This window comes from Sorghum bicolor, chromosome 4, assembly GCF_000003195.3.
Source record: "Sorghum bicolor cultivar BTx623 chromosome 4, Sorghum_bicolor_NCBIv3, whole genome shotgun sequence".
Lineage (NCBI taxonomy): Eukaryota > Viridiplantae > Streptophyta > Magnoliopsida > Poales > Poaceae > Sorghum > Sorghum bicolor.
The window spans coordinates 60,424,062-60,541,858 of NC_012873.2; the positions used below are offsets into that span (position 1 = coordinate 60,424,062).

At 43.1% G+C, this 117,797-nt stretch overlaps 14 protein-coding genes and 1 pseudogene across 15 annotated transcripts; 7 read left to right on the top strand and 8 right to left on the bottom strand.

Moving 5' to 3' along the window:
- Positions 2,310-3,507, bottom strand: LOC8071773 (BAG family molecular chaperone regulator 5, mitochondrial). Its single transcript, XM_002454335.2, has one exon. It carries the CDS (start codon positions 3,098-3,100, stop codon positions 2,471-2,473), a length of 630 nt encoding a protein of 209 aa, XP_002454380.1. The 5' UTR covers positions 3,101-3,507; the 3' UTR covers positions 2,310-2,470.
- On the top strand, positions 3,938-5,281 carry LOC110434842 (annotated as a pseudogene).
- On the bottom strand, positions 6,846-11,896 carry LOC8071774 (fimbrin-4). Its single transcript, XM_002454336.2, has 15 exons — positions 11,725-11,896; positions 11,468-11,595; positions 11,169-11,339; positions 10,804-11,054; positions 10,510-10,681; positions 10,117-10,155; positions 9,963-10,031; positions 9,741-9,857; positions 8,995-9,206; positions 8,661-8,819; positions 8,385-8,584; positions 8,114-8,280; positions 7,935-8,031; positions 7,714-7,805; positions 6,846-7,532 (listed from the first exon to the last, which is right to left on the bottom strand). Exons 2-15 carry the CDS (start codon positions 11,552-11,554, stop codon positions 7,251-7,253), a joined length of 2,115 nt encoding a protein of 704 aa, XP_002454381.1. The 5' UTR covers positions 11,555-11,595; positions 11,725-11,896; the 3' UTR covers positions 6,846-7,250.
- LOC8071775 (rho GDP-dissociation inhibitor 1) lies at positions 15,344-32,597 on the bottom strand. The gene is made up of 5 exons (XM_002454337.2): positions 31,807-32,597; positions 31,549-31,615; positions 16,147-16,365; positions 15,868-15,992; positions 15,344-15,768 (listed from the first exon to the last, which is right to left on the bottom strand). Exons 1-5 carry the CDS (start codon positions 32,056-32,058, stop codon positions 15,688-15,690), a joined length of 744 nt encoding a protein of 247 aa, XP_002454382.1. The 5' UTR covers positions 32,059-32,597; the 3' UTR covers positions 15,344-15,687.
- Positions 36,566-39,910, bottom strand: LOC110434362 (ADP,ATP carrier protein 2, mitochondrial). The gene is made up of 4 exons (XM_021458243.1): positions 39,779-39,910; positions 37,911-38,425; positions 37,359-37,730; positions 36,566-37,240 (listed from the first exon to the last, which is right to left on the bottom strand). The coding sequence occupies exons 2-4, from the start codon at positions 38,403-38,405 to the stop codon at positions 36,944-36,946; spliced, it is 1,164 nt and encodes a 387-aa protein (XP_021313918.1). The 5' UTR covers positions 38,406-38,425; positions 39,779-39,910; the 3' UTR covers positions 36,566-36,943.
- LOC8071776 (E3 ubiquitin-protein ligase makorin) lies at positions 45,770-49,588 on the top strand. The gene is made up of 6 exons (XM_002452597.2): positions 45,770-45,964; positions 46,995-47,082; positions 47,195-48,000; positions 48,190-48,259; positions 48,885-48,973; positions 49,063-49,588. Exons 1-6 carry the CDS (start codon positions 45,954-45,956, stop codon positions 49,094-49,096), a joined length of 1,098 nt encoding a protein of 365 aa, XP_002452642.1. The 5' UTR covers positions 45,770-45,953; the 3' UTR covers positions 49,097-49,588.
- On the top strand, positions 57,684-58,308 carry LOC8071777 (arabinogalactan peptide 23). The gene has a single exon (XM_002452598.2). It carries the CDS (start codon positions 57,837-57,839, stop codon positions 58,008-58,010), a length of 174 nt encoding a protein of 57 aa, XP_002452643.1. The 5' UTR covers positions 57,684-57,836; the 3' UTR covers positions 58,011-58,308.
- On the bottom strand, positions 61,672-62,780 carry LOC8077728. The gene has a single exon (XM_002454339.2). The coding sequence runs from the start codon at positions 62,644-62,646 to the stop codon at positions 61,981-61,983; it is 666 nt and encodes a 221-aa protein (XP_002454384.1). The 5' UTR covers positions 62,647-62,780; the 3' UTR covers positions 61,672-61,980.
- LOC8077729 (PRELI domain containing protein 3A) lies at positions 62,923-68,893 on the top strand. Its single transcript, XM_002452600.2, has 2 exons — positions 62,923-67,288; positions 68,397-68,893. Exon 1 carries the CDS (start codon positions 63,108-63,110, stop codon positions 63,696-63,698), a length of 591 nt encoding a protein of 196 aa, XP_002452645.2. The 5' UTR covers positions 62,923-63,107; the 3' UTR covers positions 63,699-67,288; positions 68,397-68,893.
- On the top strand, positions 67,197-68,676 carry LOC110429509 (60S ribosomal protein L31). The gene is made up of 2 exons (XM_021459592.1): positions 67,197-67,288; positions 68,397-68,676. Exons 1-2 carry the CDS (start codon positions 67,197-67,199, stop codon positions 68,674-68,676), a joined length of 372 nt encoding a protein of 123 aa, XP_021315267.1.
- Positions 69,277-71,177, bottom strand: LOC8077730 (probable glucosamine 6-phosphate N-acetyltransferase 2). Its single transcript, XM_002454340.2, has 2 exons — positions 70,501-71,177; positions 69,277-69,464 (listed from the first exon to the last, which is right to left on the bottom strand). The coding sequence occupies exon 1, from the start codon at positions 71,012-71,014 to the stop codon at positions 70,523-70,525; it is 492 nt and encodes a 163-aa protein (XP_002454385.1). The 5' UTR covers positions 71,015-71,177; the 3' UTR covers positions 69,277-69,464; positions 70,501-70,522.
- LOC8071779 lies at positions 78,605-82,445 on the top strand. Its single transcript, XM_002452601.2, has 4 exons — positions 78,605-79,450; positions 81,094-81,377; positions 81,471-81,698; positions 81,788-82,445. The coding sequence occupies exons 1-4, from the start codon at positions 78,946-78,948 to the stop codon at positions 82,277-82,279; spliced, it is 1,509 nt and encodes a 502-aa protein (XP_002452646.2). The 5' UTR covers positions 78,605-78,945; the 3' UTR covers positions 82,280-82,445.
- On the bottom strand, positions 82,406-85,861 carry LOC110434691. Of its 2 annotated transcripts, XM_021459334.1 has the most exons (8): positions 85,705-85,861; positions 84,989-85,260; positions 84,530-84,703; positions 84,314-84,406; positions 84,140-84,208; positions 83,678-83,884; positions 83,008-83,133; positions 82,406-82,885 (listed from the first exon to the last, which is right to left on the bottom strand). In XM_021459334.1, exons 2-8 carry the CDS (start codon positions 85,241-85,243, stop codon positions 82,733-82,735), a joined length of 1,077 nt encoding a protein of 358 aa, XP_021315009.1. In that variant the 5' UTR covers positions 85,244-85,260; positions 85,705-85,861; the 3' UTR covers positions 82,406-82,732. The 2 variants fall into 2 exon arrangements, with proteins under 2 accessions (XP_021315009.1, XP_021315008.1); XM_021459333.1 differs by lacking the exon at positions 85,705-85,861 and having other exon boundaries at positions 84,989-85,623.
- LOC8077731 (clustered mitochondria protein) lies at positions 93,797-108,601 on the top strand. Its single transcript, XM_002452602.2, has 29 exons — positions 93,797-94,001; positions 94,298-94,527; positions 94,968-95,029; positions 95,109-95,298; positions 95,378-95,509; positions 95,671-95,827; positions 96,710-96,903; positions 96,989-97,090; positions 97,591-97,726; positions 97,801-97,929; positions 99,978-100,317; positions 100,566-100,670; positions 101,385-101,503; positions 101,846-101,954; positions 102,061-102,132; positions 102,844-102,978; positions 103,056-103,226; positions 103,309-103,395; positions 104,433-104,564; positions 104,670-104,819; positions 104,897-104,965; positions 105,197-105,355; positions 105,507-105,563; positions 105,638-105,678; positions 106,087-106,206; positions 106,508-106,817; positions 106,893-107,000; positions 107,323-107,388; positions 107,640-108,601. Exons 2-29 carry the CDS (start codon positions 94,302-94,304, stop codon positions 108,111-108,113), a joined length of 4,152 nt encoding a protein of 1,383 aa, XP_002452647.1. The 5' UTR covers positions 93,797-94,001; positions 94,298-94,301; the 3' UTR covers positions 108,114-108,601.
- On the bottom strand, positions 111,366-114,451 carry LOC8079387 (outer envelope pore protein 16-3, chloroplastic/mitochondrial). Its single transcript, XM_002454341.2, has 3 exons — positions 114,277-114,451; positions 113,777-114,099; positions 111,366-111,824 (listed from the first exon to the last, which is right to left on the bottom strand). Exons 2-3 carry the CDS (start codon positions 114,078-114,080, stop codon positions 111,682-111,684), a joined length of 447 nt encoding a protein of 148 aa, XP_002454386.1. The 5' UTR covers positions 114,081-114,099; positions 114,277-114,451; the 3' UTR covers positions 111,366-111,681.

The following is a 117,797-nucleotide window of genomic DNA, read 5'->3' on the forward strand; positions in this document are numbered from 1 at the left end:
TTTGAAAGACAGGAGGCAACTCTTGGGTGGAGCTACAGACCATGCCAAATGCTCGACGAAAATGGCGCGAGTAGGGCGAGAGAAAGATTGGGGGCGCATCTTTCCTTTGTGGATATGCGGGGCGCTGGCTCATTTTTTTAGGCAACTAAATTTGGACAGAGGCTTCGGGGGCTGTTGGACATATTTTTCACCGATGACCACGCAAATATCAGTTTTGGGGGTCTTTATTAGTCTTCTCTTGAAGATGCTCCAAGTTTTATTCTCTATATTTCATTGACTTATATTTTCCTTGCAAAAGAGTTTACGGGAGAACTAAGACATATTGACATTTGGAGAACGATGTAGCCTCTCAATTAGTAGAGAAAGCAAGAAGGGGGCTTCGGAGAGTGAAGAACTTCAATAATGGTTTAGAGTGTATTATATTGAAAACCGTTTTCTATTTTGTTGAAGAGTGGTATAGAGAGTGTTTTGGAAATGCTCGTAGGCTAGACTTTCAAAGAAACTTTGAGCATCACTTTTGGACCATTATCGCCATTCAATCATTGATATGGGCATTCTTATTGTGATGAAATCTAGTAATTCATAGTTTCCACCGCTGAAATCAATATCTTCCATGTCATTCTCATTAACATTAAAAGTGGTTGAAAATTGGATCAATGACATCTAAGAGGTATCAATAGAACTCAAAGTTAGAGTTCCAATAGTGCAAGAAACTTATGCATCTCTCTCCTCATTACATATGATCTTTTTTCTCTATGATATACTCATCTCTGGGCCACAAAACATATAAGGTGTGTTTGCTTCATATTCTTTTGACTACTATTGCTACAGATGTGGCGTCAACTCTAAAATTCCCTTCTATCGTACCTAAAAGTTTGTGCAGTTGCAACCAAGGACCAATGGAAGCGAACAGATTGAAGTGAACAGATTGTGGCCGTGTAGGTGAACAGATCAATGTCCTCTTATGAACAAAATTCCCTCCATTAACAAAAACCCTAATCCTAAGGCGAGACCAATTTAATGAGATAGTGATGTACTAAGACGTCTAGTGCTCCTTGCTAATATTCAAGTAAAATAAAGGTGAGTTATATTCCTTCTCCAGTCAAAGTTTTTTTCATCAAATTAGAGTTTCTTCTTACTGTTCATAAGTCATCTTCAATCTCAATTATTTCTCTCACTGAATATAAATAAATGTGCATGCTCTCCATACCTTCACGACTTGCTTCCTTATTCTACCATCTAATATGGTCTCCAATGGCACTGGATCTATGCTCTTGATCTTGTAGCACTAACTGTTAGGGCAAATCAAGCTCCTCTGCTCTTAGGTGGCATGACATTCGTCCTCCACCCACTCAATCTTAATGATGCCATTGCCACCACACTGTTTCGCCCTATCATCTGCCTCCAACAACCTCTTCGAAATCCAAAAGCCAAGGAAAGTCCATCGAATACGCAGAAACCCTGACACTCAAGAAACTTCTAATGAAGCAAAACATCTCATGATATCTCACAGAGATTCAAGCACCACCTATTTTAGGAGGTGTGAAAAAAGTTAGAAGTAGACATACTCCCTTCGTATGGAAATAGGAGTCGTTCTAGCGCAGAATACGTTTGCAGCAAAAGAAGTCGTTTATGCATGCAGAGTATTGGATGTCGTTGCCCCTGTGCATGCGTACGCTTGGGCTCCCGTGGCAAGTTAATACGCGACGTTAATATCGCCGTGCATGCAGGCCACCGCCATTCTACGCGTGTGCCTATGCACCTCTCCCATCCGCGCTATGACTACAAGCCAACACGCACTCCACGCTCCAACCAAACAATACCATACAAAAAAATTCATGCAAAAAGAAGCCACGGCAAAAAAAAGTTGCGTCCACTGAGTTTCAACCTCGGCATCCAAGTCAAACACCACCGCACTAACTAGACGAGCATCCGCTTGTTCGCTTGAGCTTATCTGCCAAATGTCACTCATTCAATAGTGTTTTTCTCTCACAATAAATCAACAAACAGTATTTTCAGCCATAACTCTGCAGACAAGCAAACAGACTCAAGGATAAACAATACCTTAATTAATAGTTCCTTAGTAATCACAATTATGTCCTAAACAACTTCTATTTCCATATGGAGAGAGTTTATAAACAGATTTTTCACTTGTTTCTCTAATAAGAGAGCACACACATAAAACCATTCACATAGCTCAAAACCATTTTTAACGTAACTAAACAACATTGCACTTAACCACGAGCAAAAAAAAAAAAAAAAAAAAGAGTAGCAAAGTACCGTGTAATATACTTACGCTACTGCACCACTCACTGAAAAATGTTTACAGTTTTATGTATTCCTTTCACGTTCAGAGACGAGAGATCACTGCTTACTGCAACATGCGTATACAACACATCCACAAAATACATGTACACATGAGTACGGCACCGTACTAGACTGTAGCCACCCTATGACCCTACACTGTTCGCTACACTCCACCAAAAAACCTTCCCCAGCATGACCCGGCCCTCCTCACTTCCTCCTCCACCGCCGTTGCCGCCGGCGGCGGCACCGGAACAGGCGCCTCTCCGACTCCCCAGATCCCTTCCAGAACCTGCTCCAGGCTCGCCGGTACCCCGCACGTCTGCGCGTCGGGTGCCGCGACAACAGCGTCGAACACCTCCTGCAGGCCGACCACGCGGCGGCTGACGGCGCGACGCGCGTCCCGCACGGCGGGGTAGTGCCCCGGCACGGCATCTAGGCGGAGCAGCACGGCCATCAGCGCCTCCGAGAACCGGGCCCGCTCGCGCTCGTCGCGGCGGACGGCGTCCACGGTCTCCTGCCGCCGGAGCAGCCGCTCGAGCCTCGTCGCCTCGGCGTCGGCCGCGCGCACGGCCGTGACGTGCCGCCTGACCAGGTACCCACGCAAGGCCGCCTGGATCTTGGCGGCCGCCACCGCGTCGGGCGATCGCTCCCGAGCCCCCTCCGGAGGCGGAGGGGATGTGATGGGGATTTGGACGGTGGTCCTGGGTTTGTGGCTGGGCTCGGGGTTGGGGTTGGAATCGACGGCGGCGAAGACGAATTGCGAGGTGGAGGTGTAGTGGTGGTAGGATCCCATGGGGACCTTGGAGCGAGCGCCTAGCGCAGCTTTGGATCAGTGGAGCGAGGAGGGCGTGCAGTTCAGCAGCTGTGTTTGCCGTGGCATCTGGAATCGTCGAGCGCACAGCGTTGTGCGAAGCGAACTCGTGGTCACGGCGCCGCGGCTGTTCCTTTGCTTGAGTTCAGGTCTGGATGTGCTTTCTGCGCTTGTTTTTTTTTTCTTTCTTTCGGTGGCTGTAACGTTCGTCATTGCTCTGCGTACACCACTGCCGGCTACAGGGCATGTTTTTCAATGGTGCAACCCTGCGACGTGTATAGCTGAAACAGAGTTTGCCGAACAACATGGCGTCGCGATCCTTTTTGCTTGCAGCATTGTTCGCTAATTTATTGTGAAAAAAAATACTTTTGAATAATAGATAAGCTCGAGGTAACAGGTAAGTTGTAGCAGATGAAAACGAAGCTTCAGAGACAATTGACATTTTCAGCAACAGATATACTTCTACCGATCACTTAAAGATGAGGATGTTCAGTACAATTTGAGACTTGCCTTCGTCTTCCCCTAAGAACGTACTCGAAGCACTGAGTAGGCAGTGGCAACAAGCGAGTGTACATAGCAATAGCAAAGCTATGGGCAGTGCTGCCGACACAATCAACAGCTGAGCCCACCAAAGGGCTCTCCGGAGTCCAGAGACCGGAACTATCCGGCAACGTGATCAAAAGCGCACACCACACCACACCGCCCCCGCAGCCGAATCACCCGCGCACCCGGCCGTCCGGCCCCCGCGCCCCGTCCCGACCCGACCCGGCCCGGCCCGAGCCATGTGCGCCGAGCCGTCGGCCATGGTCAAATCATCAAATGGCATCCTTGCCGAGCGGGCTCGCGCGCCTCCGTGGCCTCGCCATCGCCACCCGCCCTACCGGCGCCGCGGAAGCAGTAGCATGGCTACATCCACATGGCTTCGCGGCATCCTCCAGGTCCCGGCGCACGCCATGGACTTCTGCTTCTGCTCGCCCGTTGGCCGGTTCGCGGGACGCGCCATTAAAATCTGGGTATACGCTAGTCATCCGTTTTAAACATTTCTCCCTTCACTAAATCCTGTCATGTGGCGTAGCAAATTAACATTTGTCGTTCAAGTTTGTGGTCAAACACAAGGTCAACCTGCACTTGCCGGTCACCGCCAAATTCCAATCCCTAGGGCGCGATGCAAGCCGCGTTATGTTGGGGCTTGTAGGCGAGATCCTGAACAGGGGACGCACGGCACACTCCACCAAGCCACAAAAAAACAGGCACCCACGCACGCGCGAATGCGATCGCATTGCGCAGCCAGCGACAACTCCATGAAACGGCCAAGCGCCGATCACCAGAGCCATTGGATACCACCCCTCGAGGCGTCTCATCGAGCACTCGTTACTATATTTGTTAAACCCGTACGTCGATCGAGCGTTGGCATCTAGCGGCGAGCCTTCAGCATGCGACACACGAGACGGAACTTGCCAAATGCTACCAGCACCACGCCCGAAAACCAGGTGTGCTAGGACGCGACGCGACGCGGGGGGACCGGCCGGCCCACGCGTCAGCCGAGGCCTTGTTTAGTTCCGAAAAGTGAAAAGATTTCGGTACTGTAGCACTTTCGTTTGTTTGTGACAAATATTATCCAATCATGGACTAACTAGGATCAAAAGATTCGTCTCGTGATTTCCAGCTAAACTGTATAATTAGTTTTTGTTTTCGTCTATATTTAATGTTTCATGTATGTGCCACAAGATTCGATGTGACGGGGAATCTTGAAAACTTTTTGGTTTTCAGAGTGAACTAAACAATGCCCGAGGCTCGGCAGTCGGCAGAACTGCACGCTCCCAGCGGCCAGCGCAGCCGCAAGCGGCTACCGCCGCTCGTCGGCGCAGCGCAGCTCCGTGTCCTGGCCGCGCGCGCGCGCGCGCGGAGAGGGCACAGTGGAGCAGCGGGGATTCGCAGCGGGCAGGCACCGCACCGGTCCTGCGGTGTCTGCGCGAGCGGCGCCAGCGGGCCGACCACGATTTATGGGAGAATTCAGACAGCGACGACTACATGTGCGGGTCGTGCGCGAGGGGTTTTTTCGGTGGGATGCGGCCGGATCGCGAGTAAAACAAGCGAGCAAGTGCTGTCCCCTCCCCGTGCCCCGGGCCGTCGTCGTCTCAGTGCTCCGCAGGCGTGCAGTGACCAGTGAGCCAGCAAGTGAGACAGTGACCATGAGAGCGGTGCTAGCTCGTGCAACAACAAGTGCACTGTGCTCGGCGTTGACGTTTCGGGGCTGGGCATTCTCAGGCTCGCCGTTCACGGAGGGCATAGGTCACTCATACGGCCGTAGGCTTACAGAAGAACAGGGCAAAAGGCGAGAGGATGACGCTACCTCTTCTTCTTGTAGAAAGAATAGGCAATAGGAGTGATGGAAGAACGTCACAACAGTGCCAATGTACTAGCTAGCAGCTTGCCAAGATAAAATTCGAAAGTAAACGAAACGATATCGATTTGATATGTTACTGATACATGCATTTCTGCAGATTTAGCTTTAGTGCTGAGGTAAAACCATAATTCCTTATTCCTTAGGAGATACAAAATCTAAAATTTATCCCAGCCACCAAGATCCAAGAAATGAGCTGTTTTGCGTCTTCATAGGCGCAAGCACAGTGATGAACACAAGTTATTATGCGTCATACCAAGCATGCAAATACAAAGGTACAGGAGTTAAGTGAGGTACTATATGTACACCATCGTGGTTTCGACGTGAAATCGCAGGAAGGAAAGAGAACTTAAACACATCGAGAAAAATCGTCACAGCTCACAGGGATACTCTCATTCTGATTCAGAGTGAATGTTTTTACCCAGGGAAACACACACAGATCAACCCATCCACCCAGGCAAAAATAGCCGTACACACCATCATCTGAAAACTGCGAGATTATCCACAGCCCTCTGCAGCTGGGAGTAATGTAAGTACGAAGGAAATGATTGCAGGCGAGGGAGCAAAAACTAAGCAAGAGCAAGAAAACGATTGCTTGCTGCAACTGTGAGTAAGTAATGTGCTAACGAAATCGAATGCCTGGCCTGTCCTTGTATGCCGCGACGACGCCGATACGTGTAGGCCGGTTACCGCCGCAGCATTGCGACGCCGCTGTTCGCCTCCTCCATTCTTCGTCGATGGAAGGATGGAGCTGGCAGCAATGGCGGAGATGGCGAAGGAACCGTAGCTTCCGGCTTGGCTTGCATCCTGCCTCGGTGCCGACTGCCGAGGCCTTGCGACGAGGGTCGAGGGAAAGGTGCAGTGGATAAAGGAGTCGGGGAAAAGGGACTACATGATACAGCTTAGTAGCAGTAGAGGAGCAGCAAGCTATGTACTGAGTAATGGCAGGGAACTACCTCTTTAAGAGCCTGCCTCTTAGGGGCTTAGCCCTGTAAAGTATTTATGCATTCGATGCTAAACAACTTAAGTCATCTTGTCATCGTGTTTCCCCTGCATATATATAAAAATAAAAACTGACATAATGACGCATGGAAATGGTGAGTGTACAGTGCTTCTCACATGAGGGCACGAGGCAACTGCGGTCACCCCATGCGAAAGAAGCATGAACGATGCAGAGTAGCAGTTTGCTCATTTTGGCTTCTGAAATGATTTATTAAAACGGGGATTGGATGCGATTTGAAATGCCGTCAGTCAAATCAAATCGAAACCTCATGACAATAAATCCCATGCAAACAACGAAAATAAAAGCAGTATAAACAGAAATTTCGGGAAAGGCAAAACCTTTTTTTAAAGTATATGTTATGTACAGGCACGGTTCAGAGCAGCAACAGCATTACAAGCGATGACTAGTCCAATAAACATATGAACGAATTGATCGACAAGGTACAGAAGAAGTAAAATTTGCATGGGTCTGCCAGCAATACAGAAAATACCCAGCCGGCGACATTACTATTATCTTTTTTCCCCTATAGTATAAGCGGATGAACAAACGGCATCTATATCTATCTGCAATTGTTGTATCTATCAAGCTACCATACTCAGGAAGCAGAAGTATTAAAAAACCACTTCTGGTAGCGACGACTTTGGGCACCATGAAAGCACTATTTCCTGTATATAAAAAACAGCACTGTGTAGCAAAAAAGAACCGGGTCTGCATAATTATAACCATCAGGACCCTTCCACACCATTTCCGTTTTCAGCAGGTGGGGCGTTTGAAGTAGCATCATCCATTGTCAAATTCGATATGCTATCAGACAGCGAGTTCACCTCTTCCGACTCAGATGGTGCTGTCGTTGAAGCACCATCCTCAGAGGCAATGTCAGAGGCTGCATCTGAAGTCATGCTAGATGGTTCTGATTGTTCTGGCATTTCAGATTGTGATTGAGGCTGTCTCTGTAGGCTCCAATACATAATGCTAGCAGTAAGTGTTAGGATCATCTTCTGATTCACCTGTTGAACCAATAAGAACGTAAGAATTCGAAGCCATAACGTAATGGCATGGCTAAGTAACGATTCACAAGTAAGAACCAGAATCATTGTTTACTAAGTAATGCTACATATTGGGAATTTAATTCATGTTTGATGGCAGCACTACAAGGAATTTGATATATACTAGCGATAGCTATTTTACCTCGACGATGTCCTCTGGCAACAGAAACACAGAGCATCCAATCTTCCTTGCAATACTAATGATGTAGGTAGCATTCAGCTTCTTGTCCTCATCTGACATTCAAAAACAAATTGTAGATTAGTTATGATACAGTTTTGAGTCAATTAGTGAAGATGACAAAATGATTAGTCGGAATGAGGTTATCAGGTAGTGAACTGAATGTATATGGGTTGAGAACAGACCAGCTTCCCCTTTAGTAACAACTTTCCAGTTCACAACCCGTGGCTGTACTGTGCTTAGAAGCTCAAGGAAGAATAATCCATTTGATAAGCTCTTGTCCTGAAGGGGAAAAACATGAAACTAAGCAACTGGAGCTTTCTGACAAAAAAATAGGGTTTAAAGCTTATGTTCATTTGGGCACCTTGAAACTTTCCATTCGAGATGTTCTACCGGACGCTTTCACTTTGCTGTTGGCCCAGTCTAGAATATCGGCATCAGAAATTTCTTTTCCTTGGGCCCCTTGGGAGTGGAATCTCAGTTTGTTTAACAGCTGGAGTATATTGAATCTCATCAATTGCCACAGAAGTGCTGAAAAAACACCAGAAAACTTGAGTTATATGATGCTACAAACAAGATATTAAGAGGATGATCCATTAGTGCCACTAGAAAAAAAATGATGCAGACAGACTCACCAACAATCAATTTCTTGTTTCCCTGAACAATATCATTCCCAGCTAGATTTACTAAAGAAAACTTTAATTGCTTCCCAATTTTTACAACTTGATTGCAATTCTCCAGTTTTCTAAATGGCAATTTAATTGGAGGTTTTGTTGCCAGCTTCCAATTGACAGATCCAGGAGACACCTTGTCAAGTACTTCAAGAAGTACCCATCTGCATCAAAGTGGACATTAATAACCAAATCATTTAAGAGAGAGAAAAAGACAGAATCTATCACATGTCTTATTACCCGTTGCGAACATCTTCAAACACATTGTTCACATATGATTCAACCCCAAGGCTGTTGATCCACATCCGAAAGGCTCTTTCTTCTCTAGATAATAGAACATCATCACGTGTTGCTGTCTGTGAGAGAGTAACTTGTTTGGTGTCACTGGTTAGACCATTCCTGAACAGAAAAGGACAATAGCATCCAAGGATCAGATGACTGGTTATCTGTTAAACTTTAAGTGTAAATGTGGCGGAACATGGGAAAAATGACCACATGAGTTGGCGAGATAAGTCACATATTAGATGTTTTAGGTTTTTGGTGGCATTATGGAAAGAAAGGAAGCCATGTTTACCTATGCTGGAATATTTGTGCAACAAATGCAAGATTTAAATTGGCAGATCCCTCAGTAATATCCTTTGGGGTCAAGTATCTCTTACAGTCCAACTTCTCCGCTTGTTCAAGTACCAGTTTTGCCCTCTCATTCGGATCTTTGATGTCCAATGTAGTTTCAGGGGAATGCTCTGGAGCAAGAGCTTTCAGAAGGTAAGCATAGGCTTCACCATCCTGTACAGAACTAACCGGTGTGACCATGGTTGTTGAACGGATTAAGCACAGAATGAAAAATTGAACCAATTTTAATGGACCGAGTCCAGTCTGACACACTTTTACATGGCCTTGTTTAGTTCCCAAAATATTTTGCAAAAATTTTCACATTCCCCGTCACATCAAATCTTGTGGCACATGCATGGAGCACTAAATATAGATAAAAGAAATAACTAATTACACAGTTTACTTGTAATTTGCGAGACAAATGTTTTAAGCCTAGTTAGTCTATGATTGGACAATATTTGTCAAATACAAAGGAAAGTGGTACTATTCCTATTTTGCAAAATCTTTTGGAAGTAAACAAGGTTGCCTTTGCCTAAGATGATAATAGCATCCAGCTGAGGGATATGGTAGAATAAAGTAGTCTTTAGCAAATGTCTTGAAAACCAGCTTTAGTTTGTCAATATAATGCAGCAACAAGATAGATCAAGTAGAACTATTAGCAAACAAGTAACTGGTAAATTCAGTAGCATTTTTGTTTGTCATATGCACCTTCACATCTGAAGAGAAATTGTTAACAGTTTTCTTGTAGCCAGCTTTTTTCAGATGATGGTTCATCCACCGAAGTAGCATCTTTTCTGGTGACAAGCTCAAAACCTCGTCTATATCCTGCAAAATAAGCAATAAAATGAATTTTGTTTTAAGAAACACAAATATATGAAATAAAAAAACAAAACTACCAGGAGAAAACAATGACAAAATGCTTTTGTTTACCTTGCTGTCATCAAATAGCTCCACCAGCTGCGGTGTCTTCTTGAGGTTCAGATCAGCCAAAAGTTGAATCTGATAAAGCAACGAATATTTATCCGATGAAGCAATAGTCTAAAAGCTGAACCACACCTGAATATAAGCTCAGTTCAATGCTTACCTTTATGATTTGTGATATCAATCCAAGAATTAAATGAGGCTGCATGCAAAACAATATAAGTTTGTTTAAGTCATCAGGTTCTTCAATGAATTGCTTGAATAAAAACTGAGAAATGAGTGTGACAGAGTCCATGCAAGATGAGAACAAGGAGCAAACGGTCAAAGAGCAACAAAAATACGGGGCATGTACCAATAGGTGTCAAGAATAGAGAGATAGGTACAAAGTAGTAACCATAGCTAGTCTGGTGCCCAAGTTAAACAAGCATTGTACAATACAATGAAGCATCGTAGGGCAGTTTGATGAACATCATCACTTAACATTCCCAGATAAATTAAACTGCAGCGTATGAGTAAGTTAGAAGTAAGGCTTCAAGGGCAGGCACACATATCATACCCTTCCCTCCACCAAATCCTGAGTGCCAATGTTGACAACAGTGCATCCAATGGCCTTGGCAGAATTGAGGCAGAGTGTGTGATTTTCATTTCTCTCCCACGGGTTAAGAACTCTTTTCTTATTTATTGCTCTCTCATCAATGGTCCCAGGTACAGCTACATTGATCAATTTGCTGAGAAAATAAACCATAAATGAACAACCATCAGCAATGTCTAGTCTCAGATAACTTTTTTGTTTAACGAGAATAGGGAATGCACTCTGCTACTAATGACTAGAACAAGAGAGGCATCTAACCAGAGCAGAACACCATCCCGGATGAGATCGAACAGCTGGTTTCCAGACGGGTCGATGGGCAAGTACTTCTTCAGGAATGGGTCTTCACGGAGGTAAGTGTTGATGTGCGCCACATAAGACGATTTCTCTGCCTGATTGAGGTTGTGCAGCAGCGTAGTGATGGTGGACTTGAGGAACGACGACTTGCCACCCCCGCCACCGCCGGCACCACCTTGCTTGGCACTCACCCGAGCCTGCAGATTCAGATACGCCTGCAACAACACCGCACCAGATTCCCTAGTCCCATCAGAAAAATTGAGAATAGTAATCCATTCCTGTCGACATTATAATTGAAATATCTCAGAGAAACGCCGAGATGTATGTACCCGGAGGAAGGACTCGAATTCAATCTCCTGATCGCTGTCGGGGTACGACTCCGACAGGAAGGCCGCGATCTCCTCCTCAGAGACCACCTCATTGAGCCCCCTCAGCTTCTTCATCAGCCCCGGCAGATTCTTAGTGGTGACATGGCCGGAATCTCTCTTCAGAGACACGAACTGCAACACCCGCAAAACAAAATTACCCAAGTGAACAAAACCGGCGAACCAAACGCAAAACAAACTGCTGTTTCAGGTGCAGAGGAGGAGGGGGGAACGAAGAAGCAGCCCGCGGATTCGGACGTCACCTTGGCCTTGAGCGATCGGAGCTCGACCTGCGTGAACTGCCCCTGCAGCGAGGGGTCGGACACGACGACCCCGACGAATCCGGACATCTCCGCCGGCCACGGGCCGATTCCACCCGCGCCCGAAGCGGCTGCAAGAGCGAATCCAGATCAGAGTGGTCGCGCGGCCTGGATGTAATGGAACCCCCTGAAAAGGGGTGAGGAGGAGGATGGCGCGTCCCGCCGAAGGGACGGTGCGGCGCGGCGTGGCGAGGAGATACCTTTCGAATTGGTCACGGCAATCCCTCACCCTCTCCCCCTGGCGTGCGGTTTCCTTGCGCTCGACGGAAAATGTGAGCAATGGCGTCCAGGTCTCCAGATTTCGTGGGGGCCGGGGCGCAGACGGAAAGTGGTGGAGACGAGGAGAGGAGGTAAGGGCAAGGGGTGGGGCCGGTTTCTCGTGTTTGTTTATTCAGTTTCCTGTCGTCTTCCCGATGCTAGAGCAACTCCAAACATTATGCAAATGGACTTGGCATTTATCAAAATGCATAAAACTCCAAAAAAATCTCTCCAATCGTTATGCATTTGGACTTTGCATTTTACATAGCTATGCATTTAGAGGGGGAAACTTGGCATATATGCCAAAGGAGTACGGCTATGCAAATAGAGATCACGGGATTCTCGGTTCCACCTCGCGGGCTTTTTTCTTCCCTTCGCGCGGTTTCCCTTCGCGCCGCCACCACTTCGCGCGATAGGAGAAGCATCGCGCGTCCTCCTTCGCCAGCTTTGCGCGCGCGTTTGGACGAAGCAGCGCACAATAGGACGACGCAGCGCGCGATAGGACGAATCTACGACGCCTTCCTCATCAACGCCGGCGACCGGAAACTGATGGGGAACAGGACCTGATGGAGATCGGTACTGGAGCCAAGGGACGAACCTGTACGACGACGAACTGATGGCCAACGGGAATTGGTGAACGGGAGACGACGGCGGGCTGTTTGGCGCGGGATCGATTGGCCGCGCGGAAAGGAGTGCCGCGAAACAAAATTTCCGAGAAAAAAAAGATGATAGACTTGGCATTTTGCATAACGGTTGGAGATCACCCGATTTTAGCCTTACCATTTTCATTTGGGGTTTGCAATTTGCCTAAAATGCATAACTTCAAATGCATAATGGTTGGAGATGCTTAGGACTGAATTGATAGACCTTTTATGCATGGTAGATAGATCGCTGGCGTAGGAGAAATGATTTTTTACTACTATTTTGTTTTGTTGAAAAGTCATGACTGTGTTTATTAATATTGTGAGAGAAAATACTATTAGATAAAGAGAAAAAAATTATTGAAAACATAAACATCAAATCAATTCATTACAAACTCAGGGGTTGATTCATGCACAAACGGGCAGTGCGAACCCGAGGTAATTGTTACAAGACTGCGTATAGAAAACAGTTCAGAGTTAATGTTGATACACGGTTAGCGGTGACCCACGAGTTAAACAGGTATTCAGAAGCCACAGAGTGCCGTCCACGGCTTCAAATTTTTTTATAAAATAAATAGTGTAGCACTTTTAATTACATACTAACTAAGTTTAAAATTTTATTTTATAAATTACAGGTTAATTAGTTATTATTTTTTTTATCTATATTTAATGTTTTATGGTGTCGTAAAATTCGATATAAGTAGAAATCTAAATTTTTTTTAAGGGTCCAGCTCGTATACCAGATCAGAGTATCAGACCGACAATTCGGCGCGGCCCACCGCCTGACAGCGCGTCCTTGTCCCCTGCGATTTGTGTTGCCGAAAGCGTCACCGGCCTTGGCTTGGCGGGTTCCGACGCGATACTCTACCTGGCGTCAGAACAAACCAGTCCCGCCGCCCGCGTACATGTACCACTCCACATGGCTGCCTGCATGCCCGCACCCCCGCCGCCCCTAGCCCCGTCAGGCCCCATCACAGCGACCGCGTGGCTCGTCCGGAGACACACACGTACTACTGTACAGCTCGTTTATCTGCAGCAAAAATGGAGATGCACAAATATTCAGACTTGCAAAAGGAAAACCTTGTGACGGACGCTGAACGACATTTTCGGCTCTATCTATCAACTATTCCAGTTCCACCTATGATCGCAAGAATGTTCTGTGCTTGTGGTTGCACGCGGTACGAGCTGCATGGGCGATCGAACAATTCAGCGACTCCCGTGACGCATCAGACATGAAAGGGAAACACGGAAACACCTTGGGGAGATCATCACCGTAAAGTAGACGGCAAACAAAGCAGGTACCATCGCATGACCCTGGGGCCTGGGCGCCCGGGCGTAAACGCAGCGGCCTAGTATAGTACTAGCTGACAATTGCGCTCCTGCTGTCAAAATTGTCTCGCACGGTCGTTCCAATGCCCTCCACGAAAATTTCCAGATCGCCAGGCTTGCAGCCCGCACGGCTGTGTTTGTGCCGAGCGGCACGGCTGCGTCGGTCGCCAGCAGTACATTACTTGCTTACTATATTCGGCGCCGATCTCGGGCGCCTGCCGATCGTCACCGCGTGCGAGTTGTGACCCGGCGGCAACACAACAGTAGTCGAGAGAGAAAAAGGCAGCAGCGGTGGGGTCTGACGCGGCCAAATGCCAAGTTCGGAGGAACAGGAGCGGGAATTCTCTAAATAAAAGTAGCATCTCGCGATGGGTTTGAGTTTGATGATCCGCCTCCGCCTGGTCACATGGCACATGCGTCCGACCGACGAGGTGGGGAGGGCCGCGGCGTGAACGTGCTCACACGTCTTTTGTAGCGTGACGATTTTACTCCGCTCACGTGAAGCGGCGTTGCATAATATTAGCTCCCCCCCTGTGTGGCTATGTGTCGTGTGTGGCTGAAAACTGAAAAGGGTCAGCACAATCATAGTGAAATAACGTCTGTCCCTCCCTACCAATGGACCTTTTTCCGGTGCACAGTGCCAGTGTTGGGCCAAACTACACCGGTTTGGTCGACCTGGCCCATATTCGGGTCTCTCGGCACTGTTCATTGGTCCGATTTGCCTCTGGTATTTCCCACCAACTCACCGAACTCTACGCCGGGGCGGCCCGGGCCTAGGAGAAGCGCAAAGCCAACCTGCTACGATAGTCCACTGCACACATTTTACAGGAAACAAAGTCGTGTGCAGGCCGGCCTTGTTCTTGTTCCCCAGGGCCTCTGCGTCCTCTGGCTTGGTCTCTTCTTCTACCATCATAAACTGACGGGTTCTTCAAACTTTTCCAGATTAGTAGGTTCTTATTAGAGAAGTCTATGTAGTTAGGCCCTGTTTAGTTCCCCACCTAAAATTTTTTCATCCATCCCATCGAATCTTTGGACACATGTATGAAACATTAATTAAATATAGATAAAAAAATAAACTAATTACACAGTTTAGTTAAGAATCGCGAGACGAATCTTTTAAGCCTAGTTACTCCATGATTAGCCTTAAGTGCTATAGTAACCCACATATGCTAATGACAGATTAATTATGCTTAATAAATTTGTCTTGCAGTTTCCTGACGAGCTATGTAATTTGTTTTTTTATTAGTTTCTAAAACCCCTCCCGACATCCTTCCGACACATCCGATGTGACACCCCAAAAATTTTCGTTCCCAATCTAAACAGGCCCTTAGTATGTGCAAAGATCTGATGCCTCGTCATGGTGCGGAGATGACACTGAGATTTTATGGTATGATATGTTGAAAGCAAATACTACAATATGACTGGAAGTACTGCAGGCGTTCAACTGCTGAATTTTACCGACCTAGCTCATTCATGATCTCAGATGTCATGTTGCCAGGGATTTCAGACGTTATCAAGTTGCTCAGTCTCCGGTATGTAACGGTGCCGAAAGGGTAAAATCGACGAGTTACACAGAACAGAACACGTCAGGTCACGACTGCATTACGCAAAAGGCAGCTTCATTGCTCTGAACTCAACAGGGAACAGGCAGTTCGAAAAACAAGAACCTGACAAAAGTTCAACACGCCCACGCACGCACAGAGCGGTAGACCGACCTGACATGCACTGTCTACGAACGGTGTCGAGAAGCCATTCAACTCCAGGGATATTCACACACACACACACGGACACACGAACACACATCGACGCACGCAGCAACATGGTGAACGAAACCTACGGACAGGACAGGACGAGCCAACACAGAAAAGCAAAAGCACAGAAGAAACGAAACGGTTGATCTGCTCAGGGCCCCCGGCCCGGAGCAAAGGCCGATCATCAGCTCGTCGACGGCCACTCCCGGCGGATGTCGAAGGTGTAGTTGATCTCCAGGTAGCACTTCCGGTCGTCGTCGAGGAACTGTCAAAACCCCAGACGCCAAACCCTTGTGAACTCTCAAGTCTGAAGTTACTGTACACCCCTGAACTGAAAAAGGACTCGTGCTGCATCCACACGTACCTTGGTCCTGGCAGAGTAGGACCCCCGGGCAAACATTCCTGACGGGGTGGTGTCCTCTGGCGTCACGTACGTGTAGGGCTCCAGCTGGGGGCTGAACGTGCCCAGCATCTCCTTGGCTCTGTCAACTGCGTGACAACCAAACCAGCAGACCGTGAGCTGTGACCAAACTGATGATTGGCACACTAGGGGACGTGGTCGTGCGTCGTGCGCACAAATGGTGTGTTCCACCAGCAGATCCTGGCGGTTGTTGGGTTTCAGCGTTTCAGTGTCGTTTCTCACCTTTGATGCCGGTCTTCCAGACGGTGTTGGTGTAGCGGAGGCCGGAGACGATGTTGTTGCTGACGGAGAAGGTGAACTTGAGCCGGTACGGGGAGCCTTCCTTGAGGGTGAACCACACGCCCTTGGCCTTGGGCTCCACCGGCAGCGGCAGGAAGATGTCGGGCCGCCCCGGCGACAGGATCGACAGGCTCATTATCTTCACGTCCGGCTCCAGCGTCTCTGCGAACATTTGCAGGATGTTCAAAATTCAGATCTGCTTCGAGCCCAACTCCCCTTCATTCAAACGGCTGAGAAGGTTTTAATGTACTACAGTACTTTAATTTCAAACAAGAAACGTTCAGAAAACTATCTGTGCTCTATTGGAGCGTTGGAGGGCAGGCTGATTCTGAGCATGAACGCACGAAAATGTGTCTACTGTTCCTAATAAAAAACCAGAAACGTGCTTAACATACAACGAAAAATTCGTGATGCATGAAAATGTGTACTAACATTAGTCTAAAAAGTCTAAACCAAAGGCAATGCTCCACGAACAAATGCCTGCATCCTGCAAGATGTGCTGATCTTAAAAGCAGCAAAAGCAACAGATAAACTACCATCACAAGTTCAGAACAACGAGTCAACGACGACAACCAGTATGCCACTTTTCAGGATTGGAAGGTGCTGACATTAGGCCTTGTTTAGTTTGGCAAAAATTTTGGATTTTGGGGACTATAGCACTTTTGTTTGTTTGTGTCAAATATTGTCCAATCATAGACTAATTAGGGTCAAAAGATTGATCTCGCGATTTACTGTGTAATTAGTTTTTATTTTCGTCTTGTAACACTCTCGTGTTAAGCGAACTAAAAACGAAACATGTCATCATGAGCATTGCATAGTTTAATTGTTAAGTAAACCCTGATGCATTAACTTAAAATAAGTTTAAATTGGATGAATGTGTTTAGGAATTAAAGTGTGTTTATTTTATGTATGGATGCTTGTTTTGGAGTTTAAAACCTTGGGTGAAAGTTTTCCGAGAAGCTTAAGGGGGGAAACCCTAATTTCAAAACCCTAGATTTGCCCCTTTTTGTGCAATTCAAAAACAAAGCAAAATTTGAAGTTGAGTTCAAAAGCAAAGTTGTAGATATTGTCAAGATGTACAACTTTGGTGTTTTGAGTTTTTGGAGTTTCCATACAAAATTCAAAGTAATTTTGAAAATACAGATTTCCAGAAAGTGTCCCCTTTTCAAACTTAAATCCCCAATTCAAAATCTGTTTGGAATTTTGAAAACTGGTCAACATGAAAGTTGTAGGGCTTGAAAAGTTGAACAACTTTCATGTTGGGAGTTTTTCAAGTTGTTATGCAAAATCAAAAGTAATTTTTGAAATTCTGTTTTGCCCCAATTCAAAAATTTGGAATTGAGCTTGAATTTCAAACTGTTTGGCCAATCTAGCTATTTTCCACTCAGAATTAGCTCTGGCCACCAAAAGATGTTTTGTAGCTTACAAAATTTTGCACAAGTTTCTTTTTGGTGAAAATTTGACTTCAGTTCAATTTTTGGTCGATTTTTGCAAAAGGACAGAAAGGGGTAAATGGGGATAAGTTCTAGCCCTGTTCATGGCGGTGGACAACCGAGCGTTGATCGGCGTTTGCCAGCGCGTGAACCACCGTTTCATCTCGTCCAAGCACGTGCTCGCGTCCGTGGCAAGGTGAAGCAGCTGCTGGCGAAGTGGAGCGCGACGTGCCTTTCTATCTTGCGCTCACCGACGTCGTTTTGCCACGGAGCACCGACGGGCAGCATGTCACTCCAATCCAAAATTCACCGCCACGGTTGATCCATATCCAAATTCACCGTGGGCATATCTTCGTTACTTCCTTGCGCATCTCCAGAACCCACCCTTCTTTCCTCATTCGCACCAGAGCACCGGAATTTACTATTCTCCTTCCCGTCGGCGACAGAGCGCCACCGTGGTCAAGCTCATCGTGGTCAGCCCATCCGGGCAACCTTCTGCTCTCTTTTCCTCTCGTCTTTGCTTCGTCATGACCTTGTGATGCTCATCGACTCGTTCTTTTCTCCGTTGCTTCACAGCTGTCACCGGAACGTCGGCTTCTTCGTCGGAGCTCGCCGCCGGAATCACTGGTCGCGTGGACGAGCAACACCCGACTGTTCTCCGCTCCTTCTCTCTGCGTCAGCACACCCAGGGTGAGACACCGATGCTTCCTGACCTCTCCATTCTTTCTCTACCAGCCTAGAGCCACCGGCGTAAGCACCGCCGCGGCCATGTCCGCCGCCGCTCGTGGCCAGAGTTCGTTAGAGCAGTAGAGTGCGGGTTTGCTAGCTTATTTGGTTGCGGGTTGCTTGCTGGTGCTCGTGCTCGTCTCAGTTTGGCTCGGGGTGACCGGAGTTGGCCGGCGTAACCCACGCCACCGTGTTCTGCCGCGCTCTGGACGGCCGGAGCGTCGGGGACCTCGCAGTTGTAAAGATGAGAAAGGGGAGGGGTTTGTTTGCAAAGCCGTAGACTCATGTGAACAGTAGCCTGGTCTGCGGGTTGGTTTCTAGGGAAGTCGAGGGTTTTTCTGCAAAACTGCCAGCGCGCGCGGGGGAAGGCCGGCTGGGCCAAGTTCACGCGGGCTTGGGCCGAGCTCCTGGGCCGCAGAGGCACAGTTTTGTTTTTCTTTTTCCTTTTTGTTTAAAAATGGTTGATGTTTGAATTTCTGTCATAAATTGTTTGGTGATCCAAAAATGATGAAAATTTTTGTATCTGCTCCCTGAAATGTTTAGAACCCAATAAAAATATTAGATTCCATTTTCTGGTAGTTTGCATGTATATGAAAATTGCCCCTGTTTATTAATGAATAAACCTTCCATGAATTTTAACAATTTATAGATATATCCAAAAATTATGAAATTTAATATGTGAACTTGTGTTAATATTATCTAGCTTCAGAAATTATTTCAGTTATTTTTGATTAAGTATGCTCTGTTTATTAATAAAGCTATTTAAATGCTTATAAAAGAAATAGAAATAATTATTCCTTTAGGCTTTGGGGTGATATTTTGGATTGTTTGACAACCATGGTTACTTGGCATGATATGCTCCCTGGTTATGGTTTATTTCATATAAATGATCTTTGTTGTATGATAGCTTCACAATCTTGTTTAATAAAGATGATAAAATTGGTTTAGTAATACTCTATGCTTTGATAGCTAGATTAATTTATTTCTTTACCATGAAGGTAAATTGTACTCGAGATAATCATAGTTTGTTGTTATCATCCAAGAACATGTAACCTATCTTTATCATGCCTTAAGTATATCATGATCATGCATATGCACTTTTACGTATAGAATACGCTCCGGAAGAAGCTGATCCCCAGTGGGTTTCTTCCGAGTTTGTGGATCCTTCGGGTATTGTTGAGTTGCCGAACGTCCCCTCCGACCAAGGCAAGCCCCGGACATTAAACCCTATCCTTGTATTTTCATAAAGTTATTTATATCATTTGAGTTAATATGATGCATTAGGTGAATAGGAGTTGAGTGAATCCTATTTGCTGCATTATCTACCTTGATGATTTCAATATTAACCTTGATACCTGCTTTATGAAAATGCTTAGTATGCTTAGCCCTGCTTATTAGATAAGTTTTCAAATGAGAACGTTTGAAGGGTAGTGGAATACTGTTATGGTTAATAATATTTAAACTTGAGACCGGTCGGTGGACTTGCTTTAAGAATGGAGTCTTAAAGTAGTGTCTCCAACTGAGTCGATTAAGGACCGTACCGTTGATTGGCCTGTTGTGATTGAGAACTTTGAGTACAGCCCACATGCGCTGGTAAGCCTTACCTATAGCTATTCCGATACTTGAGAACGGCTAACCGCGTACTGGGAGTGGAGAGATGGCGAGAGTAGCGTGTACCCACCTTACGGATCTGAGATGACCGGGAAACATCTAGATTGGCTGTAGGATGGTGGTGTACTGTACTCTCGGGTGACGCTGGACCCGTTCTTGTATGGGAGGATCTATAGAAAAGGTTGATATATGCAAGATTAAGTTCTACATATGTCGTGTGGTACTGAATCCCCAGCTGGGTTTAATCGATTCGAATCGCCGTGTTTCCTCGGATATGGGGCCTCAATCCTCGTACCATCATCGTAGTAATAAGTGAATCTTTGGTGTAAGAAAGAGATGATTTGCTTATGAAAGTTTGACAATGATAGTGGCTAGTTATAAGTGATAATCTTGAGTTAAAACTTGAAAGTAGGCTTTACTCTTAGTAAGCTTTTATGCAAAAGAAATACTTGATCTTGTTAAAGCTTTACCTTGAATCCCCATAGCCTGCATACCTGAGTCTTCACCTCTTTTATAGTCGGTTAAGTCTTGTTGAGTACTTTTGTACTCAGGGTTTTATTAACCCATGTTGCAGGTGAACCTCTTGATTATCCTTTTGATGGTCATGGTTATTTTACTCTTGTGGAGGAGAGTGATGATGATGAACCTGATGTGTGACCTTGGGCAAGTAAAAACTTATTGTGTGATCTATGGTTTATGTAATATAAAGTTCCGAAGCTTTTATGTATCAAATACTTATGGTTTGTAAACTATGAACTTAAGTTTCAATCTATGTTATGTAACCTTTCCGCTTTTACTCTGATTTCTCTTATCTATGAAATGTTGTAATACTGTGATGCTTGATGAGGGAATTCCTGAAAAGAAGGTTACGTGGATGATTCGGGTTTCCCGAGGACACCCGACAGACTTCTTGAGTCATTTGGAACTCGTGCACTTCGATCAGAAGTCTTTGGGACAATGATGTGTGCATGTGGGCCAATTAATTCAGGAGGTTCTGCCACAGCTGGTATCGGAGCCAGGTTTCCCTTAGAAAGTATAGCAGTATTCGATTTTGAAAACTTCAAAAGCTTTTGAGTCAAACTAAATTTCAAATTAGTTTGGGTCCAAATTGCTTTTAAGCTTGTCTTATGCTTCTAACTTGTCTCAATTCATTCTGTAGACTTATCCTTCTATTCAAATGGATATGTTCTTAGTATAATTATGGTGATATTTATATACAAGGAACGATGCTTATAATATTATAATATTGCCCTAATTATGAAAAGAAAGTTTATGCACTTTTATATCAAGTGACTAATTTAAAGTTAATTACTTGTTTGATGTATGCCTTGTTCGTAAGTACGTTTCATGCATCATTATTGATAACATGTAATTAACCTTCCTCCTTAAAGTTGTTATAATTAGAGGTAATATGTCCATCTAATTGTAAAACTCTATCCTTTAACCTTGGAACATATATAGTTCTAATATTCAAAATAAAAATATTTTGGCAGATGGCTCGTACCCGCCTAACCGCTCGCAAGTCCACCGGAGGTCGTGTCCCCAGGCACCAGTTGGCATCAAGGGATCCGCCACCCTCCGATAGCAGTGACAGCAGCACTGACAACTCCAGCGACGGAAACGGGAGTGACACCAGCGGAGGTCCTCCTTCGCCAAGGACCTACAGGCTTATGAAGAATGATCTGCGCCTGATGCTCACTGACAACATCAATATGGAAGTTCAGCTGTACCATATGGCAGGGTATGTGGTCAACCTTGAGGCCTATACCAACATCCTCCATGAGGAAGTGCACCAGCTGCAGGATGCCCTCAATCCACCCGAGGCTCCTGAAGCAGCAGAGGAAGGACCAGTTGTCATCCAAGTGGATAGTGATACTTCTGAGGATGAAGCAGAAGAACCAGGAACCCCCACTCCAGATGAGGGTGTTACCACCAGTGAGTCGGATATGGATGACGACTAGGTGTTGAGTAGGCACGAAGTATGACCTAGTGTGCTCTTCTGACTTTGTAACTTAGTTAGTCAGAAAACCTCTAGTATGGAAAGTTGTGTAAGATAGTGGTTTCAAGTAGTCTTGCTCGGGAGCGGACTTGTATGATAAATAAGATGAACGTGTTTGTGCTATGTAAGTCATGATGTTTAAGTAAGTATGTTAATCGAAGTGTGATGTGTTTATAAAACAGATGTCTGCTAACAACCATGGAGCTAGTTCGTCCCAGGGTGGGGATGATTTTCCTAATGCACCACCAGTTCCACCATCTTTGGCTGATGCAATTGCAGCATTAGTCAATGCAACAACTCTGTTGGCACAGAATCAGAATGTTGGTCAGCGTGGCCGTGGTCGCCATAACCGAGAGGAAACCACATATGTTGACTTCACAGATACTCGTCCCCCAGTTTTCACAAAAGCTGATGAACCTCTTGAAGCTGAGGATTGGCTTCGCACTATGGAGCAAAAGTTCAGTCTCATCAACTGTACTGAAACCCAGAAGCCAGTTTTCGCCGCTCAGCAGCTGAGAGGAGCAGCAGGAGTTTGGTGGGAAAACTTACTGGCTGTTCAACCAGCCCGCCACCGAATCACTTGGGGAGAATTCAAGAAAGCCTTCAGGGCTCATTACATTCCCAAAGGAGTTATGAAAATGAAGCTCGAAGAGTTCTTAGCTCTCCGTCAGGGGGATGACTCAGTCATACAGTATATTGGAAAGTTTAATCATCTGTCCCAATATGCAATTGATCAAGTCAACACTGATGAAAAGAAGAAGGATTGTTTCATGAGAGGCTTGAATACAAAGCTTCAACTAATGATGGCATCGTGTGGCAATATATCTTATCATGAGGCAGTGAACATCGCCATCTCCAGTGAAGAAAAGAACCGCAAACATAAGGAGGCTAAGAAGAAGAAGGGGTTTGTCTCAGGGTCTGGATCATCTGGCGGCAACAAGAAGCGTCAAAGGCTTGTATATCATCCAGCTCAGCAGTTCCGCCCATCTTATCGCCCTCCTTATCAGCCACCTCAGCAGCAGAATATGCAGAAGAGTTTTGCAAGGCCTGCAATGCCGTTCAATGTTCAACGTCAGCCGAATGCTCCTGCCATTCGTCCGCCAGTACCACAAGCTGCCAGTAACCCTTGCTACAATTGTGGGAAGAGTGGACATTTTTCTCGTGAATGACCATATCCAAGGCAAAATGTTCCAAATGTCAATGCACCAAGACCAGTTGGAAATCAGCAAGCAAATCAGAACAAAGGTCATGCCCAGAATCAGCAGAAGGGTAAGGGTACTCAGAAAACAGGAAGGGTTTTCCATACTCAAGTTGAAGCTATACCTGAGGGAGAACCAGTGATGCTTGGTATGTTCCCTGTTGCCCAACACTCAGCGCTTACACTTTTTGATTCTGGTGCATCACATACTTTTATGAATAGAACATTTGCGGAAAAGCATAATATACCCATTGGTGCAACCAAAGATGAGTTCTTTATACAGTCACCTGGGGGTCGACTATGCACTAAGGAAATGGTACATCAGGTACCAATAGACTTGGGTGGATATATATTTCCAACATCCATGATAGTGTTAAAAGATCCGAGTATAGATGTGATCTTGGGTATGAACTGGATGAGCCAGAGAGGTGCAGTTATAGACACCTTAAATAGAACCATCAAGGTCAACTTACCTGATAGCAAGTCTCAACTTCTTATCCATCTTCCTACCCTTAAGAGAGCAGTTGAACAAGTGTGTGCTATCTCTGTTAAGGAAATCAAGGATATTCCAGTGGTCTGTGAGTTTCCTGATGTGTTTCCAGAAGATTTACCTGGTCTGCCACCTGATCGTGATGTGGAGTTTGAAATAGAGCTCAAGCCAGGGACAGCACCAATATCCAGAAGAGCCTATAGAATGCCACCAAAAGAATTAGCAGAACTAAAAACTCAGTTGCAAGAATTGATGGATAAAGGTTTCATTCGACCTAGTTCATCACCATGGGGTTGTCCGGCCATCTTTGTGAAGAAAAAGGATAATACCTTGAGGTTATGTGTGGACTATCGTCCTTTGAATGAGGTAACAATCAAGAATAAGTATCCTTTGCCCCGTATTGATCTTCTCTTTGATCAACTAACTGGTGCTAAGGTATTTTCAAAAATAGACTTGAGATCGGGGTATCATCAAATTAAGATCAAGCCAAAAGATGTTCCGAAAACAGCATTCACTACCAGATATGGTTTGTATGAATATCTGGTCATGTCTTTTGGTCTGACAAATGCCCCAACACATTTTATGTATTTGATGAATTCAGTGTTCATGCCAGAATTAGATAAGTTCGTGGTGGTATTCATTGATGACATTCTCATCTATTCCAAAACTAAAGAAGAGCATGAAGAGCATCTCAGGATAGTGTTGACTCGCCTGAGAGAACATCAGTTATATGCTAAGTTTAGCAAGTGTGAATTTTGGATAGATGAAGTTCAATTTTTGGGCCATGTCCTGTCAGCTGAAGGTGTTGCAGTAGATCCAAGCAAAGTTCAAGAAGTTCTTGACTGGAAATCACCAACTTCAGTACATCAAGTTCGGAGTTTCTTAGGATTAGCAGGGTATTATCGCAGGTTTATCCCTGACTTCTCCAAGATCTCTAAGCCAATGACAACACTGCTAAAGAATGATACCAAGTTTGTGTGGTCATCCGAGTGTGAAGAAGCTTTTCGGACTTTGAAGAAGTTGTTGACCACTGCACCAGTGCTAGCTCAACCTGATATTGAAAAATCTTTTGATGTGTATTGTGATGCTTCAGGCAAAGGCATTGGGTGTGTACTAATGCAAGAAGGCAGAGTTATTGCATATGCTTCACGACAACTTAAGCGTCACGAAGAGCATTATCCAACCCATGATCTAGAGTTGGCAGCTGTAGTCCATGCTCTGAAGATCTGGCGACATTATCTATTGGGCAATACTTGTCACATATATACTGATCATAAGAGTTTGAAATACATCTTTACTCAGTCAGAATTGAATATGCGCCAGAGAAGATGGTTAGAACTGATAAAAGATTATGATATTGAGGTACACTATCACCCAGGCAAAGCCAATGTGGTGGCAGATGCACTCAGTCGAAAGAGTCATTGCAATTGTCTGGAAATTAAGCCTATAGACCTTACCTTGTGCTATGAATTTGAAAAGTTAGGTCTTGAGATGATTCCACAAGGGAGTTTGACAAATATGACAGTTCAGTCATCTATCAAAGATCAGATTATTACAGCCCAGCAAGAAAATAAGGGTATAATCTTTTTGAAAAGAAAGGTTCAGTCTGAACCAAATTCCAAGTTCAGAATAGATGAAGCTGGAGTGATTTGGTTCAAGGATCGTTTAGTAGTTCCAAAAGTCCCTGAACTCAGAAAACAAATTCTTGATGAAGCTCATGCAACAAGACTTTCAATCCATCCAGGCAGTAATAAGATGTATCATGATTTAAAACAAAGATTCTGGTGGACTAAGATGAAGCTTGAAATTGCTAGTTATGTGGCTAGATGTGATACTTGTCAAAAGGTGAAAGCAGTTCATCTTAGATCTGCTGGAGAATTGCAACCGTTGCCAATTCCATCTTGGAAATGGGATGACATTAGTATGGACTTCATAGTGGGTTTACCCAGAACCTCGAGAGGGTTTGATTCCATATGGGTCATTGTTGATCGCCTAACCAAATCGGCCCATTTCATTCCAGTAAGAAAGGATTATCGAGCTTCTGACTATGCTAAGATATACTTTAACAGAATTGTGAGTCTACATGGTGTTCCAAAGACTATTGTATCTGATAGAGGGACACAATTTGTGAATGCTTTCTGGAAGCATTTGCATAAGTCCTTAGGTACTAAACTTCTGCATAGTACAGCTTATCATCCACAGACTGGAGGTCAGACTGAAAGAGTCAATCAGATCTTAGAAGATATGTTAAGATCTTGTGTGCTCAGTTATTCAGAGAAGTGGCACGAATGTTTGCCTTTAGCAGAATTCTCTTATAATAATAGTTATCAAGAGAGCATTAAGATGGCACCATTCGAAGCTCTGTATGGCAGAAGGTGCAGGACACCTTTGAATTGGTCAGAACCTGGAGAACATAGTCTCTTTGGGGTTGACTTAGTCAAAGAAACCGAAGAAAAAGTCAGGCTCATTCGAGAGAACATGAAGATAGCACAGTCCAGGCAAAAGAGTTATGCTGATAAGAGACGCCGATCTCTTAGCTTTGAGATTGGTGATTATGTATATCTCAAAGTGTCACCTATGAAAGGAGTCACTCGATTTGGAGTAAAAGGAAAGTTGGCACCTCGGTATATAGGTCCATATCAAATCCTTGAAAGGTGTGGAAAAGTGGCATATCGTCTCGATTTACCACCACAGTTGTTATCAGTTCACAATGTATTCCATGTCTCTCAATTAAAGAAATGCCTTCAAGTGCCTGATCATATCATTCATGTTGAAGACATTGAGTTAAAGCCTGATCTGACATATTCAGAGTATCCTATCAAGATTCTGGATCAAAAAGATCGAGTTACTCGTAGAAGAACTATCAAATACTACAAGGTGCAATGGAATCAACATACCGAAGATGAAGCCACGTGGGAGTCCGAAGAGTTTCTCTTAGAAAGTTTTCCTGAGTTCTTTTCTTCTGTCTTATCCTTGTAATCTATAGTATAATGAACTACCCCTGTTTTTGTAAAGGTTGGGAATGGAAGTGCTTGACAAATTTCCTTTTCCAGTAGTTAGCCTTTAAGGTAAATCTCGGGACGAGATTTCTTTAAGGGGGAAAGAGCTGTAACACTCTCGTGTTAAGCGAACTAAAAACGAAACATGTCATCATGAGCATTGCATAGTTTAATTGTTAAGTAAACCCTGATGCATTAACTTAAAATAAGTTTAAATTGGATGAATGTGTTTAGGAATTAAAGTGTGTTTATTTTATGTATGGATGCTTGTTTTGGAGTTTAAAACCTTGGGTGAAAGTTTTCCGAGAAGCTTAAGGGGGGAAACCCTAATTTCAAAACCCTAGATTTGCCCCTTTTTGTGCAATTCAAAAACAAAGCAAAATTTGAAGTTGAGTTCAAAAGCAAAGTTGTAGATATTGTCAAGATGTACAACTTTGGTGTTTTGAGTTTTTGGAGTTTCCATACAAAATTCAAAGTAATTTTGAAAATACAGATTTCCGGAAAGTGTCCCCTTTTCAAACTTAAATCCCCAATTCAAAATCTGTTTGGAATTTTGAAAACTGGTCAACATGAAAGTTGTAGGGCTTGAAAAGTTGAACAACTTTCATGTTGGGAGTTTTTCAAGTTGTTATGCAAAATCAAAAGTAATTTTTGAAATTCTGTTTTGCCCCAATTCAAAAATTTGGAATTGAGCTTGAATTTCAAACTGTTTGGCCAATCTAGCTATTTTCCACTCAGAATTAGCTCTGGCCACCAAAAGATGTTTTGTAGCTTACAAAATTTTGCACAAGTTTCTTTTTGGTGAAAATTTGACTTCAGTTCAATTTTTGGTCGATTTTTGCAAAAGGACAGAAAGGGGTAAATGGGGATAAGTTCTAGCCCTGTTCATGGCGGTGGACAACCGAGCGTTGATCGGCGTTTGCCAGCGCGTGAACCACCGTTTCATCTCGTCCAAGCACGTGCTCGCGTCCGTGGCAAGGTGAAGCAGCTGCTGGCGAAGTGGAGCGCGACGTGCCTTTCTATCTTGCGCTCACCGACGTCGTTTTGCCACGGAGCACCGACGGGCAGCATGTCACTCCAATCCAAAATTCACCGCCACGGTTGATCCATATCCAAATTCACCGTGGGCATATCTTCGTTACTTCCTTGCGCATCTCCAGAACCCACCCTTCTTTCCTCATTCGCACCAGAGCACCGGAATTTACTATTCTCCTTCCCGTCGGCGACAGAGCGCCACCGTGGTCAAGCTCATCGTGGTCAGCCCATCCGGGCAACCTTCTGCTCTCTTTTCCTCTCGTCTTTGCTTCGTCATGACCTTGTGATGCTCATCGACTCGTTCTTTTCTCCGTTGCTTCACAGCTGTCACCGGAACGTCGGCTTCTTCGTCGGAGCTCGCCGCCGGAATCACTGGTCGCGTGGACGAGCAACACCCGACTGTTCTCCGCTCCTTCTCTCTGCGTCAGCACACCCAGGGTGAGACACCGATGCTTCCTGACCTCTCCATTCTTTCTCTACCAGCCTAGAGCCACCGGCGTAAGCACCGCCGCGGCCATGTCCGCCGCCGCTCGTGGCCAGAGTTCGTTAGAGCAGTAGAGTGCGGGTTTGCTAGCTTATTTGGTTGCGGGTTGCTTGCTGGTGCTCGTGCTCGTCTCAGTTTGGCTCGGGGTGACCGGAGTTGGCCGGCGTAACCCACGCCACCGTGTTCTGCCGCGCTCTGGACGGCCGGAGCGTCGGGGACCTCGCAGTTGTAAAGATGAGAAAGGGGAGGGGTTTGTTTGCAAAGCCGTAGACTCATGTGAACAGTAGCCTGGTCTGCGGGTTGGTTTCTAGGGAAGTCGAGGGTTTTTCTGCAAAACTGCCAGCGCGCGCGGGGGAAGGCCGGCTGGGCCAAGTTCACGCGGGCTTGGGCCGAGCTCCTGGGCCGCAGAGGCACAGTTTTGTTTTTCTTTTTCCTTTTTGTTTAAAAATGGTTGATGTTTGAATTTCTGTCATAAATTGTTTGGTGATCCAAAAATGATGAAAATTTTTGTATCTGCTCCCTGAAATGTTTAGAACCCAATAAAAATATTAGATTCCATTTTCTGGTAGTTTGCATGTATATGAAAATTGCCCCTGTTTATTAATGAATAAACCTTCCATGAATTTTAACAATTTATAGATATATCCAAAAATTATGAAATTTAATATGTGAACTTGTGTTAATATTATCTAGCTTCAGAAATTATTTCAGTTATTTTTGATTAAGTATGCTCTGTTTATTAATAAAGCTATTTAAATGCTTATAAAAGAAATAGAAATAATTATTCCTTTAGGCTTTGGGGTGATATTTTGGATTGTTTGACAACCATGGTTACTTGGCATGATATGCTCCCTGGTTATGGTTTATTTCATATAAATGATCTTTGTTGTATGATAGCTTCACAATCTTGTTTAATAAAGATGATAAAATTGGTTTAGTAATACTCTATGCTTTGATAGCTAGATTAATTTATTTCTTTACCATGAAGGTAAATTGTACTCGAGATAATCATAGTTTGTTGTTATCATCCAAGAACATGTAACCTATCTTTATCATGCCTTAAGTATATCATGATCATGCATATGCACTTTTACGTATAGAATACGCTCCGGAAGAAGCTGATCCCCAGTGGGTTTCTTCCGAGTTTGTGGATCCTTCGGGTATTGTTGAGTTGCCGAACGTCCCCTCCGACCAAGGCAAGCCCCGGACATTAAACCCTATCCTTGTATTTTCATAAAGTTATTTATATCATTTGAGTTAATATGATGCATTAGGTGAATAGGAGTTGAGTGAATCCTATTTGCTGCATTATCTACCTTGATGATTTCAATATTAACCTTGATACCTGCTTTATGAAAATGCTTAGTATGCTTAGCCCTGCTTATTAGATAAGTTTTCAAATGAGAACGTTTGAAGGGTAGTGGAATACTGTTATGGTTAATAATATTTAAACTTGAGACCGGTCGGTGGACTTGCTTTAAGAATGGAGTCTTAAAGTAGTGTCTCCAACTGAGTCGATTAAGGACCGTACCGTTGATTGGCCTGTTGTGATTGAGAACTTTGAGTACAGCCCACATGCGCTGGTAAGCCTTACCTATAGCTATTCCGATACTTGAGAACGGCTAACCGCGTACTGGGAGTGGAGAGATGGCGAGAGTAGCGTGTACCCACCTTACGGATCTGAGATGACCGGGAAACATCTAGATTGGCTGTAGGATGGTGGTGTACTGTACTCTCGGGTGACGCTGGACCCGTTCTTGTATGGGAGGATCTATAGAAAAGGTTGATATATGCAAGATTAAGTTCTACATATGTCGTGTGGTACTGAATCCCCAGCTGGGTTTAATCGATTCGAATCGCCGTGTTTCCTCGGATATGGGGCCTCAATCCTCGTACCATCATCGTAGTAATAAGTGAATCTTTGGTGTAAGAAAGAGATGATTTGCTTATGAAAGTTTGACAATGATAGTGGCTAGTTATAAGTGATAATCTTGAGTTAAAACTTGAAAGTAGGCTTTACTCTTAGTAAGCTTTTATGCAAAAGAAATACTTGATCTTGTTAAAGCTTTACCTTGAATCCCCATAGCCTGCATACCTGAGTCTTCACCTCTTTTATAGTCGGTTAAGTCTTGTTGAGTACTTTTGTACTCAGGGTTTTATTAACCCATGTTGCAGGTGAACCTCTTGATTATCCTTTTGATGGTCATGGTTATTTTACTCTTGTGGAGGAGAGTGATGATGATGAACCTGATGTGTGACCTTGGGCAAGTAAAAACTTATTGTGTGATCTATGGTTTATGTAATATAAAGTTCCGAAGCTTTTATGTATCAAATACTTATGGTTTGTAAACTATGAACTTAAGTTTCAATCTATGTTATGTAACCTTTCCGCTTTTACTCTGATTTCTCTTATCTATGAAATGTTGTAATACTGTGATGCTTGATGAGGGAATTCCTGAAAAGAAGGTTACGTGGATGATTCGGGTTTCCCGAGGACACCCGACAGACTTCTTGAGTCATTTGGAACTCGTGCACTTCGATCAGAAGTCTTTGGGACAATGATGTGTGCATGTGGGCCAATTAATTCAGGAGGTTCTGCCACACGTCTAAATTTAATACTCCATATATGTGCCGCAATATTCGATGTGACAGTGAAATTTGAATTTTTTTTTTTTTGGGAACTAAACAATGCCTTAGTATCCTATAGCTGGACTTCTAGGGTCCAGGGTTCAAACTATCATTTGAAGAGTAAAATGCATCGATCGATTTGGTCTTTGAATGTGCATTTCTAGGTCTAAAATCTTGATAGGTGGTGCATAAATAGTTCATACTCTTTTGTTTTATGTTTATATTTGTAAAAAACCCCTATATTTATTTTATTTTTCTTTCACAGGCAATAGCAATAGCCTTCACAACTTTCTCCAGAAACGACCGGCAGAAAAGACAGGCAAGCCGGCCGCCGGCCGGCCGACCGACCATTGCAGCTGAGCCCACCGGCCACCGCCTCTCACTTTTACCCGGACGCGTCTTTATTTTCTACGGCAGAACGCAGCGCGATGACGCGAACGTTTCGTGCAGTACGGGGTGTGGCCGGTGCATAGTGCATTAGCGAAGAAAACGGATTAATAAGCAGTTAAGCACGTCACGGGAAACAAATGAATGGCCGGCTCACGGCCATCGCGGTCACGGGGTCCCCATCTCTTGGCAATTGGCATGGCGGTGCTCACATGCGTAGGTGATTCATGTGCCGTTGCCCCACTGGCGCCATTAAACAAGGCCGCGAGGACGCCAGACGGAGCGGCGAGCCAATCAAACGCACGCAATTTGCTTAAAAATCTCGGAAATTTTTTAGCCGCGAGTGCGAGTTTACCTCCCACGGAGTTGAAGTCCACGCTGCCGAGGAGCTGCTCCTTCCATCGCCGCAGGCTCTCGTCGTCCTGCGAGTGAAACGCATGCGTACCCCCCAAAGAAGCACTGTTATTAGTGAAGAAACGCACTTGAATTGACGTGGCTCCTTCGTAACCGAAAGAGACGGACAAGATCGTCGACATGCAGACGGGAACGAAGCTAGGCGTCAATGGCGGTTGATGAGAGGGAAGAATGCATGGCAGCGAGTGGGTGTTCGTACCTTGTCCTTCTCGAGCTGCTCCTTGATGCTGACCATGGGGCCGAGGTCGATGACCTTGGGGGCGTCCTCCTCATCTTCCTCCTCTTCCTCGTGGCAACGCGGCGCCGCCTCGCCGCACTTGCCGTTGATGGGCGCCGCCGCGTCGCCGCCGTGCTCCGCGGGCACCGCTGCTTTCTTGGCCTTCTCCTCCGGTTCCGGGCCGGCGGGGACGTCGACCTTGGAGCAGGAGATGGTCTCCACCGCCGACGACATCGTCGCACGCACGCGCCGGGCACAGCTAGCTCTCGCGGGTCGCACGCAGTGGCGTCTGCCAGCCAAGAAGGACCCGGTACGAGCAGAGAGCGGCGGGGCAAGAAGTGGGAAGAAGCGTGGCAGCGGCGGCAAAGGAAGGAAGGCAGGCGAGGAGAGGCGAGCACAGATACCAAGAGCGCAGCAAAAGGAGCGCGAGCAGAGCACACACACAGGAAGCGAGACGTGGAGAGGGGAGAGGGAGGCGGACACGTCGAGGCGGATTCGGACAGGGGGAAAGGACCGCGGCGCAAGGCTCCAAAAGGGGGGGGGGGGCCGTGCCCCGCGCGCGCGCACGCAGAGGCGCAGAGCGGACGCCGGACGGCGAGGGGAGATGGCTGGATCCAACGATCGGCGATGGCAGCGCTAGTGGCAGAGAGGATAACGGGGGATTTAATTCTCCGCCCGCGGAGCCGCAGGGACGGAGAGGCGACGGAGTGGAGACAACGTGACGGGCACGACCGGCACAACGCGCCGCGCTGCAACACCCCTACAGGTTGTAGTAGTATACACCTGTGGTGGCGTTGGTTAGGAGTTTTAATTCTCGAGACGACGCGAATCGCGATGGGCCGGATGAGGATGAGATCGTTGGTGGTTTTGAATTCTCTGACAGCGCAACGAAACAGGATAAAAGCCAGCCAGCCTGGTCATCCTCATCACTCTTCAAGGTCGTCAGTAACAGTGTGTCACAGTAGTAAAAACTAAGAACACTGGTGGTGGAAACATCGGTTAACTGCATGATTAAACTGGCCAAAGGTTTTTATCGACCTGCCGGGCGCCGGCGCCATTCATCATCGGGTAAAGATCTGAACAGCGCCGCCCTGTCCGCGCGGGCAGCTTTGTCGTGGGTCTTGTCCAATGTGGCCTGTCCGTGCCGTCCATCACGCGCCCAATCATGGATCTGCACTCGCTCCAGGCCATTCGATACGGCGTAACGCTCGAATCAGTGGGGGCACCAATCACTGGGCAGTACCACGACTCAGCTTGTCAGCATTGTCGACACGAGCAGGTGCGCCGAATTTTCCGCTCCATTCAGCCCTGGTTGGGGTGCAAAGTGCATGAAAACTTTCTGCCGTGTGAAGAATCCTCTCGTGCCAGACTGCCGGTAATCACCACGACCATGCAGGCGCAGGCAGTATTAAACGGAGGCCGGCCATGCATTATATTTGCGCTAATGATCATGACCTCCCTGTGTTGATTTGCCTCCTTTTCAGGAAAACAAGACCCTCTAGCCTAGTGGTTACAAGAGCTTTAATCCAAAGTCCTAGATTCAACTTCCTATGATAGTGAAGTTAAATAGTATACTTGCATACAAGTTAATAGCATGTGGCACGTTGTTAAAAAAAATCCCCTTAATAGAGTGTGTTTGGTTAAGCTGTGCCTAAAAAAACCGTTGTGAGTTGTGGGCTATGAAGTTGTTTGGTTCAAACAACTATAAAATCTATTTTCTATCTCTATCTCTATCTCCCTTAAAACAACCGAAACAACTCTATATTATTACGATTTCAAAAAAAACAGAAAGCCAAAAGCAAGGTCCAAGGTGCTTTTAAAATTGTACTACTCAGTGAAAAAAACAGCTTCTGGTCTTTATCCCTTTGGTTGGCTTTTGGTTTTTTAAAGCAAAAACAGCTCTTAGAAACCCGACCAAAGATACCCTAAAGTTGAGGTTTGAGATCTTCTGACTTAATCTGACAGTTCTAGTTGACTGGTTTAAAGATAATGATTATATGTCCACTCGAGATGAATTTACTTTACTCCTTTATATAAAATATTGTTCGAGTAGATGAGTTTACTTTACTGCTTTATATAATGTATAACTATTATCTTAGATACGGTAACAAGGTCAAACAACTAGTAGAATAACATTCAAAAAATTAAGATTGATTTGATGACAACCAAACTTTATCTTCCCTATGAACTCATTTCTCTCATTCTTATAGCTTCCTCTTAACCTATCTCTAACAAGAGACCCATTAGGAGATTCAAACACAAAATGGGTCCAACACAATACCTATAGCCTCCAATAGAATACCTATACGGAAGACCCATTTTGAATACCAGGAGAGGCATAACTCAGATATGAGTATCCTCTCTCTTCGAGACCCATTTGTAGGAAGAATTCTCTTTTGGATCTTGTTATTGGAGAAGACAAAAAATGGGTATAGAACCTTTTGCTTGTAGCGCTACCCAAACTTTAAATGGGTCTTGTATTTTGGGTAAGGTTTGTTGGAGACAATCTTATAGATGCAAATAAAGTCAAATTCTAGGAATTTCAAATAGCCATCGACAACGCAACCAGCAACCACTACCTGAGCGCCTATAAGATTGGTTATTAGACCAATAATAGTAAGGTTTCATCAGGTTAATACTCCCTCCAAATTTTGTCACACAGTAAGTGTACATGTAGGTATGAGACCACCTAGTTTTAGAAGGCTTTTGTACATTCTTTTTTTTTTCAAGGTGCAATTACATGCTCCAACTTCTTTTGATAAAAGAGTATAAATGTAATTTCTTTAGTATCGTTCTTCTCAAACAATCATGCAAGAACACACGAGTTCCATATAGGTGAAACACTCTTTTTTGTTTGTTTGTCTTATGATGACTTCATGAATCTTAAGATCTGTTGGCTTAGTGACTTAGAGGTGCTCATAAGGACGTCCCCAATAGGGAGCAAATCGCTAGCTTAAATCAAATTCTATTGGCTGAAAACCAAACTGAGCACCCTGCTAGCGATTTAGGAATAACTTATCTCGCACGTCCTTCCAAAAATTCTTTCTCACTTACGCTCCGGCGCTCCGCATGTTGCTATCCTTTTTAAATTATTTTCGGAGGTTACATCACTATCGTATTGAGGACACCCTAAAGATAAAGTTTGTGTATGTATGTTTATAGAGATAAGTGTATGTGCAATGTTGTGGGTGGGCGTCTAGATAAAATGTACAATAAAATATCTACATAACAAAGGATTGAGAACAATTCTTATTGCATTCTACATTCTTGCAAACAATAGTATGAAACTTATCTCTTAGGACTTGTTTGGCAGTTTTGTCATTTGTGTGCGTGTGTACGCGCGCACGCGCACCATATGAGCCTTTTGCAAACGGTTATCTTAAACTTGTGGGCACTGTATAGGATTTAGCGAAAGCATTTTTTCAGGAAAAGCTTGGGGAGATAGTTTACCAAAATAGCTTTAAAGATGCTCACGGAGCTGTGCCAAAAAAAAAGATTGATTGGTGATGTCGAGCTATGCCAAGCAGGAACTAAGTATAACCTTAAAAATTTAAATTATACACAGCGAAATTAGAACTCCACAACCATTTTATTCGTATTCATCTATGGTTTACCAAGGATGCTATAGGTGCCATGAGCACTTGTTTAGGGATTTCATCAAACAGGTACACTACCTTGTTCCTGGTACCTAGACGTTGAGCTTAAAAATATCATGAGGATTTATTTTGGGATATTTGATGACCTTAATAAATTAGAGATGTTTTACTGTGCTTGGGAGGAACCGGTAGTTCCTCTTACGAATTTTGTTTCCAGCCGTCTAATGTAAAAGTCATTAATTAAATATAATTAAGGATAGTTTAGTCATTTCATGTATTCGCGCCGGAGATAGTTTGCCGGCTCGCCGCCGCCGCCACTAGCTTGCACGAGGCGCACTGGTGCCGGGCTGCCGGCGTATGTCTTGTCCAGGCTCACCATCGCTCGCCTGCGAGGTCTCGTATGTTTGGAGCCTGCTTGGGATCGACGACATCGGCATCGCACTGGCCGGTAGTGAGACGCGGCGCGGCACTGCTGTGCCCCTGGGGTGACGGCGATGGAGGGCAGCTATACCCTGTCGGCCGGCGGCGCGCAGCCGACGTCGTCGTCTATCTCTAGACGTCTTCGCTAGTGAGGATGGCCCTACCGCTCCATGGCACCATGCATGGATGAGCGGTGCGAGAACCTGTACCCATTCAACATTATCCAACGGAGATAGATAATCTGCGGGTAGGGTTCTACCGATCAAAATACCATTCTACCCTTTGGATAAATACAGAAATCAGTTTTGGGCCCATAAAATTTAAGTTCTGGTCCACAATTTAAGTTTCTCTCATTAGACTCTTTTATATTTTTAACCGTTAGATCTAGATGAACTAAAGGCTCTCATTATTCTCAAGCATCGTAAAATTTCTCAATAAATTATGCACAAAGAAATTAGAACTCCACAATCATTTTATTCATATTAGTCTACGGTTTACCAAGGATGCTCTACGTAACATGGGCACTTATTTAGGCAATTCATCATCAAAACGGGTACACCAGTCTAGCCTAAAAATATCTTGAACACTTGTTTAGCAATTCATCAAACGGCTGTACTACGTAGCAGGGAAGCCAATACCATTTGAGATTGAGCCCAGCGTAAAAATGTCGCAAGGGTTATACAAAGACGTTCTGACGCACACGTGAGCCAAATGAAACATTCATAAGAAATCCAATGATAATAAAAATGCTATCATAACCAAGCATTGCACAAGGTAAAGAGAAACAAACAATTAACCGCAGCAACTTACTCATCCGATACTTAATCGAAGGCAAAGTATGTAAGGAAAATTGCCCGACAGACAAAGCAAGGGCAGACTCGACACACCCTATGACCATAATGTTTTTGGGGACTGATGCCACCACCTAGTAGGATAGTTACGAGTGTTTGGAGATCAAAGTCTCCGCCCAAAACGAATGTTGGAAGAATCCTCCCTCTACATGAATTATTAATTTCTTCGATATGAAAGGCAAAAACTTCACCAGATCCTGATTGGGCAGGACCGGGAACAAACTGCTCTTGTTCGTCATCATTTTTCTCCATTTAAGCACCGCCAGAGCCGTACTTCTTCCCGAAGAAGAGGATCTGGAGCTGGTCATAGCCAGAAAGCACACCAGCACCAGCAATGGCACGAAGAATGTTAGCACCAGCACCCTTGAACAGGGACTTGGGGCCTTCCTTCTTAAGGATCTGCTGGAACGCATCCAAGGAGCTCTTGTACTTGACAGCCTCACCAGAAGTCATCATCATCCTTCTGCGGACAGTATCAATGGGGTAAGATGCAAGACCAGCACCGTTGGTGATCAGCCAACCCAGAGCGAAACTTGCGAAGAAATTGTCCTGCAAAAGAGAAACACATTTTATAGCACACACCACAAGCAAAAGCCAAAAGAGAAACATCTTATAGCACACACCACAAGCAAAAGCACACTATATTGAAGGGACAAATTAGACAAACCTGAAGGTTGCCGGTGAGGACAACTGGCTTGATAGAATCATAGAGCCCGAAGTACAAACCACGGTAAACGATGATTCCAACACAAGAGATGTTAAATCCACGGTAAAGCCCAGCGATACCATCAGATTTGAGTGTCTTGCGGTAGACATCCACAAGACCATTGAATTGCCTATCACCTCCTCCCTTGGCAGCCTTGGCGTCATTGGCCAACCTTGTCCTGGCATAGTCCAGGGAGTACACAAAAAACAAAGAGGAAGCACCAGCAGCTCCACCAGAGGCCAGGTTGCCAGCAAACCACTTCCAGTAACCATCCTTGTCCTTCTTGAAGTTGAACAACCTCTTGAAGTAGTCCTTAAATGCAAAGTTCAAAGCCTAGACAAAGATACAAAGACAGTTAATAATATATAAGTTAGATCATAACTTGATCACACAGCAAGGCCATTAGGAAAACAATCAGTTGCATTCAATCATTTAGGAACAGAAAGATCTTGTAGTTTCAACATATTTAGAATAGTTTCTGAGTAAAAAGACAAAATGGAAGATGTGGGCTACCTGAGTAGGGAAGTAACGAATAACATTTGCAGTGTTACCCCTCCACAAGGAAGAGAAACCCTCATCCTTGATGGTACGTTTGAAGCAGTCACCAATACCCTTGTATGGCTCTGACAGCCTACCAGACTTGATCATCTCATCCTGGTTCTGAATAAGCAGCTTCACACGCTCAATGGGAGCAGCAGCAGTCTTCGAAACAGCAGCTGAAACACCGCCCATCATGAAATCAATCATGAAGTTTTTGCCTCCCTTCTCAGCTGGAGCATTGGCAAAAAGCGGGGTACGCATCACTGGGACATTGATGCCACCAGTAACAGACATTGAAGGGCTGAAAAGGCTCTGTGTCATGTAGTTCCTTGTGGCAAAACTCCTTTCATACGAAGAGACAGAAGGGCAGATGTTACGGGCCCGAACACCTTCAGAGAAGCTGGAGCTCAGGTGGAACTGGCCACCAAGCTTATGAAGGACAGTGGGTTGGTTAGCCTGGTCCGCCATTACCACCTCAAAACTATTGGCTGCAACATAATATCGATACACAAAACTTAGTATAGTGCATAAAGAGAAACAGAATAAGATCTCCACATCTGTGTAAAAAAAGTATGTTGTATATAGTAATAAAGCTACAGAAACAAACAAACATTATTTTCTGAGCTTCAACATGGACTAACCACAAATCAACGCTAGACACAGTTAATTGAGGTAGAGAGCCTCCATATAAACATTAACAGATAAAACTATCAAACAGAAATAAATAATTAATGCAATTATACATAGACATTTATACTTTTTCATGTTCCATAACTCTAGTCTTGACAACTATCACCAGAATATAACAGATGCATAAAACTGAATCAACAAAATTTACAATCCGACAGCACAATGTAGTATGCTCAAACAGTTAAGGAATTTTAATATTCACAGGTTGTGCAACAAATGAAAATTACCATGATCACCAAATTCAATTACACAAAACCATTGAAGAACATCATAGCATGTCGAAACTATTAGGTGTGCACTCTAATACTACTTGCATGGACCCAAAAAAATAAACCCTGAAACAATTACAGTTGTTTCAAGTACTAATAAGACCATCTTTGACATGTGTTACCAAGAGAATATGCTTAATTTTTGCCACTTAAACCTACTATCAAATCACGACAGATTACCCAAACATCAACTGTGCACAAAAAAGTCATGAATTATGGCAGCGTGTACGTAGTAGAGTGAAAGCAGATCTAGGGGTATGGATCATGCAAATCAAGATCTTCACATGATATATGTGCTTAAATAATAAAGTCTAAAAGAATTCAACATTTCATCCAAAATCTTTGGGACGGGCGCCTACCGTCAGATCGACATCCACGGCTCAGAGCACAGACAGATCTAACGCGGCACCGTCACTATCACGAAACAGTGGTCAAAATACGACATATTTTTCCTCTCCCTGTCCCACTTACCCGATTGACCAACCAATAACCTCGCGATCTAAAATGATTCCACAAGGATCTAAAGATTCCAAGGCTCCAAGCCAATCGGAGCATAAAATCCACTGCGATGAACACATCTACGGAGAAACGGCGTAGATCTCAAGTATACATAAACCCGACCACTAGGAGAGTCCCAGCAGTCCTTACCCGACGCAGGAAGCACCGATCTGAATGAATCCCAAAAGGCCGAGGCTACCACACGAACGATCCAAGCCTAGAAACCGGAAATAATGGATCTATACGCGACGAACACAGACGAGCAGAGCAGATCTATATATAACAGCACACAAGGCGGACCGATCGCCACAAATAGGAACGAGAGCACGATCCTAAATCGGGAACAGAGGACGGGAGAGAAGCCTGGTGGGACGCGAGACTCACCCTTGGGCACCGGAGGCGGAGAGGGAGGCAGGACTGGGCGGCGGCTCCGAACTTTCAGAGGCGCGTCGAGGTGAGAGGGGGGCGATGCCTTCCTGGGGAATGCCTTTTTATCTCCGCTGCGCCGCCACCGCGCGTGCCACCAGCCTAGTGGGGGTCCTCGCGCGCGGGCTGGCCGTCCGATCGGGCGGGGCCGGTGGATCCGCGTCTTCCCCGCGCGGTGGGCCACATGGGGGTGGTTCCATGCTGGGTATTTTGATTCGTCGGATACGTGGATCCGGTGCGGGGTGACGAACACCGAACGGCGGGTTCGGCTAGTGGAGGATGGTGCGGTGCGGATGTGGTTGGTGGGGAATGGGGGAGCGCGTGTAGAGTGTGGCACGGCGGATCCAGGGCGTTAGGGTTTGTTTGCGCTGGAACGGACGGTGGATGTGCACCGCCATGTGGGGTTGGTCGGTCAGATGGGGTCTCCAGGTCCAGGTCCAGCGATAGCGGAAGAAGGTTGGGGGAAGGCGGAGTGTGAAAGGGCAGCACGGAACATGGGCTCGGGTGTGCGAAACGTGCAAGTTGGCTGTGGCCTTTTGACGTTGATGATGGGATGGATGGTCAGTATTTCTCCTCGCGAAACTATAACACTTTTGTTTTTTTTTATAAATATTATTCAATTATAAAGTAACTAGATTTAAAAAATTTATCTCAACAGTCAAACTGTATAATTTGTTTTTATTTTCATCTATATTTAATATTCAATATATGTGCCACAACATTTGATGTGACGTGGAATCTTGAAAAGTTTTTTATTTTTAGGGTAAACTAAACAAGGTCTAAGGACTCTTCTAACTGAGGCCTTCCCCACCTGAAAAAATTTCATCTATCCCATCAAATATTTGGACACATACATAAAACATTCAATATACATAAAAAAATAAACTAATTACACAGTCTGGTTGAAAATCGCGAGACGAATCTTTTAAGCCTAGTTAGTTCATAATTAGCCTTAAGTGCTACAGTAACCCACATGTGCTAATGACAGATTAATTATGCTTAATAGATTTGTCTTGCCGTTTCCAAACGAGCTATATAATTTGTTTTTTTATTAGTTTCTAAAAACTCCTCCTGACATCCTTTTGACACATCCGATGTGACACTCAAAAAATTTTCATCTTCAATCTAAACAGAGTCTGATAGGAAACATCGAATTCGAGTGGTCCATAACTGAATTTTCTTGGGTCAACGGGAAGGCAATGTACTGCAATGAGGTGCGGCCCTCTACGTATATTGTGACAAAAAAAATTGAGATGGCGTAGGTACGAAGCCGAATCTCTTTACTAAATAAATAAACAAATAAGGAAGACGAGATAATCAAACAAAGATTAAAGGAAGATGGGACAACCAAGGGCATGCTTATGTATAGTTTTTGTGAGCAGAGGCATCTAACCTTTTATAAGCTCAGTGGTTTGATAGTATAAGCTAGACTATAAGCTCCGTTGTTTAAATCAGCCAGAGCCTTTTTTTAGCATCTTTATATGTACATAATCTCTTATGGATCCAAATAGAATCTAGCTACATGGTTTTGGGGATTTTGATGATTGATGAGCATAAGTAATTATTACTAATGTGTGTTTTGCAGCAACTATATTTGCATGAATTAGTCACTTGCGGATAAGGATGATATTAGGTTTAACTGTACTCGATGGACACATGTATCCTAGTGACAGAGGATGAAAAAAATTAGGTATGACAACGAAAATCAACCAACCAAAAAACAATTTATAACAAAAAATGGAACAGATAACAATGAAAAAACGTTCCAAGTTTTACTTATTGTGCTGCTATGGTCTCTGTTGAACTCTACAGCTCATGAACTACTAAATTATCACACATGTGTCTATGTTAATTGGTGATTCCCTAACTGGCTAACTGTTGTGCATCTATGTTGTGCTAAACAAGATTAAGATGGAGAGTGTGAAGGGTTGGAGCAGCTAAGCAACATGCGCTAGGGTCTAGGACTAGCAGAGTAGCAATTCGCCTGGCGATCCTGGTTTAGGTGGCGTTAGGAACTCAATCGTCGATGTTGTTGCATGCTTGCGTTAGGAAAATGAACGGATGAACTATGGGCGTCGGCATGGAGTAGTCCATTGAAGCAAATAGGTAGTACGTCCATATATGTGGTGTCAATCCAAACCATAACCCACAAAGCACAAGACACAAAGACCTGAAGTCCAAAGGCCCAAATAATGGTTTATCTCTGTCTTAGTTTTCTTCCTCGTGAAACTCATGTTGCGTTTGTCCTTAGGCGAATCAGCGCTAACAACCTTGTTGTTTTGCACCCATGTCTGTTGAGGGTGATTTAGGGTTAGAATCCACGGTAGAAAGGTATGGCGAGTGCTCTACCTTGCCTTTTGCCTCTGCCTCTATCTACATCCAACACATTTTTTGCACCCACAAAAAGGAACCTATATCTATATCTATAATACCCAAGCAGATAGCGGTGCCATGGGTTGTATGTACCCACAAAATATGTATACTTGGCTATATGAGCAACTTACAAATCTAAAAATATATGTAATAAATGTAAAAAAAATTGGCACGCATGTAGCTCCTTTTTACCTGGTGTTAAGTCAAGGGATGATGAAACAACAATTGCACACTGGATATACACAACCCCATGAGTTTATTTATTTATGATGTATAACCATGCCCATGCCTACAAACCTGGTAGGTAAGCATTTTTCCCCTATATAGCATACCCATGCACAGGGACGAAGCCAGGATGAAATTTAGGGGGGGCTAAACAAAAGTTCTACATCGACTTAGCTCTACTATTACCCCTCGTAATAGAAAAAATGTTAGCTTGAAGTAGTTTTATATTAAAAACATAGATCAATGATGAAATTCACAAAATATATCTAAAAATAAAGTTGTCAGCCCACCCTACCTTATAAATTTGTGTCCAAAATAAGAAGAACGCTAAGGATTCCACTGCACTAGCAGCGGTAGGGGGGTTGGAGCCCCCCTAGCCCCACCGCTGGCTTCGTCGATGCCCATGCATAAGAAAATTAACACACACATACCCTAATAATACAAGGGGCAAAAACCTATCTATTTCGGGTTGAGGGTACTCATTGTCATCCGTACTCGTCAGCTACATATTTTTTAGCCCTAAAGATGTTTTGGAAGGATAGGAAGTATGGAGCAAAGGATATTTACGAAAACTGAGGACTATGTATGACAAAGGGCAACCTTGGTGCTCGAAGGCACTTGACGAAAAGTGCGTAAGACATTATTTTTTTCCTTTTGCCAACGTATAAAAGGGTCCAAGACATATAACTTGATGGGAAGTTTGAGTTGAGACCAATTTGTTTCACAAGTGCTACATCAACACCAAGTCAGAGCTTAAGAAGGCCATTTAGATGACCCTATCCCACTAAACACGACATGGGTGCGGCCATCCACCACCGGCTAGTCCACAATCTACTATATGAGACCATGATTGCGATGGGATGACAATAGTAACAAGGAGTCTAGGACTAGCCGTGATGACGCTAGTCAGAAGGGCCCCTTCGATCTTCTAACATGTAGGACTCTCTCCCTCTTTGTAATCCTACCCTCTCGTCTATATAAGAGGTGGTAGGGGCAGCAATCCTTCTTATTTGTGACCCCTTAGCAACCGGGTTATGACACTCTAAGTAATCTACCCAAAGTAACTTGTGTCTAAAAAGCATATCCGTTCGATCTTTAAAGGATTTCTATTGAAAACATTGTCAGCCACAAATTTATATATCTCATCAAGGTCAACTTTGGTTTTGGTTGTTTCATCATCGAAGGTCATTTTGAAATTTTTGAATTTCAAAAGGTTAGAGCTTTAAATAGAAATTTGAAACCATAAATGATTTCTAATGAAAATGTTGTTGACTATAGAGTTGTTTATCTCATCAAGATTTATAAGTTTTGTTTTTGACATTTCTCCATCCAAGGTTGTTTGTTTTTTTCTTGAATTTCAAAATCTTAGAACTTTAAATAGAAATCTAAGACCATAAATCATATATAATAAAAGGTTGTTAACTACAAAGTTGTAGATTTCAAACATGAGAACTTGAAACAAATTTTTGTGACCGTAAATGATTTCAAATAAAAAAGTATTGAACTATAAAGTTGTGGATCTCATTGAGTTCTAGAAATTTTATATAAAATTTATCTTTATTCAACTTTGTTTGAAAACTTTATTAATATTATTGTGTCGCAATATGGTTATCATCATAGGATCATATAACGAGTTGGCGGTGAAAATTGTCTTCGCTGCCGGTTCATATTGCAAGCCGACGGTGACGAGGAGCCCATCATCACTGCCTCCTGGTAACATAGAATGTTGGTGATGATGAGACCTAATTTCATCGTTGGTCGATGTATGAACCGATGATGAAAGTGCTGTAGGGGATGAGTATTTTTATAGCAGTGAATGACAAGTAACAAGTAAAAGGAAATGATAATTTGAATGTGTTGGAGACCTTAAAAATACCATTTATTAGTCATCACAGACAAGTGACGACCTCCTCCTTGACAACATTCACCACATCAGGCACCATTTTTTTCAACCATCCCCTAATTCCATAAGAAAAACATATTTAGGAAAAAAGTGCATTGTATGAGTAATAATGTAAAATAGAGGTCACAAATGCTACGATAATCATCATCGCATATGCTAAAATGCTTCAGCATTAATGAAAGTACATCTAGCCCTTCAGTGAGTTTTCATTTATTGAATGAAATATGATTAAATAACTAAACCGCGGAAGTATTGTAAACAAGGCCTTAGTATTGTGTTGGAGTGAATGCCAAAATGACGATATGTGCTCTTAACCAGTCTTAGTTAGTGTATTGGAAGCCTCTCACCTGAGTTTAGTGGAAACGTGCTCAGGAGGGGAGGGGGTTCCTCGAAGCTTGCCTGTTCGGTGGCTTCAGTGAATGATGGCTACTGGCTAGTGCGAGAGAGATAGTGTTAGTGTGGTCAATGCAATGTGGGCAATGGAGAGGTAGGACACGATTGTCGATGGTGAGCGCTATCTAATTCTAATAGAAAATTATAGTGTATAGTGTAATAGTTCCTAATGACTTTATTTATTTTCAGACATTGACCCCGATGGCCATTTGGCCAAGGTTCACCCTGTAAATAGTTAAATACCAACAAATAGATAGATAGATAGGACGTGAGAGGTAGACTGAAAGTACTGTCTTTTCTTAAATTTAATCAAAAGTTGCGCACCATAGGAGATCTCCACATTTTTGGTCAAAAAAATGTGACCCGACTCTACCAAAACGCCAACCAAACAAGATTTATACTGCACGTACATGATACATAGACCGTACAAGCAAACCAAAATAACAAGGGAATGCCCATTTCCTGCATTGCTTTATGCTATCTTGGGCTACCAGATTTATTTTGCTAGCGAAGTTTGCTCAAGAAACAAAGCCAAGGCCTTGTTTAGTTTCTAAAAATTTTTGTAAAATTTTTCAGATTATCCGTCACATCGAATCTTTAGACACATGCATAAAGTATTAAATATAGACGAAAATAAAAACTAATTGCACAGTTTGGTCGAAATTGATGAAACGAATTTTTTGACCCTAGTTAGTCTATGATTAGACAATATTTATCAAATACAAATAAAAATATCACTATTCATATTTTGCAAAAAATTTTGTAAGTAAACAAGGCCCAACTTGTAGTGGTTCTCCTTCTCCATGTGCTCCGCCAGCGAACTCCTGTTCGCCATTTACGTCCGCCAGGCGGGCCGCGAGCAAAGCAAAGGCGGTTGCCCACACAATCCGGCGGGAACATAGTTCCAGCCTTCCAGGCTCCCCCTCCCTTCCCCCGCGCCCAATTCACGCTTCCGCCCGAAACCTCACCGCTCGCTTCGCCACGTCGCTGGGGGTAGAACAGTCATTCCGCATCCCTCCCGTTTTTAGGAAAACCGATTCCCCGCTTCGGTGCCCACCACAAAGCTGACCTGCGGAAGCGCGAGGAGGACGAAAGGGACCGGACGAAGCTGCGCGCTGCACCGACCGACCAAACCCTAGGCGTTCGGCGGGCGTCACCACGGCGGCGAAGACGGGTGCCTCGCGTCGCCTTGGTGTCCCCGAAGTCGTCGACGGTGCAGCTCGATCCGCCTCGTCGAGCATGTCGAGGAGGTAAGAATACTTCGGTTGCCCCCAGCATGCTCTGCAATTCTAGCGATTTCGAACTGGATGGGATGCTTTTAAGCTTGGAGCTGGATCGCGTTCGTGTTGCTCTGACGATTTCGGGTTTGGTTTTAGCTTGTATTTCAGCATTTGTATGGCACCGCAGTGCGTTCATCCTGTAATAGTGCGGAGGTCTAGATTTGGGTGACATACTGCTTGGTATTTGATATTTTGTGGTAAATGAGATACCATTGGCTTTAGGAAGGCTCCAATTTAGGATTTAGGATGTATGGTATGGAACCATCGAGGCGACTAAATTGACCTTTCTTTGTCATTCGAATTCCTTTGGTTGCCCTTGGAGGTCATTATGAACTACATCACGGATTCAAATCGTCTGGATATATCGTGAATCACGGGACTAGTAGGAGTGGCACAGAAATGTCCTCGACAATTGGCTGGATGCAATATATCCTCTGTGTGGGCCTGTGGGATGGGGTGGTGGGGGGTGGGGGGGGGGGGGGGTGAGGGGGGCAGTGGTCCATTATTTTTACCCAAAAATAGGCCCCAAACTTATTCCGAAGTGTAGGTTGAGGTGTAAATTTTAGAATAACAGGACTGCAGAGGTAAACTCTGAATAAAAGACTGTTTTGGTAGTTTGGTACACCTCAACGATAAAATAGAATGAGTGGAAATGTTTGCCAATGACATCTCAATTTATGGTTTATATGGTGAGATGGCGAGTAGAACACCTTGAAGTGAAATGAAGTACTAGGAAGAGAATGGAACTACGTTTGTCAAGTTTATCAGTTCTGTGACACATCAGAAACACATTTCTGGGGATGGAATGTTTATTTCAAGCCTCCAAAAGATGGGGTAACTATTCCTGGGCTCCTTGTATGTTTGTACTGACTTTAGCTGTCTCTTATTGAGGACTGTATCTGTTGGCATAGCAAATGAAATGTTAATGGTTGTGTCCATTAGAACTTATAACAATTTAGAGTGTTCCCTTATGTTGCCTCTTTCTTCTTTTTTTCACCAGGGTCCCTTGCAAATTCTTCTTGCATGGAGCTTGCTTCAAAGGAGATTACTGTGAATTCTCCCATGACTGTAATGACCAACCAGATAATGTAACCTACGTACTTCTAACTCCAGACCAGTTTTCCTGCACTATCGAATTTACATTTGCATGATCCAGTAACAGTATTCCTGTATTTCTTACAGTAATGCTCTCACCTACAGGTTTGCACGTTCTACCAGAAAGGGGCGTGCTCCTTTGGTAGCCGTTGCAGAAATGAACATGTTGAAGCTCATCGTGACTGCCCCCAACCAGCAACCACTGCAGCACGTGCATCCCCCAATTCTTCTCAGCTAGTTGCTTCTTCCAGAGATCCTCGTTGCAGTGGATGCCAAACGGATATGTGTGACCAAACGCAGCAGATATGCAAGTCAACAACAACACTTTCTGCACATCAACCTGCATGGGCAGTTGATTATCATGACAATGACACTCCAGATGATACCACAAGCTGGCCGTCGTACCAAGCTGTGCAAAATCAAACATCACAACATCCTGCTCATCTGTCAAATTGCTCTTCTGCTGCTGTTGGCACTTGTCCTTATGGGAAAGACTGTTCTCAGATGCACGGAGATCTATGTGCATTTTGTGAAAGACAGAGCCTGAATCCTAATCAACCTGATGAAAGGGGGGTACATGTCAAGCTATGCAAGAAAAACAACAGATATCTTGAGGCCATGAGAAAAAGTGAAGACATAGAATGTGGTGTGTGCTTGGACCGTGTGCTTTCAAAACCTACGGCAGCAGAAAGGAGGTTTGGGCTGCTATCTGACTGTGACCATTCCTTCTGCATCTCATGCATTAGGAATTGGCGTAGCACCTCTCCTACGTCTGGCATGGATGTCAACTCTACACTCAGGGCTTGTCCAATATGCCGCAAATTGTCATACTATGTAGTTCCTAGCATTACTTGGTACTCCTCAAAGGAAGAAAAGCAAGAAATTGTTGAAGGTTACAAGGCTAAGCTCAGGTAACATACTTTATTTGAAATTTTGTTTTATCCTTAGGCACATCGTTTATGTAATTTTCAAACTGCCCAGACTAATAACAGCAACTCATCTGTAGTGTTTACTTTGCTTATTAGGAATGCATAGATAGAACTTCTGTTGTATTTTCTGCCAAAGCAGAACTTAATTCACTAGTTGTATATGTTATGCAGGTCTATTGATTGTAAGCACTTTGACTTCGGAAAGGGCACTTGTCCCTTTGGAAGTAGCTGTTTTTACAAGGTACATAATACAGTTTTTTGGGTTATTTAAATGCCTCTTTGTTTGATTACATGCTTCAAAGCATGGATTGTTAATCTTCATTCTTGAGTGGAACATAATTGGCTTATCATAGGAGATATTTTCAATCTAACAATGCAAGTCTTGTGCCTAGTACATCTTTGTAATTTGAAGCTGGAACCTTTATATAGCAGCTTGCAATTTCAAGCCGCTGTCATTGCTCGAATTCAATAGTACGTAGGTTTAAGCTGCCCTGTGGTCCTTCAAAAGTGCATCCCCATTTGCACAGTGAATTGCTACTATTTGTCCATTTCTTAGTACATGCAATATTAATTTATTTATTGAAAACATCTGCCCGTTAATTATGATATTGGGAGATTTCCTTTTTGAGGAAAATGAGTACAGGACAAGGACATGGCCCTTTAGAACTTATAAGAGAATTTACAGTTTGTCTCGTATAATGAACCGCTTGATGGTCATCTTGTTTTTCCTCCACGAGGGCTCAAGTCCTCGATTATATACTTCGTATCATGGAGTAATATGTGTTTCCATTTGTAGTAGCCCGTCTTGTCAATTTCCCGTGGTGTTATGCTCTATTGTTTCACACCTGTAATTGCATCGTTTTCAGCATGCCTACGATGATGGCCGTTTGGAAGACGCTTTATTGAATCACCATGACGCTGAAGATGCAAGTGCGGCGATTGCCAGACTTATGAGGTGGGTATTCTATATCCTACCATGCTTCCTTTACAAAATTTGAAGCTTTTGCCTGGCTTACTGATAAGAAGCTCCTGTTTATTTCCCAGGTTGTCGTACTTACTGACTCGGGTGCATGTCTAAGGAAAACTCAAACGTATCTTTGATCAAACATGCTGAGTTGATTGGAGTTCGTTGACCAAGCCGGCAATCCTGGATTTGGCTTTGTAATGAATATTATTACTAAAAACATCCTGAAAAAGAGGGCAGTCATTTCTGAAATTTATCTTTTGCTGAATGTCCAAGTCATCCAGAAGGAAGCAGTCCAAATCGTGCCACTTGGAAGCTAGCATTTTCTGTCCGGGTTGGTTGTTGATTGGTGTTTGTGACCAAACTAAATTATACTACTCAGTATACACTCTGGTGATCCTCGTTGGCTGCAGCATCTCTAGCATTTCGTTTTTCCAGCCCAGTCGTTAAAAAATTTGAGCTTGCTTCCCGAAGTTTGAAACGAGCTTACAGAAATGCTCTGTAATTGAAGACTGGAGAAATGTTATCTCGTTCTGCAGAGCTGCTCGCCTGCTATGGCGCGTGGAACTAAGTTCACTTTAACCTGCCTATGGGTATCCTTGACCACGATAGATAATTCGTCCTCTTTTTTCTCACCAATGATCTCTTGCTGTATGCAAGGCACATGACACAGATAATTCGTCCTCCTCTTTTTTTCTCACCAATGATCTCTTGCTGTATGCAAGGCACACGGTTGGCTCGTATAGTCGTATGACCGCAGAAAGATCTCTTGCTGGCCATTAGTACCGGCTTTCCAAAACTGTGGCCTTGTTTTCAGCTCCAAAATCCAAAACTTTTCAAGATTTTCTATCACATCAAATCTTCTAACACATATATAAAACATTAAATATAGATGAGAATTAAAATTAATTGACAAATAAATCGCAAGACGAATCTTTTAAACCTAGTTATTTTATGATTGGACAATGTTTATCAAATAAAACCATGCTTTTCAAAATTTTTTGGAACTAAATGTATGCCGCCAGGCACATAACGCAAAGTACACGGTATTTTTCTACAAATGCTAGGAAGTTCTTCCTTCTTTTTCCCGAATAATGTTAGGAGGATTTAGAACGTGAATGAACAGAACATGGAACCCAGCAAGCCAAGGCCTTGTTTAGTTTCTAAAAAATTTACAAAATTTTTCAGATTCTCCGTCACATCGAAGACGTATGCATGGAGTATTAAATATAGATGAAAATAAAAACTAATTACACAGTTTGATTTTGAGCATAATTAGTCCATAATTAGACAATATTTATCAAATAGAAACAAAAGTGCTACTATTCCTATTTTACAAAGATTTTTGAAACTAAACAAGGCCCAAATGACGAACGAGATGCATCGTCTTTATTCATAATAGAACAGACGCCTCAACACAAGTTATACATCGAACAATGCAGTATGATACAAAAGAATAAGCAATATCACAGATCACAACGCCCACCAAGGGGGGCACAGGGACACAATCACACACCCCATCACTGCTACTTCTAGTACTACTATCTAAGACGAAAACGATCGAGCAGGCCGCGTCCAACCCGACCCCGAACCAGCAGCGAACCACCACGGTCCACGGCAAGCGCCTACTGCATGAGGCCACCGGCGACGAGGATGGAGAAGACGGCAGAGCAAGCCACGGCCAGGGCCGACGCCGCGGTCCCCGTTGCTGCCGCGCCCGTGACGGGCGCCGGCGCGGGCGGCACGCCCAGGTCCATCTCCTGCGCCGACGCCGACGCGGCGAACAGCACGGTCGCCACGGCCACGAGCAGCACCGCAGCGCGGGACGCCATCACGAGCAGAGACCGAGCGCGGGAACGAGGACGGCGAGAGCGCGTAGCGGCGGCGGCGGCTAAGCGAGGCAGAGGCAGAGGACGAGCAGTGTGGTGAGACGGGAGCGGCATGGGCAGGCGCGCGGCCGGGGGGTATATAACGAGGTGGCGTGATGTTCGCGGGTCACGGTCGCGGCCTCGCGGGCACCGGGCGCCTCGCGCGGCGACGCGTGGGGTGTGGAGGCGCGACACGTCGGGCGAGCGGACGGCGCAGGTGGCGCGGCGCGAGGGGGTCTGGGCGTCTGGGTCTCGGCGCGCGCACGCGAACGCGATTCCATCCCACCACAACCACACCACACCACACCACACCATGAGCTCGGGTCTGGGTGACGCGTACGGCCCAACCGGCGTTGATTGGCGCGCGCGCAACCGCGACGCGTCCCACGCACGACGCCACCGCCGACACACCGGCTACGCGACCGATGCCGATGGACATGGTATGCAACGTCACGAATGCGGTACGCGTACGCCGTCGCGTGCGTCACCCTCAGCACACCCGTAATTGGCGACGAGTAAAAGCAAAATTTAGTAAGGTGGTGATATAAGCTGGCTGCGTATATAAGTTATCACATCAGGTTTATGATGAGACGCGGGAGATAAAAAGAGAGAGAAAAAACAGCTGTAAGCATTACTCGCCATGAAACGCTCTTTTTTTCTTTGCCTTGATAAGCATGAACGCTCGTGTTGATTGTTCATTTCTTTGCGCCGACTAGCATGCCGACCACGTAGCGTGTTGCCTACGTTGCTCAGGGGTCAATGGCAGCTGCCGTACATGTACACTCCGGTACGTGCGAGCGTGCATGCGTACACCTGCCCAGGGCCGGTCGGACGCAGTAAAGCCAACGCACATGCGGTGTAAGGTGACGTACGAGGTCGACTACGGGCAGCAACGTGCAACGGCCACGTACAGTGGCTCCGTTCCAAAAGTCTTCACGGTTACTTCACCAACGCTTCGGTTGCAAGCGCGGTATCCGCCGGGCGTGCCGTGGAAGATGGCATATATACGCTCATCGATAGGGACCGAGAGATCGGAGATTGGTCTCAAAAAAAAAAGGAAAAAAAGAGAGAGAGAGATCGGAGATCAAATCAAGTAATCAACTCACGTTTCCCTAGTTTGCAGCCTCAAGCTAGGCTACATCGGTCGGAAATTGGCCAAATGGGAACGACCTTCAGGTGCACCTTTTCCGAGGCAATGTATGCATTTTCTGTGCCTACGCCGGCTTCCAGGGATAAACGTGCGTACTGAGCTCATCTCCCTACCACACACCGGAGCGGATCACGCGCGGTATTCCACAACGGAAGATATTGTAGCGCATTCGCTTACGTTTGATAAATATTATCAATCATGACTTAAATATACTCAAAAGACTCGTCTCGCAAATTACTGATAAACCGTATAATTAGTTATTTTTTATTTATATTTTATGCTCCATGCATGTGCCGTAGGATCGATGCGATGACGAATCTGAAAATTTTTATGATTTTTTAAAGATCTAAATAAGGCCTTAGTTCACCTAAAAACCCAAAAAGTTTTAAAGATTTTTCATCACATCGAATTTTGCAGCACATAAATAAAATATTAAATATAAATAAAAAATAATTAATTACATAATTTATCTGTAATTTACGAGCCAATTTTTTTGAGCCTAGTTAGTTTATTGAACAATAATTAACAAATCAAAACGAAATTACTATAGTAAAAAAAAATCACCTGTTCAACGCCTGAGTCAGATGGTCGCCGTCTGCGTTGCGCGCGGTACAGAGGGGATGGAACGAAAGGGAGGCCTCAGCTGCAGGCAGAGAAGCCGTCCGCCTCAACAGTCGACATGCAGGCATGCCAGTGGCGAGCCAGCTAAACCGGCGGCATTCTTTCCCATTCCTGTACGGCTCCCCCCGGTGTGGTGGATGCATGAATCTAGGAGCGCGCGGAGGTATCATGCCCCCGTCGCCGGAGCGCTGAAATGATGGTTTTTTATGAACCCGATCGGTTCAGAGCTTCCACCATGAATCCTGCCATTTGTAAGGGAGAGTTTGAACTAGCCTTGCTGGAGTGGCATTAGGACCGTGGAACACAGGGACCTTTGTCAGTTGCCGCAACAGTTCCTCTGCGGTTGAGCTCGTTCGCAGCGATTAGACAATTCATCTGCCATGATAACAACAGGGATTCCAGGTTAACAAATTAATGATCGCCCCGTAGCGTCGTTAGGTGGCTACCTAATATGCTTGGAGTTCATAACAATATTCGGCTTGAGTGCTTGTGTATTCTCTTTCATGCTGCACAAATGATTTGGGAATCTTATGAGGTAGCAACCCAACCCACATGAATGAAATGAGCAGTTGATGTGGTTTTTTTTGGTTGAATTTAACTGCACTTGCCTCGTTTTTTTTCCAATTAAATGAATAAACCCCAACACAGTAACACACATGTTTCATGCTAGGAGTCATGTGCTTTTAATCTGAGCTTTGCTTTGATCGAGGTGATGCACTGCATATATATCCACTCCTCCCACTATGTATATCCACTGCCTCTTCAGTTAGATCACAACATATCACATCTGTTTAATTCTATATATTTTCAATTTTTGTTACGATTAATGTCATAATTTATCTACTATACTGCGTGTGGGGATTAAAATAAACAAAAAATATTCACATATCTACACGATCGCCCCATCTTCAAATATTATGCTAGCAAAACCTTAAAATTTATAAAATCACCATAGACGCCTCACTAGCAACGAAAATATCACCTACCATTGAGATCACAGACAACATTAAATCTTATAGTAGTTGCTCTTCAAACCCACAACCTGAGGTGTTACTAAGGTCATCCTCAATGAAGGTTTTATGACCCAATTTTCAATATATCCATATTATAGAAATAGTGTAGATTTTAGAAACAGTTTAAACCCACTTTCTTCATCAATATAGTGTCACATCGGTGCTCATAAAAATCTAACGAAAATCTCGTTGAGACTGACCTGAGAGCGCAATCGTTTACTTGCATATGGCCTGACTAGGCTCGGCGCATGCACTTGAAGAGTGATTGGTTGGTTGCAGCACCGCTAGCCGGGCTCAGCGCATGCAACTACGGCGCGATTGGTTGCTTGCATCTTCGTAAATTCGCAGTTTGTGTGCTTGGATACTTGGAGACAAAAATTAGGCCTTGTTTAGTCTCATCCAAAAACTATTTTTTTAAGATTCCCCTATCATATCGAATTTTACGACACATAAATGAAATATTAAATATAGATAAAATTAATAACTAATTGCATAGTTTGTCTGTAATTTGCAAGATGAATCTCTTGCAACTAGTTAGTCTATAATTAGACAATAATTATCAAATAGAAATGAAAGTGATACAATACTAAAAAATTTTGTTCGCTGGAGCTTTTTAGCCGAATCTGCCAACCATTCACAACAAATCAGCCAATAATACTTTCTGTTATGAATTTTGATACCGTAGCACTTTCGTTTTTATTTGACAAATATTGTCTAATCATGGAGTAACTAGTTTTAAAAAATTGATCTCGTGATTTATAGGCAAACTATGTAATTAGTTTTTATTTTTATCTATATTTAATGCTCTATATATGTGTCATAAGATTCGATGTGACAAGGAATCTTGAAAAGTTTTTGGTTTTTGGAGTAAACTCAACGAGGCCTAAGGCCTTGTTTATTTCCCAAAAAGTTTTGTCAAAAATTTTAGATTCGCCATCACATCGAATCTTACGACACATGCATGAAGTATTAAATATAGACGGAAATAAAAACTAATTACACAGTTACCTGTAATTTATGAGACGAATCTTTTAAGCCTAGTTAATTTATGATTAGACAATATTTATCAAATACAAACGAAAGTGCTACGGTACATAAAATCCTAAAAATTTAGCAACTGAACAAGGCTTAAGTGAATAATAACAACTTATAGAGCCCGCAGGCCGGGCTGCCGGTTAGTAAGATATATAAGTAGTAAGGGCACTCCCAATGCTAAAACTATATGTAGTTTCTATACCTATTAATTTCTATAGATATTATGTATAGAAACTATAGTCCTAATGGATAGTTTTTATACAATAATTTGTTATCCAATCACATTCATTCTCTCTCTACTCTGAACCAATCATATCACTTCATGTCTTGGATCTCGCGTAGACATGGTTTCTAAGTTAGATCCAGTTTTTATGATTTTTATTCTCTCTCTTCAATAACTATCTTGCCACGTCAGCAAAATGCTTAAGTAGCACCATAATTAATATCTATAGAAACTATAATGGTTTCTACATTGGGAGTGCCCTAAGGCTAGTCTCAATGTATAGTTTCATGGCACAGTTACCAAGACTATAAACTAGGTAACCGAACTACATGAGTTTCATGGGAATGAAACTCCTCTCTCATCTGATGAAACTCCTTCATTTAATGACCCCGCCATGTCAGCAATTTTGCTTATGTAGCACCCTATTTAATGTGCATGACACTCTCATGAAACATGTATTGAGACTAGCCTAAGGTCATCCGCAATAGTTATCAAATAGCTAGCTAGGAGGAATTTTATTGGCTCTCAATAGCACTTTACAAATAGCTAGCGAGATGACGTACAAAAATAATAAAAAGTAGCACTCCTACTGGCTATCGAGGAGAGAGATTAAATAACTAGTAATTTTTAATAGCTAGCGACTCTTAAATAGCTAATCTAGCACGATCTCCTAGAAATAACTCCCTTACAATACTCTCTATAATAGATAGCGACTTTCTAATAGATAGCGACTTCCTAAGCTAACTATTTATAAAAAAAATTATTATTGAAAACCAATAACATTCTTCTTACAGATCAAACAGCTAGCGATCTAAACACGGCTGCCAATCACCCGATCCTGTGTTTTCCAACAAGTCGACAAAAGATAGACCGGGTGCTGAACTTTCAGACGCCTTCTCCTTCTCTGCCACGTGTTTTGGACCTTGTTGTACCAGCAAACGCGAAATCATTGGTGAGAACGTGGTGCTGGGCCCGCCGCCGCCGTGGAACAATGTTGGGCCTTGTTTAGTTCCCAAAAATTTTGTAAAGTTTTTTAAGATTCCCCGTCACATCGAATCTTTAGACGGATACATAGAATATTAAATATAAATAAAAACAAAAACTAATTGCACAGTTTGGTCGAAATATACTAGACGAATCTTTTGAGTCTAGTTAGTCTATTGATTGGACAATATTTGTCAAATAACAACAAAACACTTACTATAGTAATTTTGCAAAATATTTGGTACCTAAACACGGCCTTGCTTGACGAGCCGGCGCGCCCGCGCTGGCCATGGGTCCCATGACAGAGACAGATGACACCGGTGGCGAGCAAGCGACTCGACGATGAGCGGCGCCCAGGCTCGGCGACACTGACATGAGCGGCGCCATGGATTGAGCATTGCGCAGGCTATTGGTTGGTATCAAAAGTTATGATTAAAATTATTATTAACTTTAAAGAAATATAGCTGATAAAACAAGCAAATGGGCTTGGCTGCTGCTTTAGGCCTTGTTTAGTTCACCCCGAAATCCAAAAAGTTTTCAAGATTTCCCGTCATATCGAATCTTGCGGCACATACATGAAGCACTAAATATAGACGAAAACAAAAACTAATTATACAGTTTGTCTGTAAATTACGAGATGAATCTTTTGATCCTAGTTAGTTTATGATTGGACAATATTTGTCAAATAAAAATAAAATTGCTACAGTAGCAAAATCCGAAATTTTTTCGGAACTAAACAAGGCCTTATGCGTTGTGTCTCTGTAGGCCACAACGAACCAGCAAGCTGCTGGTATAAGCGTCCTCCCTGTCATCGTCGCCTTGGTTGTCCATCGCTTTTCTTGCCAGCTTAACACATGGTGTAGGACATACTAATCTACGCGACCCAAGTGTAAAGCGGAGGTCTCGAATTGGACCAAGGGAATTTTAAACGTCCGGTCGGCAGTCTGAATTTTATTTGTGAAAGTCTGAACAGCGCAGCTTTCTTTTTCATCGAGGTGCTGAACGACTAAAATTTTTTAAAATTCTTCATCATAGAATATTTGAACACATATATAGAGCATTAAATATAGATTAAAAAAACTAACTGCTCAGTTTATCTATAATTTTAAGATGAATATTTTAAGACTAGTTAGTGTTAGTTTAGTTTTTGGATAATAATTATCAAATACAAATGAAAGCACTACAGTAACCGAATCAAATTTTTTTTTGCAAATTTAATTAAGTAAGGCCTTTGTTTCTTCCATCCATAGACTAATCGCTGATATTCTGGAGATTATTATTGCTTATTAGTGTTTGCACGATCGTCCATCTTATTCCCCTCTCGGTGAAGACTGAGAATTACTAGATGGTCTTCTAAACCTTGTGAACAACTGCGTCGCAACTCCAGTACAGGAACGTGCATGCTGTTTGGCGACGAAGTCCAAGACGGTGAACACTACAGCATTGTTGTTGTTTGGAGGTGAGAGTGATACGTGGCATTGTAGCAAACAATTTTGACTTTGACAAAAAAAACTGCCGGAATTATTTCAGGGCAAACACGCAGGAAGCCTAGAACACGCGAACAAACGTGCGCGCCTGCCGAAGAACGAGAGACTCGTTCAATGGCGAGACGCAAACCACACACGACACGACCCGTTCGTTTCTTCCTCGCGAGATGACCGCCCGGCCACTCGTTGCTGGCCGGACACCCATGCACATGCAGGCACGTAGCAGGCGCCGCCACATGGCGGTGGGCTGGCGGCCCCCACCCACTCGCGATCGCCCAGGATTAGCCCCACTAATCCCCCTATAAATCCCCGGCCCCGCCGTGGCCTCCATTCCCAGGCAAAGCGACGGGAGCACAGAGCCAGCTAGCAGCCGCGAGAAGCAGCCAGCTCGCTCGCCGCGCCCGCCGCCTTCTTCCTCGCCTCCGTTCCGCCGCGCCGTCTCTACGGTTGCTAAGCCGCCGCCGCATCCAGGGATGGAGATGAAGAAGATCGCCTGCGCCGTCCTCTTCGCCGCCTCGGCCACCGTGGCGCTCGCCGCGGAGGCTCCGGCTCCGGCCCCCACCAGCGGCTCCTCCGCCGTCGCACCCGCCGTCGGCGCCGCACTCGGGGCCGCCGTGGCCTCCTTCTTCGCCTACTACATTCAGTGAGCCGGCCGGCCGCGCCCAGAGGGAGGAGGAGGAGGAGGAGGAAGAGACGAAGGGGAGGAGACATGGCTGCGCTGATCCCAACACGCGCGCGCATTCCGATGCGTGGGCGTGTTCTGATTCGACACTCCTTTGTCTTCGTTTCTTTGTTCTCTTCCTTAATTTAACGAATTCATTGATGCACCAAGTTTAATTTGGTGCCTTGTTATTTGTTCGTCCCTTTAGAGAGAGGGATCGACACTTGTACCATTGCTTGCCATTTATTTGGATCAATTCAACAATTCGATTTAACCATCGCGTATATATGTGTGATTTGGATGAACGTTGCCCTGATGGTGATGAGGTTTTGGGTTCACGGCGTTTTGTTATGCCTTAACATGTTGAGGATGTGCTGGTCGTATGATCTAAACTTCTAGTTGATACGGTAGCATTTTCGTCGCTGTGTTTTTAATTTTGTAAATAGTCTATATTTAGTGTATTCGATATGATGAGAGTTAAACTTTATCGAGAGCAATTGAAATTCCGAACAGAACTGCACGGCAACTTCTGACTGCTGTAATCAGCTCGCAGAGTCGCAGTTGCGAAGTTAAAACATTCAACATGATGGTTTGTCTCCAGAATTACAGTACAATTAGTAAATGTTAGGCAGAGCACCCAAATGGCCCCAGCAGGCACTGCAAATATGAGGGGAAAAAATGGAGGAGCAAAGCAACTTAGATCCATCAACTGCAAAAAGAATGGAAAACGAATATAGATCTGTCGCCAAAGACAAGCAGATAAGTATCTCACTACAGCATCGACATTCCATACCATCTTACTTTGCAACTTCACGCACCGGAAAGGTTTAATTTCGAAAAAAAAAATCTAGAAAGGCTGCAAATTTGCATCCCCAACTGCTCAGCAACACTTAACCTTGTGTGATGTTTCTGAACATTAGTGGGAGTAGCATGTGAGGGCAATGGCGGCAAGTGATTTCTAAGTTTCACTTCAGAGAAAGTTTGACACAGCAACATTGTAGCATAGCACCAACATCTTTCAGAAGTAAATTACATGTTATTTCTGGCATCCATGCCGGAGTTTACCAGCTGGAAAGGAACACAACACATCCACACAGCACATGAAGGAAAAGATCAATCTATACATGCTAAAGATAATATATTGTAGTCTGCATATTGAACAGACATTAAAATGAGAAGGGCCGACACTGAACAAAAAATGAGTCACTTTAAGGAACCAGCCGCTACACCTCTCAAGCTTGCAGCAACTACACCTTGGCCTTGCAAGGTCAAGAATGTTACATCAATAACATAAGGATTTCCCCATCCTGATGCAGAAAAAAGAACATAGCAATGTTTGTAAGCTTTGATCTGATGATCAAGGAGGCTAGCAGCACCAAACAAGGGTTGAAGAACCACATGCTGGCATGCAGTGCCGAACTGCTGATGGTTCAGGATTGCATCCTTCCTTGAGTGAAAAGAGACCTGACTGAAACTTAGTGGACTCTGAAGCTGATTGAGAGTGATACGTGTGATCCTTCCATTGCAGGTACCTATTTATAATGGAGAAAAGGAGCACCAATAATTGGCAAGTATTATACAGTTTGTGATATGAGGGCTAATTGAGAAGCTGATTGAGAGTGATATGTGTGATCCTTCTAGCAGCTAATGCCTATCTATTGGTGATGGCAATGCTGCCGGTGAATCTGCACTATCCAAAAGCATCGAGACAAGCTATTAAACAGTGCACTTCAGAAGAAACATAAGGGCTAGTGCATATCCTGTACAAAACATTTTTCTTTGACCTAAGCTACAAGCTTATTCTCTGTCCTAAAAATTAGTGGATTTTCAGTTGTCCTAAGTCAAACAATGCTAAGTATGACAAAGTTCATATTTACCATATAAAATGAGCACTGTTAGATACATTATGAAATGTATTTTCATAATATCTTTGATATGGTACATGTTATTACTTTTGTCTACAAACTTGGTTAAATTTAGAATGGTTTGACTAAGGACAACTGAAAATCCATTATATTGCAAGGCCGAGGGAATACAAGGTCACAATGCAGTGTACTCTGGTAATCAGGATTGCTTTCTAGAAACCATGGACATGTGTAATGGCCTTTCATAGAACCACAGGGTTCTTTATATATTAAAGGGGACATGACAATTGGAGATCTTAAAATGAAATATTGCTCTTCGGAGACAACAGGAAGCGACAGATCCCTGTGTTAAAGAATTAATAAAAGATCAAGAGCACAGCTTTTCATGGTCCACTAGTGTTATACATCATATCATAGTGTCACGTATAAACTACATATAGCTCAGCTCAGCTATTTTCAAAGCATGACCATGATCATACAGCTCAGCTATTTTCAAAAGCAATTAGGAAAAGTATCCAACTGCTTAGTTCATGTCAATATCATAACAGACCAGTACAGTAAAAACAATAGACAACATAATCCATTCATGTTGTTATCCCTACAGCAATGTTAACAAGGAACTTGGTTTAAAACAACTATCTGGATTTTGTTAGCACACTCGCAGAGGATCAAATTGAATTGTCTACTGTACTGGGGGTGCAGTTAGACAACAATTCACCTGTAATCACTTCATAATAAACATATAATATCACAAAGGGATTATTTGGTTAGATTCATCAAATAATTCACAAATCACTAATTGCTATAAGAGAGTCATGCAGTAGGTAAGCTAAAACGAGATGGTATCTGATCAATAATACATCAATTGGAGTTAACTTGTCTAAGTTTCAAGAAACCTCACTTATATTCAACAGAAGACAAAAATAACATGTTCAAACAGGATACAAGCAAATCTTATTTGCCAATTTCAGACAAAGAATAACCAAGGCATGATAGAAACATGGTACTTCTGAACATAGATAAGTACAAAGGTGAATTCGAACAGAGGATACAGCAAGTGGAAGAAGACCGTACTACTAACAAAATGGTCTAGTTTTTGATAGAGATATGAGTCTTAAGATATCCAAATGAATTTCTGGTTTAAAATTGATACTAAAGCTGATTGCAGAAGAATTTGTGATACTCCACATCATCTAAATGTTTATGAGATGTTAGATCATCATATCAGGATCTTGCAAAGTCAGCCAGCATGATAGGATGAGTCAATTGTTACAACAATTTACAATACTGGTTGAGGACAACATGCAACGACCTCGTTGCAAATATAGTAGATTTTAGATGTCTAACTAGATAATTAGACAATTGTCACAAAGGATAATAGTATGAGTACTGTTAAACTATTGAAAGATTATTATAACCATTTTTTTCCAAATCACTTCAATCAAGGTAATCCTCGCAATAAAGCACAGGTTGTTCTCTAGTTGGCTGCCATTATCGTATTTGATACGCTGTTATTTCCAGTTTACTCTATTTGACATATTGTAAGAAACTATTTAATCCACTTCACATAAGTCAAACCTGAACAAAACATCCGATCACATTGGAGTTCTGAACTAAGCACATAACTAGATTGCCAATCACAAAGGTATCAAACCACAGATCATTCTGATCTCAGTATCAATTAAATCAGCCACAGTATTCTTCTAGCATAAGGCCATAATACGCCCTTGCCAAATCACAATGAATCCAAAACACAGTTCAGTGGCAAGAGGAAAGTAGCAATAAAGAATTTGTAGCCAAGTTATTAACAAACAGGATATCAACATGGAGCTGGTTCATTTAAAAGGAAGATGCTAAATTTTACCAATTTGGTTCGATAGGCTGAAGAGTAATATCATTGTAATAGAAATATACCATGCAATCACATTGTAATCTCTCTCGTGTACAATCACCAAAACTAAGCCCGATCCAAACATCCAAAAGCTCCAAAATGTCATAGTTCTTCCTAGTCTACTTGAATATGACCAGCGCTTTTTTATTCCTCAGATCCTGAAAACTAAATATCATTCCCGCAGAGATCTGAACTTAAAATCATCGCATCAACACCGCAGCAACTGACGCGACAGACACCCCAAGAGCGCAAGCGATGGCCATCACCCGCGTCCGGAGCAGCATGAGGTTAACGTTCTTCGTAGCCTGGAGGCACAGAGTGAGCACCTGCAGCCTCGCGTTGGCCTCCATCTTTTGGAAGAAGGCGATGGGCTTGATGGCGCGGCGCAGCACCAGGGCGACCGCGAAGGGGAACGCGAACGCCGCCACGCCCTGCACCGCCGCGGCGGAACCGACACCGAGCGGAGGGGCACCGTAGGCGATCCACGCGCCGGCGGCGAGGTGCGCCCCTCCGAGGAGCGCGAGCGAGCCGCTGAGGCGCTGCACGGTGCGGCGGAGCGCGTCGAGCTCCCGCCGCGTCTCGTCGGCCAGCGGCGACGTGTCGCGCTCCACCGTGGGGCCCTCGATCTCCTGGTGCCGCATCTCATCCGGCGACACGGGCGCGGATGGGGCGCCCTGGCTGGACTCTGACGGCGTGGAGGAGGGGTTGGGGCTGGGGTTTGAGGACGCGGAGAAGAAGCGGCGGCCCGGATTCAGGAGGACGAAGGGGTCGCGGCCGTGGGCGAATGTCTTATGGGTGGGGAGGTGCGCGGCGGCGGCCGCAGCCGTTGGGCTCAGGAGGCGGCGGGAGAGGTGTGAGAGCGCCATCGGAGCCTGACGAGGAAAGGTCTCGCGGCGGGCGCTGCCGTCTGCTCGCCTGATTCGGATTTCTGAGAAGTCGTCGTCTCCCGTAGTCCGGTTTCCCAAGTCAAGAGTCAAGGCGTAATCCTGGAAGACGTTTGCTCCCCTCGTATGCGTAAACGCCTTGAACTCGGAAACCGCTAGGGACACGGGGGGACGGAGCACGTGCCGTGCGCACCACTCACGCTCGCCGGCAGGTTCGAGCTGCCTTCCTCTCCAATCCAGCGGCGGCCGCACGGCTCGGCCTCGGTCCTACAAAAACCACCTCTCCTCCTCCACTTCCCCCTTTCCTACCTTCTTCTCCGCTTCCGCTTCCGCTTCCGCTTCCGCTTCAAACCCTCGCCGCAAGAAAGAAAGAAAGAAAGAAGAGGTCAATCAAATCAAGTCGCACCAAAACCTCCCGACCCCACAAGGCCAAGCCCATCGCCATGGTGGTGTACACGCAGGAGCATGTGTACCGGCACCCGTGGGACCGGGTGACGGCGGCGGCGTGGCGCAAGTTCACGGACCCGGCCTCCCGGACGGCGCTCTCCCACGTCGCCGACGTCCACACCCTCCACCGCCGCCTCGACTCCGACACGGGCCGCCTCCACGCCGCGCGCTCCATCACCGTGCGGTCCCCGCCGCTCCCTTTCGTCCTCCGCCGCCTCCTCCCGTCCGCCGCGTCGTCCCCAAACGGCGCCGCGCTCTGCCACTGCGTCGAGACCTCGCTCGTGGACGCCCAGCGCCGCGCCATGGACGTCGTCGTGCGCAACGTCAGCCTCCGGGGCCTCATCGAGGTCGAGGAGCGCGCCTCCTACAGGCCCCACCCGGACCGGCCCGACGACTGGACGCAGTTCAGGCAGGAGACCACGATCCGGTGCCGCCCGCTCGCGGCCCTCGCCGCCGTCGCTGAGAAGGTCGAGACCCGGTGCGCCGAGAGGTTCCTGCAGAATAGCGCCAAGGGGAGGGAGGTCGTCGAGCGGATCTGCCGGTACCTCGAGGCCGAGTCCGCCGGTGCCGCGCCCTCCGTAATCTGATCCGCCCTGATCTGGTTTGCGCATCCTTACTTGATCCGAACGGATCCAAAGGGTTCCTCGATCTGTGCTGTCTGCGCACGGAGAAATCGAACCCCGCCTGCTAGGCGATTGTTTTTACTTTGTTTCATTTCTTGTGTATGATGAAATGATGAGCTGAATTCGGAATAGAATAAAGCTTGTGGCCATAGACTTGTTTCTTCTGTTGACTGTGGAACCGTTTTAACCCCCTGATTTTGATCATGCGCCTTGCCAAATTGTAATCTGCCAATAATTTTAGAAAGATTATATTCTGCCATGAAATCACTGGTGTTTATTGTGCTATTTTGATTGACTGAATGGTTAATGTTCATGCTTTTATTGATTAGATTTAGGAGGTGTCCTTATTCATAGAAAATGTGAGGTCATTGTTCTGTTGATTTTTCAAGCTGGTAACTAGTTCTGTAGTTCAGACTGTCCCCATGATTGATTGGTAAGAATAGTATATGGCATTGTGAAGTACAGTGTTTTTCCTTGACAGTTGAATTGCACCATTTGAGTTCCATATCTTGTACAAAGTATCTATTTTATGGTAAGAACCCCGTTTGGCTTTTTGTCATAGACTTTGGTAATTCTTATGTCTGTGGAACCATTTTGACAACCTCCTCCCCCCTCCCAATTTAGATATTGCATAAGCTATAAATGTCGGGGCTTTGGTCTATTCAAAGCCATGTCTACAGAAAACAGAAAGTCTAGCAGTGTGTCATTCTTGAAGCTGGGCACGTACTGTTTAATGGTAGATACCCTGCATAGCTTTTGTCATAGACTTTGGTAATTCTTTTATCTGTAGAACCATTTTGACAACCTCCCTCTCCCCCTCCCCCTCCAACTTTATGCTTGCTCTTGTAAATTTGAGATATTGCATAAGCTATATATATCGGTGCTTTGATCTATTCAAGGCCACGTCTGGAGAAACCAGAATGTAAACCAATGTGTCATTCTTGAACCTGCGCACAGTAGTTTTGTCTCCTTTGTGCATTTGGTTTATTGGTAAGAATGGCATGGCATATATTGTGAATAGTATTGCTTTCTAATATTACAAATCTACAGTGTAATATATCATAAGTCTCTCCATGGTTTTCTAAGTCATGTATCTATTAACTACCATAAGATTAACCTTCTGTTGCTTCCTGGTACCATGGATTCCCTGGGTTATGAACTTAGATATTATATAGGCTGCTTGTGTTTAGTGGATGAGTAGTTGGGTTCAACTACAGTTATAATCTACTCAGTTGGCATAAATTGAGTTGATGTAAGCCACTAAGCCAGTCATAGCTTAAGTGACTTTAATAATACCTCTTCCAACTAACCCATTATGTGATGCTCTTAATTTCAAACAAACTTCATTAGGTCTGTGTTTTCAATCATGTACAGTCTTTAATAAGTATGGAGTCTCTCTGGCGGCATGGATTTCACTTTGGTACAGTCTTTAATAAGTATGGAGTCTCTCTGGCGGCATGGATTTCACTTTGATGCTGTCTTGTAACCACATTTGTACTTCGTAGACCATGCCACTGCATCCCCTTGTATGATGTATCTTTACGACTTTACCTAAAGCTCCAACTTTCTTCTTGCTGTTTATCTTACTCCATGTATCATGAAGATACTTTAAATGATTTTATTCACCATCTTTCAGAGCATAATTCTTTAATCTTTACTACAAAGTAACAATGTGGTTGTGGGCAACTGCTAGTTCAGAAATCTGGAATTGTTTAGGCTGCCCTTATAATCTTATTCATTTGGCAGGAAATTGTGAAACAAAACATGCTGGCTTCTTACCACTGTAGTCAACTGGTTTTGACTCTTTCAGATTATGAAATATGTGTGGTCTATGCTTGTTTAGAATTTCTTATTAGCAATATTTGACCCTGGCAACAATTTTTCAAGAGGCTGTGATCTGAAATTCGGACCACTGCTTTATTATCCCAGGGACTGCTGCTTTGTTTTCACACTGATATGTATCAACTTCTATTACCTTACAGCTTGTTTAGTTCCTAAAAATTTTCAAGATTCCCCATTACATCGAATCTTGCGGCACATGAAGGTGCATTAAATATACAAGAAAACAAAAACTAATTGCACAGTTCATCTGTAAATCGTGAGACGAATCTTTTAAGCCTAGTTACTCTATGATTGGACAATATTTGTCAAATAAAAATGAAAGTGCTACAGTGTCGAAATCAAAAAAAATACAAACTGAACAAGGCCTTAAATGATTGGCCACTGTTATCAACATTTGTGAACTGGTTTTGTGCGATAAACAGTTGTAAAATAAAGTAATTTCTGCGGTTGTAAATTGTAACTGTCAATGCTTCCTTGCTGCCTTTGGCTTTCCTTTTTTTTTTTTTGACAACATGCTGCCTTTGGCTTTGGCGGATTATTGCAATGACTGAGGCTCCCTGGTATGTGCAGATGTGATTAGGTTATTGCCTGAGGCTCTCTGGTATCTGCTGATGTGATCAGGGTATTGCCGTTTGCGGTCTTGAGCTTTGAATAACCTTTTATTTTCTGATTCTGAAGACCGGGACGACGGGACTGAAACTTGGCTTCGCTGATATTTTTCAGTAGCTATAATATTTTTCAGTAGTCGTTTTGTCTATCGAATATTATCAGTTGCTGTTGCTTGTTACAATAGTTGTTACATGACCCAACACTGCCAGGGTGACAGGGTCACAACACACTGCGCTTTCTTTTTGGCTTCGGAGGAGCTGCAATTCGATTAGGCCCTGTTTGGTAATCAGGGAATGATAACCTGGAAAAAATCCAGTTGGAACAGATAATTTGTATAAGCAGGTAAACCTGGAATGGTTCCAGGTTACCTTAGGCTTTGTTCGTTTGAAGCCAGGAACAGTCTGGTCCGTCTGGAACCGACCCGGAACGGTTCGATAATTCGTACTGACCTGGAACTAATCCTAACCTGGAATGACGCCTAACCGAACAGCGCCTTAGTCAGTTTGCATTTGTGGTTGCTGATGATTATAGGGCACAAAAATCTGGTCGTGTTTTGACTATTTTGACTTGTTTAGCACTACTTTAGTAGTACCTTTTAGCGGACGAATAATTTTTTTTCTTTTACAACAAATCAGCATCAGCTACCGAAAGTGCTAAAGTGTTACACAGTTATTGTGTTAGGTTGATGGCAACACGGCAGCTATCTGGAACTGAACTGAGCTATCGAAGTCAAACTGAAAATCTGAAATCACCATCAACCAGCCAAGAGAGGCGATTCGGGAAAATAAATTAAAATAGAAGTCGAGGGTCTGCCTAGATGGGCCTAATTCAGTACACATGGGTTGGGCATGTATGTTCGCGGGGAGGCCCAAAACCTTAGGTAGCCCTAATTCGCGCCGCTATATAAGGGGTCGAGTCTGGCGGCAGCGGTTAGGGTTTATCTTCCGCCGCAACCTCCCTCGAGCCCGAGCAAAGGAGAAAAGCGGACGCGGCGCCGGCGGCGGAGCGGAGATGGCGGAGAGGAAGCGCGGCGCCGGCACCCGCAAGGATGAGGTGGTAACCCGCGAGTACACCATCAACCTCCACAAGCGCCTCCACGGATGGTATTGCCCCCAACCGTCTCTTCCATTCTCTAGCTTTCAGGTATCTGCAAAGTAGATCCGGTAGATCCACTTGTTGGAGAGCATAGCGTAGTTCTATAGCTGCTCTAGGCTTGTATGTGAGATGCTGGTGCGGAGGGTTGCGGCCTGTGAGCACTATGTGGGCTTGCGAATGGTTGATACACCTGATTGGAACAAGTATCCTTTACCAGCTAGAGTACAGTCGGGATCACCTGACCGAGCGGGAATAGCTTCTAGTTCATCTTGCTCTTGTATCTGATCCCACATTCATCTCGCGTTTGACTTCTTGATTTGCTGTGTGAGTTGTGGCAAGTCATTTTGTTTTGTGGGTGCCGTTCCATTAGGTGTTACTCGGGTATAGTCAGGTGTCTGCCTTATTTCTTTGGCTGAACACAGTTACATGCCCGGGAGATGTAATCTGCTCATCGTTACACGTATTGCTTGTTGTTATGCTACTATGTGTTCCATTTGGGCAGTATATTTTTCCTCGCATAATAGGTATTCCATTTGTAGTTTCATTGGGCTCTAGTATTTATTCCAAGATGTATGATACAGTAATATGTTTTGCATTGTCCGGTCATAGTCAGGTATCTGTCTTATACAATGGTTGATACAGTTACATGACTGGTACATAGATGTCACTCATCGTTACTCATGTTGCCTTCCTTTGCTATCATGTGTTACATCTGAGTGCTACATCCATTTATAAGTGCTCTATACTGCTCTTTATATTTTTGCCCACTATATTTTAGAAATAGTGAAAGACCATGTGACCCGATAATATGGCTGCAATGTATTGTCCGGACATAGTCAGGTATCTGTCGAATGCAATGCTGTGGTTGATACAGTTACATGTCCGGTAGAAAGATGTCATTCATCGTTACACATGTTGCCTTGACATGCTGTCATGTGTTCCATTTGGGTGCTACATGGATATTGGAGAAGTACAAATCTTAATGTTCCATTTTATTATTTGTTGAATCTCTTTCAGTCTTTTGAACACTCAATTTTATCATATGCTGTATTGCAAATCAGGCTTAAATTGATCTGTCAGTTTAATGATCACTAATCAATCTACAATTGTATACAGCACCTTCAAGAAGAAGGCCCCAAATGCCATCAAGGAGATCAGGAAGTTTGCTCAGAAGGCCATGGGTACTACAGATGTCAGGATTGATGTGAAGCTCAACAAGCACATCTGGAGCAGTGGTATCCGTAGTGTGCCGAGGCGAGTCCGTGTCAGAATTGCCCGCAAGAGGAACGACGAGGAAGATGCTAAGGAGGAACTCTACTCCCTGGTCACAGTTGCTGAGATCCCTCCGGAGGGTCTCAAAGGTTTGGGAACTAAGGTTGTTGAGGATGAGGATTAAGTCCTCGATGGTTCAATTGTCTAGCACTTAATGGATACCATGAGAGCAAATTTAAGAATGCTGCTTCAGATTATTGTTATCTACTGCCGATGACTTATGTAATAGAAGATTCGAGACTTTGCTCCTTTCAAGTGCTTGAAATTTTGACTACTTTGCTATGTCTGGTATCTACCCCGTACATTGCATTCTAAATATACCCTGCCTTTCTGTCTGTCAATCTCTGCTTGTACATGGCCATCTGTGATTTGAATTCTTGGTGCACGAAAGTTAGTTTGGCTGCCTGTTTGTGCAATCTGTGTTTATGCCATTCTTCCTAAATCACCTGTTTGTCGGAAGCGTCACTACTTGTTACAAGCAAATAGTAATGCCATAACAGGTGTCTCATGCTATGGCCAAGCATTCCTGTTTGCTGGTCTCTAAAGTCGTGGCTTAAAATTATGTTGGTTGATTTATTATGAGAAAAACATTATTGGTCGGTAGAAAAAAAACACTATTGGTTGACGTGAACGGAGAAATAAGAACATGTTATGTTCTGATGATTAATTGCCAGACATGAACATTGATCTGATGATCCACGGCCAGACGAATTAACATCTGATCTGATCCTCGCAAAAACATAATAGGAAGACAAAAAAACATGAACATATATTTGTCCTTGTATAAAGAATTAATACAGCTGTAAGGAAGCTTTTAAATTGTCAAAAAAAAACCGCCAAAAATCATGGCACATTTAGATGGGGTCTTTGAGCAGAACAAGGGCATATGCTTATCACTCCTTAGCAATGAATCTGTGAGAGAAGTGAAATGAACTGTAAGATCTAAATAATAACTGAGGCAACAAAGTAACTATAGCAGAATAGCAGAACTTCCCATATCTCATTCTTGATAACTTGATTATTGAATAGTGACGTATGAATTTCATTCAAAGAAAAAAAATGACATGGTAATGTTGTCAATTCCTATTAGCACAGAATATTGCTGCATCTGAAGTTCTGAACCTTGCAACAACTCTAGGAAGCAGAACAGAAACACTCGTGTAACACCGCAATGCTATATATTGACACATGAGTTTGGCAAAGGATGACAACATCTCAATTGCTGACTCTATAGCTTGAAATAAAATCTTAAGACATCAGTCACCATATGTGACAGTATGTTGGGATGCATTTTTAGTGGTACAAGAGTTACTCCCTAGTCCCTAGGGTCACAACTCTATATATGAAAGGATGTTGGGATAATGGGATGCATGTCTAGTGGTACATGAGTTACTCCCTACGGTCACAAATGATATTTTACACAGCTAGTTAGACCTGCAATTAGCTACGATTACCTATTGGAAATGTTAACTATGTCTGACGTTTTTGCGTAGCCCATTGTTTGCAATGGCAAATAGACAATTCTTTCTGCCGGTATTATAATGGTAAACTAACAAGAAGCTTAGGGCTGGGCGGCTGGCCATATTTAGATGGTCAAAACTGATTAACAATTATCTCCTGTAATTAAAGTGCATATATATAAAATATATATATGTGACTGTACTACACCAAACATCTTCGGAAGGTCATCTTCCATCGCCAACTAGTGTAGCTCTTCAGACAGAGCTACCTGCAGCAAACCAAGCTGACTACAGATAAGAAATGTGATGCACTTACTGTTTGGAGTGTTTGTACTTTTAGTTCAAGTGCATTTGAGTCTTGTAGGCTTAAATCTAGATCCACCTAAGACACTACTAAAAACTAAAATGCCAGTTTATTTGCCAACGAACCACTACAGCATTTCGTTCAGCACTTAATCAGAGGAGTAATTTCAATGCATAGTAAGTACCTCTTGATCAGTCGATCGGAACTCAGAAGTAGACGGCCATCTGAACACCCTTCTCCACGAATCCGCACTTGGCGTAGTAGGCACGCAGCTCGGGGGTGCAGTCGAGGATGACCTTGTAGCAGCCGGCTTCCCTGGCGATCTCCACGAGGCGGCGCACGATGCGGAGCCCGAGACCGCTGCCGCGCGCGGCGGCATCGACCACCACGTCCTCCACGTGCCCCACCTTGCCGCCGCCTCGCAGGAACTTACGCTCCACGAAGAGGCACCCTGTCGCGAGGATCCGCCGGTCCGAGGCGGAGGGGTCCTCGGCCACAAGGATAGCGTGGTCGTCGCCCTGCGCCGCGAGCTCGGCGAAGCGCGTGGCGAACTCGGATGCGGTGAGGTCCGGACAGGCGGAGAGCTGGGAGAGAAGGGCAACGAAACCCCTCTCGTGGTCGGAAAGCTCTAGGCGACGGATGTGGATGGAATCGTTAGTTTCGCCGGCGGCGGCGGATTCCGGCGAGGTGGATGCCATTTGGGTCCGCAAGCTGCTTCCTTTTTTTGGGTTGGGCCGAGGGGAACAGGTTTGGGAATCTTCTGTTTGTGTGAGTTTTTGATACTTTATTGCGCTTCACTCTCACAACTACAATATCAAACTCTTCGTTCTATCTGTTGTTTTGTGGGGGGTTTGGATTATAAGGAACAAAATGTGTATTCAACCGATCTTTTTGATCTTTGGGGGTCGTCAAAAGGGGTTTTTAACAAACTTTTTTTTTTTTGCTCTCTTACAAAAACAGATATTATTTTTGAAGGCGGGGCGATGTAAGTTTCTGGAGGATTTGCTGGGAAGAATGAAATCCTGGCTACTGAACTTTTGGCAACGAACTGAAACAGAAAGGAGTTGAAAAGACATAGGAATAGAAAAAACCATAAGAATAGAATTGGTGCATAGTGGCAAAATAGAGAAGAGGAAAAACGCGGAAAACAGCAAGGAAGAGGTGTTTAGAACATAGGAGTTCATAACAAGGGAATCATAAAATATATGAACGATAAAGGATCATTATTAGTGTCTAACGATAATATGTTAGTTGTACAGTTTATCTATATTTCTTGAACGTGGAGCCATTGGCACCCATGGACTCAAACCATGATGGTTCATCGTTCAATAAAGTTGTAGTCCACTCATAAGTCTTTTTTCTCTTCCTATTGCTAGCATAGATAAGCTCCACTTTTCTCTCTCTTTATTAGCACAAAATCAACAACGGTCTTCATGAAAAAAAAGAATAAAAACATGAGAACTAACTGTATACATTTTTCCTGTGTTTTGTTCATGCAAGAGAGTCGTTCCTTAGGAACGGAAGTTGAAATTCCTTTATTTCAAACGACAAACTACAAAGCTTTTCACAAGAATGAATTCTTCTAGATTTCCTTTGGAAATCCTTGGATCCAAACACGGGCGAGGGTCTGATCTTAATGAGATGGTTTTAGATTCTTCATGTGCTCATACAAGTAGTTGTTGTAGATGTTTGCAGAGAAGTTGGAGTTTTTCTAGGGGTGACGGCAATTTGCTGATGTAAGGAAATATGACTTCATATGGTTTCTAATGTGTCAGAGATATCAACCTTCACTCTTGTATGAGCTTTAAACAAATGACCTTTCATGTCGTTAAGAAGTGTCAACAAGCATTTTCTAGCGTCGTTGTCGGGGATGGATTTTAAACTCCATTCTTAGTAGCGACGTTAGAAATGTCAACAAGCATTTCTAGTGCCGTTGTTGGGGATGGGGTTTTAAACTCCTTTCTTAATAGCGATGTTAGAAATATCAACATTCTGCTACTCAATGGGGTGGGGATGCTTGTAACACCAAAAAATTTGATTTCGGATTAATAGGATTTAATTTGATTTAATTAAGTATTTTTGTGAGCATTTAAAGTTAGCACTTAAATAATTTTGTGGAAAATAAAATTTATCATAAGCTTAGTAACATGATTTTGTGCATTCATGCTGGGACATATTTTATTTTGTAATGTTTGCCTCTGGCTTGGATTTATTTGCATTCAAAATCTTATTTGGAAAATGTTTTGGAAAATAAAAAACAGAAAAAAAAGGTGAAAACAAACTCCCCCCCCCCCCCCCCCGCGGCCCAACATGCGCATCCTTTCCCTCACCCCGCGTGCGGCCCACTCCTCCCCCGGCCCGCTTCCCTTTCCCCCCACCGCACCGCAGCGGCCCAAACGGCCTAGGCAGGCGCGCTCCCTCTCCTCTCTCACCGCCAACCGGGCCCCGCGCGTCAGTCTCCCCTATCCCACCTTCCTTCTTCTTCCCAGCCGAGTCGCGAGCAGGGGAAGCTTCCTTCCCGAGCCAAAACCGTAATCCCGCGATCCCTTGCCTTTTTCGAGGAATCAAACCTCTATAAAGTTCCTAAGCACCCCGAGGGACCCCTTTCGCACCCACGGAGTTCTATCCGAGCCCTAGCCGTCGCGTTCTTCGGAGTTTGGATCTCGCCGTGAACTCCTACCGCCGCCGCGCGCAACTGCTCCTTCCCGGGCCGAGCCGACCTCCGTGGTGAGCTCGCCATTTCCTTCTCTTCACTCCAGTGCCTTCGGTGTTGTTTTTGGTGAACCGCAGCGTCGCTTTGGTGAACTCCGGCGAGGAGCTTGACGCCGGCAATGGAAATCAGCCGCGGCCGCTCCTGTTCCGGCGAGGAGGCCGGCCAGCCCCGCCCAGATCGAATACCAGCCATCCGTTTGCGAATCGACGATCGTGATTAAAAGATACCCCTTCGGGGTGAAAACTCTTAAAGAGACCCTCGGTTTCCTCTTATTTAAACCCGCGGTCCTGGCGCCCTGGAGGAGTTTACGCTTTCCAGTTTCAAAAGCGTATTTCTGCCGGCTGAGTTTCAAAGGCGCTTTCAGAAATTACAGAATTGCCACTAGATTTGTTTTGCTTATAAAATGCTCATTTTAACTCCGTTTTTGTCCATTCAAATTCCGTTGGATTCGTATTTACGATATCTACATGTTAGAAATATTAGTTTACTGTTTTAAAACTTTTTAATTTCCTGGTTCTATTTAATTAATTATTTCTCTATAGGAAATCTTAGAAAATTCATAACTTCTACGTTTTAATTCCGATTTTCGTGAACTTTATGTTTATGTGATCGTAGCGCTGCGTAGAATATTTTGATAAACTTTTATATTTGTTTTACTATTGTTTGGTGTATTGTTCTAATTATAGCTTGTTTGCTCCGTGTATGATTGTCTACATTGGATTGCGTGTTGTTGATTGATGATCGGGGTTAGACGGTGGGCCGTACGTTGGTGATCAAGGTCAAGCTTTTGAAGATCAGCAGCAGGCTCAGGAGAGCTTTGATCAAGACAAGTATAACTTGGGATCATCGTTGTTACCTATTCACTATTAACTACACATATATATCATATGCATGCTATCACCTTGTTGACCTTAGCAAAATCATAGATGATTGTTACCTGTATTCCTTGATACCTACTTGATATGCATTTGGTGTAGATGTGCTAGTGCTTGATATAATCCATGATCTTGTAAGATAATTAATAGCTATGCAATGAACGTTAAATGATGACAAATAACTATATGAGATCTTGTCTGTAAGTGATCACCGGGACAACAGTGCAACCATGAGGGCTATAATGGCTCTGGCTTTAGCTCAGTATGAAGAACTTTTCTAGCTTGTTAGAGGTTACTCGAAAGAGCGGAGGGGCTGAACCGTTTTGGGTATAGTGCGAGCCCCTGTCCTTATGTGTATAGGCTGCGCGTCATTGTGCCATTTGGAAGGGGGGTATATATATCTGCGCGCAAAGGAAACCTTGCGGCCCTAACATGTTAGACGAACTTTTGAAAAGCTTCATAGTGATCCCTGCCGACCTTCCTTGGTAGTGGGTTAAGAGGTCGACGGGCCTCGGGCGAAAGGGTAAATCATGACTCATGGGTAAAGATGTACAACCTCTGCAGAGTGTAAAACTGGTATACTAGCCGTGCTCACGGTTATGAGCGGCCTTGGGGGTTCTTGCTGCGCCGACGATGAGCTTATTAAGTTGTTATGTTCATTTGATTATCGTTTATGCTAAGAATTAATTATGCTTACATTTGATCATGTGATTAATGGATTATTTATGCTACCTTGACCATTGCTACTTAATCATGAATATGCTATCCACTATTAAAAGCTAAATGCAGTCAAACCAGTGTCAGCTATTTGAGCCTCATGAACCCCTGGTTATACTTGTTGAGTACGATATGTGCTCACTCTTGCAATTTTCCAACACCTCAGGATATGATAATGAAGATGACTGGAATGAGGATTATCGTTATGAGTACTAGGTTTGGAGTCAACCAGTCAACAGTGTCCCTGTGTGGAGCTTCCGTCGAGAGCGTTGTTTACTTTATGCACCTCAGGATATGATAATGAAGATGACTGGAATGAGGATTATCGTTATGAGTACTAGGTTTGGAGTCAACCAGTCAACAGTGTCCCTGTGTGGAGCTTCCGTCGAGAGCGTTGTTTACTTTATGCTATCATCTTTGTATAAGACTATGTGATACATTATATTCCGCTATGTAATAAACACTGCAATGGTAAATTTGAGATTTGTCTACTTATGTGTGCGACTGTTTCTGGGGCACATATGAGTCTTTTATGCATCCTATTTTGTTCTTAAAATATGGGTGTGACAATGCTCAACTGGTGGCATAAAAGAAACTCTACTAGGGAAGGAGGACATCGAAGACCACCATGAGTTTGAGCTAGAGACAAGCAGTGAAGATAAAAAAAACTAGATCTTTATATCACGAAAGGTGAGAATAGATGAGCAGCAATGCCTTTGGCATGGAACCCTCAAGTTGAATGATGATGGGGCGTTCAAAGAGTCTAATGCAAACGAGGGATAGGGTACATGACGCAAAGTTGTTTTTGCCCTCAAGGGCCTATGCCCCCATATTCTTGTGCCATTGGATGCACATGGGAATGTGTGTCTCTCCTGAACATGCATCCATATGTACATCCAATAGTGATGCACATAGGAGCATATACTATTCAGGACAAATTTTCTACATCTAACTGCATGATCAGAGATGACATTAGAGGGGTTATTCAGAAAGGCTTAGGACATTTGAATTTTTCATATAACTCGATGCCTATGAAGTTGGTGGCCTAAATAGAATGGGTTAATGTTACAGTACATATAGGCGTCAACAACATCATGCTAGAGAAAGGATGTACAACAAGTGGTATGGGCTTTGCAAGGAGATGACTTCAGACTATCGATGTTGAGTGGCCTTGTGTACGAACCGAAGGAGCTATTAGCAGAGAACTTTGTGTCTTCCCAAGTGTAATATATTCCACATGAATGAAATCATATAGCACATGAGCTAGTTGCTCTAGAAAGCAAGCCCAATAACTCCTTACCTTCCATGTTAGCCAGAGTGACAAATTGTATCATGTACATGATGTCAAACGATTTATTGACATGGTCGAGTAATGAAATTCTCAATTCATATAAAAAATAAAAACAATGGACTATAACGGTGCGCTATAGTGGCTAAGTAGAACATTTCGCTAAATGGTAATTTATAACACTAATAAAAAACAAATGGTGTTAAAAAATTAATTTCATAGCAGAACATGTATTAGGATCACGTATATAAATAACGGGCTATAGTTTACCATCACAATAATTTTTCACTAAACAACCTATAACATTTTGTGAAAAGTACTACTCAGTCAATAATATTGTGGTGACTCTGTTGATAACACTCCCTATATTTTTTTGAGGGAATCCCTATGGTTATTTTCAATCCATTATTTCTTGCCACGGTCTTTAAAACTTTCTAAAATAAAAAGGGGGAATTTGGTTGTATATAGCCAAAAGACCATTTTCAGGACCAGCAAAAGATATTTATCACGTAAAATACCATTCGAAGAATAATCCATTAATTTAAATAAAAAATCTTGTTTCATCACATTTGCAGTTACCCCTATCAGTCCGTTGAAAATCAAAGTAACACCTTCTTGCATCTGGCCACGACTTGTTGTTTGTGGCTCTGATGCCTTAGCTTTGCGTCTTTCATGGGTGGGCATCCCTCTTTGCGACCTCGATGTGGCACAAGAGGGAGGAGGACATAGTGCTTGGTGCTTGTCATTGGCGTGCTCTTCGCAATCAGAAGCATCACCAGTGGGGACTTGCTAGTGTGATTGTCATTGTTCAAGGAGGTCCTTCTCTTTGTTGTCGTGGCTATTGTGCGCGCGTGTGTGTGTGGATGAGGACAACGACCTCGGGCTCTTCACTAGGGAGGCTGAAGCTACCCTGCCAATGTGCCACTAAGGAGGACGATACCATAGAGTTGGATGTGCGGCACACATTGTTGGTGTGAGGCTCAACGAAGACATGCGTCACAAGGGACTCCACGCATGCAAATCGAATGTGGTTCTCTCCACATCTAAGTTGGAGGGATTGGCGTCAAGCCATCAAATGGTCTCTATAGAGGGCAGAGGCATTCAGTTCTCAGAGAACTCCATTCGATGTAGTCATGGTAGCATCATATAGCTAAATTGTTCATGACTACAGTAGTAGCATAGTGTACGACGAAAGGTCTAGTGTGAGATCAAACCTATGTTGCTCCTAGGCCAAGCACATCGCTTCGTCCACCCAAGTGATAGATTTGCATCTAGGAGTCGGTGGGATTAGATGGTGGACCAACAAGTGATGAATGAAGAAGAGAAAGATGTATCCTCAACTTGGAGAGTTGGAGCACACAACAAGAAAAAAAATGGCAAAGGGTGGGATCTTGATGAGCAGTGAATGGAGAAGGAAGAAAAAAATGTGACATGGGATGTGGGTGCAGGCTCGGCCTTTGGACGGGTTTCTTGATGTGTAGTGTCAAACAAACGTAATGGTATTTCAAGTTAACGATTCAGTCTTTTAGTGGCAGTTTATCCAACAAGATATTTAAGTATTTTTTAAAAATAATATTTTTTATACAATTTCTAAAATAAAGAGCCTATCTAGATTTGTCCAACGGGAATTTAGAGTCAAAAACCTAGACAATCATTTTAGGCATGGCCCATACTCGGGTCCATTCTCGAAGTACACCATATGACTATGTCACTGTCGCAACTTGCTTTGAGGTCAACGATGATGGCTAATTTATTTGTTTCTCCGTATTCTATCATTGCTTCCCAACCTCTATTCCATAGAAATGGATTTGTCATGTTCTCTAGTACAGCGCTATTATTGGCCACTGGCACATGGATGTGAAATTTGACTACGAAATTTACGTGTGGGAACAGGGAAGTAGGAGTATGTTTCTTGGTTGTTACTTGTATGAATGGTCGCCGAGATAGCTAACCATTTAATTTTCTGTCATGACACAACACTTGTGATGAATCTATATTAGTATACGCTTGGGTTGTCAAGACGAGTGGCTATGATTGGCGGTGAATCTATTTATATGTGTCAGACGCCATTGAGTGGCAGCGCAAGCTAGTTCCAATACTTCATTTTGGATGGACAGGAGATGATGCACATCCATTTTGAAGTCTTCTTCACCAGTGATGCCACGAAGCCGTTGGCCCAAAAAAACGAATATTGTGTTGAGATTCATGAGCGCTATATTCAGGAAATTGGATTCAGTTAGCAACACCCTATGATACTGAGAAGGTAGCTCCAATTGTCTAATGAGAACGTGAGACGTGACAGAGAAGCTAGTGTTGACCAACGGGCACAGTTGAATTGGAATGAGAAAAACGGAGAAATTCGCCAATCAAGGACGACACCGCGAGTCTTCTCAACAGAGAACAAATCGTGTTCAGAGGCCCGGCCGGAGCATGTTGATTTTATTTTTTGGGAGTATTCCGATGTGACACGAGCCTACGGAAGCAGCAGCGTTGATCTGAATTCTGATCTGGCGAGGCCGCCGGAATCCCACGCCTGGGATCTGCCGATCTGACGACCAGACGTTCAGAGGCACACGCGGTGAGCTAAAGTCGCTCCGGTCGTGGCGTCACGGTCGACGAATTTCAGGCCCAGATTCCACACCGATACCGTCAGCCAGATTTTAACTGCTTGTCTGGCCAGTGGCAACGGAGGGCACGGATTCACGGGCCGAGCCGGTGCTGTGGTCAGGTCCGGCCGACCGACGCGTGGCCATCTCCATCGGTCAATCGCGCTCGAGCGTCTTTCCCTTCCATTTGCACCATCCTGGAAAGCCGCTTCTCTTTCAATTCAACCGGCCGCCGCCGTCTCTAAAAGGGCCGAGGAATCTGCATGAGCTGATCGAGCTGCTCTTCTAGGTTGCGCTGCGCTGCGTTGCGTTGCGTTGGTGGTAGGGCGGCGTGACGGGACAGCGCCCTTCACATTCACAAGTCAACAGCGCGAGCTGCCCAGCTAGCTGAGCGCTCATCCCTCCGCCCTGCTCTGCTCGTGAGTTGGGCATGCCCATGGAGAGCGGGAGGAGGCAAGCAGGTGTGGTGGCGATCGAGTGCGTCGCGGGCGGGTCGCGGGCGGAGGAGTGGGGGCCCGGGAGCAGCGAGACGGTGCAGACGGGGGACGTCGTGGAGGAGCTCCTCATCGGGGTCGGCGGCCGGGGCGGGCCCGCCGCGCACGCCGCGCCCTTCAAGGGCGGCCGCGCCGCGCTGCAGAAGCTCCTGCACGCGGCCTACAAGCGCGGGGAGACCTCCGTCGAGGTCCGCGTGCGCCGCTCCGCCTCCTCCTCCGCGCAGGGGCAGCGGCAGCTCGTCGCCGGCGGCAGCGACAGCAGCGGGGAGCTGGTGGACGCCGCCACCGAGGCTAGGATGCAGGCCTGCATCGTGCCGCAGGAGTCCGTCGGCGGCGGCGGGATTGGCCGCAGCCGCCAGTACGTGCTCCGCTCCATCCGCGACCCCAACTACGCCGTCGGCCTCGTCGACCGCATGGAGAGCGAGTGCATCGCCATCAGAGGTAATTAACATACCAAGCATGCTTATCTTCTTCTTCGTGCAGATTTAAATTCTGTAAATGTTTTGGCACCATTTTTTTTATCCGCTTTTGGCCCGTTCATCAACTTGGTTCGGTTTGCGCTAGCGCTAGCCCTCGGAAGAAAAGTAAAAGTCCGCGACTGAGTTTTCGTTACATGCCGGGTTGGACTTGAGAAAAAGGATAGGTGTGCATGCCTGTGCCCGCTGCGTGCGGACTTTGGTGCACAAAAAGTTAAGCAAGTAGGCTGGCTTGATAGGTGACATGCGCATGCGCTTTACCGTTTCCTGAATTTTGGCGTGTTCACGATAGGGATTTTGGTTTGGTTGTAGGCATATACTTGGATTGGTACAGAGACTAAGACAGTCAGAAATGGCCACTTCTAGGAGTACTTATAATATATGATGATCCCACCGTCGTATCTGTGAATATGTTCAGCATATCCTGGGTCTGATGGGATAGGATCCATGGAGGATTGTAGAAGGTGTTTACAAGGTCTTGTTGTGTTGAGGACCGTACCGAACCAAATAATACTGTAGTCTATAATCCAGATGATGCATGCTAGCAATGCTCTGTAGTCAAGCATATTCTTGGGAACATTACAAACAAGTGAACGATGTCCGAGCACTAGATCTTGTATTCTTGTTACATCTTGCAAACATTTGCTAGCTTTTGTTGATAGTAAGATGCAGATCTTGTTGTGAAATGGTAGCATGATATACGAATATACGTACCTAGGAAGTCTTTTTTTTTAATAATCTAAAAAGAGGTATATAATTGCTTAGTCTAGCTCAAGATGCATACTTCCAGGCAACAGACACGGCGATACAACATTGAAAGGAATCAGCATTTAGCTTGTTCATTATTATGCTTGGCAAACCACTTGCTGATTACTGAACATTCACCGAATTCTTAATTGATGAAACCAATAGATTCCTCCGTTGACTTTTTGCTGGTTTGATCATTCACTTTCCTTCTGAATTGGGAAAAAAATGCATGATTACAGAACATGGAAAAAATATTGATCTGATTCCTAACTCTTTTGTGTCTTGTATTCTTGTCACGTCTTGCATTTGCAAGCTTTTGTACCAAATAAGATGCCAATCTTGTTATGAGATAGGAACTCGACAATTAGGTCACTCTAAATCATGTATTCATGTATACTGTAATAACATGGTAAACCTGGAAGTCTGTGTAGTGAACGCACTATGCAGTGTGTTGCTCCTGTCAGTCAAAAAGAGTATATAATTGCTTCTGCAAGATGGGTTCGTCAGGGGGAAAAAATAGCTCAAGATGCATACTTCCAGGCAACAGACACGGTGATGCACGTTGGGTCGAACTAGAGTTTAGCTAGATTCATTATTATGCTTCACAAAGCATTTGCTGATTGGCATTGCTGAATAGTACTCATCTGATTATAAAATCCTGCCTCAAATCCTTAACGCGAGTACGCGACTAGGTTGACTTTTATCGGTCTGATCAGTCACTTCCCTTCTCTATTGGACCAAAAAAGTAGTGCGTATAGTACAAGATCATGAAAAAATATTGATTTGAGTTTGCTAGCTAGCTAGCTCTTCTGCATTCCTGATGCTATGGTCGTTGGCACCTACGGTGCTTTTCTTTTTCAGGCTCGAGGAGCTCGAGGGTGGTGTGCGCGCTGAGCAAGGCGCAGCTGCAGGACGGCTACGTGTCCTACCCGTGGGAGAAGAAGATGCGGGAGGTGCTACCAATCCCCAGGTCCAGCAGCTTCCTCTCCTTGCTCATTCTGCCCATGGCGCTCGACCGTGCCGGCTCCCGCTACAACTCCGTCGAGGACACCCTGGCCCGCGCCAACGCCTGGATCCTCTCGTCTCAGGCGTCCGGCGTGCCCATTGCCTTCTTGAACGTGCAGACTGAGGCCCTTCTCACCAAGGTAGTAATTAATGACCAAGATTGCGTCGATGATGTTGCTGGTTCAGTCGTCGTCTGTGTGCGCCTCTCTGACGATCTGATTTTCTCGGTGCAGATCTCCGGCGAGACAGCATCATCGACAGTCAACTCGGGCTCGCTGGCCGACCTCCCGAACCTCGCCAACGCCAGCCTTTATGGCTTCGAGGACTATCACGGCGTGGACATCGGCGTGGTGAAGGCGGTGCGCGTCTGGTACACGGCCGCTGCTGGAGAAATGCCTGTGGAGATCATCCTCGAGCAGGGCGACGTCAGGCTCGGCTTCGCCATTAGCCGCACTGAAGAGGTACGTACGATGTCACTGGAGTAGTGCATGTGTCTGGTGTGGTGAGTCAGAACTCATCAAGTCACTTTCACTTGTGTGACTCTGAGCAGGGTTTCATCTACGTCTCGTCCGTGGTGGAGAACGACGTCGAGCACCAGGCACCGTCGACGCGCTCGGGGCTCCGCGACCTCTATCGGGAGGCGAAGCGCGCGTCCAAGCTGCTGGTCATCTCGAGGGTGTCGGGCCAAAAGGTGCTGCCGTGGATGGTGTCCACTTCCGGCGCCATTCGGTGCTTCGACACCGTGTCCCTCAGCCAGAAACTGTCCCTGCACCGCCACGCTCTGCGCCCGATCCTTCTTCACGTGCTCATGTGGGACGGCGAGTCCGACCCGCCGACTCTGCCAGCGCGCGAGCCCGCCTGCCCGCTGCCGCTGCCTTTGCCGTCCCCGGATTTCGCGGAGTTGCCGCGGCAGAACTCGTTTGCGTGCGTCGACCAGCGCATGCAGACGGAAGGGGACCCCGGGGTCATGCACGAGAGGGATACCGCTGGGGATGCATCCTTCAGGTTCCATAATTTCTCGCTGCCCAACAACTGGGTCTGATAAATGCTACCACATGCTCGGATGTCCGAGTTGGTCGCTGTACATATGTAGATTTACATGAGTTGCTTTGTGCTGAGAAAGGGCAGCTTGTAGTGTAACTTCACTTGTTGTGTGAGAAGTACAGTATAATTTTGGTCGATGAAAATGTTCTCTGTTTTAGACATTACAGATGACTGAACTAGGTGAATAACAGTTTCAGGATTGCACTAGGAGAATAGCAGCTTTATGTGTAAGCTATACATTTTATTTTCACAAGTGATAATGTGGTACGTAAAGAAGGGTATCCACTATCTTAACGAGAGCAATGAACAAGCATATCTTCAAAACAACTTAACCACCTTCAGTACAACAGCACTGGGAAACGAAGACCCAATTGCCAGTTTGGGTAATTTAGTTTTGCATCCTGGTATCTGTCAATTCATAAGATAACCAGATCCATCTGCTGCATAGAGTCTATACTCCATCCTTTCCTTTCAGGTTAATGACTGAAAGCTCCTGCTCGACATAATCCCCAGCGCATATAGGTGGATAGGAATGAGCATCAGGTGCTTCAGCAAAGTGGCCGAGCGGCTTAAGAATTGCATCCGAAGCAATGTGCGCGAACAACTGTTTAGAGAGAGAAAATGAGTTAGTAATCAAAACGTCAGACTATAGAATCTAGCCGCTGCCGACTTTTAAACACTTGTCCAAACTATTGCTTACATAAATTGAGAATCCATAGTACTTACTGTTGATGAAACCCTCCACAAGCTTCTATTTTGCTCTTTCGCTAGTGCTATGGCATCTAGCGTTCTCTTAGACACCACTACCTCATGCATTCCAGCCAAACAATCGCCACCAGTAAGCCATTCCAGCTGTTCAGAAATGAACACATCTGATCAGTAAATAGTAGTACAGTAAGTAAATAGTCCTACAGTACAGTGTCATTTTTTTTCTTTATTTTATAGCCACACCCAATATTTTTAGTACTTCTGTAGTTCTGTTGAAGTATTTGATACTCCAGAGAAGAACTCATATATTTACACCAAAACTTTAAGAAGAAAATCTTTCTAGGTCTGTCCAAATTCTGATTTTTTTTACCTTTTAATCTATAAAACAAAATTATCTTTATACAAAAAAAAGTTACTTATTATGAAATTATTCTTCATAATGAATCTAGTAGTGTCATTTTTGTGTTGTGAATCATATAAAATATTAGATATTGATGGTCAAAGTTTTATAAGTTTGATATACCTGATGTTTTATGATTGGAGGAAGTACAAAAGTAGAGGTCAGTTTGATTTTTACAATCACATTGATTATAAAAGCAAGCATTCATAAAGACCAAACAGAACATAATATGATATCATCAAACTGAAAATGTTTATATTTATACATAAAAGTAGCAGCAAGGCAGACCTGTTTTCCAGACTGAATTAGAAGGCAACCAACAGGGACTTTCACCTCCATCTTTTTACCATTCCTTAACCAGATGTTTAGGCCTGGGAATCTACTCCGGCCATGTATTGTCAAAAAATTAAGATCGTAGTGGAATCCAGCAAAAACAGTGCCCTCAGAACCATGACGCTGCAAGTCACTTCCAGTTGGTGCTAGGAGATGTGGTCCCTAGTGTTCAAAGAGAAATTGAGCCATCTCAACAAAATTATTATAGAAATTGAATATGAATACTATATAGAGACTTGATCTCTAACTGCAACTACAGAACCAAAGAGCTCATGCCATACTTTAGAACCCACTAAGGAACCCAATGATAGCTCAGAAAAAGGAAGAATAAATTTTTTTTAAAAAAAAATGAGTACAACAGAACAAGGCAAAAAAATTTCTTTTTTGAATGAGTAGAGCAGAGAATTACAATATTACCTCCTTCATCAAAGAAGTAAATGCGTCCTTGGACAGGCCAAAGCCAATTGCAGCCATCTCAGCAACAACCTATGCAAACATAACCATACAGGTGTGGGCATAGGCACACAGCTATGTATAATACATAAAACACTGTGAATACTGTTCACACAAAATGTACTAGCATGGATATACCTCGATTGCAGAAATCATTTTAGAACCCCAGGAATCCATCGTCTCTTTCCACTCAGGTAATCCCTCAGGGATAACAGGTTCTGAGTTTAGCTCCTAAACAAGGTTAGTTACCAGCTCAGTGCAAAGCAACAAAACTAAACTACTGCCGTCAATACTTAACGCGTTTCATATTTTAAAATCCAAGATCATACAGAGACGTCACATGGAAATCACAACCTTAAAACGGGTATTTGCAGGGCGAGGACCCACTCTCCACATGTACCGCCATTTCGGGTCCGGCCCTTTAGGCGTGGCTGGCTGAAACTCCTCTGGCATGCTCCTGATCTTCTCCTGCATGTTCTCGTCGACCAAACTGCGAGGAACCTCCACCCCTTCGGGTGTGACACCAACCTTACCAAGAACAAGCAAACTGGATCAGTAATTCAGCACAGTGGGGTAAGTTGAGTTTTTTTTTTCTTTAACACGCATTAAGCAAGACCTGATCGTGCCTATTTTACAACGTGATCAATCACGGCAGTGATCCGGATCCAACCGAGGTGGTATTAATCCCAGCACCGTGAATCCAGTGTTTAGCGCCATCCGGTTGACCATACCCACACCCGATCCATCAAACCCGATTGCCCAATTCGACAAAACAGACAGAGAAGAAAAGGTACGGGGCGGGCAGCTGCCTACCTGGTAGTGGAGGTGGGGCCGTTCCTGGAGGCGCTTTGCGTCGGCGGATCGGGCGAAGTAGCGCTCGACGACGTCGAGGAAGCGGTCGTTGTCCGCCGCGGAGCAGCGCGGGTCCATCACCAGCAACGCCCCCGTATCCCGCAGACTAGCGCTCACCGTGGCGCACAGCGCGCGCAGCTCCTCCTCACCCGCCGGGGCCGCGTCGCCGGCGGCGGCCCGAAGATACGGCGCGAGATCCACCACCGGCAGGTCCATGGGGGCTGGCGCTGGGGCTGCGCGGCGCGGGAGATGCGAGTTGAAATGAAAGGGGGATCGGGGGCAAAAGAAGACTGGAAGTGGAACGAGACAGGCGGTGGGATGATGCGTGAAGGCACCGAGAGGTAGAGTTGGGCCGGAACAGCAAACCGTGTGCGCACGGAAACCTGTTTGGATAAAGATTCTCCCGTCCCGGCTGGGCTGCAGCGGCACACCGACGCCCCGCGCGTGCAATTGGAAACGCGTGTTTATATTCATTGGGGATGTGCAATTCAAAGGTCGTACCAGCTATTTTCTATAGTACTAGCAGAGATGGACCGACCGGAGGAGTCGATCCCCGACAGCATGGGCCTGGCTGCAACACCACGACGCGAGGGAGGGGAGGAGGAGCAAGAAAAAAGGAAGAGGATGGCAACACCACGACGCACCGGTCGTGGCCTGGTCGCGCCAGCCGTCGTTACCTCAGCCGTGTCCACCGTGGTGGGCCGCCGCGCCGGGGCTGCCGCGGCCGAGTGCCACCTCGGCGGCGGGGTGGGGTGAGGGTTGCGCCGGGGCCGCCGTGCCGCCCGTGCTGGGCCGCCGCCGCCGCCGAGTGAGCTGCGCTGTTGCCTCGTCTGGGTCGGATGGGAGAGGGAGAGAGAGGTAAGCGTAAAAGTACGGAACCAATAAATCTACGGAGGTGGCGAGCCTGCGGCTTTGTCCTGATCCAGAATCAAAACGGAGAAGCCAAGTGAAAACAAGGGTTGTAGAAAGAATCGGTAAGAATTAGAATAGTAAAATCAGAATCTGATTCAATTAGATATGTACGGCAAGAACGGAGCCGTCGATCGTCAAGATCCAAGGAACGTAAAAAAAATGCAGACGTGGACACTGGTTCTATTTGAGAAGCCCACCAGGTTTGTAGAGTTAAAAAAAATAAAAACGTAAAACGTGTTGGTGCATTGCAACGAATCAAAGCCTGTTTGTTTTTATCTAGACAGGTATTATCAGGCAGGTTAGATTAGTGTAACTTTTTTCTTGGGTGGATTTATTTGTTTGGCTTGACTCAATACATATGTCGTTTGTTTAGCCACGCTACGTTACAGGGTCCACAAGTCAGCGACCCCCACCAACTACCGAACCTTGGTTGCAGCGCCTTGTTTAGTTCGTCCAAAACCAAAAACTTTTTAAGATTCTATCTTGCGGTACATATATGGAGCATTAAATGTTGATAAAAACAAAAACTAATTGCATAATTTGCCTGTAAATCACGAGACAAATCTTTTAAGCCTAGTTACTCTATGATTGGATAATGTTTGTCAAATAAAAATGAAAGTGTGTCAAAATTCAAAAACTTTTTGGATCTAAACAAGGTCTTAGTTGATCTAAAAAACCAAAAAAATTCAAGATTCCTCATCACATCGAATCTTGCGGCACATGCATGGAGCATTAAATATATATGAAAACAAAAATTAATTGCACAATTTGTCTATAAAACACGAGACGAATCTTTTAAGTCTAGTTACTCCATGATTGGATAATGTTTATCAAATAAAAATGAAAATGTTACAGTGTCGAAATTCAAAAACTTTATGGATCTAAACAAGGCCTCATTTCCTTGTGTTGTGGCTAGGCTCCACGGTGCTTTAAGCATCGTGCGACACAAGCTCTCGTGGGGTCTAGACAAATCGAACAAGCTTAATACATATAGTAAATAGGTCCAGTTGCACCACGTGTCTATCTGTAGCCACGGTCCAGACAATCGAACACGCTTAATATATATAGGGATAGGACTTCGTATAGCTGTTAGGTACAAGTTGTTCTACCCGGTATGAATGCAGGCCACGAGTCAGTAGGGAGCATCCCAATATATGTTAGAATCGGACTCATATTCATCGTCGCTAAATGTGAGTTGTCGTAACTCATATATGTATGGCTCAAGAGTTCGGTTTATATAGAGAAAAATCTTCATTATTCGGGTAAGTGAAGGAGGAGATTTTGTCTTAATATTAAGTGTAGTAGATATAGATTTAATTTAGCTTATGAACGGTGAAATGCGAGCCATATGCATGCGTATGTGCTTTTTTTGTGTGTGCTGTGTGCACATATGTGTAAGTTTTATGAATGGTAAAATGTGAGGCATATGTATGCGTAAGCTATGACACAAATGGTTTGAGACGACTAGACCATGGTAGAAGTGGTGCAAAATCAATTAAAGCTTTGCGACTCCAAACTCAAAGAAAGACGAGTAATAGTATAAGAGACGGAAGAGAAGTGAGATATGAACAGATGAGAGTGAAAAGCTAAAAGAAACAAACTTCTTGCATTCTTTGTTAAAGCGTTTAAAGTTTGATAAATATCCCATAAAAATATTAATATTAATGACACCAAACAGTATACGAGTAACAAACATGCATGTACGCTGTAACAATATGTATAGCTTATTCTATGATAACCCAAACAGCTTTTAGCTTGAAGATTTATTGAACATTCGCTCTTATTTATCCTAGAGATCAACTCTGTAATATAGTTAGAAACACATTGTTCTAACTTGTATAATTGCATGTTGCTACACATGTTGCTCCAACTTATTCGCACATTTGAGAGAGTAAAAGAGCACAAAAGACACTTGGTATTAGGTATATACTATTACTTTTTAAAAAACCTCATGCTAGAGACGTATCCAAAACACATTCCTTGCATACTTGGAAGTAGAGATCAGACAAATAAAACTCAAATATGCCTCTATAATCCGCGTCTCTTTCACACACATGGTTCCTCCACCTATTTTCATCTCTGACTACTTATTGTTCTAGTATAGATATAAAAGGTTGGTTCTATAATATTAATTGTATAATTTGTGTGAGATTAGTATAAATAAAGAATTTTAGTGTGCATAGCTCTACAAAATTGACATTAATCAATTCACTATGTGCAGTTTTAGATCAGAAAGAGTTTAACATTAAATTAGAACCTAGATTCGATCGAGGAATAATTACCAAGGCCTAGACAGTGAGTCACCTAGTAAAGCACCACACTCACGAATCTTGTATCAACGTATGCACTGCCTCTATTCTCTCTGTTTTGGACTAATGAGATGATTGTGAGTGTGCAGATTTGACCCAACGCCTAGAGCCACGCAAAAACTACATCTCCTACAACTAAAAAGAACAAAAGGAAGACTATTTTTTGTGCGACATTCTTTCGTCCCGTCCGTCTGCTTCGTCGTGCGATCGTGCGCCCCCGCGATAACGCTTCTCCTGATCAAGAAGGAAACATCATGGAAGGAAGTAAACCAAATATCTCCCTTGCATGCGTGCATGTCCTTCCTGTGATGACCCGCCTCCCCACATGATGATCCCAGCAAAAAAGGCAACGAAATTAATCGAGCCGAAATCGACACGATCCCATCGGCCATAGCACTCCCTTCGCCCTCGCTCCTCTCTCGCTCACGTTGCCACCTCCTCTCCACGCGCCGTCGATCTCGCCGGGAAGGGAAGGGAAGAGAGACAGCCGCACGCGACACTGCTGGTGAAGCCCACCGCTGAAGGCAGGCACTAATGGAGCACGAGCACGGGCGAGGTCCATCTGTAGCACCAGGCCAGTGTTGTCGCCATCTCTGGCTCGTAGTTGAGCAGTACATGAACCGGGGCCTTCCACGACCTCGCGCTCGCCTTGTAAGGTTGCGAACCCATGCCTTCGTCCATCGCTCTCCTGTCCTTCGATGGATGGCGCGGTAGGGTCTCGTTCCGCACGCAGCAGCGCCTCAAGGAACATGGAGGCAAGAAGCGTCGCAATGAGGTCACGGCGCCCGACATGGACAGGGAGTCAGGGACACGGTGGCTTCGGGGGCGCCACATTGGGAAGAGGGGCCGCTGGGTTCGATGTGTCAATGGCTTCTTCGTGCAGTACATGTGGGTGTTCGGTGTGAGTGCCTCCTCTCTATTATCCTACACCACTAGCATGAATGTTTAGATGTAGTAGAAGCATACATCTTTTTTTCTCACAATATATCACGCTGATTGGACACGTCTCCATTGTCTCTATGTGGAATTGCTTGCATATAGAAACGCTAATTAGACACCATCACCAATGCATTATAAGATTTAAACGTTAGTGGAACTCCTGGAGATTAGTGAATTGAGTATTGCGGTATAATATAGTGTGCATTTGTCTTCAGCTTTGATGTATAACTTCATGCAAAATAGAATCCCTTTCAAGTGCCACAAAGCCATTGCTTCATTTCACCATCTGTCCACTCTTGAGTATTTTTTGTACTGTGATTGAATAAGTTCCTTTCCGGTGGCTATAGTCTGGGAAAGAATGTGTTACCGAAAACACTTGAAGTTTATTCCTACACTGCTTATGATTAGCAAGAACAATCAATAATCTCTTTGCTCAGTGCGTGGAAGTAAACAATCCCAATTTTTGTTAAGTAGTAGTAGCCATACATTCTTACTGAAGCCTGAACTTGATTGTCATATAAACTGTTAGTGATTTCCAAATCACTATAGAAGAAATAAATTGATCGTTTTCGTCTTGATATGCTAAATTGCAGTACATCTTTTTCTGCTGTTTTAGAGTATAGAAAATGGTATTGATGAGCTAGCGTCTTCCTCCATGGTTTTTATTCCTTAATAATATGATTTTAACACCTTTTAAAGCAAGGACAGGGGAGGACATAATAATCTTCTTTGCTGTGTGTTATGATTTTTTCTTATATCTTAAGTAGAATACATATAGAACAATGGCGATGACATCTTAGAACTTCCATGCTGAGGAGAAGAATGCAACTTGTCATTTGTCTGTCGTCTATGAGGGAAGCAGCTGGAAATGGAGAAACAAAAAATGATTATCTATTGGATTTATTCAGTTAAGATTCTTTTTCGGTTATTGCTTTTGGAGACAGTTACACTTTCTTTATACAGCTTCGTATTGATATGTGTGTCATTTTGTTCAGCCTAAAACTTTGGATCATTCTAAGATCAGATCTAGCATGTGTTTATTTTTTTCAATATAGTAAACTGCTCTGCTCATATGGACTTGTGGCCCGGTGTTGAATACTTGAATTAGCTCGTCCTCCCTGTTATTTAGTTCAAGTGAGTTGCCGTAGACTGTGTTTTCTCATTCCTTCCATTGAGTGGAGGTACTTTGTTAATGTATTGTCACTGGAAATTATATTCTGATGAAAATACATGAACATCTGATCTGAGCACTTGAGAGTTGAGACTGCAAGGATAGGAGTAACTTGTTGATCATTGCGTTGCTGTTTTATCCTAGCAGTAAACCAATTTCTCATTTTTCGGATGCATTGCATTTGTTTTGCACCACATGAAGCCACTGAAGTGGTTTTCTCCTTTTCATGTAACTGAGATTGTGAAAACTGAAAAGTCATTGTTGAAAATTGTCTGCTATTTTGATCTAAGAAATCACAAGTATGTTGAAATATTAACTTCACCTCTGTAGGATAATGTTTTAGCTGTGTCAAAGATGATGGTCCCCGACTGCCACAAAACTGCATTTGCTGATTTGAAAGCAACACTGGTATGACATAAAAATTCTATGACCATATCCTCAAATATTGTGCATTACTTTTCTTAATCCATGTAAAAGTTTGTATTCTTGCATGCTGAACTAAAGGAGTCAAATGAGCAAGGTGCTGAGATTGAAGCAACTGAAAGTACTGCCTCAGAGGTTCAAGAGGATATCGGTGGCACATTTTTCTTTCTCCCTTTTTTATGCCTTGTTGATCTGTAGGCATATCTCTTGGAAACTATTACGAGGGAGCTGTGAATGTTTTTATATTTGAATAAAAGCAAAAGCTATGGGCATGCTGGAAAAAGGATTCCTATATCGATGGATAAGATGTACTCAAGCCAACCAATTTCAACATCTTTATCTGCGAAGAACAAAAGAAGGCTCGGATCGAGCACCTCTGAGGTAATCGCCATCACGGTCACGTGCTTCGCTTTCCTCCCCTCCTGTCCATCTCGCTACCAAACCGTTTAATCCTGTTGATGCATCATAATTGCCTACCAAGCTACAAGCAAGGGAAAGAGACACTGACTCACTTGTGGCCGCTGTTGTTCAGGGTTCATCTTTCTTTTTCAAGTAATCACTTATAATTTAACAAGATACTATCTCTACTTGCGATTTAGCAAAATTAGCTCAAGAAGCTAATTAGCTGATTCATACATACATCAGTATTTGTTGTTTCAATTGTTGAAAATTAGGATTCTCCATCAATCTTATTGTCCGTCTGCCTAAACAGAGGGTTAACATTTGAACCAATGTCGAGGAGGAAGAAAAATAGAAACTTCAAAATCTACAACAAGAGTGAGTTTGAACTTCGAATTGGAGCCTTGTAAAATCCTAAATATCTTTGTATTCCTTCCCTCAGACAAACAATGATGTGTTAGAGTGAAGGGTAATCCATACTTATCTTTATGTGGTGACATTAACTGATGAAGACGAGCAAAACGTATGCTCCATCTAACCTACATGTGACCTTACAAGTTTTTTGTTTCTTACCTCATTTATGTGCATTTGTTCTAGATCTGTTCATTTATGGGGTGCACTAGCACTGCACACATCTCTTTCTATCGCACTTGGTTTCTTTGTTTCATTATTCCCTAGTTCCCCACTTGTGTAGGCTGATTGTAGCTTATGATTTCATACTTCATTTGTTAGCGTAGAGACATAGTAGATGAATAGTATTAAATATAGCCCATCAGTTTCTTTAGTTGTTCTGCATCATCCATCTTGAATATCACTAAGGCACTGGTCAGTATATTTGATCTTTGGAACTATTGCCTTTTAGACTGCCAATGGAAGGCACAAGCAGGGAGGATTTGTGTCTAGATTCATAGCTTAAAGTGTCGTCTATTTTAAGATGGATCGGAGGGAGTGATTCTATTGTCTGGTAGCATGCACTTTTTATTAAAAACCTGTGTTGAAAACTATAGATATGCAGAGGTTCATTAGAAGTGGATGGTGCACTTGAGGTAGGAAACACGACAGCCATCCCACCTCAATGAAGAGTTGATGTGCGTAAGTGCGTTCATTAATTTATTTTTCTATATTTAATTATTTATTCATACTATTTTATAGGCATGCGGTAGACAATGGATAACAATTTAAGCATCATAATTTATCTCTTTGACTTTGATTATGAGTTTATTTCAATTAATATATTATCTTGTTGTTTTACCGTTGGCACAGGTACGCTACTATTGAACTAAATAATAGTCCTCATCTCATTGAGTTACTAAATGTAGATACTAATGGAACAATATTTCAAAGCATCAAAGGCATACTAAACTAGATCATAATTCAATACTTGGGGCGTATAATTGAAGACATGTTATATTATCTAAAATATGAAGAAGGTTAGCTTGGTATACCAGCCTTGTACTCTTGTACGAAGCAATTACTGATAATTCAAAGAGATGTTTAGTTCTAAAAGGTTGAGGAAATAATTAATCTTGTTATGGTGATATGAACTTTTGTGTGTGTAGCCATGTGCAAAATTCAATTTATAATATTGATATTTCGAACATCAGGCTCGCTTTATCATTTTTTGTATCAATACAATGTGTTCATGCTCAAGTTATCGGAGAATTATTTGTGTTTGTTGCAATGCACGGAAATGACTATACAATAGAGTTGGTGAGCTTGCGACGACACTCTTTGTGATAGTGTTAATTTTATGATTTTGCTTTTTAGATTAAATGTTACTTTAGCATTGGTATTTAATTATATAATATTGTTATTTTATTGTGTGATACGTATTTTTTTAAGTACAAAAATTTAGTTGTCCCGTAGCAATGCACGGGCATCCTACCTAGTATACTATAAAAGGATACGCTTGGATGAGAAAAAAATTGAAAAGAAAATTATAGAATTAGTAAAACCGAGGGAAGAAAACTATGGTTATGGTTTGGATTGAAGGAACCAACGGTTCATAGCGATGCTCTTTTTTATAGAAAGTCGAAAATCCATTCCAATCTTTTTGGTTTGATGGTTTCTCTTTCTATTATGTATAAGTCTGTCATAAAAACACATGATGAAGAGAGAAAATGAGCTAACACAAAGGAGATTTTCTTTATCATTTCTAGTTTTAAAATTCTTATTATGTTAAATTTTTTATTATGTTCTAAATATCTTTGTCTGTTCATGTGTTTTTCAATCCTCCTTTCGTATTGTATTCCATTTCTCGGTTCTAGTCCTAATTAGGTTTTTAAACCACACCTAGAACGATGGCCCTGGGCCTAAATGTACCACTGATACTGTATCAGAAGTATATTAGTTTATATGGACAGGGCAAGTAAATTAATAAAAATAATCAGAAAATCTTGGTTAGCGACCGACAGGGTCTTAAGCCGCCTAAACCCCTCCCAAAACCCTAGCAGGTTAGCAAACCAAATCCCGTGCCGAACCCAAGCTCCCTCCGAGACTACCCAAACTGCCCCTACGAACCCAGCTCACCAAACGCAGAAATATCACCTCCGTGCGTGCGCAGCGACGGAGAAAAAGAGGAAAAAGAACCAAATCAGCAACGCGAGCGCCTCACCCAGACTCCCAGAGGCCGCACCGCACGAGAGTAGAGATTAGGAGGGTTTGCCATCCGTATAAAAGGAGCGGCCGGCGAGGGCTGCCGCGCCTCCCTCCTCCGCTTTACCAAAACAGCCCCTCTCGCCCAATCATTCCCTCTGTGCCTCGTCCTCGCGCCGCCTCTCATCCTCCGGAAGCCGAAGCTTCCGCGCCGGCGGCGGCGGCGGTAGGTCACTCTCACTCCCCAACCAAATCCCTTTTCTGTACATACTAATTCGATCGAATCCATATCGCTCGGGTGCCCCGCTGAGGTGGAGGGGTCTCGATTGGTGAGAGGGTTTAGGGTTTTGATCCCACAGCAGATCGTGCGCTCGGCTGCTAGTTTGTTCCGTTGTGGTTTCATAGAACGGGTGATGTTTCTCAGCGGCTTTAGATAGCCGTGGTGTGTGCTGTCCTGTGAATTTTGTATTTTTTTTGTTTGGCCTAATTAGATTTGTTGGTGTCGGTTTCTGGTCCGAGCAGGAATATGGCGGGGAAATCCAAGGGTGGGAAGAACAAAGGGAAGGCGCAGGGCGCGGGTCAGCCCACCTCTGCTGAGCCAGAGGTGCTGGCGACTGACGGAGCCGAAGTGGTTAATCCAGAGAATGGGGAAGTGCACGAAACCCCTGCCACGGAGGATGGTGTGGCAGATGTGGAGAAACGAGACGGGGATGCCCCGGAGGCTGTGCAGCCTGCAAGAAAGCCAGCTGAAGGTGAGGCTATGGCTTCTTTACTTATTCACTGATACTGACATACTGCAGTTGTATTGTATTGCTTGAATAGTACAGTGAACACGATGGGACATTGTGTTTTACCTGGGTACAGGTGTACAATAATACTTTTGATCTATTATATGATTTGGCACTATGTTGAATGAGTGACAAGTTTGCTCCTTCGATGTTTTGTATGGCTGTGCTTATATATGTATTGAAAATACTAGTGCTTTGCAGTGATCTAATATTTCTGGCCAAGCTCTGTTAGAGTAGTCATCTACATCATGTTACAAATTTCAGTTAGACTGTTGGAACTTTCATCTATGGAATTTAGCATGTTGTATTGTTGTTGTTTTGCCTGAAAAACCTTGCCTGCATGCTTTTAAATGGAGAAAATTCCTGTGAATGCACTGCTGCTTTAACGATTAACTATCAAGCAGGAGAGCTTCATCTCTACCCTGTTCCTGTCAGGACACAATCAGGTGAAAAGCTCGAGCTGCAGGTAACTGTAAAAAAAATGTTCTTTCTTTTCTATTTGACTTAACTAGTTCTGTTGTTTCATGATATGCTGTTATTTACAGCTAAGCCCAGGAGATTCTGTTATTGACGTTAAGCAATTCCTCTTGGATGCTCCTGAAACATGCTTCTATACATGCTATGATTTGATATTGCATACTGAAGATGGGTCAGCTCATCAGTTAGAAGACTACAATGAAATATCTGAAATAGCAGATATAACTTCTGGTGGATGTTCACTGGAGATGGTTGCTGGTATGTAACATGTTCTAGTTTCTTCTCTATGTCCTATGTCGGTGCTTATTTCGTGGAGCTGAAGTAAATGTTCTTTCAGCAATATATGATGAGAGGTCTATTAGGTCACATCTCCGACGTGTGAGGGAGCTACTATCCCTGTCTAGTCTTCATGTTTCCCTATCAACATCCTTAGCTCTGCAGCATGAGTCTGCTCAGGGAAAATCTGCAGGTACATCAGGTCCAATGTTTTTGATCTGCACTTGTACTTATACCTTCCATATTTGGTGTAAACGCCTCAAGTAATGTTTATAGTACTATATGAATTCATGCAAGTTTTAAACCAACCTGCTATTGATTTTGACCTTACTTGATTCTACCCCTGCTCAACAGGTTCTGAAAAAAGCCCTATTCAGGAGCTTGATGGTTTAAATTTTATGGAGGATAGTGCTGGTGCTCTCACTAATTTATTGGCTTCTGCACCAACAGAGATAAAATGTGTTGAAAGCATAGTTTTTTCGTCGTTCAATCCTCCGCCGAGTTATCGGAGGTAATCCTGCCATCTTGCATTGACACCATTGTCATATTATTCTTGTGTATCTTCAGAACCATTATTATAAAAATCAGTCTGCTAGGCCTATATTAATAAGCGTGACACAAGGAGTACATAGCACCCTGTTTCCATTATAACCAGACACAAGGAGTACTTAGCACCCTGTTTCCATTATAACCAGTCAATGTTGTCTGATCGACTATAATCGGGCTGCTATCAAGACATATATTGAGCCCTGTTTGGCACAGCTTCAGCATTCCAGCTCCGAGCTCCACCTTAGATCTTGAGTTTGTATGCTAAAATCAAGAACCTTAAGACTTCTTTGTCTAGAATAGAAAAAACATTTCAAACAAACGACTTAGGTGTATCCACAGCTAAAGCTCCACAAATTTCTAGACAGCTCCAAAAAATCTGTAGACTTTTTTGTTGGAGCTGGAGCTCTCCCGAACAAGGCCAAAGCTCTGAAAGGTAGGCTTTACCTTTTCTATAGATTGCTGGAACAAGTATATTTGATTTTTTTTCAAGACTGTTGCATTGCAAAAATAAATAAATATAGGTACTGCTCTAGTGATCTATCCTTTTGATGGGATCTGAACAAATCTTGAAGTGCTGGCCATTTTTCCTAGAAAGGTGGTTTTACCTGAAGATATATTGCTTTGCCTATACTTGGGCTATGTTAATATTTTTTATGTTAGTCATAAGCTGTGATGTTGGAATTCTGTATAATTGCATTATTGTTTTTCTGTGTATTTCTGATTAAGTATAGATGTATATATTCCATATAACGGTCTTGATGCCCGAGTTCTGTAACATTGTTGTGAGCTTGTCAGTTTTGAGTTGGGATTTTGTGGAATTAAAACTTGATAGTGGTTTCCTCAGGTTACATGGAGATCTCATCTATATTGATGTTGCCACATTAGAAGGAAACAAATACTGCATTACCGGAAGCTCCAAATCTTTCTATGTTAACAGTAGCAATGGAAGTATATTTGACTCGAGACCTACAAAACAAGCACTGGAGGCCAGCACTCTTGTAGGTCTACTACAGAAGATCAGTGCCAAATTTAAGAAAGGTCTGCTATTGATCTAAATTTTATTCTTGTTGGTTTGTACTGCACATGTTTAATCTTTGCTGACATTTGGACAAATCTTTTGAAGGTTTTCGTGAAGTCTTGGATCGCAGGGCATCGGCTCATCCATTTGAGAATGTTCAGTCTTTGCTTCCAGTGACTTCTTGGTTAGGAGCTTATCCTGTGCCAGGTAATGTTGTCAGTGATTCACTCCCTGACTATATTATATATTAGAAATCCAACAAAAAAGGAGCTGTTCTGTGGCATGTTTTTTTTGGGGTTTCCTTTTGTATTCTCTAATATGTTTTTGAAGTGCTTTGGTGCAAGTATGACTTGACCATGCTATATATTACTGCCTAAAATTAGTTTTGCTAGTTCCATTGGAAGAAAATTGTCAGATAGACTTAGGTAATCTCTAGCTAAAACTCTAGTCTATATTAAGTGCGCATGATGCTAAACAGATTATACCAATATATTTGTCTTGTGTAAATTTGTCCTGTTGGCTTCATAAGCTACAAAGGCATTGCAGCAGTACTGTTTCCTTTTCAGTGGCTCGGAACCTCTTACCCTTCTTATTTTCTTTCTTAATGATATTCAATAACGATATAGTGGATCTCTCAATCCTGGTATAAACTTACCATTGGTATGTTATGAGAACTGAAGGAACTCCCACATTCTTATATGTAACAGCACATAGAAGGGATGCAGCCAGGGCTGAAGACTCTGTTGTGTTGTCATATGGCACTGAATTAATTGGCATGCAGAGAGACTGGAATGAAGAATTGCAGTCCTGCCGGGAGTTTCCTCATGGCAATCCTCAAGAAAGGTTCTTTAGTTGTTATCCCACTTCTGGATTGCATGCTTTATACCTGTAGTAACTCATTATTTTTGGCCGCGCAGGATATTGCGTGGCAGAGCGCTCTACAAAGTAACATGTGATTTTGTTGATGCTGCTGTAAAAGGTGCCGTTGGTGTCATTAATAGATGTATACCCCCAATAAATCCAACTGACCCAGAATGTTTTCATATGTGAGTAAATATAATGTCTATCTTTCTGCTTTAAAATCAGAGTAAACAATTTCAACAGGTTCTATGTTGTAGGAGTAATTTAGTAAGGTTATCTCCATTGCTGTGGCTATGTATGCTTTTTTTTCATATGATTTTTGAAGCTAATGTTTTTGGGAGTTTGTTTAAAGTTATGTTTCTTTGGAGTTTGTTTAAGGTTGAAGGGATGACATTGAGAAGTTGTGTAGAGCCTTGGGATTTTATCCTAAACTGATACATGGTTCAATTTTTTACTGTGAAGAGCCTAAAGACTGACAAAAATTAACACTTTTTTAAAATTGGGCAAATATTACTTCCAAAGGAGTTATGTTCATTCCAAATTGTTCATTTCAAAGTTTCAAACCTCTGAACAATTTATCTCTCACCAACCTGTGGTTTTAGGTACATCATGGAAACTAAATTTGTCTGCAGCTGATTTGAAGTCAGCATATTATTTTCAAAATGCTCATCCATTTCTTTGTCATGTCCATTTGAATCTAGAACATCCAAATGTCGTCACATGGATCACTTCAAAACTAATTATATGACAGTGATAGGTTCTGCACTTACTATTAGACAATATTTACGAATCTGTAGTTGAACCTAGTTGCCATGGGACCAACCAGATGACCAATCGTGAATAGTCTTCGACCAGACCAATTAATAGAGCCTAGTCGGTTCTAATTGTCCATATAGTCGTCCTATATATTTCAGGATGTACACATACTATATATGTACCTATATGAACTATATATAGTGTACACAATAAAGCAAGCATCAAGACTACATTAGTGGTTAATTTGTGACTTACCTGTGAAAGTTGATTTCTGAACTGTTAAGATCTCCATATCCCTGTCCCAGCAAGTGAGTATCAGAGGGCAGCACAGCAAGCAAGCAGACTAGCAGAGAGGCTGCAGAGTGAGGGAAGATGGAGGAGGGAAAGGGCACACACCGTCGTCGGAGGAGCTCATCACGAAGAGTAGCGGTGACTTGAACTGGCAGAGGGCGCTGGTGGCTTGACAACTTCATTGGAGAGGAGGAAGACACACAAGAGACAGTGAATAGTGTGCGGGGGGAGGAATCATGCGCGGGAGAGGAATCGCCGTTGTGCGCGGGTGGAGAGGGATCACGTGGGAAGAATAGTAGCCACTTGGAAGGAATTTGCGCCCAACAATGGGGAGGATTCCAACGTGCCTCCTACTGTGTGTTTTTGGGCGCTCCTATGCTAACCCTAACAGGCTAAATTGCCAGCCCATTAGCCCACATGTAAGCCCAGTTAAGCAGGCCCATGAAAAACAGAGCGACCAACCTAGTCGGATGACTAATCATGATTAAGGAACGACTAATAGGACGACTTGTAAACACTGAGTATTAAATCACTATCACGGTGCTTACTTATAAAGTATCCTCAGATGCTTGAGTGATTGTAATACTTATGTTGAATTATTGATAGTAAATTAAAAACTAATATCAATCTACTAGATTATAAGCATTACCATTTTCTATTCAAAGTACGTATTTTTTCATGAACTTGTACTTCTTGGAGTTGTAAGTTGTTCCATGTGACATTCAACTACCATGCTTCTGTACTATTGTTCCAAGTTATTTTCATTGTTTCTCAGTTTCTTTTTATGGGTACTATAATTGATTTTTTGTTTGTCAACATTCGCATTATTCTGATATTTTTTACTTTTCTATAAAGGCATGATGAGGTAATTTGCACACTGTCAATTAAACTTCAATCTTTACCCTATCTCTTCTACAACACTGAGTGTATTCTTATTTGTGCTCTTGTTCTAGCTAAGTGAGCCTTTTAATTTAAAAGGTTTTGCTTTGTCATTTTGGTATTAGTGTAATGTTAAGTCATTTCCTTTGTAATATGGATTGCTATGGCTACAAAACTGTTAGGAGCTTATCACTTCCTTGCAATGTATACATGCTTGGTCCAGTCTTATTTGAGTTTCTTGACAAGTTTGTTTTAATTTCACTCCTTCCAAAGCTTACCCCTTGCTATTCCTCTATCCCTGCCCCAGGTATGTTCACAACAATATTTTCTTTAGTTTTGCTGTCGACTCCGACTATGAACACATTTCAAAGGACCACAAGCCAGATTGCCAAAATGGCTCCAGCAGAAGCACCAAGGTTTCCTCCCCAGATGTGATCACTAAGCCAGATACAAACCATACTGAATCTGCTGAGGTAGCTGACTCAAAATCCGAAGAGGCACAACTTGCAGATAGTGAGCAGGCGACATATGCTTCTGCAAACAATGACTTAAAAGGAACTAAGGCTTATCAAGAAGCTGATGTTTCTGGCCTTTACAATCTTGCGATGGCAATAATTGATTACAGAGGTCACAGGGTTGTAGCTCAGGTCTGTATAGAAATTACATTTCCTGGTATATATAGCTTTTAGAATCTTTTGCTGTTCTTATTATGTGTTCTGTAATTTGTATTTTTTTCACTCATAACATCTTTCTGTACATTATTATGTCAAATGTCACAAATGGTAATCTAAACTCCAGCTTACTTTCCAATTATACTTTTTGTATATTATTATGTCAAATGTCATAAATGGTAAGCTAAACTCCAACTTAATTTCCAATTATACTGGACTTGTAGAGCATCATACCTGGTATTCTTCAAGGAGACAAGTCAGATTCCCTTCTGTATGGCTCTGTTGATAATGGCAAGAAGATATCTTGGAATGAAGCCTTCCATTCAAAGGTCAGTTGTAATAAATATAAACAATTATTACCATTCAAAGGTATCTTGTACGAGTAATAAAGAGAGAACAATTTTTTCTTTTGAAAGAAGTCTGAAAGTTGTGTTAATATTTCTTTACAGTTGGCTAGTCTAAACCTTGAAATTTAGTCTAGTTTAGAAATTCTATTAACTAATTCTGCAATTCCATCTTGTTTGAAACTGAAAGGTTTTGGTGCAATGTGAAGTATGATGATTATTTATAGGAATTGTTTTAATGAGGCAACTTGAACTGGATGTAATTCTGCAATTCCATCTTGTTTGAAACTGAAAGGTTTTGGTGCAATGTGAAGTATGATGATTATTTATAGGAATTGTTTTAATGAGGCAACTTGAACTGGATGCTATGCTAAGTATTCCATACTGAACAACATTGTTGTTAGTGCACACTGGATGTATGGGTTGACTGACTGATATTTCCGTCTTACTTTCGGAGTGCTTACATTTCCGGTTTTGCCTAGCCTTTTTATTTTTTTTGTTGTTGCTTTGAAGTTCTTCTGTCGCCACATTAGTATTTTACGCTATGTGTACTCAACTTTTGGCAATAATTATCTGGGCCAGAGTTTTAATAGAACTCAAAAGGTCAAAACAAATATTAATGTTATTCAATCTTCTTTTGCAATTTAGCTTGTTCCACAGTGTAACTAACGTTATTGCTGTTCTGTATTGCTGTTTTAGGTAGTTGAGGCTGCAAAGCGGCTCCATTTGAAGGAGCATGTGGTTTTGGATGGTTCTGGTAATCCTGTAAAATTAGCTGCTACAGTCGAATGCAAGGGCATTGTTGGGAGTGATGACAGGTAATTTGATTCTTGAAGTTACACTCTGGGTTCTGTTGGTGTCTTGTATAAGTAATGAAAGCACTTGCTACCATTTCATTTTCTTTTCTTAAAAGCTTATCAGTTAGTAGTTTACATTTCTCTGTGCATGAAAGCAATGAGCATGTTTTGAGAATTATTAGTAAGCATGTGGTTTAACTGTGTTGCTGGGTTTTGACAATCCTGTAAAGTTTACATGAACTGTAAAAAGCCCTTAGACTTTGTTTTTCTTCCTGAGCTATCCTTTTTCCTTTTATAGCAATAACCGAGGGTTTTGTATCCGTGTTGGTATATTTAGCACAGTTGTTTGTTACTATCATGTAGGCATTACATTTTGGATCTGATGAGAGTGACTCCGCGAGATTCTAACTACATTGGACAAGAGCACCGCTTCTGCGTGTTGAGACCTGAACTTATAGCATCATTTGTTGAGGTCAGCTTATCACATTTTTTAACCCTATTCGCCAAATTGTAACATGGTTTATTTTTTGGGACATTTAAATTGCATATTACGGTATTTACCATTTATATTTGTGCAGGCTGAATCCATTAAACAATCGTTTAAGCAGAAGGTTCCAGATGCTCCAGTTGCAAGTGCTTCTGATGCTGAGGTTTGTGTCGATAGCAGTCCCTGTGTTCTTTCTGTTTGTTCAGAAGCATTATACATAAATAAGCAACTAACCGTTGATTTTTTATGCCTCTTTAATAATGCAAAATTGAACCTGTAATCTTTTTGTGTCATTCTTATCAGCATTTGTTCCCTAACATTCAGTTGCATGATCTCTAATTTGATTACCTAGAGTAGAGGTCTTTAATCAAGTGGTATATATCAGTTTACTGTTGCCAATTTATCCCTCTTAAATATTAGATTAGGCCTTGTTTAGATCCAAAAACTTTTTGGATTTTGACACTGTAGCACTTTCGTTTTTATTTGACAAACATTATCCAATCATGGAGTAACTAGGCTTAAAAGATTCGTCTCGTGATTTACAGGTAAACTGTGCAATTAGTTATCTTTTTTATCTATATTTAATGTTCTATGCATGTGCCGCAAGATTCGATGTGATGGGGAATCTTGTAAAGTTTTGGGTTTTTGGGTGCATCTAAACAAGGCCTTAGTTTGTACATTCATAGACAAATGGTGCTAACAGAATGGTATATATCAATTTACTGTTGCCTATTTATCCCTCTTGAATATTAGATTAGTTTGTACGCTCATAGACCAATGGTGCTAACTGCTAACAGAATGAATAGTAAGACTGAGTAAAAGAAGGTACGGTGTTTCGCATTTGTAATCTGGAAAATTATTTCTGTTGTTACAGGCTACCTCTGTTGAAGGAGATGACAAGTCTGAAGAAAGCTCTGTTCATACACACGAGGAAAATGACAACTCAACCTCTGAGATTCTTTTCAACCCGAATGTGTTTACGGAGTACAAGCTTGCTGGCAGTCCAGAGGTCTTCAAAACTACTCTTTGTATAATTAATATCCATATATACCAATTTGATAACATTGTACTGTTTTCTATTCCTAGGAAATCACTGCTGATGAAGTGTTGGTAAAAAGGGCTGGCACTTATCTTATTGATATAGTGATCCCAAAGTTTGTTCAGGATCTTTGCTCCCTTGATATCTCCCCTATGGATGGACAGACTTTAACTGATGCCTTGCATCTCCATGGGATAAATATTAGGTACCTGGGCAAGGTGAGTCTGAGTCTATAGGTGGACCAGCTGAAATTGACATTTCATTTCATCTGTTCTGTTTATTATATGATTCTTGTTTCAGATTGCAGGCATGGTCAAACATTTACCACACTTACGGGATTTGTTTTCTGCTGAGATAATAGTTAGATCTGCAAAGCATGTTATCAAGGTAGTATAACTTTCTTAATTATGCTAGTTACTGAGTCTGTTACTTGATTGTGGGATTTATTGCAAATTTATGAAAACCTAGTAACTAGTAATGTGTAAAAGCTTATATTAGAGTGCAGTTAGTGTTTTCTGACTACCAATCTGGAAATGTGTGGTCTTATTCCTGTTGTGATTTTAATCCAATCTTTTTCCACAACTGTAAAGCCGAATTTCATTACTGGGCAGCAATGAAATTTCAACGAGTTTAACAAGTTTTGCAACGCGTTTGCGACCATAGCAGGTACTTGCCTGCACCTCTAAACACAAAGGGTTTAGCGGGTTAGGCGATGCTACCAACACTACCCCTTACCGATGCAAAAGTTTAGTTTTCAGAAACAGCTTGAACTAAAGTACTGGCTAAAAAGTTATTTATTAGAAGTAACTTGAACTAAAGTACTGGCTAAAAAGTTGCCTACTACAAGGCACTTGAAGGCTGACACAGCACACAGGCTGAAGCAAGGGTCGAACCACCGATTCCAAATCACTACTTGATAATTGCCTTGGAGATCTCTGGTCCACCATTCTCTTAGATGGAAATGAAGCGCCATTTCTTGCATATCCTCTGCGCCTTTCTTCACTTGTTGCACGAACTAGTGGTTATGAAGCTCCCTGCCCAGTATTTCAGGACAGAGCAGATTAAATAAATAATCCTGGGAGGAGATTTGATTCTTTTCCCTTCAAAATATGTAGAGTTTCTTATTCTTGTAATCATTGAGCGCACCGCTGCAAGGCCAACTTTGTTTTCTGTAAGGCAGGCTCCATTTTTTCCAAATCTTGGTGTGATTTTAATCTATTCAATTCACGACCATATGTTAAATAGTATTCATGTTTGGTTTCTTATTCTCCAAATCGTCCAGCACACTGCTGCAAGGCCAAGTTTCTTATTCTCCAAATCGTCCAAGATTTTAATCCATTCAATTTGCATCATCGTATTATTATATAGTTATTTTTGTTTGGTTCGTTCTTGTATGTTGACCAAGTTTTTTGTTCTCACTCAAGGATATACTGAGGCAAAGTTTGGATCATGATATTGGGCCAGCTATTGCTCATTTCTTAAACTGTTTCGTGGGGAAAGTTTTAGGTGCTTCCACAAAGGGTAGTCTTAGCAATGCGCAGTCAAAAACTCTGAAGGTATGCCTTCCCAAGCTTGGTAATCTTGTGGTTTTGATATCTGCAGCAAATGCTATGTTGAATTTTGTAATGTCGCATTTTCATCCCTTTTTATTTGATTTTTAGGGTCATGAAAATAGCCAAATTCAGAAGTCCTCTAAAGGCCATAAACTGAGCAATGCTGCTGCTTCAAGAAAAAGCTTATCAGCTTATTCCCATCTAACCTCCGATGGAATTTGGCTTAGCATTAAGGAATTTGCAAAATCAAAATATCAGGTACTAGTTTCTGCTGTGTTTCTTTGATGTCTTCAATTTTCTATTTGGAGAACATCACAAATGGATTTTTTCTTTAGTTTGAAGTGCCAGATGATGCAAGGCTTTCAGCCAAAAGGGTAGCTGTTCTCCGCAATCTTTGCCAAAAGGTTAGTACCATTCTGCCTTGCATGCTACTTGTAGCATGATTGTTGGTTTATTTGCTACCAAAAATATTGGTAGTTTGTGTTTGGTCCAAGCAACTTCTACTGTGCTTATTTTTTCTAATAATGGCCTGCATGTAGTATACATGCTCTCTGATAGGCCCATTGAAACTATCAAATGCCATTGTTTGTGCATCTATTAATTCTTTTAGTCACTGTACCTTGTACATGTAACAGGTAGGAATAACAATTGCTGCACGCAAATATGATCTGGATGCTTCGACTCCATTTGAAGCCTCAGATATGTTAAATCTCCAACCAGTTGTCAAGCATTCTGTTCCAACCTGTACAGACGCAAAGAATCTTATGGAAGCAGGGAAAGTCAGGATGGCTGAGGTATACAATTCTGTTATTTTTATTCTGACATAGTATTGTCGCTGTGAGGTCTTATCCTGTTTTCTACAGACCGACATATATAATATTCCATGGTATTGTTTTTTTTTTACAACACGGATGCAGACTTTATTAATGCATTTGAGCATTTCAGGGAACATTGAATGAGGCATATGCATTGTTTTCAGAAGCCTTTTCACTGCTTCAACAGGTATACACAAAAGTTGTTTAGCTTGAAATATCTGCAGAACATCTATTTACTTGACCTTTGCTATGAAATTACAGATAACTGGACCCATGCACAAGGATGCTGCAAATTGTTGCCGGTAAAATGCCAACTTATGCACTTGCCTATTGTGTTGGTCTTATTTTTGTAAGGAAAACACACATGAGAAATTGAACAATCTATTGGATATACTGTGCTGCATTCTTCCATTTTAGATCATGGCATATGCTACTCATAATGTGTATATGGTGTTTGAGAAAAAAAATACTCATAACATGCACATTACCTCACTATCTTTCACCTCTCTGAATTACCTATGCACGTGTATGTAAGAGTTGCATTAAATCAGGGATATGATGTTTAGTCAGATGTTCAGTTATCACATGCAAAATTGGTTCAGGAGTTGAGCATTTTTTGTCACTTACGAATTACGAACACTTTTGTTGTTCTCTATGTTCAGATTTAAATCCTCAGAAGAAAACAAAATGCTTGTTCTTCTTTGTTATAGGTACCTTGCTATGGTTTTGTACCATGCTGGTGATACAGCCGGAGCAATTGTGCAGCAACATAGGGAACTCATTATAAATGAGAGATGTCTTGGTCTTGATCATCCGGACACAGCCCACAGGCATGCATTTTTGTTTAAAAAATGTCACTGCTAAATTTTGATATTATCATTCATCTAAATTTTGCTAAGAAGTGTTCATCTAAAATATGTAGGTTAGCTGTTGAGCTAGCGTTATTGTAGTCATGCAAAATTTTTTTAGCTTATTAGTGTTATGACATACCTTGAATTCTACTAGTTTCAAGTTAGTTAAACATAATCATATTTTCTTTTGTTTTTCTTTGATTTGTCAAATACATTTTATATTTTTACTCTATTTGTTCAGCGAAATTTTACTATCCTTTTACACCCATTTCTTCTTCAGTTATGGTAACATGGCGTTATTCTATCATGGGCTCAATCAAACTGAACTGGCACTGCGGCACATGTCCCGCACACTGTTGTTGCTAAGTTTGGCGTCAGGACCTGATCACCCAGATGTTGCAGCAACTCTCATAAATGTTGCAATGATGTACCAGGATGCCAGCAATATGAATACTGCTCTTAGGTATCTTCAAGAAGCCCTTATGAAGAATGAGCGACTTCTTGGCCCTGACCATGTTCAAACAGCTGTGTGCTATCATGCTCTTGCCATTGCATTCAGCTGTATGAGCTTATATAAGCTTTCAATTCAGGTTAGTTCTGACAAAAGATACTGATGGGGTAGTTATTTCAAACTGTTGACTTGACACGTTGGTGTTTCATGACAGCATGAAAAGAAGACTTATGATATACTGGTAAAACAATTAGGGGAAAATGACTCACGGACTAAAGACTCAGAAAATTGGTTGAGTACTTTTAAGCTTCGAGAAGAGCAGGTATATTTTCTATGTTTGTTGATTAGCAATTTACTTTTCAGAATTTTGCAAGGGATATTGTATTATCTTGACTGAACAATAGATTGTGATGTTTGCTAAATTGGTTAGTGTATTTATTTTATTTAGCTTTACAGTCAGCAAGAGCTTTTTTGGTTGATTCACTTTTGTCCCTAAGATTCTTGCGTGCGTCCTAATGTGCAGTTATTATGTACTGGTACAAAGTATGTCCATAACATATGTTTTTTCCCCTTGTGATCTATTACCTCTGCATATCTTTGTCATTCTTGCATGGCGAACATTATTATATCATCAATCTGCACAGGTCAACGCCCAGAAGCAGAAGGGCCAGGGAGCTAATGCATCCGATAACGCTGTTAAATTCTTGAAGGTAAGCTAAGTTGCAGACCTTCCTTCTATACCAGCTTAAATTCATCCAACTTTAATGACCGAAGCAATATCCATACAGCTTACTTTGTACAAAGTATTGTGGATCATAATTATATTTATGATGCATTTTACTGTGCTTCTTATGCTAATTTTGGCTGAATATTAACTCCTATAACTGTATCGCTATTGATATTTATATCTGCAGATATTGGATTTATGGTTGCATTGAATTCTTACCTTTTGCTTTTGCAGGCAAACCCTGCATTTTTACAAGCAATGAAGGCTGCTGCGATACAATCAGGTGATGGGTCAGCAAATGTCAACAGGTCGCTCAATGCGGCAGTAGTTGGAGAAGGTGTACCACGACTGAGAGGAGTGGATGAGCGAGCTGCTCGAGCGACTGCAGAAGCTCGGAAGAAAGCTGCTGCAAGAGGTCTTAATGTCCGTAATGGCCCTGCGGCAAACCATGCGTCTGATGAACTAGCTCAGATTCTCAAACTCATCAACGCTGCTTCAGGTTCTTCCACTTCTGCCTCAGCCAAAACTGAGGAATCTGCCTCTGAAGGGCAGGCAACAAATGGATCTGTTCAAAACGGAACTGCAACTGAAGCGATAGCTGTGGATACCAATGGCCCATCTGCATCTGCTAAGTCCACTGTTAACACACCAGTTGGATTGGGGACAACATTGGAGTTGAAGAAGCAGAAATCAAAGCAAAAGTCGTAGAAAACCTGTGCCTGGAATTTTTTTTGGCAACAGTTTTGGATTTTAGGTTGATTTGGGTTTTTACCTTTTATAGGATTGCCACGTTCACGTGGTGGAAGAGTTCATTTATTTTTGTTGGAGGTTCTTAGGTGGGTTCAATAATCATTACAAGAAAGAAGACCAGACCATTGTTTCGAATCATCATTGACAGACCACTGATGAGATAATGGCTAATCCTTAAGCTAATAAATCTGTAGTCGGTACAGTTACCTGTTTAAAATTTTTGTGCAAGATTAGTATGCTAATTTGTTGCCCAACAAAGAAATATTACTCTTATTTCTGTTGAGCTTTTAGTGCTTCTGTTGGTGTCAGCAGAACTCTTCTGTTCGTGTGCGTGCAGGGTTTCTCCAGCTCCAATTTGTGACTGTTCGATTGTATTTTCATTTTAAGGAACCTACTGTGTATGTGCAGTTGTGATGGCTACTGACAAAATGATTTTATGCGGCCTACCTGGTTAATGTCATCATCGATCACGCGGCGCGCTGCCTTTTTTTTCTTTCTTTTTTTGAAGTTATACTATAATATTTCCAATTATTTTGCTATTGCTAACAATAACAATTTAACTTCGCTGTGTTTGGCCTGGCCGTGAATTATGTTTAGCAACATCTTTTCGGACTCAGACAAATATTCATTCTTACTCTAGATTAATATAGACTCCCTCTCCATTACTATCTTTAGTTAAAAACTGATGTAATGAACCATCAAATAACTTTTGAATCGTTGGATGTTGAACATTGAATGTATAGAATGTTCGACATTAACGAATACGAAAATAGGTAATTATCCTAGTGACATGCCTTCATAGACAGTCCTGTACATCATGTATTCGACTATGAGTATTGTGTGTATATCAGTGTTGAAAATACCAGGCTATAGCACTGATGTAGTTTTGTTTTTTGGATAGGTTGTTTTCCTAGACAATCCTGTTCGCTTGTCTATAAAATCATAGCTGAAAATTATGTTTGATGATTTGTTATGAGAGAAAAATACTGTTGAATGACTGACAAATATATTACTACTATGAGCGCTTAGCTGTAACTTAATTTAGCGACCCTAAATGTGCAGTCAGACGACTTATAAAAAAATAATACAGCAAAAGGTTCTGGACTCGGAACGTGGGCTAGTACATAGAGGAGAATGGGAGATGTTGGGTTTTGTGAGCATGCTAAGGGCACTCCCAATGCAAGACTCTATCACAGAGTCCAAAACAATTAATTACATATTATTTATGGTATTTTGCTGATGTAGCACAATATTTATTGAAGAAAGAGATAGAAAAAATAAGACTCCAAGTCTTATTTAGACTCCAAATCCACATTGTTCGAGGTAATAAATAACTTTAGACTCTATGATAGAGTCTGCATTGGGTAATGAACGAATGATGTGCATCGAGGTATCCTTTTGCTAGCCTATCTATACCTGGTAATGATTGCAGCATTGGCACGAAGGGAGAATGTGATGGTCGGCAACAAATACAAATGCAAGTCAGTAAGGCTTTGTTTAGTTGGGTAGATCAAAAGTTTTTTTTAGTACCGTAGTATTTTCGTTTTTATTTGGTATTTATTATCCGACCATAGATTAACTAGGTTCAAAAGATTAATCTTAGGCAAATTGTGTAATTAATTATTAATTTTATCTATATCTAATGTTCTATGTATGTACCATAAGATTCGATTTGATAGAGAATTTTGAATTTTTTTTTTAGGTTTTGAGGTGAACTAAACAAGGCCTAAATACCAAAGCTATAATATGCATGTTTTTTTTTAAAAATGCTAAAAATGTCTTGTCACTACAGCGACCACTATAGCTTGCTTAGCATATTTGATTAGGATTTGCTAAATATCTTAACCTGCTATTTATAAAGGTGGTGCGTGTAGAGTTTTCCAATTAATTTTATGAAATCATTAAATGAAATAGTTTATGCTATATTTCACTATAGCTTTGCTTTTTGTTGGAGGTGGCCCCTGTGGCGCTTTCTATTGGAGGTGGCCTCTAGCTGCAGCTAATATCTTAATCTTAGACCGCTGTTTAAAACCTTGGTTTTAACTCTAGTACTAAAAAAAGTTTTAATACGTAGACTACACAATACATTGATTTTGAATGAACACAATTTTGTTTTGAAGGTTGATGTGCGTGATTAGTGAGGTTAGTAACTTACCCCTTTATTCAAAATATAAGTCATTCTGGTTTTTCCAGATATATAACTTTAATTATGTATCTAGACATAGAGAAAGAATGAACCTAGAAAAGACATAATGATTTATAATTTGTCTAACATAATCCATTTCAAATTGTAAGTTATTTTAGTTTTATTCTAACTCAAAACTCAGTTTTGACCATCTTTTTAGAAAATTGTACAAACGTATACGATATCAAACAAAATTATGCATTATGAAATATATTTTAAGGGAAGTTAATATATATTTTTAATTAAAGGTTATATTTTAATAAAATTTTACTTAGAACAAAAAAAGGCTATATTTTAATACTCTGTCCATCTTAAATTATAGTCGTTCCAAGAATCTTTGAGTCAAAGTCTATTTGACCAAAATTACAGAAAGAATTACAAAGATTTATGACATCAAATAGATATACTATAAAAAATAATTAATAAACAACCTATTAATAGTATCATAAATATTATTATCTTATCCTATAAATTTGATCAAACTTGATATGATTTGACTTTTCAAGAATTTTGTAATGACTTATAATTTGGGATAGAGCGAGTAGAAGTTAATATATCTTTTTATAAGTTTTTCAATGTCATACAAATTTAGCTTAGATCAATACAAAATAACAAAATAAATGCAGTAGATTTGAAGGAGGCTTTCCGTGAGCCCCTGTAGCCTTAAGGCGCCTACTTCGCTTAAACTGATTCACCAAGGTTCAAATGCTCTGATCTAGCAGCTCAAATATGCTTTACAAGACCTGGGCTCTTCGAAATGGTCGGTAAACGACAAACAGTTTGTTACCTATCATTTGGTCATTATTTGGACTGAAATTAAACAGACTAAACAACAATTAAACAGGAGAAATGGACAATTAAACAAAGACAGGATATCACTGCACAGTGTTTACACGGACTAGACGACCGTTTAAGCAATCAGAGGTATAGTGTTCCCCTCGCTCTATATCATTTTTGTATGGCGCATAGTTTGATGTTTTCACTAACTACTTATATTAATAAATGAATGGCCATAAGATGCTAAATGTTATGCAGGACCCTGAGGCTTTATATATCACAAAAGAGGAACTTCAGCATTTCATGTTCTACCAGGGGAAAATAGACAATTACACAGTATATCGTGCCACTGCGTTTATTGTGATCAACGATCACAAGAAAGCAAACCAAAGATTTATTCTGAGTATCATTCCCATCCCTCTCAAGCATCAGTGATAAAGTTGCCATGGATTTGCTTAGGAACTAACTGCATCAGCAAAACTGAGATAATAAAACTGCACATCAGCTTCAAATTCCCTGAGTTGATGACTTGCAAGATTGCTTGCTACAAACACAGACTTAAAATCAATTTGCAGGCTTCTTCTCAGTTGTGTAGGCATAGTACTCTTTGCCGTTGTCCACTCTGGTCGTATTGCCACCAATGTCCAGCACAGCAGATGTGAAGGCCAGGCAGGAGCCTCCGATGAGGGCTGACTGAATACTCTTTCCTGCCAAAGTGGCAACCAGATTAAGGCAGAAATCAGAGTTGATAGCCAATATACTAGATACAAGCACATACAACAGTCCAGATTAAAATCTGTTCACAACTGACAGTTTCTTGCATTCCATTTTAATGAACAACAAAGTTCACATGAAAATTATTAACCAGTTATCTAAGTTGCGCTAGATTTATCTAAACTATCCATCAACCATTGGAATGCAAACTTGTGTTTAAGGATCAGTCATCCAGTTGATCAGATATACTAATCCATGGGACAGCGCAACTGCATTGCTAATTTCTGAAGAAATAGATATGTGTATTAGTGATAGTTTGCTCAATTGGCAGTCAATAAAACAAACAGGGAGCTAATCAAAGCATAAGCATGACAATACTGTTACTATGAAACATACTCCCTCCGGTCAAAAGTACTTTACACATTTGACTCTGTATGATCTTTGATGCATATCTTTGACCGTTAATATCTTCTAGAACGTATTCTTAAAATCCATCAAAATTTATGAGATTTTGCAAATATTTTCTGATATAGATCTACACATATATCTTATGTGTTTCCAAAAATCCAAACTAAATAATTTGGAAGTCACTTATGTTTGTAGTTTTAAGGTTTGACCAACATCTTGTCCTAAACACCATGTTTTAACGATCAGATGGAGTATGTTCAAAGCTAAATTGCTTATTTGATGCATGAAATGCTGTGCAGATGCTCGCCGGCACCATTGCTTATTAGCCTTTATTTCTGACTAAACCTAACTAATGTTACAAGCAAACGCTATGGTGTTACACTAATTGACCACCACACACAGTGCTTTGTACACCAAGATCATATCTCCACCAATTGGAGTGAATAAATATCATACGAAATCAGTTGTAAGTTGTAACTCATATTACTAGAGTTTCCAGTGAGAACAAACTGGAGTGAATAAATATCATACAAAATCAGTTTCTCAGTAAATGAGCATGACGTATTTTTATTGTATGATAGATATGTGGGGTAATACTCCTATCTCATAATACCAAGATGTTCTACAAATTTAATGGGCTTGTTATGCATAGTTTAAATCATAGGTCGCATTGCTCGAAGAAGAAACTTGTTTAAGCCCAAATGACAGTACTTCTAGCATAATGTCCAGTGCGATCATTTCTAAACTAGAGAACACAAATTGTGCCAATACAGCAAATATTATATGAAACAGTGAAACAACTGTTTGACCCGTATCTGTCCACACAATAACTCTTACTGTGTAGTCACCAGAAGTCAAATAGATATAGGAGCACAAACTATGCCATCATCCAAATTTAGGATGAACCAATCCAAAATGCTCCAGACACCCAAACAGTATTATTCAATCAAGGTAATCATTTACAAATCACATATTTCTCTTTGCAACTTACAAAAGAAAATCAGATGCTCTGGAAGTGCATAAGATTGTAAGTAACTATTAACACTGTGCAGTCGTATAGTGCACTGATCTACACAGACACAATGTGCCAGCTAACCTCAATTGTTAGCTATGGATGTTCATGGGACTATTGCCAAAGCAATGTATAATGGTACAAGAGTTTTTTTTTTAATTGCTACAAGAGTTATGCCTATTCAGTGACATGAATAAACAACATTTCCAGTCACTCAGAAAAAAGATACAACTAAACCATGCATCAATTTGATCCCAATATCCCAGTACTATTCCTTCTTTCTAATTTGAGCTTAAGCGTCACTAATTAGACATACCGATCACCCGTAGCCTAGCTGATGTATACCATCACATTATGTCAAATACTCAAATATATGGCATTAAGTAACAATCCCAATTCCCAGTTAACCTCTACATGTATGCATGCCAGTATCAAAATAGGTAAGAAATTTAAGGCATCAGAAGTGACAGAAACTAAAGCCAAGGCTTCCAAGGTGCATTTGTTAAAAACATTCGAGTTTCTAACCTCTGTAACCGCAGACAGAGGCTCCGGCGACGAACGCGCCGACGGCCCCGTTGACGAAGTCGCGCTTCTTGCGCTGGCTCTGCACGAGCTGCTCGACGCCGATGTAGAGGCCTCCGATGGTGGCGAAGGTGGCCCCGTAGGTGCCGCACATCTTGAGCGTTCGGATGAGGCCCGGGAGCGCGACGTGGCGCTCCACCCGGGGCACGTCGTACCAGGTGGCGACGACGGTGCCCCAGATGGTCCCCGCGGCGAGCCCCGTCACCGCGCCCTTCACCGTCTTCGTCAGCGGCGAGTCCTCCTCCATCGCTTCGCTCCTCCGGTTCCTGCACGGAAGGTGCAGCGTATCAAAGCCGCACGTGACTCGGGATCCGGCGAGCCCCAACCCTCGGCGCTTGGCAGGAGAGATCGGGATCTAGTGGCAGCGTGCGTTTGGTCTAGGTGGGGGTGAGGCTGCCCCCGTGTTGGGGGGAGGAGATGAGCGGAGAGGGGAGTGGGTTTACCTGTCTCGAGACTCCGCGGTGCGTGCCGGCGGCCGCCGAGTGCCGAGGCGGGGGCGGCGAAGGTTGAGGGTTCAGGGGACGGACGGCTGGAGGTCTCGGGGTGGAAATGGAATCGCCAATCGCGTTCGCGTCGTTGGGACTTGGGAGACACTGGTAGGAGGAGGAGCAGCGCTGTAGGAGTGGGGAGCCCGGCCGAGGCGGCGTTGGTGCGGGGTTCCGGGCCTGGTTGGGGGGTGGGCTGCTTCGCTGCTGCGGAAAAGCCTCGTCTGTCTACATGGGCCTTACAAAAGGATCACGTTAATAAGGAATTCAGATGCAAATGCAAAGCAGCGGATTCTTAAAAAAAAAAACGAGCATCTCCGACTGTTTTTTGCATTTGAGGTTTGCATTTTTGTAATTTGTCAAAATTATCGAAATGAGATATCCAACAGTTTTGTATTTGTATTTTGCAATTTGAGCAATTTGGCAATTGAGAGAGGAAACTTGGCATAAATACAAGGCCGCGGGCCATTTGGCAAACGCCGATCAAGCGCTCCTCCCGCAGTTAGGCGTTTGCCAAGTGACCCGCGGCCATGATGGGGCGCGGGGAACACCTAACCCGCCATGGGTCATGGCGGGGTACACGTCAACAGGGGTCTGATGCTGCATGCCACGTGGTAGTTGTACCCCGCCGCCATGCATGGCAGAGTACTGTTCATTTGCCACGCCATGCATGGTGGCGAGGCCAAACGGGCTACTTTTGAAAAAAAATTCTAAAACGGGGTTTCAAATTTGGGCTAAAAATAAAAAAATCCACGTGTGGGACTCTTCGCGCCGTATATAGTTGGTACTTCGTCGCGACATAAACTTCCTCCTCCGCGCCGTCGTTCTTTGGCGAAGTCGATCGCGTGCGCCCTTCTGTGCCGCAAGACATCGCAAGGTACTCCATATATGATCCTGGATGCTCGCGAACTGGCGGCGCGATAATGAGAAAATGCCGCGAAGAAGAAACGCGCGGGACCAGATACGGCGCAGAAGAAAAGTCACGACAGACACGGTTGGGTTCACAATTTTGGTTTTTGCCAAGTCAATTATGTCAAACACTTGAAGATGACCTTTTTTTCACTTGTCATATCGTTTTGGGAGTTGGCAAACTACAACAAATGGCAAACAAAAAATACAAAACTGTTAAGAGATGCTCAACAGCGAATCCGTAGCAGTCTAGTTCATCCATCTTCCTAAAAACACTGTATATCCAAATTCAACTAATTTGCTCCCAAAAAATCCAAATTCAACTAATCAACTAATTTGCGCAATTAACTCAGAGCATCTCTAATAATTTCTAAAAAAGCACTTGGTAAACCAAAGAGTTTCCCAAGTTGCTAAAAAATGCTAGGAGCATATTTGTTGGAGGGCACCTTGCGTTAGGAATCCCATATTTTTCCTAAATTACCCTAACCACTTCTATAGTTTTTTCTCTCCCTTAGACCTTTGCATTAGAGCAACTCCTAGCAGTAGCCCCTAAAAACAGAGCCCCTACTTTTTATTTGTCTGCTCCCCCTACATTGAGGTGTCCAAAAAATTTACTTCTAACTCCAACAACACCACCCAATGAAGGCCCCTAAATCTAAATTGGCAGACAATGATATGTGGGATCCACTCGTCATTGGTAAAATCTTTATTCCTCACATTTCCCACACAGAGGCCAGGACGCAAAGGATTGAGAGCTCTTGGCGTATCGGGGCAGCACCCGCGTGGTGGGAAAGGGGTCGCGTGTAACACTCTGGTGTTAAGCAAACTAAAACGTGACATGTCATCATATGCACCAGCATTTCATCTGAGTTGATAACCTGGATATGCATTCAATAAAAACAAGTTTAAATTTTATGCTTGTGCTTAGTGGATAAGGTATGTTTAAGTTTAAAACCCTTGGGTGAAAGTTTTCCGAGAGCTTAAGGGGGAAAAACCCTAATTTTAAAACCCTAGATTTGCCCCTTTTTGTGCAATTCAAAAACCAAACAAAATTTGAAGTTGAGTTCAAAAGAAAAGTTGTAGATCTTGTCAATATGTACAACTTTGGTGTTTTGAGTTTTTGAAGTTTCAATACAAAATTCAAAGTAATTTTGAAAATACAGATTTCTAGAAAGTGTCCCCTTTTCCAATTTGTATCTCCAATTCAAAATCTATTTGGAATTTTGAAAAGTGACCAACATGAAAGTTGTAGAGCTCAAAAAGTTGAACAACTTTCATGTTGAGAGTTTTTCAAGTTGTTATGCAAAATCAAAAGTAATTTTGGAAACCCTGTCTTGTCCCCAATTCAAAAATTTGAATTTCCTTGAATTGAGTTTGAACTTCAAAACTGTTTTGGCAAATTCACTAGTTTGTACTCAAAATTGGCTTTGGTCGCCAAAACATGTTTTGTAGCTCACAAATTTTTGCTCAACTTTTGTTTTGGTGAAAATTTGGCTTTAGTTCAAACTTTGGCCGATTTTTGCAAAGGGACAGAATGGGGAGGATATGGACGTCTACAGTAGCCCGGTGTGCATCTCGGCGCCCTGTCCAGCGCGGCCGCCGCCCGCGCAGCGCCGTCTGCGTGCGTGAGGGCACGCAGCTGCTTGGCTGCCAGAGTCGCCAGGCAACGTGGACGCCCTGGGCTCGCTCCTCCCTCCACTTGAGCACCAACGTGGACGACGCCGCTCGTTTTCACCGTCCACGGCCGAAGGAACCCGACGCCTTTATCCTAGAAATTCATCGTGCTCGTTTCCTCTCAAACCAAATTGAGCTGTCCACGATGTTCGCCACCTCTTTGCGAACCCAGCGCACCCCCAAGCTCACTCCATAACCCACTCAAGCACCGGAACATCCCTGTTCTTCTCCAACTCCGACCGAGACCGCCGCCGTGAGCCCTCTCCGTGGCCAAGCCGTTCTCGAAGTTTTCACGCCATTCTAGCTGGTGTTCCTACCTCTCCTTGTCACTCTAATGCTCATGCGCTTGCTACTTTTCCTTGGACACGAGCAGGTTCACCGGAATAACGCCGCCGAGCCAGAGCGCCCGCCCAACGACACCGCCTCCGTCGCCAACAACCTCGGTTACCTCCTCGGGCCTTGCAACGTGAGCACCGTACTTATCAACCTTCCCCGAACCTCCCTGTCCCACTTGTTTACGCTCTACCGAGCCCTAGTGGCCGGTCCGTGGCTGGTCATGGCGGCCGTCCGCCATTGATACGGTTGAGGTAGAAAGAAGGAGGTAGAGCGCGATTGAGTGGTAGGAATCGGTTCGCGAAGGTGAGGCGGTACTGGTGCGCATGCGCGCGTGGGCCAAGACCCTTGCCAACGGCGGCCGGAGTCATGGCCGAGCCGCCGTGCGCGGCAGAGAAGGAGCTGACGGGTAGGGTCGCACCGTCAGCGTCCTGCAGAGAGGAGGGCCTGACGAGCGGGACCCGCTCGTCAGTGACCACGCTGAGAGGAGGGGAGGCGCGCGTAGTGCCCGTGTGGGCCGAACGCGGACGGGCCGGCCTGCGGGCCGAGTTCCTGGGCCGCTC

Excerpts from the sequence above, each read along its gene's own strand:
- LOC8071773 (XM_002454335.2), bottom strand. The coding sequence starts at position 3,100 with ATGGGATCCTACCACCACTACACCTCCACCTCGCAATTCGTCTTCGCC.
- LOC8071774 (XM_002454336.2), bottom strand. The coding sequence starts at position 11,554 with ATGTCCGGATTCGTCGGGGTCGTCGTGTCCGACCCCTCGCTGCAGGGG. Across the intron at positions 11,340-11,467 it reads TCCGATCGCTCAAGGCCAAG|TTCGTGTCTCTGAAGAGAGA; the intron begins GTGACGTCCGAA and ends CGGGTGTTGCAG. Across the intron at positions 8,032-8,113 it reads CTCGAATGGAAAGTTTCAAG|GACAAGAGCTTATCAAATGG; the intron begins GTGCCCAAATGA and ends TTTCCCCTTCAG.
- LOC8071775 (XM_002454337.2), bottom strand. The coding sequence starts at position 32,058 with ATGTCGTCGGCGGTGGAGACCATCTCCTGCTCCAAGGTCGACGTCCCC. Across the intron at positions 16,366-31,548 it reads GGACTTCAACTCCGTGGGAG|AGACGCTGGAGCCGGACGTG; the intron begins GTAAACTCGCAC and ends AAATGTTCGCAG. Across the intron at positions 15,993-16,146 it reads CTGGAAGACCGGCATCAAAG|TTGACAGAGCCAAGGAGATG; the intron begins GTGAGAAACGAC and ends GTTGTCACGCAG.
- LOC110434362 (XM_021458243.1), bottom strand. The coding sequence starts at position 38,405 with ATGGCGGACCAGGCTAACCAACCCACTGTCCTTCATAAGCTTGGTGGC. Across the intron at positions 37,731-37,910 it reads TTCGTTACTTCCCTACTCAG|GCTTTGAACTTTGCATTTAA; the intron begins GTAGCCCACATC and ends ATCTTTGTCTAG. Across the intron at positions 37,241-37,358 it reads TCCTCACCGGCAACCTTCAG|GACAATTTCTTCGCAAGTTT; the intron begins GTTTGTCTAATT and ends TCTCTTTTGCAG.
- LOC8071776 (XM_002452597.2), top strand. Across the intron at positions 47,083-47,194 it reads GTAATGACCAACCAGATAAT|GTTTGCACGTTCTACCAGAA; the intron begins GTAACCTACGTA and ends TCTCACCTACAG. Across the intron at positions 48,001-48,189 it reads GGTTACAAGGCTAAGCTCAG|GTCTATTGATTGTAAGCACT; the intron begins GTAACATACTTT and ends TATGTTATGCAG.
- LOC8071777 (XM_002452598.2), top strand. The coding sequence starts at position 57,837 with ATGGAGATGAAGAAGATCGCCTGCGCCGTCCTCTTCGCCGCCTCGGCC.
- LOC8077728 (XM_002454339.2), bottom strand. The coding sequence starts at position 62,646 with ATGGCGCTCTCACACCTCTCCCGCCGCCTCCTGAGCCCAACGGCTGCG.
- LOC8077729 (XM_002452600.2), top strand. The coding sequence starts at position 63,108 with ATGGTGGTGTACACGCAGGAGCATGTGTACCGGCACCCGTGGGACCGG.
- LOC110429509 (XM_021459592.1), top strand. The coding sequence starts at position 67,197 with ATGGCGGAGAGGAAGCGCGGCGCCGGCACCCGCAAGGATGAGGTGGTA. Across the intron at positions 67,289-68,396 it reads CACAAGCGCCTCCACGGATG|CACCTTCAAGAAGAAGGCCC; the intron begins GTATTGCCCCCA and ends AATTGTATACAG.
- LOC8077730 (XM_002454340.2), bottom strand. The coding sequence starts at position 71,014 with ATGGCATCCACCTCGCCGGAATCCGCCGCCGCCGGCGAAACTAACGAT.
- LOC8071779 (XM_002452601.2), top strand. The coding sequence starts at position 78,946 with ATGCCCATGGAGAGCGGGAGGAGGCAAGCAGGTGTGGTGGCGATCGAG. Across the intron at positions 81,378-81,470 it reads CTGAGGCCCTTCTCACCAAG|ATCTCCGGCGAGACAGCATC; the intron begins GTAGTAATTAAT and ends TTCTCGGTGCAG. Across the intron at positions 81,699-81,787 it reads CCATTAGCCGCACTGAAGAG|GGTTTCATCTACGTCTCGTC; the intron begins GTACGTACGATG and ends GACTCTGAGCAG.
- LOC110434691 (XM_021459333.1), bottom strand. The coding sequence starts at position 85,501 with ATGAATATAAACACGCGTTTCCAATTGCACGCGCGGGGCGTCGGTGTG. Across the intron at positions 84,704-84,988 it reads GGCCCCACCTCCACTACCAG|GTTGGTGTCACACCCGAAGG; the intron begins GTAGGCAGCTGC and ends GTTCTTGGTAAG. Across the intron at positions 84,407-84,529 it reads CTGCAAATACCCGTTTTAAG|GAGCTAAACTCAGAACCTGT; the intron begins GTTGTGATTTCC and ends AACCTTGTTTAG.
- LOC8077731 (XM_002452602.2), top strand. The coding sequence starts at position 94,302 with ATGGCGGGGAAATCCAAGGGTGGGAAGAACAAAGGGAAGGCGCAGGGC. Across the intron at positions 100,671-101,384 it reads ATGAAGCCTTCCATTCAAAG|GTAGTTGAGGCTGCAAAGCG; the intron begins GTCAGTTGTAAT and ends TTGCTGTTTTAG. Across the intron at positions 101,504-101,845 it reads ATTGTTGGGAGTGATGACAG|GCATTACATTTTGGATCTGA; the intron begins GTAATTTGATTC and ends ACTATCATGTAG.
- LOC8079387 (XM_002454341.2), bottom strand. The coding sequence starts at position 114,080 with ATGGAGGAGGACTCGCCGCTGACGAAGACGGTGAAGGGCGCGGTGACG. Across the intron at positions 111,825-113,776 it reads CTCTGTCTGCGGTTACAGAG|GAAAGAGTATTCAGTCAGCC; the intron begins GTTAGAAACTCG and ends CCACTTTGGCAG.